Genomic DNA, 101,722 nt, shown 5'->3' with positions numbered 1-101,722 from the left:
ACAACCTGACAGAGCTTCAGCAGTTTCGCAAGGAAGAAAAAGTAAAACTGTTGTGTCTGGATGAGCAAACTTGTGCTTCAGTCACAGCACAGACTTAAATACTGACTTCAAAGAGCGACTATTCATGCAGTCACTTATTTTATGTTAAATACTTACATGATATTCCATTCTTTTGCAGAAGTCAGTTTTTTTTGTTACTTTCAAACTAAAAAGAGGTGGAGGAATTGAACAAAAAAGTCAAATTATTTTTGATTTGTAAAAGCAAAGTAAAACATTAAAGAGGATGGCACTTTTTTCCATAGGCACAGTGTTTTAATGTTTAATACAGTAGACATTGTGTTTGTACCGTGGAGCTTTCTGGTGCGTCGCTTAAACAAAGAGCAATGGTGTCAGAATACCTGAAGACTACAACAGATTTATGGTAGCTTTACTTTTATTTCAAGATGAAGGTAAAGGCTAATCAATTTACAACCATCATTAGCACATAGACAATAAAAAATAAATATTCACCATCACTTTTTTTTTATAACCAAATAAATACCAAATATGCACAACTCCGCCTCCTTTTCTTTACTGTATAGCAGTGTATTCAAAATAGTTTGGGGAAATAAAAAGCAAAAAGTACAGAAGCACAAAATCTTTACAAAATTATTTAAAAACTTGTAGTTACAAAATTTTTGCACATAAAAAGATCCCAGTACATAAATAAACAATAAGATATAGAAAATAATTCATAGTTGATATCTTAAAATATTTCCTCTTTGTTCAGCCACGAAGGAAACAACCATTTGTCTCTTATTGTGTTGGAATATTTTAAATTCGGATTTTTGGAATAACTTAAAAAGCAGATAAATAATAATAATAATAATAATAATAATAATAATAATAAATAGCTAGAAATGCAGCAAATATGAGTAGTTAGTTATTCAACTAACAATTGCACAGGACACAAATAGTTACACAACAATAGCAAAATAAACCTACAAACTAGGTATTGGAGGTGCAACAACACTATTCTAATGTAGAGTACTATCAGATTTCTTGGGATATGGTAATAACTAAGAGTCACTTAAGCTCAGGCTATTTTCTGCTCTTTTTTTTTTATTATTTTGTTCTGCACACATTTCCTGGTTATGCACTTTGTCTTCCTGACTTAAAGTAACCTTTGGATGCCAGCGCGGTGACACACACTCGACATGCAGTCGTCTGTTCTGGCTCATACGTCATCCAACAACATGCTTAAAAAAAACAAACAAACTAGTGGAGTTATTAAATAACCGAGTAAGAAGAATGATCACATACAATATGTAAGAACTCAGAAGAAATGTGGCAGCTGCTTGTTTCGTCGTCGTCTTGCATCATACCTCTATGCCTTTTACCGCTTGGCTGATGGACTCCAGCAGGGCCCGGGTGTCGGGGTTTTGGTAGCAGTCTTTATTGGTGAACATGTACGTCAGAGTCTCCACATAATTATCGAAGTTCTGCTCGGACACTGGTTCCTGCTGAGAACACGAGTTCAGAAGTCAAGATTAGTGATCAGGATCAATTCATAAATGTGTGCAGTTGATTTGGAGAGTCAGTGTGGAGAATTGATCTGCTCTCCGTGCTGAGTCCTCGATGTGTGAGGTTGAAGCAGAGTCGGTGAGTTGAATTCATGAATTGCATTTATTAATACCGAAATACAGCTGGTCCATTTCTCATGCTACCTTTAGGAGTTAGCAGGACAAAATGGCATCAAACAAAAGTTTTTCATTTCCTTTGTTAGCCTCTAACTAAGCTAGGACCTAAAGAGGGCGTTCCCTAGTGTGTCATATCCTCTACCCTTAGCTTTGAGGGCGTTTCGTAACATGTCATTTCCTTTAGCTTTGCAGCTAGCTAAAAGAGATAGAAGGAAAAACACAGACAGCCAGGTAAGTCAGGCCCTAATTGTTTTCATTAATTAAGAATTACGTGCTTGGATAGAAATTTCTACATTTTTACACCCTGATTAAAAAAAACAACAACCTCTGTTTCATTAATAACCCTCTGAACACCAGAGAGGAAGAGTAATCTGAATTACTTGTTTTATACACAAAAAGAAAAGAAAATGACAGGAATTTGCTTGTTTTATTCCTTTATCGTTTGACCTTGACACGACTCACCATGGTAGGCAGGCGGATGTTGGCCAGGCTGCGAATTAATACCTGACTCAGACCAGATAGCTCCAAGAACAGAGCTTCATTCTTCTCCTCTATCTGTTTATTTTCCTCCTCCATGTTCTTTAGGTTCTTCTCCATTGAAGAAATCTGTAGCAGAAAGACAAAAGTTCTGCATTGGGTTAGGCAAAAGACAGATTTCAAATGTTCAACCCTGGTTCTGTAATAGACACGTTTCCAAAGCTGCTTACGTTGAGTCTAATTAAAGAGGCAGATAAAATGCCTCTTTAATTAATAAACTTTATTCTTCTTAGAATAAATCCACACAGGCTTAAAATATCTAACCCTAACCATCAATGACAGTGACTGACTTATTTCTATTTCTCTTTAAATCTGCAACGTTCTCACTGTGATAATTGTTTCCACACAGTGGCAAAAAGTGGTCAACCGTCTCTCTGCTCTCGGCTACTGCAGAGCGATCTGATTACGTCCGAAAATCACAGAACTCGCATTAATCTCACCTGAGTGTGCAAATTCATCATGTCGGCCTCCATCTCTGCGTTGGACTCATTCAGGTCACTGATGTCCTTGTTCAGCTGCTTGATATCTTCATCATTATCCAGAACTGGTGGACAGAATCACATACAGTGTGTAAACATATTATATCTGCCTGTCACGTGTTACAGTAATAGCTTCCTTCCTTCCTGGGCTGGAGCTGCATGTTTTGGTATTGATTTCGCGAGGGTATACACGCAGAGGTTTGGGACGCGTTTAATCTCCAGCTGCTCCCAAATTGATGTTCTGGATTGAATTGATTTGATGACAACAGTCAAGTCATCGGGGGGAATGCAGGAGGACAGAAAGGAAGTGGGTAAAGGACTGGCTTCACGTCTCATTTGAAGCACTAAAGAAAAGTAGAAATTGTCATTACAGAGCTGTTAAGATTTCCAAACTACTTATTTTTCCAGGATTATTAATTCCAATTTGTATGACTTTTGTTACAGGAGCCATTTCTCTATTTGTTTTTGTTTAAATCTTAAAATTTTGATCATTTTATTTCATTAATTTGCTTCTTTTTTTAGTTGATTCATTATGAGTATATTTGTTTTTGTTTCTAAGAGTCAGTTTGTTGGTCGGTATTTTATTTAATTAATCCCTTTGTGTCTCTGAGAGTTCATCACTGTACCCAGATTTTGGGCCAGCTCAGCACTGCTGAGTCGGCAGTATGTTCTGACTCTCGATTGTTTTCCTCCTTTAGCCATAAAATAATTTCTTCAGTTTTGTTCTCATTCAGCTGCAGAAAGCTGTGGCACATCCCCGCTTTGGTTTGTTCTGTGACTGTACTTAACGCTCCAGTGGGTGTCATCTGTGTGTCATAAACTAACTCATTTTATACTCTACACATCGCTGACCACGATAATTGCAGTTTATTTACCGAAGAGCACAGGAACGAGACTCAGAATGAAAAAATAAAAGGCAAATAGACTAGTAATAGAAATATGAATGTTTTTTTTCTGATTATGCCTAAAATAATCTAAACAAAACAGTGTAAATCCATGGCAAACATCATTGCTGTGTTTGTCTTACCGTCGCTTGCTCTGAACTTTGCTGTTATATATTCGTCTCCAGGAAGCTTGACTTTCTTCTTGCTGGCTGGAGCTCTCGGACAACCTGAGAGACTAAAGCAGATTGTTGTCATGATTTTTATAGCTCAACAGATTTTGAAGTCTCAAGGAGAGAAGAAATTACTTTGCCAAATTATTGCATCAGTGTGCACCTGTCACATCCACTGCATAGTTAAATTTCATCATTTTAGTTTAAGATCATTTTTTGTCACACTGTAATGGAAAATTCTAATTTTCACTGAAATGCCCGCTTGCTGATTCCTGTATGGTTTTGTGGGATATGACATTGAGAAAGCAAAAAAAAAAAACAACAACAAAAAACTGTGGTACTAACAGACCAGTTTAAAAATCAAAATGCATTTTTTAAAAGTTGTAAATACTGCAGAAATCTCGACTTCCTGATGAGTACGTTTGTAAACTGTTTCACTTTTGTGCCATTACAATAGTTACAAGCATAATTCTTTAAAATCTACATCGGTCAATAAAGTATAGTGTTCAACATCCAACCACTCCACACATCCAAATGTACTTGGGCAAGACACCAAAACCAACATTTTCTACAAAAAGCAGGATACCTGCGGTGTGTCAAGAAACTGCCATTAGCATGACCAGAACCGTCACAGCCTGGTGTCGGGCAGGTCGGGCCTTCGGTCTTAAAGGCCTTCCAAGAGAAAGGAGTGCCATTTAGTAGACCTTCCCTCTGTCGCTTTGCTGCAAGGGGACAGCCATAGGCACTACGGTGGGTAGCATACTTTCCACTGATGTGTCCAAGACTGTCACAGCCTGGAACTGGACACCTGCAGATAAGCAGAAATCCTAATTTGACTAAATGCTTTCTTCATGTCCCATTCAATACATTTTTTGGTGAATGCATGTCGGTAAGGTAAAATGTTTTAGAGTTGCACAAAAACTACGGCCTTTGCAGTTTGATCTGATTATTATTTAAAATAGCTTATTGTATGTTGTCTCTATCCTGACACAAATGACTGTCCGGCCCACGACAACAACCGCATCGTTAATTTGCTGACGACACCACGGTGATCGGACTCCTCTCACAGGGTGATGAGGCGGAGAGAGTGTTCAGAGAGTAACCTCACTCTGGACCCCAAGAAAACCAAGGAGGCCACCATGAACTTCAGGAAGCTCAGCACCGACCCAGGCACTCTGAGAGGGTCCACACCTTCAGGTTTCTTAGCATCCTCATCTCCTGGACTGACTACATCACAGCAGTGATCATCGAGGCTCAGCAGCAGCTACACTTCCTGAGAATCCTCAAGAAGCACAAACTGAATTCCAAGCTGCTATTATCCATTGATGGCCTGCTGACATACAGCATCACACTGTGGTTCGGCAGCTGCACTGTTGCATACAGGGTGATGCTTCAGGGGGTTGTTAAGACCATTCAGAGGGTCGTTGGCTGGATGATTGGCTTCTATATTGCATTCTGGATTTGTACAACCGACCCCAGAGGAATCGTACCTCACCAGTCATGAACCTCACTGCTACCTGTGGCGGTGGAAGTGAAAAGGCTCTACACGGGTGAGTTTGACTCTACAGTGTGTTCTGTTGAGGCAGACGCTCTGCAGAAACTTTACAAGCTGCTTTTTTTTGCCCAGCTATAAAGTGTGGACAGCACAATCGTGCAAAAATCATCAGCTGTTTGCTAATGTTTAATTGTCAATGTAATGTTAATCATTTCAGGAAACAACCTTACCTAACCATAACATTCCATCCACTGTCTGAAGCTCACTCAAAGCCCCATCCAGAGGCCGGCAAATTGACAGAAACAGGTGCAACCGAAGTAAAAAAAAACACCCAAACAAAAGCTTAGTGGTGTGTTACATGTAGTCCAGTGTAGGGAGAAACTAAACAGCATCTACACACAAATAGTCCAACACATTATTGAGCAAAACTTAGCAGTCCATGTACATCTCATGAACAAGGGATACTGGTTTGAAGAGAGAAAAGAGCCTATTTGTGACAGGGAAGACATTATGAGCCATCTATGTCAAAATAAACAATAAGAAAGGAGGTTCAGTGTCATCAGATTTCATAATTCCAACATTTACAGCACAGCCCTAACACATAATAAGACCAAAACAAGCATGCTAGCACTGAACCTCAACAATGGACCAGAAGAAGTATTCATATCTATGAATGTGACTGTTCTGACTGATACTTCAAACCCATGACGAGAACTGAAAAGCCTTTTCCATGAACAAGAAGAAATGATCAGCTGCCTTCTATTTAACCCTTAGAGTTCTTATTTAATCCTAGATTGTTTTTAAATGTTTGCATTAGTTGAATGTTTTATTTTTGCCTGTCCCTAACTTCTTGTTTGAAAAAAATGTCCTAACAGCATTAAAGCTTTTCTTTCCTGTAGTATTAACACAGTAGAATTTAAGATTCTATTGTGTTAAAACAATATAATAATGTCTTAGCCAAGACAGAGTCTTGGCTTGGTATGTTTCAGGATAATCAGCCTTCAAGACAACCTAACGGCTCTGTCTACTGATATTTTAAGAGTGCTTTAAAATGCCCTCCCAGCATTATTGATGAACTGCTAGTCTAATAGAAAACAGAAACAGAAACAGGAGTGACACTAAGATACAGTCACTTACCTCAGCAGCTCAGATTCTTCCTTGTCGTCCCTGGAAGGTGCTGATTTGACTCCTCCTTTCTTGGCCCGTGGACATCCAGACAAACTGGCAAAGTCACACGTCAAAATTTAACACTTTTGTAAGGTACAGATGCCAAATAGTTAAAGTACAATTATTATTATTATTCATTATTATTAAGACGTCGTCTCATTAGGTCTCATTACTTTACTTATACGGATCAAAATGCAAATGTGAGGAGCTCCCACCTCCTGTGCGACGCATAGTTTCCAGTGATGTGACCCGATCCATCACAGCCTGGAGTCGGACACCTGAGACACATGTAGGCAGGTTTTCAGCACACATTTTTACATTTTTATTTTCCTCACTATGCACCTATTAGTTACTATTGTATGCTTCCAACTAGATATCCACCACCCATATTTGATGTTTTGATGTTTTAATCGAATTGAAGCATGGAGATGAGAAAATGGACCAAGCCGTAGCTGCAGAGCTTTCAGTAAAACTTGTTGAGGTTTAGTCAGGAAACAATTAACTCAATAAAACGCACATACTTCAGTTCAGCTGTGTGGGCAGCCATGAGGGTCCGAAGTGATTTATCAGCAAGAGGACAGCCTGACAGACTGAAAAAGTAGGAGAGAGTCAGAAAACAGAAGTTAGAACAGATGGAAAGAGCTAGAACACAAGCTCAACCAGAACGGAAGTCAAGTCAGAACTGGGCTGCACCCATAAGAAGAGATCTGATGCATTATCTACCTGAGCAGTGTAATTGTTAGGAAAAAAAAAAAGAATCACCATGTGCAGTGTAAACGATGTCGTTTACTCCTGAAAAGGTTCGTTCAAATTTCAAATAAAAAAACTCACAAACTGCCTAGATTAGATAGAAAACACAGGGACCAAATGATGCCACAGTGTTTCTTCTGTAGTTGACATAATCTTCAAATCACAAATTAGACATGTGGACAAAACTGTCAGGACACTGGTGTTACAGCTGATAAGACAACAAACATCCTTCAATCCTTCAAATTGAAGAGAAGGTTAACATGAACGGTAAACAAAGAGCCCAGAACACAAAAATTACAAAAAAAGTAGGAGTAGAGAGCCTAAAGTCGCTGCTATGACAACCACAGGAGCAACATCACAGATGTGTGGTCAGGGGTGAAGAAGATCACAGGCTTCAAGCAAACGGAGGATCAGACAGATGAAAGTCTGGACACAGCAAATGAGCTCAACACATTGTTCAATAGGTTCAGTTCTGGAACAAGCTCATCCCACCCTGCTTTGACCCACAGCTTTCAGACGCTCTGTCTTCCACCTCAGTCATGGACTTTCCTGCTTCTACAAGTTTGTCTTCGACCACATCAGAAGATGCTGCTGCTCCCTTTGCCTCCACCTCCAACTTTTCTGTACCTAGAAGTCTGGTGAAGAGGCGGCTGGAGAGACTGAACCAGAACAAGGCTGCAGGTCCGGATGCAGTCAGCCCCAGAGTCCTGAAGGCATGTGCAGAGCAGCTCTGTGAGATTCTGCAGCAGTTTGGCCCAACGGAAGGTTCTGTTGTTGTGGAAGACATCCCGCTTGGTTCCGGTTCCGACTCACCCATCAGTCATTAATGACTACAGACTCGTTGCCCTGACACCCCAGATAATAAAGGTCCTGGAGAGACTCCTGTTAACCCTCTTGCATACAAGCACATACCAGGACTCCCTGCAGTTTGGTTATTATTGCCAAGGAGTTGAAGATGCTGTCATACATCTGCCTCAACAAACCCTCTGTCATCTGGACAAAGCAGGCAGCACTGTGAGGATCATGTTCTTTGATTTCTCCAGTGCGGTTAACACAATTCAGGGTAATCTGCTTTGTCAGAAACTCCAGAAGACACAGGATCTATGGCTGAACGATAAACAGACAACAGATCATTAGACCGCTGAAGGTCTGTGTGTCTAACCAGGTGATCAGCAACACAGGAGCACCACAGGGCTCTGTACTCTCACCATTCCTTTGCACTCTGTACATAAACTTCCAGCACAAGTCCCACTTCTGTCATCTACAGAAATGCTCAGATGACACTACAGTTATCGAGTGTATCATAGATGGACAAGAATCTCATTTTACCGCTTGAGAAACAGGGTTAGATCAAACCTTCTTCCCATCATGTGAGAAGAAGTGGACGTGAATGTTTGTGGCTTAGGTGCCACTGATGAATATGTTTCAAAATGGAAAAATCCGAAAATTGGGAGAAAGGATATGGAAGTAAGAAAATTAATAGCCCACAAAGGAGTACTGGTATAAATAAGCTAAGTGATTAGTTGGATTTAAAAACTAAAACTACAATTGAAACTAATAATTATAAATTAGAGAAAGAAACCAGGAGCTTGAGTTGGTTTACTTGGGCTTTGTGTTTATAATTAAGGGTTTAAGCTTTAATAACTAAAAGACAAAATTTGGACTAGACAACTAAGATCAATATTGATATCTACAGATAAGAGATATCAAACCAGCATAAGTAAAATTGAGAGATTTCAGAAAGATACGAGGAGAAAAAATGTAGAGTAATTTCAGCACCGTAGGGACTGATGGTAGGCAGGAAAACATCTACTACATTAAAGAAAAATGGAAAAAGGAACTTAAAGAACATAAAAATAAAATAAAAAAACAATAGGATATGGAATACACAGAACATGTAGGACAATCTACTTGGTGTGTCTGACACATGACATACTACAAAAAGAAGACAAATATCTGGTACAAATAAGTCAGAAAACCATCACAAGATTATGATATAAAGAGGGACCAACTGTGGAGCAATGGCTGTGCATTATGGAGGAGATATCTGTGATGAAAAAGCTCACATATAAACTGAGATTGCAAGTGGGTCAATTTGTTGGAAAATGTAAAAAATGTAATGATTATAGAACCAAGGAAGACACTGCTTTCACAACCGGACAATATGGACATTAATAATGAACAACAGTATCAGGATGTAAAGTACAATGAAAAATAAAAAAGAAATAACTTAGAAATAAACTTAACAGGCTCCCTGCTGGAGGGCAAAAAGCTGCTCACCGTCAATGACCACTGGCTTTAGCTGTCGAGCTGCTAATGCACTAAGTCTTAAATGTATGTGTAATATTTATAAGAAAAGAGACAGTGCTTTGGTACTAATTGTCAATACTACAACAAGATAACAATGTCAGGAAAAAGTTTGAATTTAAAAAGTAAATTAACGAGAGAGAGAAGAAGTAGGTCAGCTTGACTTTGACAACCATAACATGTAGAGTTTTGTGTTTTCAGGTCAGTTAAAACACTGAAACACCAACTCAGATCATCGGTAGACCTGATGCTTAAACTAGCCAATCAACTACTGCTATGGCCGATAGTAATCATATTAATAATGGTAAAAATCGCATCAAGCCTCAAAACATAAAACCTTTGTGCTCAATTCCAATATTTTGCTGAAGTCCAATTTTTTTTCTGCATGGTCATTCATATTAGTAATTGCACCCAACTGCAGTGAGACTGCTGTGTGAACTGTTTATATCCCCAAAGCGACCCACATGTGCAGAATTTATAGATTAACACATTTTCATATGCAGTCTTGTCATTTTATCCATTTATTCTTTATATAGCCCTTTTCATGGAAAAGAACTGAGTTAGGCTATTCAGACTATGGTGAAAAAGTGGAATATACATCCCACATGGGCAAAAAAGTCTCTCTAAATGTATTGAACATAGAAGGAGCTGAAAGAGGCCTTTTGAAGAAATTCGCCCTTCAAACTTAAGACAGCTGGAGGAGTTTGTTCACTAGTAGTGGACCAAAATACCTGTGGACAGGTACAGAAGTCTTATTAACAGATGCATACATTATTTCATTGCAGTGATTGTCTCAAAAGGTTGCTCAACAAAATATTAAGTTACAGGTATCATTTTTTGTCCAAGCCTGCTTCATTTGTTTGCTTTTTAAAATTATTGTATTCAACCACATTTCAAAAGCAATGCTGGATTTTCATTGGTTGATTTCCGTAAATGCTATGTATTACTTTTATCAGTTTTAAATTATTTCAGGGACCATTGTGGGCTTTAAGGTCACAAAGTGGTGCCAACAATTTTGTACACGTGTGAAGAAGCTGCTATAAGAGGATGAGGAGATTCTTATTAATAACATTTCTGAAATAAAAAATTTTGTTACAAATATTTTGAAAATAGCCCAAGAAGCATGTTGAATTTACTTGACAATTATTATCAGCCTCATGTTAAATGTACTTAATCTTTGATAACTTTATAAAATAAATTTATAGAAATTTACAAGACCGCCAATCACACATATGTAGAATTTTATATATTTATATTCATAGTCAGTAATTTATGAGGAAAAAGCGAAGGTAACTTCATAACTATAGCCTCAGCATTCAGTCATTTATTTGTCAGTTAAATTAACAAATATACCGACAAATGAATGGCTTAACATGATAAAAAAATAAATAACACTTTCGTAATACACACTCAAGTTCTTACCTTCGATGTGATGCATAATTGCCAGTGATGTGCCCACTGCCATCACAGCCTGGTGTCGGACATCTAAATCAAAGAAAATAATAATCATGGATTAGACCTGAGCCAGGTTCTGCTGCAGGTTTCTTCCTGTTGCTACAGGCATGCTTTACTGAGCATGCACTAAGGAGTTGTTGCAAACAGTCCACTGATATCACATGCTGAGTGAAGGCTGCGAGTCACTGACTCTATGATAGCTGCTGGGTTTTCTTAAATAGAAGGCTACTTGGCCAATTTAAATTATAAGCTAAACTTGAGCACATTTTTTTTATATATCTAGCATCAACTGAAATGGATGTATAAATTGATTCACTTGATTTTCTTTTCTTTTTTCTAAAGCAAGTTGAGAGGCTGCTGGTGTTGAAAGATGACATGTTGTCACTATATACTATATACATGAACCAAAATGAACTCAAATGAAATCACACAAAACAAAATCTTCAAAAGATTTCTTGCAGTCAGCATCTATCATGAGGTTGAGTTATGTGTGTAACAATTACGTTGCACATGTGACGGCAGATACGTGTAAAAGAGTCTCTCTATTCTGTGAAAACAGGAATCAGATTCTTTAGCAGTGGCTTTGCTGTGATACTGACGACTGTTCAGCCAGTAGATATGTTTACACTGATCTTCTTCTGTAAAAGGCTTGGAAGTCAGTCTCTCTTGTGCGCCACTACTGCCATCTTTTGGCGTAAAATGGCATTGCACCAGAAATTACTCTTAAAGGAATCCATGATTAGTTGTAACAGTAGGCTTTATCTTAGAAGTATTTCTTTTAGATGTAAAAACAATACAGTAATAATAATGTAGGTTGTTTAGTTTCTATCAACTTTAATAAAATATTGTCAAATATTATAACAAAAGATGTACATTTTTGAAGTAATTATGAGTTTTGGTGTATCGCAAACAGCAATTTCTCAGTTAAAATAAAAATTACAACATATTCAGGCCAACATGTTCAACTAATCCTGGATCACTTTGAGCTTTTCAGCTACAAATCTCACTGTAGATCCTGTTACTTTTAATTAAATCTTTGACAGATTTAATTAAAAACTGTATTTTAATATTTCTGCTAGTTTTAATTCATCAACAAGTCTTTCTCCATCTCTTCAGATTCTTCAGCAAACCAGCTAATTGAGTCAGCATTTCATATTCACACTGCTGTTTGAAAATAAATATAATACTTAACTCTTGATTTAGGTCTGACACTACTTGGTAGCTATTGTCAAATACTGAACTGAAGATCACCTGTGTGTCACATGCCCTATTTGTATGAGTTTTAAAATGGGAAGTTCTTGAACTTACACAATGACTTCTTTTTTGTTGTCTTTGGGCTGAAACTTGACTTTAAAACTGCTGGTAGTGACTTCACCGGGGTATTTCCGGTCCTCCGAGTTTTCTTGGTTCTCTTCCTCATCATCTGATGATGTATATGAAGGAGCTGTGTATTCCATCTAGACAGAAGTAAAAATAGAGCACAAATGGCTAAGACACTCCTGGAAAAGTTTATCCAATCAGAATTCTGTTTTCAACTTTAAAATTGTTTTAATGCATATACAGTTACTACGGGCATGAGGCTCTGATATTTCTTCTTTTCCTTGAGCTTTTGTTTTGTACAGAGATGTACTGTAAGTGGCAAAATTCATTACCTCTTCATGGTCTTCCTCCTTGTCTTCAGTGGGTTTGGTGAAATCTAGTGGACCTTCCCAATCTGACTGAGGATGGTCCTGAGACAACGTGGCATCCACAAGCTGAGAGGAGGAAGGCAAAGAACATGCAGCCTCTGCAGACTGTATGTCGTCTCTCTTGGTTTTTTTCATGCTCAGGTCTAAGGTGCCATTCTCATCCACCTCAATCGCGACCTCCTGCAGTGTTAAAATAAATGGTGAGAGTGAAGTGTGGCGCAGATGTCGGGCGTAACTGGAAAAGCCAATGTTCACATCCTAAACTGGCTTTGAGCCACACAACAGATATGTGTACCTTGGTGCAAGGCTCCAGGAGTTTAGTGCTGCAGGTTTCTGGTCTCTCCCAGCAGCGGGTGGACAGGTTGAGGATTGCTGTTGCCGCCATATGGGCTGCCTCTGCGTCCTCTGCACCCCATCCACTGGAGGATGGGGTGTTCTTGGCTAAACCTCCTGATGTACCATGGCTTGGCGAGGGTGCCTTGGAAAATGGTTTAGCTGTGTGCAAATAAATAAATACTTTGTAACAGAAAAGGACAAATGAAAGCCACTTCAAAATAATGTCTAAGAATCATAAAATGCTAGTGAGATAACAAACAAATGAAAAGTTATGAAGCCATTTTGGTAGCCTCAGTATTGTTTTTTTTTTTTTTTGCAAATGATGTAGTTCTGTTGGCTTCATCTGACTATGATCTCCAGCTTTCAGCATGCAGCTGAATGTTTAACGGCCGGCATGAAAATCAGTACCTCTAATTTCAAGACCTTGAGCTAGAAAAGAGTGTCGTGCTCTCTGCAGGTCGTGAATGGCGTCCTGCCCAAGTAGGCAATAGGTCAATAGATTGATTGATGTGGCGTCTTCAATTATGTGAGCTCTCATTTACCAATTAATATGTTCCACCCTCATCTATGCTCACGAGCTCTAGGCAGCAACCTAAAAAACGAGACTGTAATGAGTTTCCTCCAGGGTGTCTGGGCTCTCCCTTAAGGCAGAGAAACTGAGAAGCCCAGTTTTCCAGCAGGTGCTCCTCCACATCAAGAGCAGCCAGTGGAAGTGTCTTGGGGAAGGACGCCCAGGGACATGCAGGAGGGACTATGTTTATCAGTTGGTCGGAGGATTGGGCTCAGGTGGGGCGGACTGGGAGGACTGGGGAGAAAGGTGGCCTGAGAGTTTATGCATATCAACGCCACAGCTCTTGCTCTTTGCCATACCAGAAATTGCGTTACTGATTTTCACAACATTTCTGAAAAGAGAACTTTTAGTTTTGTAAGGAACGACTATTCAGCATTCATAAATATTGTTTATTTTGACTAACGAATGATAATTTTATTAACCCTTTAACTGTCACCACCAAAACAATCAGGTCAGTGGGTCCATGAGGACACTGGTGACACTGGTGACACTGGTGTCAGCATGATAGTTGATTAAACAGAAGTGATCTTGTTCTGCCTGTTGTCCAAAACATAGTTTCTGTGCAATAATTTGTACATAACCTGCAGTATAACAATGTCTTAACTTTGCACATTTTAGATGCTTACTCTTCTTACCTGAATTTAAATGGACTTAATTGTTTGTGCCTTTTTTTTTTTTTTTTGCTTTAATGTTCACTTGCTGGGTAGAATAAAGTTTTTTGAATTGTGAATCAAATTACATCAAGCTCAAAATGGGTGTTTATTGTGTTGTGTGCAATATCATTTCTCCAACTGGTACAAAAAACATGACGCTTTATGCAGCGAAGGCCATCAGGCTGGGACTCAAACCTGTGACGGCCGCGTCACCCCTGCGCCACCACAGAACCCGTAATAAACATTCAACACTTGTTTTGTGGCAAAATCTAGAGCAGGAGTGAGACTTACATTTGAAGACTTTAGTTGATGTGTCGGTGGCGTCGGGCGTCTTTGGAACAATCATACGCTTCCCAAACACTTGCACATCAAAGCTTGCATAGTCAAAAGAAACCTTGGAGTATTTCTCCAGCTCCTTGGCAAGGTTAGCTCGAGGTGTGGTTGTCACTGTGTTGGGGCGGTAGCTGCCATACTGAGGGATCTCCAGCTGTTTCACAAAACACATTGGCCTGCAAGAAAAACCACAGGTTCGACCAAAATGCATCAGCAGACGTGGACTTGCGTGGAGGTGAAGAGGAAACCAAACTTCGTTTCCTGTCTTGCCTTAGCACTCTGTCAGAGTTTGAAGTTGGCTCGCTGGCTGCAGCTTGTAGATGAACTTGCTTGTCCTGGTTCTTGTTCAGTTTAGCTGCTGCTGCTATGGGGCAGCCGGACAGGCTGGAAGGGGTTGAAGATCCAAACATGAATTTTTAATTAGCAAAACAAACATTGAGATTTTTCTTTTTTAATCTTAGATGATTTGATCAAACGTGTGTTAGTTCTATTAGAAGACGTTAGTTTGTCTTAATTTTCAAAATTTCTAAATGTATCTTTAAAAATCAGTCCTCATGCTATATTGAAAATAATAAAGAGAAATTATACTACAGCATAAAATGACCTGCTGTGTGCATGCCTTTGTGTGTGTGTGTGTGTGTGTGTGCGTGTGCGTGTGTGTGTGTGTGCTTTAACAACCTGCGGTGTGTGTTGCGGTTACTGTTCACATGACCTTGGCCGGTGCAGCCGGGAGTGGGACACTTCAAGACATTTTCGTGCATGGCCAAAACTACAGACAGCAGAAGTAAGGTCAGTATATTTAGTGTACTACGAGCACACACAGTGACTGAGCTGAAGAAAGCAGTTTGGTACAACAGTATTAGTTTGTCTTCAGTAGTAGTGTTAGTTGAACTGATTATGTTACAAGTGCTAGTGAAGACTTCTGACAGAAACCCTTTTCTTCTCGTCTAAAATGTCTGCGCCATCTTCAGCTTATTGCAGTTGTTCCCAAAATTGTGATCAGAGATGCATTGAGGGTTGTGAAATGTCAAGTTGGTAGCTTTACAATTTCACACTGAATTCAGTAAATTTTTGAAGTGATAAAATGGATTCTTTTAAAATAGCATGAAACAGCTGTTTGGTTCATCCGTCTGAGTTTTCATACCCTCCTTTTATTGTTCTATGAGGGAAATTGTTTAACTTCCACCAACAGCAGCCGTAGGGTGAAAGGTTTGGGAACCACTGGGTGATGAACTCACTCTCTGGAGGTATTCTGTCTTTGTGTGGACATCCAGAAAGACTGCGGTGGTGAGGATACAACCCAGTGATGTGGCCTGTTCCGTCACAGCCTGGAGTTGGACACTTTACTTCCTTCTTTTCTGAAAAAAAGTGAAGAAGCTTAATTAAATGTCATCAAAACACAAGAAGCTTAAGAAAAAAAAGTAAATTTTGCTTGTATTTTAACTGATTACGGGAACATGATTTTTTCTTAAGTCCAACATGGGAGAGACGAAACAATCCATATGTGTTGCATTTTTCTGATAAGATTCTACGTCGCACAGTTTGACACAAGCCTAATTTCTTCAACATTAATGCTTTAGAATCAAAAAGTCAAATCTGTGTCACATTAATTGCAATAACACATTAATTGCCCTGTGTCAGGGGTGTCGAGCTCAATTTAATTTTGAGCCAAATCAAGATCATGAATGTTCTTACAGGGCCGGTGGTCCCAGGATCTACTGCTAAAACCCGTCAATGAACTGTTGAAATATAAACAAATTCTTAAAATTAAATGATATCAAATATCTTTTCAGTCCCTCCAGGATTTTGCAACTGTCTGTGGGAATTCTTTGCAATAAAAATCAACATGTTTGTGGTTCTAATTTTGAAATATTTGCACTTTTGTAAGATGGGAAATAGGACATTTTATTACTCGCTGTGTCGTTATGGATTATAGATAACATAAGGCTGAGGCAGATGTTTAGCAGAAGTAAGAGAAACATCCACCTGCGGGTGGGAGTAAACAGTCACTTGGATCCAATATTTTTCACCATTTTTGCCAAAAATCTACAATAAACTCATAACTATGCTTCAGTGCAAAAAAAAAAAAAAAAAATAGAAATGCAGGGCTTTGTTGATTTTACTGAATTTACATGATAAATCACAGAAAGTTGCAGGACTGACTGATGTCATTTAACAGTACAAGCTGCTTTGATTTGATTGAAACAATAATGTTTAAGCACACGGTTATCTTTTTGACGGTTCTAGGGCCACCTTCATTGGCAGACAGTGTACCTTTGCTACAGTGGGTGGAGCGGCGGACTCCAGCAGAACCGTCGGAGTTCTTCATGGAGGCGTTGCTCGGCTGGTAGTCAACAGAACTGCTGCTCTCCTGACCGCCCTGGACCTCCTCTGCCTTCAGAGCGATGGCCTGCTCCAGCAGCCCCAGATTCCCTCGAGTCATGTCCCAGTTTTCAGAGTCGTCCGTGACGCCTGATCCCTCGGAGACGCGATCCAGTTCCTCTCCCCTGTCTTCCTCCTCCTCCTCCTCCTCCTCCTCCTCCAGTTCCTCGTCGTCTTCCTCTTCCTCCTCGTCCTCCTCGTGCTCCTCCTCCTCTGCGTGAACTTCAATGATGACGGTGCTCGGAGAGGCCTTGCTTGAGTTTCCTTCTTCTTCATCGTCATCTTCATCTTCTTCCTCCTCGTCTTCTTCTTCTTCTTCTTGCTCCACTTCTCCGGCTTTGCTGCTCTGCTTCTCCTCTGCTGCTTCTTCCTCGGCCCTGAGGGTGTCGCACTGTTCTTCCCTGAGTGACACAGTCGCTTCAGATTCCTGAATGAAAACTGTCTCAACTTGTCTCACTGCTCCGTAGTCTTCCTCCTCTTCTTCTTCCTCCTCCTCCTCTTCCTCCTCTGCGTCCTCCTCTTCCTCCTCCTCTTCTTCAGTCTCATTATTCTCCATCGGTTTTGACTCTTTGGCCTGATTTTTGTAATCTCCACTTGAGTACTGGTGATCAGAATTTTCCTGCCTGATCACCTGTCTTCTGATCTCCATCTCTTCTGCAACATTCCTCTGACCTTCCTCCTCCTCCTCCTCCTCTAGGTTTGCTGTTTTTGCTTTATCTTCTTCCTCGTCTTTTGTCTCTTCATGGCAGGGGACGGTTGTTTCTTCTGCTGGGAGCTCTGGTGGGAGGCACGCGGATGCTGACTGAACCTCCTCTTCCTCTGTGATTATCACACATGTTACCTCCTCGCTAAAGTTCTCTGTCTCTACTTTGTTCTCGGTCTCTGAGGTGATACTTCTGCTCTTATCGTCAGGTGAAGGGTAAGGTTGTTCTGGGTTGTCTGTGGTCACCGAGGTTCGTTCAACTGTGGAACCCAAGTATACAAAAAGCCGTCAGAGCTGCCATGTTGTTCATTTGTAACCTTGTCTGCATCCGTACGTAAAAAGACTGGCAACAGATTTGCACGGTTGGTCTAAGCAACAATGAAAATTGTTCACATTCACTTTCACATTTCTGAGCTGAAAGCAGTCGGTGGAACGTGTGAAAGATTTTGTTACACACCTTTTCCCATCTCGCTCTTTGTTTCTTTTTTCTTTTTGTCTTTGATGCCATCTTTTTCTTCTCCGTCTTCTTCATTCTGCTCCTCCTCTTCTGCCATGTCACTGTCCTCGTCAGCCTGTTTGGCGGGCTGGATCCTCTTCCTGGGCGACAGCGGGTTCTCTTCGATTTCGGCCTCCTGGAGCTTCCTTTTCTTTACAATTGGGCAGCCCAACGCACTGAGAGCAAGATGGACAAAACAAAAGAATTGTAATGTTGCATCGAACTCGGGCAGCGAACTATATGGTGTGTTAATTTGACTGGAAATGAATGTTTAGTCAAATAAAATATGTGGTTAAAGCTGAAATGATGCAAGCACGCTGATAACGGAGCAGTGTCATAACTGTGGAGAAAGTTACTTTCACAACAAAGCTGATAAAAGTTTTCTATTATCATCTCCACATTTTAATTCACCCAGTGTGTCTGTAGGAATTCATGGGACAAAGAAAACTAGTGGATGAAGGCCTGAGGGAGGTGCTTTCTGCATACGATGAAACAGAGGAAATTTCCAAATCTCTCTTGTAAATTAGATCTATTTACTTGTGTGAATAAAGTTGAAATAACAAAATTATACTGCTTAGAAACGTTTCAGAGATGCTGGAAGGACGACCTCATGAAATAGGCCAGTTCACAACAGCAAGGAGCCTGTGGGCTATTCATCAGCAAAACAATGTCACCCTAAAAGGAGCTGAGGAAAAAAAAACGTTTTCCTCTTGAGTACAGGAAACGTTTTGGGTCAACAAATATTTCAGCACCCAAAACTCATAATATGGATGTCCTTTCCCTCTGTTTACCCAACAAAAACAGAAAGTCCATCATCTACAGACGTAAATCGTCAGGCAGTTTTTAAATACTACGAAACGTTTATATTGTTGATGATACGTCCTGCTGTCAAATGTTTGCTTATCGTTTCTGCTGAGTCCCACCTTCTGTGTCTCGAATATCTTCCACTGACGTGACCTTTGCCATCACATCCAGGGGTGGGACAGCTGCTGCTGGCACAAACCAAGAAAAACCTACATTTCAAACGCGTCACGTTGTTTGATTTGAGAGCCAATTAGGACAAGAATACTTTACCTCATTTCCAGCTTCATTGCTTGTCCAACTTGTTCTGCTGACAGAGAATAGAGTTCACCGCATTAACACAAACAAATATCTCACGTTGTATGTCTTGTGTCAGAATAGATTAAATCCATGTGTCAAGATACACTCTTATTACATATATGACTGAAAACCAATGGGGGGATTTTTTTTCTTTCAATCTAAACAAATTTTTTATGTTGTTAAAAATGTTGATTTTTTTTCTCATTTCAGAAAGTAAAATAATTCAATTTACATAGAATGGGATATATTCATGTCTTTATTTGGGATATGTTCAAGTCTATATAATTTTGATGAATATATCTTGTAGAAAACAAAACCCAAAATTCAGTGTCTCATATATTAGTATATATGCTAAAAGAAATAATATTTTCATAGAAAGTTGAGTGGAAGGAAAAAAGTGTAATACCAAAAGGTGCAGCACCTAACGTGGATGATCACAACCTTACGATGACTGTCAAATAAAATCCATTCAAGAATTTGAAGGAGATTCACAGAGAATACAATAATGTTTCTCATTTCATTTGTAGACAAAAAAAAAAAAAACATAGAATGCTAAAACAGAAAATGTTAGCATTCTAAAATTTTGTGTAGGAGAAGCACAAACTAAAATCACTATTTCACCTGGTTAAATAGTGATTTCACCATTTCTGTAAATGTATGGGAAGCCAGTAGAGTAAGACAAGAATCTGGAAAATATGATTATCACTGTTTCCTGCCACGCCATTTTGTATTTTGCTCACAACCTCTGTGAAGATGCTGATTTTTATTTTCCAGCAGGGCAAATACAGTCCCAACCAAATACTGAGAGCACATTAGTAAACACACTCTTCAAAAGCCTGACACTTATGTTTAAAACATCCTTTTCATTGGTCTGCTGTTAAAATTCAAATTCCTAATTGTCCGTAAGCCACAATCATCAAAATTCTGAGATATAAAGGATCTCAATATTTTTCTCTGCGTCATGAATCTGTATGCTACATAAGTTTCACTTTCTGAAATAAGTCAAAAGAAAATTTGAACTTTATCACAACTTTATCATTTTTGGAGCTTTGTTGGTGTCAGCAATCCACTTATTTATCATTTTTGATTTGCTGGAAGGACGAATGATTAATTTAATGAACCAAAAATGAACAGAAGAAAATATCTGGTACAATGTGCTGGTTTCTCAGCTTTCTAACACTCTTGACATGACTGGGTTTTTAGAACATGAATGAGAAGTGAGACAGAGTGAGGAGATCAGATCTTTGGGAATCAAATCTCACTTTCTGTTCTCGTTTCTGCATGCAGGCTTGTCGGTGCTCACACTCACCCCGGATGGCTTTAGAACGAGCTCGTGTTCTTGTCTCTGTGTCTTGACTCATCTATGTGACAGAGGATTGGGTGAAAGGTTTACAACAGACAGACAACGCAGCATGGAGGAACGATTTAGAGGGTAAATCGTTGTCAAACAGACACAGGAGAGATGGCCAGACAGGCAGACGGAGAAAACGGACAGGGAGGGGAAAAAAACAACAACAAAAAAATTGCTTTGTCACTTACTTTCATCTAGCTTTGAACTCATTTATGCCTAGAGTTGGACACAAAATAGGAAATCAACTCGGATAAAGAAGAGCAAACTACATTCTGCCTTTCTGAATGAAAATACAAACTTTACTGGGTTCGATGAGGTCAGAGTGATCCAAAAAAGAGAACAAGTTTGGCTAATTGATCTCATAGGTAACTTTAAATATAACAAATAAAAACAGAAGCCACATGCTAAAGAGCAGACTCTGATTTGCTGCCTTTAAAAAGCAACATTTTCTAGTAAACCTTAAGAAATGCTACGCGTTTGATTCTTTTCTTTTCTTGCACATTGGACCATCAACTAAAATAATCACAGATTTCACTGTTCATTTCAACACTGGGAAATGCCAGTGTTAATGCCAAGTTAATATTTAAGAAATATTTAGAAATCAAATAAAAATACTTCTACAAACATATTTATCAGCTTCAAATCGGCATAATTCTCTTTGAAGTTATAATTAAATATTTCAAAACTGCATACAGGTGTCATGTCTAACATGATGTATTGTATAGGCATACCTCTGTATACCTATGTTGATAGCACTGTATAGGCATAAAGGCCACTAATCTACAGATAAAACTCCTTCATTAAAATGCTCTTTTACACCCGGAGCAGCTTCGGCCCCTGACCCTGCAGCTCAACCAGTTGACTTCTTCTCTGAAGAGCATTAACCCCAACAAAGTCCCAGGGCCTGACAAAATGTTGGGGAGGACTCTGAGGTCATGTGCCGACCCGTTGGCAGGGGTCTTCTTTTTAGACATGTTCAATCTGCAGTTTTCAGCTGTCCCTGTCTTCCATAATTGCTCCACCTTTGTGTGCCAGTAGTAGAATCTGTTGTGACCTGCTTGAATGACTACCGCCCGGTCACCCTAACCCCAATCGTTACAAGACGATGTGAGAAGATCGTCCTAAAACACATTAGGGATAGCCTTCCTGCTAGTCACGACAGGCACCAGTTTGCCACAGAGTAGGGCATACTCCATTGCTCTTAGACACTTGCAGCATCCTGACACTTATGCTGAACTTCAGTTCACCATTTAACACCATCATCCTGGGAAAGCTGACAGTGAAGCTCCATAATCTGGGACTTTAAACAGCAATTTGCCTTTGGATCAGGGACTTCCTCAACAACCTGTCTCAGGTGGTGACAACAGGGGGTTGAACATCCTCCACCCTGGTCCTGAATACAGGCACACCACAGGGCTGTGTGCTTAGCCCGGTTCTTTTTACAATACTCACCCACAACTGTGCAGCCATCCACTGCTCCAGCAGGGTTCAGATGATATTACTGCAGTAGGTCTAGTAACAAACCATGATGAGACCCTGTACAGAAAAGAGATCCACCACCTGTCCCAGTGGTGTTCACTGAACAATCTGGTACTCAACACCAGCAAGACCAACAAGGTCATAGTGGACTACAGGAGATGCAGGAGGACAGCACACCCACCTGTTACAATTCAAGGAGAGGTGGTGCAGTGTGAGGACAATATCACATTCCTGGGCATCCACATCACCTTGGATGTGACCTGGTCGGTGAACAAGTCTTTAGTGGTGATGAAGGCCCGACATAGACTCTTCATCCTCAGGAAACTGAAAATGGTTGAACTCCCTGCTCAGTTGCTCAAGAACTTCTATAGAGATGTGATTGAGATCCCCGTGTTGTCATGATAATGTTAGTGGATGGACCCAAATGGAAACGTCAAGCTATGCTGAAGATTTAATGAAAAATTAAAGAACAAAAAAACTCATAAAAATCAAAAGAAAGCATGGAATCCAGAGAAGGACAAAAAACAATAAATCAAAGGGAAAGACAGCAGAGAGAAGAGGGGAAGAACAACAGGATATAGTGGGAGTAGACGAGAGGAACTGGCAAGGAGTGAGAGGAGGCGTATAAGTACTGGGAGAGTGAATACAATGGACCTTGGCTGGGAGCTGTGGCCTTGCAGCAAGAAGGTCCTGGGTTCGATTCCTGGCCAGGGGTCTTTCTGTTTGTTCTACCTGTGCATGCGTTGGATCTCTCCGGGTACTCCGGCTTCCTCCCACAGTCCAAAAACATGACTGTCAGGTTAAATGGTCTCTCTAAATTCTCCTTAGGTGTGTGTGTGTGCATGGTTGTTTGTCCTGTCTGTCTCTGTGTCCATTGCCCTGTGATGGACTGGCAACCTGTAGTGTGATCCCGTCTCACTCCTGTTGACCTCTGAAGACCCCAGAACCTCTCATGACCTCACTAGGGATAAGCGTGTAAGATAATGGAGGCCTGTAAAGGAAAGTTGGACCTGGCCTGATTAGCTAACTGACTGCAGGTGTGAGGGGAGAGAGCAGAAGACAGACTGAGGAGAGAGAGAGAGTGAGAAAGTGGTACAGGGGGTGAAGGAGAGTACACAAGGAGTTGGAAATGAATCTAACGCTAAAGAATAACTAGTAATAATAAACATGTTTAAACTAGAGTAACAAAGAATAACTACACAAGAAGTAAACATAATAAACTAGAATTACTAAGGAAGGACTGAACTAAAGCAAAACAGAAATAAGTGCTGTTTTTGTTAGAGGGATCAAATAAAAAGAAACTAAAGAATACAGAATAAACAAACCTCAAAGCAACACAGGATCCTAACACATTCTCCCTAGAACATATGGATATATACGACAAAATAAAAATCTTATTGTAGCTTTGTGGAGGTGAACTTTTATGACATCTGACATATCAATGTAACTTTGAGCGACCTGCTCTTTTTATTACAAAGTCAGCCACAAAACGGTAAATCTGCGAAGTTAGAGCTGAAGTGACAAGCACCCGCTACACAGTTTTGTGTGATTTAAGGTATTTAGTAAATTACATACAGTAAATTATATGGGAGAATATCGTGTTTAAAGTACAACGTTACCAAATGGTTTGTTTACGAATTCAAAAAAATGTGGCTGGGACAAAACGGAGGAGTAAAAACTTGCGACAGGAATTGGGTTGATAAGCAGCTCAACAATTATTATGTAATCAAATCAAAGGAGAAGAAAAACGTAAAAATATAATAATAATAATAATAATAATAATAATAATAATAATAATAATAATAATAATAATAATAATAATAAAAAACATGACAAATAAAAAAAAAGCTGAATTTCCCCAGAATCGACAATAGATGAAAAACAAAACCATTCTAAGTGCAGTTGGATAAAAAGCGGCTGCTTGACGGCACCTAACTGCGGGCAGCCTGCTGCCTGATGCGCTGTGACACAAAAGGAAACATGAGAACGCACATGCAGAGTGAAGGCGTTCAGTGCGTTGACAACAGAGACGTGAAGGCCTGCGCAGGCCTTTCCCTCTGCTAATCTGTCATTCTGAACACATATATCAACCGCAGCTTTTTTTTGTTTTACAGTTTTGTACTTTTATTTTTTCCCCCCCGCGGTTTGTGTTTAGACCAAAACAGTAAGCAGAGCATAAAGACCATCCAATAATAAAAAGCTTTTGAAAGCAATGTCCGTACGCATATTTGGATCGAGCCTTGTCGGCTCTCAAAAACAAAACTGGGCAGAAAGCGTACGATCCCGTTCAGTGTCACCTCCACCCTGCACGTTATGAAATCCAACATTATCTCTACTGTTAGAGTGCAGATAAGAACAGAGAATAAAAAAGCTCTTTGTTGGTGAACCAAAGCCTTACCTTACTCACACTACAATCCTCCCCTCCCCCTCCGCCTTGACATATCTAGGGAGGCGGACTGTCGCCCCTCAGTAACGGTGTTCCACGCAAAAAAAAAAAACAAACAAAAAAAAAACTACAAAAGCAAAGCACCTGAACACAGCACAAAACTTTGAATTCTCCAGTGGTGTCCACGGATGAGGTCCAGGCCCCATGAGCCTTCCAGCACCCTGGACAGAGCCGATTCTGCTTTCAGCACCACGGACAGAGGGCTGATTCTACTGCCCCCTGCAGGTGTAAAGAAAAGATGCAGGCCTATCATGGTTGGGACTTCCCCTGCCCAGTCTGTGACGTCATGTCAGTATTTAAAGAGGCATCCAGCACTGGGCGGATGGGGTGCGGTGGAGAGAATAATGTCAGTAGAGACGGGATTACAGCCTGTTGTTTAAACATGCGTTAACGGCGGTGTGCAGTTTTCGAGAACATTTGGCTTACATTATAGAATTAGAATGAGAATTTATTGTTGTTCGTCAATGTACACATGTATGGCTTACCAACTCCAAAATAGTGCAGGTAGTCAAGGTAAGAATATAAACACAAATGTGGTGATAAGCATGTAACTCTGATCACTTATGATGCTCAGTGTCGACCTTTCATCAGATGGAGACACAACTCAGTAACAGTTTGAGGGTTTGATGTTTAAAACTTAGAGTCAAACTCTATACATTACTAGCCCATTTGCATTTTTTTAACTGTATACTTAAATTCTCCTTGAGTGGAAGTCACTGTTTTTCTTGGAAAGCTCCATCTCTCACCCCCCTTGATCTAACCAAGATGATCTTGCGTCAGATGACAGATAGCAAGTCTCTGGCTTTAAAGGAGGGGAAACTGCATGATCTTTGGGCCCCCTTGGTGTCTCCTGGGTCATTCAGTCAAATTCTATAGACAAAATCTCAATTGTTAATGGTTAAAGTGCTATGTAAATAATATTCAACTCCCATAGCAAGAAAAAACATTTTGAAGTTAGAAAAATAAAACAATGCTAACGTCGCTTAAGCTGCTATGAGTTTATCATCTGACTTCTCATAGCTGGTGGAGAGACCAGACCCATTCAAAGAACTTTCTTTAGTTCTATGAATTACAGAAAGGATTAAACAGGTTGAGCTTTGGCGCCACAGATTTAGTTTGTTTTGGTTGCCTAGGCTTTATGGAGTGGGTTTTTCCAATCTGCACTCTTTATAGTCAGTCGGGTAGTCCTGTGCTGTCTCTTGAAATCTGTCTTACTGGAGCAACAGAAGCCAGAAGATGCAGTTTGAGGCATTTGGTGTCACATAGCCCTCTATGCCAATCCAACCCTGCTTTACAGCACAAAGAGTTTTCTCTGGTCATGGTGGCATGGCACCATGTCAGGCTGTTGCCATAAGTTTGGCTCTAAATTCCACATATTTCAGCCGAGTTTTCAGCCAAACTCACTACTTTCAATCAATAGGACTGCAGTCCAATATTTGATGGGCATGCCCTAATTCTTCCACAGTCTCCACTAGAAATCCTTAAAAAAATCAGTCCCAAGCCATTGACAATCATGACATTTGGTACACCTATGTATCTTGTCAGGACCTACAAAAAAAAAAAAAACAGTCTCTTGGAGTCATGGTCCAAACCCCACAAGAGGTCAGCTATTTTGGATCAAAGCAACCATATTGTATCTTTTACATATTGTATATCAACAAAATCCTCCTACAGCTTTTGAGGTGCAGGCTTCATAATCACTCTAAAGGTCAAAAGTTATCAAATTCTTTTGACTACATCAAAGCATGTTGGCATGGCCAAACCTTGACTCTTGAACCATTTGCCATAAAACATCAAGGTGAAATAACTTCCACACACAAGCTCCAAGCTGCCTGAGACTTTGCATCGGTCATAACTGACCAGCACTCATCATATTCACATGGTCAGTTCATGACATCACCTTAGCCTCACCTTCTTTGAACATGAAGTCTGCCGGTTCTCTTCCTTTAGTTCTATGATTCATACAGATTTACACCTGTGTTTATTGACATAGAACAATATGAGACTAATCCTTTTCTTAACACTGGCTGGTGGCTGTAGTGTCCTAGTGGACTGGTGCAGGAACGACATAAGAACATGATGACGCCGACGGGTTAGCGGTGCCGGAGTTCTGCCGGTCGGCACTACAGGGCATTAAAATGAGATAGTATATCAATATAATGAGATTGTATGGCAATTTAATGAGATGACTATCTCATTATAAGGAGATAATGTCATTATAATTAGATAAAATCTCAATATAAACCAGAACAAAGAGAATATTAAGCTGTTGGAAGCATTATCTCAGTTGATGCCAAGACCAAATCTTGCTACACTGAAGATTAAAAAAGAGAGAAAATAGAATGTTAAAGGTGGAACTAACAGCAAAAGTGTAACTTTCAGGGAAGGAGGAGTTCAGTTCACATGTGGTCCAGATGCATAAAACGGGCTGAAATCCCCCTTTATTGAAGTCTCACAAATCAAATAAAAGTTTCACAAATCACAAACTAGGTTTTAAATATTCAGCTATTAGTTGAGAATAATCTAGTCCAGGTATGAAGAGTCTATCCACTCTTAAAACAAATGTGTTATATTTTTAACACACTTAAGAGCAAATCCAGGCATGAAAAGCATCAACTGCTATAACACCACATTCATCTTCCACAGCTTGGAGAAGGGGCGTGCATTTGTGACAACTTGTCCATGTGATGAATCAGTGTGTGTGTAGTAGATCATTTAGAATCTGGCAGTGCGCTCCTTCTGAAAACAAGATATTTTCTTCATGAACATTGTGCCAAATGCAGAAAGTTGTGTGTATTTTTTTTTGGGGGGGGGAGTGTTTTAGAACTGCAATTTCAATATAAAGCAAAAATTGTCCTTGAAGTTTTGCAGAATTGCTTCAGGGGATTGTTGCATGAGATATATTTTGTGGTCAATGTGACTCAAGAACCAGTATGTGTGTGTAAACAATTTTTTTTCCCAGAAAACCCCTTTTACTGGCATATTGTATTGTTTCGAAGGCGAACATGCCACTCACAATATGGCGCTTGCGTTGACGCATAGACAGGGTCAACAAAACCAGTTATGTAGAAAACTCTGGTGCTAACAGAATGCGGCTTTTCACACTTTCTCCTGCGCTGTCCGACACATATCAAATAGGTGACTTTTCGTGACATCTCTTCTCCCAAAACATAGATGACGTCTTTCCTGTGGTGGAAAATCACGTTATTTCCGGTGAAGATTCGCACCATGATTTGGTGCAGATCCATAAACCCACGAAACATAAGTTCTTCCTTCTGCCGCAGCCATTCGGGATGCTCCGAAAAGGAGGCTTATGTAAAACTTGGATAAGTGTGAACGTAGACGAATATCTAACTGGTTAGGTTTCATCGAGACCACTGGGAGCATCTGGTTTAATCTTGTGGTCGAGAGTTATCCCGTGTTTTAGGGGGAAACCTTGGAGTTTCCCTTCTAGAAAAGAGAGGTGAGTCTTGTTTTTTTCACCTCCAAACTTTATTTATAACGAACACTATATTGTTAATATCAGTGAATTACAAAAACAGTCGAGACTGATCTGACAAGGCCAGAACGCAAAAAAAACATAGGAGAATCAAGGGTAGATACATGGAAATTATTGAGTATTAAAGTAATAGGAAAATAGGTTTAACAGGTTGTACAAGACCGCTACATAAAAACGGAAATCTTAAACACGGGGGCCTACAAAAATTCACTGTCTACAAAACTTTCCAAATCTTTGAAGATTATATCGGTTTTACGTGAAATTCAAACTCTTATAAGTTAGAAGAAATTCTGAAAATCTAAAAATACATCTGTGAAGAAAGAATAAAAATAGAAGCTAAGTAGAAATAGAATAAAATGTATAACAACAACAAAATCAAATAAAGTCATTTTTTAAGGAATAGCTTAGAAAACGGGTGCCCAAACTTTCTGAGACCAAGAGCTACTTTTTCCTCTCACCAGCTGTCCGAGAGCTGTCGCATGACACAAAGATATAAATGAAACTCTATTGACTTATTTTATATGCATCAGTTATAGCAGGCATATTGAAGTGACAGAAAAAAATGCAGTTCTTTTTTCAGTGATACTCTGACACTGGGAGGAGGTTACTACTTTCTCATGGTCAGTGCAGTAGGAGCTGGTTGCAAACCTGAGGCCAGCATGTGTCGATTAGTTATGGTAGAACTTCTGTGAATCTCTTTCTGTGCATTTGTGAATATTGACACTGTTTTAGTTCCATAATAGCATACACATTTACATGCACATAAAGATAAAGAGTAATAAATATGAGTCTTTCCAGTCTATTTTAGACTTTTTTATCGAAGTCATGTCACGGATGGACTCCAACTTTCTTCATCTTAATGAAAATGAAAACCTAGGTAATTTTATTTGGACAAAAGGATTTTCATGCAAGTCCTGAAACAATTCTTGGTTGGTACTTTATGTCCATTTCACTAGACAGTTGTAAAAACTGTGGTGTTGTCTTTTATTTTACTTTTTTCAGAAATAGTGCATTTATTAATTTCTGTACAGCACTTTGGTGAATCTAAATAAATGTGACATTATGTGGTCATATGGTGACATCATCTAAACCCCACCCTGTGAGAAAATAGTCACTTTTCTCACGAGGTGAAACTCCACCTCTGACCCACTTGACCTAATTAAGATTAACTTAATTAGGTCAGGTCAATTTCAGGTCAGGTTTAGGGTTTGGAAAAGTGAATGCAAAGTCTTTGTGAAGATGGAATGGTAATATGTTTGTGTGTGATTGTGTGTGTATGTGTGTGTTTTTGCGAAGGATGGACTTCAGCACCAGGCTAATGATGTGGCAGGAGCTGGCGGTGAGCTGTGGCTTCACTACGTTACATCAGAGCCTGCAGCAGGTGTGGCAGCTTCTTCTTCTCTGTCTCGTCTGCAGAGTCTGCTTCAGGCTAGGTTGGTATAACTGCTTCCTATGTTAATATTTGTATAATTAGTCACATTTTACTTTTAATTTGCCGTTTCACACCTGTTCCTTTCCCCCCCCCCTCTGTGTAACACATAAACAAGGATCCTTTGACATCCCATATTTATCATCTTGATTTGTCATCTTGTTTCGGTTAAGACTGAAAAAAATGAAGGGAAAAATGCTCAACCAATACATCTTGCCTTAATTTGAGCAGCATTTTACAATTCTTTGTATTTAAATTATGTAACAAATCTAATGTCTGTAATCTCTATGAGTTATTTAGAATGCAGTCTTTTTTTAATGCTTTGCTGTTTCCATCACCCAGGAGTCTCATCAGCGGTGAAGCACGTCGCGTCCACATTGATCGGGATGTATGGCCTGTTCCTGTTCCTGGAGTTGCACATGGTGTGGGTGCTGCTGCTCAGCATCATCTGTTACCTCAGTCTCCTGCTCTGCAGACACTCTAGCAACAAAGGCCTCTTCCTCTCAGTGGTTATCCTCGTCTACCTTCTCATTGGGTGAGGGAACAGGGCACAAAACAACACAGTTTTTTTTTTTTTGGTTAAAACACTGCTTGAGCTCTTTGTGCTTTAGTAGGAGTCAGATTTTAGCTATGAATAATTATTACAATTACTTAAAGCAATTATTAGTAAAACTAATATTCTAGATCAAAATTACCAAATTGGGGCTCCACTGTTATCAAGAAAATGGAAAAATTGTTCAGTCTGAGTTATTATTTATAACTACCTGCTTTATAAGGCCTGCGTTTTAAAATAGAAAAGCAGGAAGGTGGAATGAACAAGACAACTTCCTTCAAGTACGCAGGAGTTTAAAAAAAAAAAAACTTTACAGTTGAACATTGTATTAAACTAGCTTGCTAAGTTATTAACACACAACTAAACATACTGAGAACAAGATTATGAAAATGGATTTTTTGACACCGGTGAAAAAGAAAAAAGAAAAAAAAATCAATGTTGCAATATTAAATGATGATGTCATTTAAGAGAGCCGGACCTGTGCATTGCAAGGTGCTACCTGGTTTACACTCCTTACCTGGTGGCTTCCTTCAGTTGTTTGCCAACAGCCATTAAAATAAAGAAGAATCTGGTCAGCTGATCCAAAGTCGTGCCCGCCTGGTGAGGCAGAGCTCTTCCATTCTCAGCTCTGTGTCTGCTCAGCTCTTCTCTCCACACGGACAGGATGGAGTGAGCTGCAGCCGGTCACACCTGCCGACTCTTTAACATTTAAATAAATCGGTAGACGTAAGATTGAAGGTGCTTGTTGCTGTGTCCCGAATCGGATGTTCTTTTACAGTGTTTATTTGTATTGCGCATTTAGAACAACAGCAGTTGACCAAAGTGGTTCATAATTACACCAACCATCACAACATAAAACACAGGTGAAAACAATAACAATAAAACACTTAGAGATATTAAACAACAGAAAACCAGCCGAATAGAAGAATCAGAAAGGCAGCAACTCAAGCTGTGTTAAAAGCCAGTGAGAACAGGAAAAATTAATCTGGAAAATGTTCTCCATTCATCTTCCATGAACTGCATTTATATGCATCTTCAGGGGTTAGGGCAGTAAGCGCTTAAGCTACTCGTACCTGCTGCCGCTTGCAGGAGAGCAAACTGCTTCCATCAAAATGAAATTCAACACATTAAAAAACAAACAAAAAAAAACGCAGATATCATTGCTGCTTTGGCAGGTTTTTGCCACTGTTTTTCTGTCTGTAGCTGAGTGAAGCTGTCAGCCCACCCATGTGAAAAGTTTCAGCAAATGGACCGAGTGGTTAGTGCTCCGTTTGTGCTGCTTTGGTTTCTGAGATATTAAAAAAATATTTTTTAGGTCATCCAGACATTAATCACCATTAAAATAGTCTTTTTTGCAGCTTTCTTTTATGAGATATTATAAATTAAGCTTCCAGCTGGTAGCATCCTTTCCTAAGGGCTAATAAGCTTTGCAGAAATAAATTGTCTGAAGTTTAAAGTGCAATATGTAGGATAGAGATTACTTTGAAAGTTTGAAAGAATTGTCTTCTTGATTTATTTCAGAGAGTTGCATTTTTTTGACATGGGAACCTGGAATAAAATACGAGGTAAGTACAAAATGATTCATATCCGTGAGAAGTTCAGGTTCAAAGTGATTTGTCAATGTTGTCATGTTTCTTCTGACTGTAAGTGATGAAACTCAGAGCCGCAGTTCAGAACTGAATCTCACAGAGAACGGGTGAGAAATGTACGTTTACAGTGATGGCAATGAGGCCTTCCAATCTTAAATTAAAATAATAAACATTTTTCACATTATATTTGTCATTAACCTGTAAATACAATTCTAATTTGAACCTGACTTTCTGTTATTATAATATTGTCTTATTATAAGTAGACAGTTGAAAGAGTTTTTGCTAAATTGTGAAATATACCACAGGTTGTAAAACAGTTTGTTCTGGTGCGAAAGGAGGGTAATTATGACAGTGTGCTTGTGTCAGGTTCTCAGATGGTGGTGGCCATGAAGGTCATCTCGCTGGCCTTCGAGCTCGACAGAAGAAAAGACAACAACCTGCCATGCCCTGCTGAGTTCCTTGGCTATGTTTTCTTTGTGGGCACTGTTGTGTTTGGCCCATGGATCAGCTTGTCAAGTTACAAAAATGCACTTAATGGTCCAAAACTGGTGAGTTTTTTTTCTTTTTTAAAATTCTTATTTACATCTGTGTTTTTGTTATTGATTGTCATATTTGGTGATGACTGAATGGTTCATTTCTCAGAGCTACTTGTGGCTGTATAGTTCCCTCGTCAGACTTGTAAAAAGTCAGATTTGTCTGCTGGTGTCGACCTGCATCGCTCCGTATCTTTTCCCTTTGTTCGTGCCGATATATGGGAACTCTGTCACACAAAAGTAAGTAATGCATTCATACAAATCCTGTTGTTTGTTTTTTTTTTCCAAAGCAATAGCCTTAAAAAATCTCTATTTTTTAAGGAACACTGTGTCTGTCTCTTTCTGCTTCCAAGATGCAATTGAACGGGGTAAGGCTTCAACATGACATATTCGATTGCATTTAATTTTCATTCAGTTTGACACTATGACGACAAGACATCATTGTCCAAAGGAATCTCATTTCACAGTTTAGTGAAAAAATTTTAACAACAAAAAAAAAAGTGTTGGTTGCCATGACAACTGCTGTGTGTGTGGAGTAAAGCCAACACACGGAGACAAAGAAAATAATATAAGTGGTTATTAGTTGTTCTTCACCTGTTTGTCAGCATAATGTTCCCTTTGCCCTGGTGCACTGTAATTTCTGAAAGTTCATTAAACTGTATTGGCTCTTTGATTTGTTGAACATCGCGATATAACAACCATCAAATAGGAAAAAATATCATAAAGTAGTTAACAAACCACATCTCCTTCAGCTGCAATTACCGGTATGTAAATTTCAAGTAACTATCCAATATTTAAAAAATGAAATTTATTTAGTCCTCACTTGCAATTTCACAGAACTGACCAGAACCAAAGTATTTATAGATTTCTGTCAAGGGAGAAAACACATTTTACATATCCAAGTATTGGCAATTTTCTCAGCTTTATTTTAAGCCATATTTGATAGAAGTCGGATAAGAAATAAGGGCATCTTTTGTGACAGATTTGTTTCATCCTGCATCAGAATGGAATGGTTTTATGGACGATGCATAGTAATGGTGCCTGAAGTTGCTGTCCAACCCAGTCAGCAATCAATCAGTCAAGCTTATTTGTGTGGCAAATTTCAGCAACACAGCAGTTCAAAGTGCTTCACATCATAAAACACAAAAATACAAAGTCATAAAAGACACCATGTTGTTCCTTCTAGATTTCCCTTCTAGAAATGTTAACCTCCTTTGTGTCTCCTTATGGCTTTCCATTACTTTAACCAGAGCATCCTTCATTGCTAAGCTCAGTATCTCTGTCTTGACTACCTGTGCTTTGACTTCCATTGGCCCATCTTCGAGTTTGTTCATTTTCTCAGTGTTAGTGGATGTATTCCAGTAGATTTCACTTTTTAATGCCTTCAACTCAGTTTTTATGTCTTCTTTAATTTCTTCTTTTAATTGTTGAAAGTCTTGTTTGTTTTCATTTTGGAATTTGTTTAGTTCGATCTGTATAGCTTGTAGGAACAAGCTAACGTCTTGCTTGTGATATTGCTGATCATCCCTTTTTACTGGTGTGTTTTTACTGCGGAGGCTGCATAGTGGTGGCACAGCCAATTCATGTGAATTATGGGTACATTAAGGGTAAAATTCCTTGTGCTAACTAGAGTTCTGGATGCACATTGTGTTACTTCTTGGTTTCCCTTCATGTTGTATTTTGGTAGTTTCACATTCCCCTAACCCTTGATATGTTGAGGTGGTTAGGCGTTGGGTCATGGGTCTTCTTCCCCAGAGTCAAAGCTCCTCTGTGGGACTTCCTCATCTTCAGAGACCCTCCATGGGTCTCTCTCAACTCCAGTGTCTCTACATGGGTCTCCAGCGCCTCTATCTATGTGGGTCGCCTTCCCCAGCTCCATCACCTCTATGTGAGTTAAAATCAGCTGAGTTGTATTCCCCAGGATTCAACGGGACTTTAAGGACCGTTAGCTGATGCTGGCCTGCAAGCTTCAAGCTCCTCCAATGCCAACCTTTAGAGAATTGGCTATGCCACATTTCTGCTGGCATAAAGCTCCTCCAGTGCCACAGTCCTGTGAGCCCCAAGTTTCTGTGGGTCCCAAACTCCTGCGCTGTTGGATCTTCAAACCTCTGGGTTCCACTGGCCGAAAGGTCAACCCCGAGGTCCTCTTCATGGGTTCCTCCGCCTTCACCGGCACCCTGTAGACTTCAAACTCCTTCGTCGCCGGCCTCCAGCCTCTCTGCTCCTGGGCAGCTCACTGTGGCCATTGTGAACTTAATAGAGCTCTAGTTTTGTCCTTTGGAGATCCCTTCCGCCCTCGTTGGTTGGGAAAGTTTTTTTTGTTTTGTTTCTGCTCCCCAGTATTTATACAACTTCTTCACAGTCACTTGGTTCTTCCATTAAATCCTGTCACTTCCTCTTTCACCCTGCTGTCCTTCCTGCTGGATTCTTTGTGTTTTTTTTGTTCTGCCCCGTCTCACTGCGTTCCCTATGATTTTTGTAAGTTTTTTTTCTTCATTTTTGTATAAAAGCTTCGTCACCTCGCCGTCTCTCCCTGACTGTATTTGGGTCGTCCACCAGACAACATGACAAGGCCTTACCCTAATATTAAAAGAATCTTTATTTTTACCAAGAATCAAGCCATTTCTCTGCTTGTTCCATTCCAGATTTCTATGTGTTTTCCTTCCTCTTTGGCATTTTACTGTAATGTCACAAATATTTACTCCTGCATTTTTTTTTTTTTTTGCATTTTTCACAACAACTACAAAAACAAACTGGGCTATTAAAAGCACATAAAAAAACATTATTGGTGCTGGGGATTACGTTAGCATTATTTTTTGGCAAATATTCTTTTGCGTTAGAATAGATGACCTGAGTGTTTTTCTTAACTGTTCTACTTCTGCAAAAACATTTTTTTGAAATGAAAGTATTGTCAGATTTTCTGTGCTTCATTGAATTTATTTTAAGTTCAAAGTGCCAAGTGTTTGACGTTGAGGAAGAAGAAGGCCAGCTGAATATATGTGTGCCGTGCAGGTGGCTGCGTGCTTACGAGAATGCAGTGTCCTTCCACTTCAGTAATTACTTCGTGGGTCATCTCAGCGAAGGCACCAGCATGTTGGCAGGAGCAGGTTTCATGGAAGAAAAAGACAACATCCAATGGTAACTTTCATTAACTCAGCTACTGGACTTATCTAACTTGCAGTGGAGTGTTTGTGAAAAGACGAACTCGGTAAATGTAGAATGTATTTATTTCGAATCACTCTTTGTACTTTTTGTGCAGGAATATGAGGATAGTGAAGCCCCTGAGTGTGGAAATGCCTCGCTCCATGGTGCTGGTCGTGATATCATGGAACATCCCGATGTCTCAGTGGTTAAAAACCTGTGGGTCTTGGCCTCCCTCACTCAGTATTACTAGATATTATTGTTGGAGTCAAACACACACAACATTTTTCAAACCAGTACAGTGGTGAATACGTTTGGCTTCATGGTTTGACTACCTTGATTTCGATAGCTAATCAAGAGAGTTAATCTTTAATTAACTGTCTTGATCAAGGATTAAGATGGTTCTGATACTGCTGAATCGCTTAGTAGCATCTCATTTGTCTCAGAGTTAGAATTCACATCTCTTGGAAGACAAACAAAGAGCAGTATTTGTTAAATAATTAGTTTGAATGTGTTCTTTTCTCTGTCTTTCTCAGATGTGTTTAAGACCTCCGTGAAACTGGGAACCTTCCCTGCAATCCTTGTGACATACACAGCCAGCGCCCTCCTGCATGTCAGTCACAGAGGCATTTTTCTTTGTTCACAAGTGTCTGGTGTATGAGATGGACGAAACTAATTTCATACAAAACGTTATGGACGTTTGTGTGTGTGTGTTTGTGTATGTGTGCACTGTACTGTAATTCCTTATACTTGAGGTTTTTGTCGTCTTACTGGGCTGGATAATTTTACTGGGATTGATGAGTTTAATTTGTTGCAAACGCAAAAGTCTTACAGGAAGGGCAAAAATCTGTGAGACTGTAACACGGCCTTTCCATAAGCAGGAGCCTTCACTCTATGAATTAGAATATGAAATATTAAATACTTTCTGAAACAGTACATCATCTTTAACTCCAGTTTGAATCCTTTTAGATTAAAGGGTTAAAAACTGAAAGTTTCTTCGACTTTAATTTTTATTTTGCATGTTAGCAGACCAGAAGACTTAAATTCAAACAGCTTCTGTTTAGTCAATTTTATTCCAGCTTCATATATTTTAGTTAAAGTTTAATCCATCCATCCATCCATCCATCCATCCATCCATCCATCCATCCATCCATCCATCCATCCATCCATCCATCCATCCATCCATCCATCCATCCATCCATCCATCCATCCATCCATCCATCCATCCATCCATCCATCCATCCATCCATCCTTTCCTTGAAGGGTTTTTGGAAGTGGCAGGTGCCTATCTCCAGTGGTCAAAAGAAAACAAAAACTATCTTAATTGCAAGACTAAATTTAGTTGCAAGAAGGAAGTAAATATTGCTCTGCATCTTTCATTTCACTTCCTTTCTTATTTAGTTATTTTAACTGCTTGCTAGGCCTATTTTGTTGTCAATTGGAAAAAAACATACATAAGAATGATAAAAATATAGAAGGATAATATAACTTCAGTCTATTTGCTTCTTCAAGGAAGTTGCTGAATAGTTGAAGCTGTTTATGTGCTGTTGTTTTCTTCAGGGCCTGAGTTTTCACCTGGGAGCTGTTCTGCTCACACTGGGATTCATCACATATGTTGAACACGGTACGTAATCAAAACTTTATGGCAGCCTCATAAATGCAGGATACACTCTTCATCTGCTCCCCTCAAACCTGCGACCTAGTAGTCAGTTAATCCTTTGTTCCAGTATTCACACTCCCAGTATTTATTCATTGCTCTCTCATTCCTCCTTGTTGGTTCCCCTTGTTTAACCCCATTACTTCCCTGTTCACCCTGCTGGCTTTTTGTTTCCTGATTCCTGAGGGTTTTTTTTTTTTTTTTTTTTTTTTTTGTTCTGCTCTGGTTCCCTGCATTCCCTGTGATTTTTGTACATTTTTGTTAAGCATTTTTATTAAACTTTCATCACCACTTGCTACTTCTGCCTTTCTGCTACATCAACATTCAACACCCTTCTATACTCAAATTTGTATTAAATGTAATAATTACTTCTAAGTATCTAAGTACATTTTTCCTAGATGTCCCTTTACCTCATATTCCTAAAGTCCAGCACTTTTCTTTTGCATAAATAAAATGCCATTTCCTTTTAGCTAATTGATGAATTAATGATACCTTTTTTTTCCCTGTTGTCAGTTCTGAGAAAGAAGCTTGCATACATCCTTAGTGCCTGCATTCTGTCCAGGCCCTGTGCGTCTGACTGCAGCCATCGACACAAGAAGGTGCGCTCCTACTGTTATTATTATTGCTGTTAAATTAACTAAAGAAAGCAGTTACATTTCTAAACATGCAGTGCTATCCATGCATTTTAACTAACTAACCAAAACAGGAAGAATATAATATTGGTGCATTATACTGATGCATCAGTTTACCTTAAAAAATATGATCAAATTACGGTGCTGGTGGTTTGACAGAATCAGCAACACTCTTTATTCATAGTGTGAGAAACACTTATCAAAAGCTTTTGTGTACACAGAATGAAAGCACAATAGTTAATCTTTTTAAATCATGTCAGTGACACTTTTAAGTGTGAACATCACAAAGACCTGAGAAGTTGTAGGCAGATCTGAAAAGGCGTATGCGAGTTACTTACAAACTTGACTGACTAGCCCCTGTTGGTTATTCCTAAAACTGACCAAATGTATGTAAATGAAGTTACAAAAAAGAAATCTTAAAAAATATATATTATTAAGTTTTCTAGAATTTAGCAATTAGAAATAATTTTAGTATCTCTAACGTAAAACAAGAGACGTTTGATCTGAGGAAGAGGAAAAAGAGTATAAAAATGTGTTTTATTTCTGGGTCCAACGGTATTCACACACAAAAGTATATACTATGTTGTTTATAGGACTTAGTTTACAGTTGGTGATATTTATGTTGCATATTAACAGCTCATGAAAAGTTCCCAGATGCTGGTATTGAACACAGATTCAGTACACTGGCACACTTTGGTTGTAGCTGTTTGGATTTTTACTCCTGAATTTCGAACATTGATTCTTATTTCCAGTTTCTGCTCTGCTCTTTAGAATGCCTGGGTGCTGTTGCTGAATCTAGTGTTCAGTTTGCTGGTCGTCTTCCATCTCACCTACTTGGGCTCCATGTTTGATCCTGGATCTGATGAACAGGAAGTAGAAGAGGTAAACATTTCTGGTAGATTCGCATGGGATCTTGATGATGGTGATAAAGAAGAACAGTCTCATTATTTTGTTTCCATTTCTTTGTATTGCTGTATAAGATCATCTCCAGGCACACTGGATTTTCCCCTCACAATCTAGACAGATAACCTCCGTATTAACTTTTTCATAAAAGACAAGCTTTTAAGTTGCTTTAATAAATAAAGAACTTTTATGTAAGGATTGTATTTAGAAATTAGGAGAGTGGAACCGTGATTTTATATACAAGTCAGCTTTTTGTTAGCATACTTTAGAACTGCTGAGGGAATTGTTTTTGTTAGAAAACAAAAAAAATGTATGTTTTGTTTTCTATATTTAATGAAACGGTAGAACATGGAAACTTAAAGCAGACATTTCAGCCAGGACTGACCTCCACCCACGTTTTTGGAAGAGAATTCAATTTGTACATGCTGTTTTAACAAAAGACCAAACAGTAACACGCCTGTCCTATCTTTCTAATTCTTAATGCCAATGCTCTGATATTGAGGGAAGAATATGCTGGCACATTTCACCCCAGCCTGTTTTTATGAAAACTCATACTCTGTGAGATCTACACTGAACACCAGGTCAATCAAGTGTCTTTACTCTTTTTCAGACATAGTTGTTCACAGAATGAAAGCACAATAGTTTTCTACACTTTGGAGAAGAAGGTTGAGATCCGAATTAAACCGTAATATTTGTTATTTCTGTTTAAGGGTTACGCAGCGATCCATACCATTCAGAGGTGGTCCGAGCTGAACTGGGCAAGCCACTGGGTCGTTTTTGCTTGCTGGATTTTCTATCGTTTAATTTAGTGATCTTGTTGTAGTAGATTAAAAAAATCATCATCATTAAAACAATTTTACACAAAATATCTTGAATTTTGATATTTTTGTATCAACGTGCATCCATGTGAGTGAAATAAACTATAAAAACGAGGTTCTGTAATGAACATGAATTGTGTAGTTCACATCTAAACTCACGACACAAAGGCACTGTGGATTCATGAGTTCCTCTAAAGGGTACTGACCACAAAAACTTAACATACAAATATGTAAAGATTTTAAAACTACTGTAAATATTAATGACCTAATCTTGCAAATCCTTCATCATGTTGTCACAGTTTATTTTCTTAAACTGGTCCTGTTCACTAACTGTTTGCATGTTTCTTTTATTATATTTTGCATATTTTTTTGCATAGTCCATGAGAATTTCTGTAAATGTTCAGAGTCTTTGTGACAATGTAAACAATAAAAGTGTCCTGTGAAAGTGTTCACGTTCTTTTTTGCTCTTTAGTTAACTTTATTTATATAGAGCAATTTAATAATAATAATAATACATACATACATACATACATACATACATACATACATACAATTTTTAGAGCGCTTTTTAGGACATTTAAAGATGCTTTACAAGAGAAAAATAACACACACACACATATATGCATACACATACACATATAACAGTAGGTGACAATTGAAAAGGAGGCTGTGGTGGATAGGCGAGGTTAAACAGGAAGGTCTTGAGTAATAATTTGAGGATAGGTAGAGTCTGGAAGCCCATTTCTGCCACTGATACATTTTTTTTTAAATCATCTCATCATACTGAGATAGATACTCTGAGATGCTGCATTTGCCCCCGAAAATTCTCTTAACAAATTAGAGTACAAAAGGTACCAATTCTTCACAAACATTTAGAATTAACTAAAAAAAGTAAGAAATTGACCAGAGTTTAATTTCTGTTACAATATATTGCATAAGAGTAGCACATTCTTCCAGTGGGTCATATTTGAAGAAACGGCATTTATGTAAATAGTCTTTGCCTAATATAATCAGAATATTGTCACCATATTCGCTATTATCAAACTCAAGTTTGTATCAGAATCGATTTATATCTCAAGTTGTTTCAAATTATCAGTAATATAAGATCATATGTCTTGTCTTACTATATCCTGAAAAAGTAATGGGAAAAATCTAAGAGAAGTATAAACCAATTTTCAACAGTCAAGTTTGTTGTGTTTTATTCAGCATAAGCCAAAGATTTTATGCCAGGTGAGACCAGACACAAGTTCTATTCACTCATTCATTAAGAAATAAGTAGATTATTAGTTATGTGTAAAAAAAAAGATTTAAAGCCCAATGATGCAGTGTAAAATACAAACTCATTTTGAAACAGATACAGTTAGTACAAAGAGTCGGTCACTGTCCAGCGATGCGCTCCACCCAGCACATTGTACAGATGACGCAGGGAGCACATAGCACACTTTCTGCTTTCTGCCTCAGTCTGCACCCTCTCTAAAGGGAACTGACCTGTTATCAATTTATCCAACAGACTGGGGGGCAGCAGTGTGTGTGGATTAAAGAGAGCTGGTGAAAAAGTATAAGTTTGTGATTGTTTCGTACTGCCATTCAACTATACTGACTGATTTGTCTTCCTCTGTTGAGCTACGAGGTCGTTTCGGTACGACCAATAAACTTCCACTGGCTTGCTCTCAACCTACCTTTTCCTTCGTTTATCTCGAACGAGCCAATAGCAGAGCGTCTTTCCTGTCCCTCTGCTTTTGCACCAATGATTTGGCTAAGAAATGCAGCTCGTCCAATCAGCAACTGCTAAGATCCGTGGTGGAGGGCGGTCTTAGCCACTGGCGTTTTAATGTATTTTGGCGGTTATGCGGAAAACATGGCGCAAATTTTGAAAGGTACTGTATCATAAGTGTTGTTTAACTGTGTTTTCGGGGTATCCTCATATTTGTTCGTTAGGAAGTCGTAATGTGAGAATTCTTGTTATTCTGCTAATCCACGGGTCGTCTTTGTGTCAGAACTTTACTGTCAACTTGTTTTTGTTGTGCAGAGTATCTTCCTTATCGCGAGTGCTGGATTATTCAAATTACTTGCGCTTCTTCATGAATTCGGTTGTCAAGTTTAAATACGAGTTAAAATGTGTGTTTAGAGAAGCATGTTGCCATGTGTGTGGGATGTTGGTGTGGAAGATTGTTGTGAAAGGAAGAGGGACAGAACGGCCTGAGATAAAGGAGAGCTCCACGCGGGAAGCAGCGCCTTGATCTTTACTTAGACGTACCCGGGGTCACATTTAGACTTACAAGTTATATTTTGATCTGTTTTTGAAAATGAGTCAGTTAGCTCAGCCAGAACAGTAAAAACAAATATTTCTCCCAATCCTTTTCTAAATAATGAACTGTGTGGTTTTTTTTTTTCTCTCTCTCCAAAAAGCCAACATTCTCTTGGATTATATGGACACATGTTCAAAAACATCAATAAATTACGTCCCAAGGGTTCTGTTATTGTTGTAATTTGCGCTTTTGAATTACACTAAAACCTTGAATTTTGCGTTGCCGTCTGCATTTAAGTCCATCTTTTTGATTTTTGCAGATTGCTGCGTACCTTGCAAGATAACTTCGGATGAGCTAGAGACGCTTTGCCGTGGGGAGAGGCTGTACTGTCAAGAGCTTAATGTCAACAGAGCCAACGTCAATGACTATGAAGTGGAGTTTCTCTGTGATTACAAGAGGACCAGGGAGGTATGGTATTATTATTTTAGCAATAAATATAACTAGTTCTGTACATTTTTCAGTTTTTTTATGTCAAGAAATAAGATGCATTTTCTTAATATTTTTTTTCATTAACTGATTTACAGAAGATATAGTTTAGCCAGGTTTTACTTATATATGCATTCTTTTTATTATTTCCCAGAAAACCAACACATGAAACTACAAATATTGTCTCAAGTTTCACCAGATTTCTTGCTAAAGTGTCTTATCTTGTCCACACCTTTTGTTTTGAAACCAGTGTAGAAAAGAATACTGTCAGTTATTACGACAGTATGCTTTGACTGAGCTTAGCTATGCTGTAAAGCAGCAGTATCAAAAAACAAGTTATTAGAACAGTAAATAATTCAATATAAGTAATCTAAACTTGGAAAAAGTAGTGCTAAAATTCCACAATGTCTATGTTTGCGTGCAAGTAGGCAAAAAAAACCCCCAAAAAACTCTTGGTTTCAATTTGTAAAATCTGTTTTCATTAGAGGACTGCTTTTTAAATACCCTTTAGAATGATAGAAACAAATAATTAGAATTGTTTTATCCAATTAGACACCCCTAATTTATTAACTTTTTTTAAAACTGATTTGTTTATGTAAAGCACCTCAAGACATTTGTTGTGAATTGGCAGCACATAAATATACTGAAAAATTTAATTGAGTCATCTCTCTTTAACTTGGAGACGGATGTGCAGATCAGTCTTTGGGAGGACTATCTAAAGTTTTTGTGTGTTTCAGGGAGAAGAGTTCTACTTTGTTAAGTGGAAAGGCTTCTCAGAATCTGTCAATACGTGGGAACCCAAAAGGAACCTCAAATGTCCAAAACTCATGAAACTCTTCCACCTGGACCTGGATCAAATCCTGAAGCGCCAAAAGGGGCGTGGCCTCCCCAAGAGGTTGGATAAAGAAACTGTCTCGATCCTGATTCAGAAAGCCAAACTCCGTCAGAGTCTGCATCAGTGGGAAATCCATTTAAACAAGACTCGCAATCACCCGGGCCGCATTTTTGTCATAAACGAAGTGGACCTAGACGGCCCTCCGAAACACTTCACCTACATTAACAACTACAAAGTCGGTCCAGGCATCGTGATCAACGAAATGGCCGTCGGCTGCGAATGCACGGACTGCGTGAACGAGCCGGTGAATGGCTGCTGCCCGGGGGCCTCGCTCCATCGGATGGCCTACAACGACAGGGGTCAAGTACGGATCCGGCCGGGACAGCCCATCTACGAGTGCAACTCCAGATGCAGCTGCGGTCCCGACTGCGCCAACAGAGTGGTGCAGAAAGGCATCCAGTTCGACCTGTGCATCTTTAAGACGGAGAACGGCCGCGGCTGGGGCGTCCGCACGCTGCAGCACATCAAGAAGAACACATTTGTCATGGAGTATGTTGGAGAGGTGAGACCTGCTCAAATGTTGTTGTATTCTTTGAGTAAACTCGGGTTTAATTTTTTCTTAGGTAAACCTGTGCCCTGTGTGTTGCTCACTAAGTACAGCTTAGCTAATAATTATATTCTTGATGTGATGATGAAATTAAGCTATTCTAAAAAGAGCTGTTTTGTCAACAGATGTAGCTAGGTTGGTGTTTAGTTTCCTGTTCGTGTTGTGGTGAAGAGACCTGCAGTGTTCTGCGCAATATGGAAAGCTTATTTATGTAAGGTCAGTGTTTCCCAACCCTGGTCATCGCGGCACACTGCCCTGCATGTCTTGGGTGTTTCCCTGCTTCAACACAGCAGAACTGCACTCATCTGAATTACATGTGTTTAATACGGAGAAGCATCTACAACATGCAGGACACTGTGCGCCAAAGGGACCAAAGTGCTGTGCAGAATGCATAAAAACAATACAAATGCCATTATAAAGACACAAAAACATAAAACACAGAAATAGAAAATAGTCTAAAAATACATTCCCATCCATGTAATAAAAGACTACGAAAATATACAGAAGATGGTATCAACATTTTGCTTGGTGTCGAAGGCCTCGACAAAGAAAAGAGTTTTAAGAAGGGATTAAAAATTATTTCTCTGGTCACTTATTCCACATTTTAAAACCTGTCGCAGCAAAGGCACGGTCCTTCGTAAGCTTCTGTTTTGTGTTGGACACCATGAGGAAAAGCTGATCAGCAGGGAGCAGGAGGGTAGGGTAATGGTGCAGTAAGAAGCAAAGCCTTAAAAACAAAAGATCTGCAAAATGAATCAAATGTAGGTGAAGCCTATGGAACTAAATCAGTCTCAAATTTATATGTGTGCAATCAGATCCACAGGCCTACAACCACATTTGTAAGTGTACAACACAATTCACAAATGTGCATAACCACAATGCATAAAGTGTGCACCTCAGGATCCACATACGTGCTGCAATTTCTCACATTTAAATGGCCTGTTATTGTATCACGCTTTATCAAATCCAGAGGATCCCCAAAGTGCTTTACACTACATTTACACACCAGTGTCACCAGTGGTCAAACTTACAGGTTTCAAACTGCGCATACAAATCCACAACACAAATGAGCTGACGCGTTCAAGGCTGTTGGTGACCTGGGATATCTGAGAGTCGTGATTGTAATGCTGCGTTGAAGGCAGTTGAAAGGCTTGGAGCGTTAACAGATTTAATAGAAATTACTCCGTCCTTTTGGCGTTGCCAAGTAGCATAAAACCATTGTAGTAAAGACATGCACTTCTGTCAAAGTTGCTGGACTCGACAAATGTTAACTTTGTAGGCTTCACTACTGAAATATACCAATTTAGGTGAAAATGTTCTTTTCCTGGAAAATGCTACTGGAAGACATGGTATTAAAATAACCTATTCAGAATGAAAACAAACAAGGCTTAGCCTGGCGGCCGCACATTGTGACTCTTTGTGGAATGGCTATTTTCTTTCTGCACTGTAAGGTAGCCAATAATGTAACAAAATCTGACTTCAGAATAATACTGCATCATGTGATCAAAGCAAAATGTTAAAAAAAAAAAAAAAAATCCTTGAGCATATTTTGTGATAGTTTATGCCACATTATGCAATAACATTATTGCATAATGCAACAATTATTAAAAATGTAGATTGCTCTTTTTAAAAAGTGATAATGTAATGGCCTACTAAATGATCGCAACGGTTGATTATCGCACAAAAATTACACTATAATTACATGAGGCGGTTTATTACATGTTGAAGCCAGATCTGGCTTCAACATGTAATAAATATTTATATGTAATATATATTTATATGTAATATATATAGTGCCATTATGTAATAATGGCACTATATAAATATTTATGTGTAGTAAATTTTCTTATTTCTGCTCAATGTGCATTAAATTTAGATTATGCATTTCTTTAATTTAATGTTAACAGAATCATTCTTGTTTGGCGTTTATTGATCAAAGTTTAAAATGTGTGATCTAAATCATGACCATTAGAAGCATTCATTAAGATGAACACAAACCGGCTTGAAATTGTTAAATGGTCCATATTATTACACTGTTATGTCTTTTTTTTTTTTTCCCCTCCTTGGGTGAACGCAACACCCTTCTGTACATTCACACCCACATCCACTGTGAACACCTTCTCTTATAGTTGTATATTAATATCGCACTTCAGAAAATGGTGCGTTGTCTCATGACAAACCAGTGCTACTGCTCTCGTTACTTTTCTGGAAGGTTTTATTTTCCCTGGGAAAAAAAAAGAACCTTCCCATTTAAATTGGTATATTTCAGCAGTGCAGCCTAGAAAGCTAATAGTTGTAGAATCCACTAACTTTAATATGAGTGCATATCTTTAATATAGTGGTTTTGTGCTGCTGGACCAAGTTAAAATTACAGTATTTCCAATAAATCTGGAAATACTCAGATATGTGAGCTTTTCACCAGCCTTGAACACATCATCCCTTGCGGTAAGAAAGTCGAAAGCGCAGGCAAGCTGATCCATGCGCGCATGTCGAGCGATCCGTCTGCAGCTGGTGATTCAGGCACGCACATTTTGGGGATTTGCCCACTGCATTACTCTCGTGCAGTTTGGAACGTGTAAATTTCAGATACTGTTTCCACATATGTGAATGTTGAGGCATCTATGCGTTGTGTTACATGTTCCATCGTTTCCTCAGATCATTACGACAGACGAAGCAGAGAAGAGGGGCCATTTCTACGACTGCCAGGGCTCTACGTACCTGTTTGACCTGGACTATGTGGAAGATGTTTACACTGTGGATGCAGCTCACTTAGGAAACATTTCCCACTTCGTCAATCACAGCGTAAGTGTCTGCAGAGTGCGTTCACTCCACAGTCCAAACATCTTTTAGTACTTCTGTCTGCCAAATGAATAACTATAAGTGAGTGCAAAGGGCATAATTAACAAAATTAGTAATTGAGATCAAAATTACTAAGTACCTGATTCGAATTAGACTTCCTCTGAATGTCTGCTTTACTCCTCCTAAAGTCGACAATCGGTTCTGTCCAAACCTCTACAACGCAGCTGCAGCCGTGTCATGTACACAAATAAAATGCATACTCACTCGATTGCTGATTATTTCTTTATAGACAAAAAGCATCCTCCTCTCTTCACACAGAAGCTCGTTTTCAACAAATCTTTTTCTGTAGTCTGTTCTTTGTGCAATGTGTTTTTCTCTTGTTGCCCCCTGTCGCTACTCACTGTGACATACTGTCACAGCTCTGCCTCAACCCAGTCTTCTTTAGGCAATGTGTAAATTCAGCAATTTTCATAAAAAAATAAAAATACGGTAAATAAATAGTACGACCGATTAAAAAACCCTCACTTGTATAAAAGTGGACAAATTGATTTTCTCTCGTCATTGTAAGCATCTATGTTACTTCACATGTACTCTTTGTGCTTGTAAGGGTTATACGTAGCAGATTTAATGACAAATCAACTCATTAAATCTGTGGAGCTGATGTTCAATATGCCACTTAATTTTGCTTTTCTGTTCATGGCTGTATTAGTTTTTGAGATTTTCATTTTTGTTAGTCTTAAACCCTTTTAATGGTTGTTTCATAGTTTTAGCTGCTCAATGTTGAGGACAAGTTGCAGTTCAACTTTAATAGCCATTTACATAAAAATATGCAGTTTTTTTTTTTTTTTTTTTTTTTTTAAGGTGCTGCGGTACGATTTTCTTAAAAATACATAAGGGCATTGCTTTTTATTCTTGTGATATTTGAGCCTGAGAATCTTTTCTTTTTGTAGTGTAACCCAAACCTGCAGGTCTTCAATGTGTTCATTGACAACATTGACGAGAGGCTTCCCAGAATCGCTTTATTTTCAACACGGGCGATTCGTGCTGGAGAAGAGCTGACGTTCGACTACAAGATGCAAAGTAAGTATCGCTCACTTTTGTATATTCTCTTATAGATTATTGAAGTCTGCTTTTACGGGGGGGAAAAACCAAAACCCTCCGACTTTCTATGTGAGCCTTGCTTTCTTTGTTTCTAGTTGATCCAGTGGACACAGAAAGTACCAAAATGGACTCCAGTTTCAGTCTAGCAGGACTCCCTACGTCACCAAAGAAAAGGATTCGAGTGGAGTGTCGCTGTGGATCAGAATCCTGTCGAAAGTATCTGTTTTGACAGAGGACTGCAAATGATGTTGCCTTAAAACAAAGAAATGACAGCTGGAGTTAAAGTTTTTTTGTTTTTTTTTTAATAGACCACTGTCTACTTCTGATATTTTCACATGGCAAAGTTTTAATACATACAGTGGTGTAGTTGTTTTCCACCATAAACTGCAGCTTCTGCTGTTAAATTTTGATTCTACTTTAGTCTGCCTGTACAACTGAGTATTTTAAACCCTGCTTTAAAACGCAGTTTTACAGACTGTCAGCCTTAACAGCATTTATAAATGTTCTTCTGAGAGCAGTGACGGAGACCAAATGAAACAAAGATGAATTTCATTCCATCTGTTACGCTGCAGCTGTTTTTGATTTTGGCATTTATCAACAGATTTGCTGAAGGTTAAATTCACAAGTCGTTGGAAGCTCTTATATTTGTGCTTGAAATGTGTTTGGACTTTAGATTGACATTAAATTTAAGTCATAACTGAAATGTTTTTGGTTTTTATAGCGCTCTCAGGTTTGATGGTCCTGTGAGTTTTGATTGAGGACAGTGTTTGTTTTCTAGATTAATGATGAAAAACTATCCATCTATTTTGTCAGCTGCATTATGTTTGATTATAGTTTTCTAAAACTCGAGTCTACGAATGTTTGAACGCCAGCTCATGTCCCGAATGTTGTTTGTTTTTAATGCATTATCGGATCCCTTATCTTTACCGTGTCATGCATATTGTGTATTTTTATTATGTTGTTGGTGTCCATGTTGCCAATGCTGTGTAGTAAGTACAGTGATGTCTATCATTCAGAATGATGTGGAAAATGCTGTCCTCATGCCAATATCTTTGTATCTTTTGTACATATTTGTAGTAAAGATGAGATTGTGTGCTTGGATTTAAGAAGAAAAAAAAGCATATTTAAGAAAGACTGTTTCTGTATCAAATTTGTCTAAAATTAATTTTCTCATGTTAAATTATATTAATTAGGGCTGAAACAATTAATGGGGTTAATTGTGAAATAATTACATTTAAATTGTATTTTGAATAGATTAGAAATTCATGAACATACTTTTGTAATCCTAGTATTGTGATGAAGACATGCTCCATTATACTTCAGGTGCTTTATTACTGAAGTATAAAGTACCTTCAGTAATAAGGTACTTTATATGCTTGACTACAATGCTGCAAACATGCTACAAATACTGAGTTTCATAAGGGCCTCTTCAACACACCTTCCAGGTGAAAAATTATAATGTGTATTAAATATTTTCACATTTTAAGATTGTATTGCCATTACAGAAGTGTACAAAATGTGAATATATTAAAAGTTTACAGACAATATGTTTACAAAAATTAGCACAATTAAAAAATAAATAGGTACACTTTAGAGGAAATATGAAAAACATTTCACCAAGGATGGAATATTGTTTTAATCCAATGTCACAGTATTACTTTAGACAAATTGACATTTCTCCTTCCTAAGAGCAGTGAGGAACAATGAAGGAAAACCTACAAGAAAGAACAATAGAGAAGTTAAACAGAGAAAGTACTTGTATGTGAAACAATTCAGAAAAATGTATGATTTACAATTTTAGGACATTGTGGACTCGCCAAGTCTGGAATCAGAAGAATCAATATTCTATAATGACAAAATCTTTGTCATTATAGAAACCATGTAATAAAAATAGCATGGACTATAATGAAATTGGGTGATAAATAGAACCAGGTGGCATTTAACCCCCATATGGCTACTGGGTATAAACTGCTCTTCAGCCTGGTTGTCGTTGCTTTAATGCTCCTGTGTCTGCAGCCAGATGGCAGCAGTTGGAGCAAATCGTGATCAGGGTGAGAGGAGTGTTTTAAAACGTTCCTGGTTTCCTGAGGCAGTGGGATCTGGAGATCTTCAAGAGAAGGCAGAGAGCAGCTGATGGTCCTCTGGGCAGATTGTATGAGTCTCTGGAGAGTTTTACTCTGTGCTGCTGTGCAGCTGGAGAACCACAGAGACAACAGCAGACGATGCTTTTAATAGAGCATCGATAGAAGGACACCAGCAGTTTTTGAGAAATATAATTTCTCAGAAAATAGAGTCTCTGCTGGGCTTTCTTTGCCAGTTCTGCTGTGTTTACGTCCCAGATAAGGTTATGATCTCCCAGGAAACTAAAGTTTGACATCCTCTCCACCCGGTATCCACAGATGTATATTGGTTGAATTTCTCCTTTACTGCTAAAATCCGCTATGATCTCCTTGGTCTTGGCTGTGTTTAGGATTAAATTGTTGTCTGTGCACCACTTTGTGAGTCGCTCCACCTCATTCCTGTAGACAGACTCATTCTCCCCTAAGATCAAGACCCACTACAGTTGTGCTGTCTGCAAATTTAACAAGAATGGTACTTTGATGGACTGAAACACAATCATGTGGGTACAGCGTGAAGAGCAGAGGGCTCAGCACACAGCCCTGAGGAGAGCCAGTACTGATGTTGAAGGCTGGGGTCCATCCTTCCTCTTTGTCTGTGATCCATCAGGAAGTCCTTAATCCAGCAACAGGTGGAAGAGGGGATTCCCAGATCTGCCAGTTTGCACACCAGTCTGTCAGGAGGGTAGTACTGAACACCGAGCTGAAATCAATGAAGAGGATGTGTGGGTTGCTCTCCCTGTGCTCAAGGTGGGACAAGACAGCAAGCAGGACAGTGGCAACAGCTCTATAAGCAAACCGGTGTATGAAAGATGTGAGGAATGGACACCAAGAAAGGACTCTGAACCAGCCTCTCAAAACATTTCATTACCAATGGGGTGAGAGCCACTGGTGGGTCATTCAGCCAGGTGACAGATTTTTTTTTTTTTTTTTAAACGGGAACGGTGGAGGATTTCAGGCAGGATGGGACTCTGGCTTTGACTGGAAACAATTAAAGATCTTTGTTTAAAAAAAAAAAAAAAAACAGCCAGCTGCTCAGCACACACAGGAACACCATCAGGTCCTGCTGACTTTCTGGGGTTGACAAATAGAACTAGTGTGATGACAATTGGGACCGGATGCCTGGGGTGAAAAAAACATTTCATGGTGCCTCCTTTGTCTGCATGCATATATGGGAGAAGTAAAAAAAACAGTCAGCAATATAAAATCAATTGATGGTGGTATTAACATAAGTGTGGCTTAATCATCCTCAGAGCTGGTTGGTGATCTGGTGGAGCCAGAGCCTCTTCTGAGACGGGAAAGTCTTTAGGTTTTCTAACACCTGATCCCCCTGGCTTCCTCTTTCAGCTACATTTGCTTAGACTGCAAAAACATGTTGAACATAAAAACATTGATGAACAAGTTATAACAACAACCACACAGTATCAAAGTCTCTTTGTCTTATAGAGCTTAATTAAAACCAGGTTAAGTTTATGTAGAAAACTAAATTAAGTCGCAGCAAACAGAGAGAGCCTCCATGCAGTTGTAACATGAAGTTTATAAATTGCACTGCACCGCTGCACTGTTTAGAAATAAATGGTTTGTTCTTCCTGTTGCTCTCTGGCAAAAGGTTTTTCAACTTAAACATTTTCAACAAAGTCCCGTTTTTAGGTTTTCTACAGAAGACAAGAAGTTGAGACAACTGCTAAAGTTCTTAAACCCATTTATTAGCAAAGGTCTTCAAAGAAAACCCCAAACTTTGAAATAAGTTGTGCTTCAGTTTTGTCTCAGTGGCATTCTTAGGTGAGATGACCTTTGCCTACAGAAAAAACAACTTCAGAAATTGCTGCTGACACCTGTTAGAATGTCAAAGTATGTAAATGGGCTTCCCCAGCGCTTACTGCTGTTAATGTTTCCTCTTCAAAAAAGCGGTGTGACATTTTGCACTGATAACTGAGTTTACAAAAAAAAAAAAAAAAGAAAAAAAAAAAACCTGCTCTGGCTGAAGAAATGCAGTTTCCAACAAAAACATGGTGTAAAAAAGTACATTCGTTACAGAAAATGCAAAACGCATGTGTCGTTTAGCTTTTAACCTCCCAAACAGTGAGGAGGAAAATAATGTTTAGCACCAACAAGAAGAGGAAAAATAGATAAATCTTTCCTTTTTGTTAGCTAATTATGACATTTAGTATGTGTGGCATTTCACTTTTTAAATACGTTTCATACTTAGTTTATCATTTTTCTTATGACTTACTCCATCCATCCATCCATCCATCCATCCATCCATCCATCCATCCATCCATCCATCCATCCATCCATCCATCCATCCATCCATCCATCCATCCATCCATCCATCCATCCATCCATCCATCCATCCATCCATCCATCTTACTTGCTTATCCCTCGTGGGGTTGCCAGGCGTACTGGTAACTATCTTGAGTGGGCAACGGGTGAGAGGTGGGGTCACCAGGTCGCCAGTCCACACGAAGGTGAGGTCGTTGGCATGTAACCTGAACAACAGTGGCCCCCAGGATCAGTCTCTGCGGTACTCCATTATAAACTCTCTTAACTGGGATGCTACACCATTTACACACACACTGGAAGCATCCAGTTAGGTGAATCTTACTAATTGTTAAGTTGTACTCTATTATTTTAATTTAGACAATGACACCACATGATTAAACATGTCAAAAGCCTAAAGTTTAACTGTAAAATGTCTAAAAATATCTTCTCTTCTGTGTCAACGTTCGTTTTTATTGGGTACGTAAAATAAAAGTTGATGTTTTAATTTACACTTTAATATAAAATGACGTGTTAAAAATGACACACAACCGATGGAAATACCCTCTGTGACATCGCAACAATCAAACTCTTGATAACTGCTGAGCAGCTTTTTGCTTATTTCCTCTGGTATTTGGTGATTTATCTTTGACAGTATTTTCCCTCCCTAGTCTTTTGCTTCCTCAACATAATTTTGCTTGGTGGTGAGATTAAAGATGACATGACCTGCCATTACATTTAAGACTAATAACTTTGGTCTTAAATGTATATTTTAATATTAGTACATGTTAACAGTTACATTAAACATTTTTACATGTAGAAAAAAAATAGTTTTTCTTGCCAAACGTGTCTTATATTTATGGAAACACATTACTGCAAGCTGCATTACAAAGTGGGCCTTTTTTTTATTTGTTACTTGTATCTTAATTTCCAACTATAGAAAGTTATTTTAGACCATATATTGACAGCGAATCATTTTGCAGAAAGAGAGGCTTGACAAAGGGATCATTCATGCAACCCCAGCTGATAATAAAACACCTGAAAACTAAAGCATAAGCACATCCTTTGCCAGAGGAAGGATGGAGGAAGCCAGAGGGACTCCTCTTGAGGTTGTGTACAACTTTACTCTCCAATGAGGTAAATCAACAGTCAACATCACCAAAGCAGCAACCACGACTGTAAGCTACGACGTTTCTGGAACATCACTTGCCTAAATAGCTGCCGCCGTCTAGCTGTCCATATCCCTGTGATTAGAGTGTTTGGAGAGGATCATATGTTCCTACATCACAAACACCATAGCGGGATGCCTCAGCAGCCAGCAGGTTGCTTGTTGAGGCAGCAGACCCACATACGGATCGATCGGCACAAGATTTCAAGTGGCCATGGCTCAACTAGAACCACCAAATACAAACATCAAAACTCTTTTCTATATGAGAACCCCGCTTTAGCACCCAAACGTCTCAATAAACTACCACAAAAATGTTTCACTCTCAGACTAACCATCTTTCTTGCGTCTCCAAAAACGTCCTGCAGAATAACGACTGCCGAGTTTCGTGCTCAGCCCAATCCTTGTTTACCCAACACACCCAGAGCAGCATCTTCGTCCACTGCACAAACACCATCATACAAGATCTGCTGACAAATATGTAAGAATTTACACAAATGATGATGATGACGACAAAATCCCGTACAGGCAGGAAGTCCAACATATGACCCAGCAGTGTTTTGGACAATAACCTCGCCCTGAGCAAAAAGAAGTTGCTGGAAACATCATTAGGACAGAAGTGGGACGACTGCACTCCATCTAAATGACTCGTCATTTAAATAAAGCTAGTAATAAAGAGAATATCATTTGTCAATTCATAACCTGCACACTGAAATGAAACAAATGCAATGTCTCTAGTCTGGACTGAATTAGCTGAGTAAGATTTTACATCTGTGAGGGAAAAGATGAATCATTGTCTGAATCAGAAGACAAACTGTGCCTTTTCAGTGTTTTGTGAATCACACAATGAAAGGACAAAGCGACTTTACAGCTCCTCAGCAACCTTGTCAGCAAGTTTCAAAACATTGTTCTCACCTGATTGTACATTTTGAGGAGAAATGGTATTGAGGCGGCTGTCTCTGTTTCTTACACAATCAACATGAGATGGCAAAATGCAACAGAAACAATACAAAGAGATTCAAACACACAGACTTCTACTGGTCTCATGTGGATCTTGTATTAGAAATCACTGACTGATTAGTTTTTACAAAGAATTCACACAATCTTATTTATGATCTTTGTAATAATGGAGCAACTTTTCAGCTAGTTAATTGTATGTTCTTTATATTCTTACAGTGAATGTTTAAGAGGTTTTATATCCAGCTGTCACACATGAAGAAAACTCATTACACACTTAATGTGAGTTTTTGATTTAACAATATTCATTATCTTATCAGAGTAGCACCATAAAATACTATAAAATAAGATAATACCTAACTCACATTAGATAATATTCATCATCCAACTTAATGCTATTGCTATATACACATATATACACGCAACTAGGTTGTGTATGTATATGTGGCTTAAAATCACTACTGAGTGCAGATTGCTTGTATTATCTTAAAAGTAATATGTTTAGTAAGTCTTTAGCTGTTTTATGCTTTGTTTTTCCACTTGTACCTTAATGTCTTAAGGACCACATAGTGACAGTGGCTTCAAGGCGGAAAAAGTCACAATGACTTACTGATATCCTGAGAAGTCTTAGATGACAGTGTTTTGCAATTTAATTTACATTTGGGAGTAATAAAGTATTCTTTAATTGGACTGAACTGAATCAAGTGTTTCTGATTCCTCCAGTCCCTGTGATTCTCTGAGTTCCCTTGTTGCCCCTCGGAGTCCAGCGAAAGATGAACAGATAGACTAATTAAACTCCAGCTGTTGAAGCGTTTCTGTATTACATTGCTTAGCCCAAATGCCTGTTTACTTGTTTTCTAACTTTCTACCTCAGTAACAGTTCATGCCCACAGTTCAAAGTTTCCATATTCTAGCTACCTAATCCTCAGTCACTGGTTAACTCTGTTAATATCAGCTTTCCCTCCCCAATTGTATCTAATTTCTTCCTTTGGTTGTTCCCCTCCTCACATCTTTTAAGCCAAAAAGTCAAAATATAATTTCATTCCTTATAACAACACTGACACAAATACATGAATTATATCAATATGCATGTACAAATAACACGCCACAAAATAATGCTTATAACACATTTCATTTATAATGCTCCTTTCATATAGTGACCTAAAGGGATAAAAACAGAACCATCAGTTTACAACGGATGAAAAACATAAAACATAACAGATTTAAATAAACTGTTAAGAATGTGAACCGAACATATCAGCAACAAAAGAAGAATAAATTAGTATTGTATGGTTTGTTGAGTCGGTGCGCGGATGAGACGAACACCTTTGACATCAGCCGTTTGCATAAATACAGAGGGCAGATGTCAAAGCTGCCTTTTCCTCTTCAGACTGAACTCAGGTTTGTTTCTTTCGTACATTCTTTTCACACTTTGTCAGTAAAATGTAACTTATCCGTGTCAAAAGGTTTCATTGTCTAATAAATTTAGATAAAAAATATATTACACAACTTAAACCCTGACTATGGTTGTCTTCCTGAAAATTTAGACAAACCTTTTGGTCGTCTTCTTGAGACATACACTGTGGATTCTTCTTCAGGTAAAAATAGATTTCCTGTGGAATACGTCTTCATCTGAAACGAAGGCAGTGGCAGGCGGGAGATTCAGCGTAAGGTAAGAGCAAACCTCACTGCTTGACTTTAAAACTTAAAACTCCTAGAGAATGTCGAAAACGAAGGGAACAGGGGGCAACTGAGAAAGTACGGTGAGTTTAACGCTGCGCACAAATCCAAGACATGAGAACATTCATGTGTTAACATGCGAGGCAGCACATTTTAACTAGTGGCAAAAAGATTCTCCCTAATTCAAAGTGACTTTATTGTTAAGTGAGGTTTAAGTTCACACACAGACTCTCTTTTCAATTAGATATTTTGAAATTGAGACCATATGAGACGTTTTTACAAATGAGTAAAATCTTTAAAGTTTTTTCTCAATTTGTTTGTTTTTTTCTAAACTTGAAGCTTTAAATGAAATATTTCTTAAATATCTGACTTAAATATTTAGAGAAATATATTTAAATGAAATATTTACTTAAAATTAGGAGTCATTTTAAGAATTTAAGTAATTGTAATTACTTTAAAAAAGAGTAACTTAAGGATTTAGATGATTTTAGGTGACTTATGTTTGGAGGACTAACGCGTAATGAGCCACCTGCCTGCTTTGTGTCCTTCATGTGATGTCAGTGGATAATCGTTCCTCACTGCTGCCACAGGACCCCAGATGAACTGAACAACGGTCCCATTATTCTGCTCTTCTGCATGACGGCCACTTGGTTTCATGTTTCCAAACGCTTTACAGACTTGCTGGAGTCTGTTAATCAGAACCAAGCATTTTTCCGTCCCAAACTTTATACGCTTTATCAGTATTCATGTGTGAATAACTAATTCTTTCTTTCTGGTAAACTACTTTGACCTTTTACCTCCATTTTGTTATTCAGCATGTTGTTAAAAACCGTCTCGAATTGGCATATACGACAGCTTCTCTTAAACAGTGTGCAGTCTGAATTATTGCTGTCACTGTGTGTGTTTCTAACCTAGGTGTGATAACACAACACAGTTTGTCTTCTGTGGTGATTTGGGATTTCAGGAGCTCTTGGAGTTGGTACGATTAGACTTTGATAAAAGTCCGTCTTTAGGAACAGCAAAGTAATAAGAAAACTGTATTAATTCAATCTAAAACTGCTTTTTATGAGAATTTATATGAGAATAAAGCACATTTTGTGAAATATAAAGTTTAATCCTGAATGTGGTTTTTGAATTACCTGTACACATATATACAATGTACATGTATACATGTATGTACATTATGACATGTTGCTATGTACACAATGACTGAACAGCCATCTTGGAATTAGTCTAGTGCTTTAAACATAATCTGCTAGAGCTGCAACTTCTAAAATAATTTAGATCCCAAGGGGAAATTAAATGATGAGAAAAACAATATCTTGGGCTTCCCTGTCTTTGGTGCCACTTCAATCAGTTGTTCATACGAAGCTCAGCGCAGACGCAGCATTCCCAAAGAGCAGCATGGCAGCATTTCCCAGGGTTATTATCAGATCAGTGTTGTGAGATTTTGTCCAACACAAATATGTAATCGAAGTGGTATATGTAGGTTGAAGCTCTAATCCGTATCCCGCACAATTACCCTACTTTTTCAGTAAATCCAGGGTCACACTGTATATGCCATGTAACATCAGGTACATAAAAAAATATATATTCAGTTTACTTATATAGCGCCATACCAGTGTGAATCGTTTTGCCTTACAGCTGATTCAGTGAGACACTTTAGGAAAATCTCCTCCTGGACGACTACATACCGACAGCAGGACAGTGTTGTTGACTTCACAGTCTTTACAGTCCCTCAGACCAAGCATGTAGTGACAGTAGAAAGGAAAAACTTTGCTTTAACAGGAAGTAACCTCCAGCAGAACCAGAACCAGGCTCGGCACAATCGGCCAGCTGCCACAACCGAGAGCACAGAGCAGAATGCACAAGGACAAACAGATGAACTGAGTGCAGAATTGTTTTTGATGTTCATGAAAGTAAAGAAGTTGATAGCAAGAGAGGAAAAACGATTGTGCCCTCCTCCAGGAAGGAGTCACAGCCAAACAGGATGCCAGACCAGCTGTAGCTCCTATGGAGAGAAAAACAGCTGAGAGAAAACAAAAAATGTTAACAGTTAAAATAACAGAAAATCATGTAAACTTGAGAGTAGTAAAAGAAGAAAGTGAGAAAAAGTATCCAGTTTGTTCTGCAGTCGTCTAATTCTATGGCAGCATTACTACAGATATAACTCAGGATAAGCCAGTCTAACTGTATGTTCTATCACAAAGGAAAGTTTTAAGCAATCAGTAAAAGTAGACGGGTTTCTGCCCCACTGACTCAAATTGATCTGGTTATTGAGAAAGGATCTGGCCCATTCTGTGTGTAGAAATTCTAAGAACCAGCAGTAAACCTGAGAGCAGGGCCGTGCAGAGACCACTAAAGGGGCAGGTGCTCAAAAAAAAAAAAAAAAAAAAGGGGACATCTAACTGCATTTTAGGACAGAATATTAACAAAGCCTCTCAGCTTTCAGAGTTTAATAAACAAAGATAAAGTACAAAATTGTGAGATATACAATCAAAGCTAAGGAATATCTCTATATAGAGCATAACACTATGAATATGTAAGATATTTTATCTGCAGGTCTATTTTGTTATAGGAAAGTATTGTAATATTCAAACCCGCAATTTAGCAAGATATGTAAATCAGAGCTAGACCACAAGAAATATTTTGTCTTTACAGAATTACACTATTAAAAATATAAACAAGGGCACAATGCAACCTTTTAGTGGACTGTAATCTATAAAAAAGAGCTGCCTGTTTGCTGCAGTGGAGATGAAGATGGTCCATTCAGGAAAGCAGAGCTGCATCAAACTTTAAGGTGGAACTGCAGAAAAAAAAAAAAAAAAAAAAAAGCAAAAATTGAATTGTTAATGCATGTCAACATGAGAAAAGCCTACTGAGCTCTGCTTAAAAAACTTGTTTTAAAATTAAAATCACACATTTTTGTCTCATGAATTAAAAAAATTATTTGCAAAACAAACTTATTTGCGCTTGTCTGAAATCTTTTCTTGATATTCTAAGTTTTAGTTTGTGACTGAAAGTTTTGCTTGTGATTCTCACATGAGGTCGGGGGCAGGACCTAAAATAACAACAACAACTTCATACTCTGAGAACCAGACTATAAACTTAAAGTCTGGGTTGAGTTTTTTCCCTTTCATTAATGACATGCATTATATCTATCATGGTAACTCAGGGTGAGTTATTTTTAATTCTAAATGAATATCCTTGTTGGATTTTTATGTAAGTGCTATTCTCCTTCAAGATACATTTACCTAATGCCAGAATAAATTAAATGTACATTATGCAGCAAAGGAAATTAGAAGATCGGACATACATCCATTATGGAGATGATCGGTTTTGGACGGGCGATGTGCCTCGATTGCATAAACAATACTGAAGAATAATATCACTAACGATACATGGAAGAAGCTTTTTAGTTATTTTGCTTTGATAGCAAAGCCGTTAGCTAGCAGCTAGCTAATAGCACAACAACAACAGCCTAATGTCTGTATGATGAAAATACCGAATCGATAGTTAAGAACAGCCTGCAATCTACCTAATAGATTGGATTAATCAGGATTTATTGATCGATACAGCTGAATACCATTAGCATAGCAGTGAAAACTGATCTGATGCCGTCTGATATAGTACCACAGGCACAGAGCCCTGTGGTACTCCACCAGTCACCCTGGATTGTGAAGAAGACTTATCTTATTCACACTGACAAACTGGAAACAGTCAGAGAGACGAGATTTAAACCAACCCAGTGCTGTTCCCTCCATATCTACATGTACAAGACATTCTCAGAGAATATTGTGGTCAACTATGTCCAGCAGGGAATAAAGCTCAGACCAATATTAGACAGATAGAAATGGGATTTTATAGACTTCAAAATGCACCTGTATTATGTACACAACCATGATCTGACGTCTGTTATGTCCTTAATGTGGAAATAAAAATAGATTTAAACAAATTCTTGTTAAATGTCAGAGTAAGTGAATTTGATAATTCATCAGTCAGTTAAATTAGCTTGGTGGTTTTGATTGTGTCTTCATCCTTCAGCTTTGACTCACACTCGCCCTACCGGGATGATGTGAAACGTCCCTCCGACCGTCCATCCATCCATCCGTCCATCCATCAGCTTACATCCTTACCCCCATTAAGGTTGGGAGGAGTGCTGGTGCCTCTACTGTCCTCTCCAGGCATCAGCAATACTTGTTCTGATGCTCCTTCAGATAGTTTCTGTAGCATGGATCGTCAAGACTGATTGTAATACATAAAAATAAATAAATCAGCTAAGTATCATGTACCAAAATAGCCAACCTCTAATCCTTTACAGTGAGAGGGACTCCGGTTTTAAACCGGCTTTTCTGCATCAAGTTTCCATTTTTCTTCTTTTGGCTCTCTTCAGGTTTTCTTCATGTAAACTCAGATTAGGCCAAGAGGCCATCCTAAACGCACTTCAGGAGTGAGTGTGAGAGTTCAAGGCTGTGTTCATCCACCACCACCTGTTACTGTCGCCTCTAGGTCTCATCCCCTCACACAAGATAAAACATGTAATAAACGATAAGGAAAATGAAGGTTTAAGCACACAATAACAGTTCACTTTTATATAATCAACCGAGTAGGAGTAATACAAATCTATGTTCAAGTTACATTACGACAAATATACTTAGACAACACTGTCTGACAATCAAGGCACATTTCTTAGTAATAATTGAAAACTACTCCTTTACTTTGACGTGACGTGTCGTTAGAAATGAGTAGTAAACCCACACACTCGTAGCAGTATGAGGCATTTTCCAAATTGTAATGTGGCCTATAGCTGCATCCCTACATGGAAATATTGAGAGTTTCAATACAGAATATCAGTTGTGCTGCCGACACGTGAGAACACGAGATGAACATGATTAAGATTCACCGAGCAGCTCACTGCTCTGAGACGGGAGGGTCAGGACCGAAGCGCCGCTCGTTTTCAGTTATAGCACAAAGTTAAAAATGAAAGCCAGAATAAGAAATCACACTGAAAAACCACAACATTTGAGAGCTCTCACTTTCTACTGAATTCCTGTGTCTGTGGGTGTGCATTTGCAGATACGTATCTGCTGTTTGGGTTGCTGTATAGATGCACGCTGTATTCCTGATGTGGCTTTCAGATAAGCAAAAGAGAGATAACTCTATCCTTTAATTTCAAATATTTACATGCTGCAGATGTCTATAAATGTAAAAACAAGGAGAATATTTCAACGAATATTCAGGAAATTTGTGTAATTACTTAAAAATAGCTAATAGTAGACATAAATTGAAAATATGCATCTTTGTTTATTCAAAGCAAAGTTTAATTTTGTGTCTGCACTTTTTGATGAGTTTTGTGGAATATATTATTTTTGATATCAACATTTGCACGTCAATCACAGTGGCTTGTGAAAATATTAATACTTTCACAAGCCATTATTAATATTAATACTGTATTTGTATTAATTCTGCATTCAGTCATTACACATATATAGTGCTCAGGACTTTGTGAGATTTAAAACTGAGCTAAAGTTTCATATTCTTAGATGATCCGAACCTGTACCCATTCAGATGATTTGGATTGTTCTGTAGTTAACTAATTTCCAGTGTTGCTTATTGATTAATTTAATTAATTATCACAAAATATAATTTTATAATTTTCACAAAATTTGATTTAAGAATAACCTAGAAACATTACGTTCTTTTGATAAAACAAACATATTTACGTTTTCTCCAGTGGGTCCTATCATTCATGACATATAATTTTTTTCTTGATACAATAATCTAACACTCTCAGTTCTGTTCAGTCAAAACCTTTAATGGCTCCATTTAGAGGGAAATTGTTTGACAGTATTGGTAAAAATATAAAAAACAAACAAAAAAACAATAACACACAGAACACTCCAGTTTCCAGCCTATTTCAAGTTAATGAAAATGGTTCCTAGGTTTCTTCTTAGTTGCCAGGGTCATGGCTCTGTTGAACCATCAGTTCTCCCCGCTCGCAGCACTAATGATTTCATGGGTTTCTTCTGAAATAAAATCGATTCCAATAGAAACAAAAAGACTGGCATCCTCCCAAACATGATTGCTTCATCCTCAGGAAGTGATGCAGCACTGATTGTACCTGTAGAAACCAAAATGTGTTTGGACTGTTTTACGTCAGCTGAGCTTTTCATGTTGTTAAAAATGTCGGCTTCGGAGGTTTCTGTTCTGGCGGTGTCACGTTGTGAACGGCGGGGGAAAAAATGGCTGCTCTGAAGAACACAGCTAAAGCTACCACTAAAACAAGATAAAAACAACACTGGGAAAACCTGCTAGATATAGAGTTCCCATGGAAAATATGGTTAAAAGGGAAGAGGACGGAAGGGAAATGTGCAAGAGAAAGGAGTACCGGATCAGTGAAGGTACAAGTGGTAAATGAGGGCTGGGACTTGGCCGAACTTCACGAGCTACAGGGGCGATGAAGACACGCTGAAGCAGTAGGAGACCCAAGAGAGCATTGGCTTGGAACGAGCTTGAAAGAGCTGATGGACAGGACAATGTCCAAGGAGCAGAAAGTAGCTCACAGGGAGGAGAAAGAGTGGGGAAAACTGAAGAGAAGATGATACGGACTGTGAAATGTCTACTCTGAGAAGCTCTCAGAGAAATGTAATGGCTTGGAGTCAAGGACGAGGACAATATCTATGACTTTCCAGAAAGGGTGAAAAAAACGATGTCATTGACTTCATAGTGCAATTTATGAAATCCAAGATTCAAATCACATGGGATGAATTGAAACAGGACATTGCTCACTGGTAAATAAACCAAAATTCAGATCGGTCCACTCTCCTGAGAGCGACACTTCCTGGATCACAAGGTGATTAAGATGGAAATAGAGGATTCACTTTGAGGGGCAGTCAAGACTGCACAACGGAGGTGCAAAAGAAAAGGAAGGAGGTGCATTAAACAGAAGAAAAATGTCCAGCTCAAAGTGTTTCTGGACACAGGAACAAAGACATTTACCACAATGGAAGAAACGGCGCCTGTGCTGAAGGAAACAGGCATCAATGTGAAGGAGGTCAGACCAGAGAGGATCCGCCACCAAGGTGAACGAAGGTGAAGCAGAGGCAGATCTGAGGATGACGTCGTCCACAGTGGCACCATCATAACATCTACATGACCTCAGGCTCATTCTGATGGATGTTCTTAGTAGCCCTTATGAAACAAAAATGTGCTGCTGTATATTAGGAATAAACATTTCAATGCACTACACAATATATTCTCACACATGAAATGTAGTATTATGTTTTCCAATATATTGCAAATACTTGTAAATTCAAATATTTGCAAATAAATTTGAGAATTTCATTTTTATTATTTGAATTTATAAATGTAACCATCTAACCCTAACCCTAATGTAACCATTTTTAAATGGAAAATTATTTCATTTCATTTTTTCTCAAATTAAATGAAATAATATAATAAAAATGTTTCTCTATGTGTAGCCTATATACATCTAATACTTTTTTTATATTGACAAATTCTCACCTTTAGTTGAGTAAAATACATACTTTTACTTTAGAGCAAGTTTGGCTGTAGTACCCAGATCTGGTTTTACACAACAAAATAACGGCTAAATAAATAAATAAATAAATAAATGAGATCAACATAATAAGCTAAATAACCCAGGACAAATTAAGTCTTTGCTCTAGTACAGTCAGAGCAAAGCTACCCTACTTCTAACAGAATTTATTAACATAAGCACGATGTATAAAGTTTGAAATTAAAAATATAAGAGCAGTAAACAGTGTTTCTGGTGCAAAGCTGTTTTACCCTTATTTGCTTTACAGTGTAAAATTATATTTTTTGTGTAAAAACAATAAAATAAAAATGTATAATATATCAAAAAATGGGGATAAACACATACATCACTCAAAAACGCTGTTTTTGTTCATGGCTGAGAGATGTGCTACCATCCCCCACCTGAAATCAGGCAAGTGGTTTCACCACATACGTCAGGAAGTCAGGTGTGCAACATGTATCTTCACCCAACAATGCAGGAACAAACCTTACCACTTCCTAAGCACAAGTTAGAGCAATTTCTCTGTACTGTAGTGGCAAAAACAGGATGGAAAATTTTTCTATGTAGAATAAAAACACAGACATACACACACAAAAAAAAATCTGAGTGGAAATTTGTATGATATGAAACCTTGACTTTAGTTTTCAGACTCTTCCAACATACAGACATCAGGTCTAAAAATATGAACTTCTGGTGCTCTGGTCCTCTGTCAGACCGGGACAGCTGTGGCTACAGGGTAGTGCACCTTGGCATCATGTGTGTGTGAATGGGTGAATGTGTGAATGGGTGAATGTGGTGTGAAGCGCTGGACATATACAGGCCATTTACCATATTACGTATGATATATGCTCTTCAACTATTTTCATGATATATTACTCTTAACTCGACACTTTCAACTCCTTGCCATAATTAGCAACAATAAAATCGAACCTGTGAAACTACAACTCATCGTGTCCTGCCGCTTTCACTCAGTATCACGACTGACGCACCAGCAGCTGCTGGCTTATTTGTGTTTCACAATCTTTTATGTTGCTGATCTGTCGGTGCATCAGATTTTGTGATTCATGGAATTTGTATTGTTCAGGTTTGAATCCAGTTCTTCTTCTCCTCAAGCATAAGAATAAGTACCACTGCCTGCCTCTGTCTTTCATCAAACTCAATGCTCCCTACAGATTTCTTTAATGTTCCACACATTTACATCCAGATGGTTCTGTAATTTTAATCTTTCTATATATTTCTTTTTTTTTAGTTTAGGAGCAGAATGGATGAGATACAAAAGCATAAACAGAGGAGGCCATCTGTGCTGCGTCACGTTCCACAGGCAGCTTCCAGACAACAACATGGTAGGGAAATGTTTTTGTGACTTGCACATCTATGGCAATTATACCACCTGGTGCTGACGTTAGATCAGTCTGATTCTCAGCTTCAGTGTCATTCCAAAAATATGCGAGGTCTTTTGAAATCACAGATTTTGGTTTTGTCTTTCAAGAAATATATTATATGCAATATATGTACATAACAGTCCAACAAAGTTGTTTTTTTTCCTGCCGTAAAATTCAGACAGCAGTGGATCTGGTTCTCTCTGTAAAGAGGAGGTGGACACAGAGCATCTTTCCTGGTCAAATTCCTCTCTGATGCTGCCAAACCCAAACCTTTATCTGCTGTCACAGAGTGGAGACAATCCGAAGCAACCTTCAGTCAAGATCGGACTTAACAACGGGTGAGTAAATGCAAACTTAATGTACTTACTGCAACTGTCGTAAAAGAGCGACATCATTCAGTGTCCAGTAGTTGACTGACTAAAACAATACATGAAAACACTTAAGATGAATGATTTAAGATGAACGAGTTAGTAAAATCCGGATTTGTGGTTAGGGAAGGATCTGAACTTCAGCCTCACCTGTGGCATCTTACAACGGGCTTTATTTCTTCTTCTTGGTCTAGAGGAGGGATGGTTAGGAAACAGCCTGATGAAAGGAGGCACTTAGGAAAAGAAGGGAACAACTCATAATCCTCGTAAATCAACTTTACGAGAAGTAAAAAAAGAAGGTTGAGCACAACCTAACAGAGATTCAGGGAGCTAATTAAAGGTGTGGAAACATTATGCCTCACATTTTTGTGTTTCATGTAGGGTGGCTATGTTTCTCAAGTTGGTTCTTGTGGTTGTCAGAAAAGCAACATTACATTTAGGAACAAAATGTAATAACTTCTTTGATGAATAAGGGATTTTCTACTGTTTGTTGTTGAGGATGACAGGAGACCTTTCTGTTTCTCCCAGGATACCAGAGGGGATGAGTGCTCTGTTTGTGAGTGGTCTGTGCCGCTGGCCAGGCTGCGGAGTCGTATCAGAAAATGTCTCCACTTTCTTAAAGTAAGTCAGGTTCCTAAACAGAATCCTAACAACTTCCTATAATCCAGCTGTTCAACGTAGATGTTGAGAGTCCCCCAGTAGATATTTCTCTGACCTATTATTAAGACTATTAAGTGTAATATAACTATTATATTACCTTCCATTGTTATGAAAATGTTACACATCCAAAATAAGACAAGAAATTTGACTTTGCATCATGGTCATATCTTGCCAAGCAAAATCCATTCAAGAATTTAGGGGAGCTACACAAAGAGTCGACTGAGGCTGTATTTCAAGGGCATGTCTTTGAAAATAAAGTTTTTAAGACGCTAAGGAAATGCCTGGATAACTCTGACTTATTTTGTGTTTCAGGCACCTCCACTCTGAACACAGACACAATGACAAAAGCATCGCTCAGTGGAGGGTGCAGCAGGATATTGTCCAGTACATGGAGCGTCAGGTGAATTCCAAGATGCCTGAGATATTTTAAATAACAGTATTTAGGCATGTGGCGTTACAGACTGTAATGCATGGACCTATAACTCACTGGAAAATGTCTCTACATAGTGCTTGTAGTGTGACTCAGAGGAACCAGTCTAGGTTTAAGAGCAGCACAGCTGGAAAGCAAAATGAAAGAATACTGGGAGAGGCTGAGTTTTTCCACTAACATGAATGTTCCTTGATTATGTTTTACATTTTCAGTCGCTAAGCAGACTGGTTTTACAATGCAACACTTACACATCACAAGTCTGCTGGAGAGACCAAATGCAAAACATCGTAGCATCTTTGCTTAATCGGCTGCAGAATTTGAACTCCACAGAGTTAACGCATCACTCTCCTGTTACTTTGGAACGCTGCAATACGTGACAAATTTGATCACAACCTGATGTGACCTGACATTTTTCTGTGTTTTTCAGCTCGTCCTGGAAAAACAAAAACTTCTCGCAATGCAACTTCATCTTTCAGAGAACAACTACTCTAACCTGGTATGAAAGATCATTTTAGCTTATTTATATAGACAGTAAGATGTTTCTCTGCTGTATATTTGAAAACTTAAGAAAATGTTTGCATTTACATCTGTAATTGCAATCAGTGGAAAGTCTAAATAAAAATCTTAAATTCCAAGATGGGCTCGTGGCCCAGCGGTGGGGCGAGGCCCATGTGTGGACGCCCCGGTCCTTGGCGCAGCCGCAGAGGGTTCAGGTCCTGGCTTGGGGGCCTTTACTGCATTTCTTCCTTCTCCCTCCCAACCGGCTTTGCTGTCTGACCATTATTGATTGAAGGGCACTAGAGTTGACAAAACCTGAAAAAAATAAATAAATCAAGATGTCACTGTTAAATCTTAATTTCTATCTTGTAGAATAAGAACATGGAATGATTAGTTTAAGTCTGTTTTTATTTTTTATTTTTAACAGAAAATGTAAATTGATGCTCAGCATTTTCTTCTGTTGCTCCTCCAGGCTCAGGTAATTAACGAAGACAGAATCCAACTGGGGGAACTAAAAAATCCAAGTCAGACACTCCAACGTGACTGGACAGCTAAAGCCTCCACACACCTGCTGCCAGGTAATCTGGTGATCATATTCAAGACACACACATATGCTCAGATGTGATTTGTATATACATATATACTTATATGTATATGTATAATATATAATATGTATGTATGTATGTAGAGAGAGAGTTATCTTTATCTTTGTTGAGCCACTTATCGCACTTATCTGTGTGCTCTTCAAACCATCGGCGTTTGGTGAAGAAAAAAATGCAGTTAGCTACATTTTACAAGAAAAGATAAAGTAAAAGTTATTTTATAAGCTGTCTGCTGCCTGGAGTCTGCTTTACGGAGCCTCTGTAAAGCAGACTCCATCCTAGCTGACAACCTGCTGATGCTGGTCACCACTGTGTTGCTGTGGACTGTTCTGTTTCCTAACTTGTCACCAAAGTTTAACAAATTATTAGCTTTGTCCTTGTATTTCTTTGCTAGCTTGTTGACCTGTAGTCGTTGTTTTTCAGATTTGTTTCCAGGCATTGAATGCTACAAATACAACAACATCAGGCCTCCATACACCTACGCTTACCTGATAAGATGGGTAAGTATTTCAAGTTTACATAAGATTTGCACATAGATTTTTAAATTTTTTTTTAAAGTGACGTCAAGGTTCAGATCGCTGCAGTATTAGTGTAAATACATGCGTACAATGAGTGTGAGGAAACGTGATGCTTTCTTGTAACAAGTTGCTCTTATATGTGACCCTTATTCTGTAGTCTATCTTGGAGTCTCCAGACAAACAGAGGACTCTGAATGAGATTTACAACTGGTTTACCACCATGTTCTTCTACTTCAGACACAACACAGCAACGTGGAAGGTTTAAACAATTCCAGTGAATTCATTCTGTACACGTTTCACCTCTCTCACAGAATCGAAATGTTAGCTATAGCAAAAAAACAAACAAACAAACAAAAAAAAAAACCTTTCCTTGCTCATTTTCCCAGAATGCAATACGTCACAATCTCAGCCTTCACAAGTGCTTTGTGCGAGTGGAAGGAGAGAAGGGAGCTGTGTGGACAGTGGATGAAACAGAGTACCAGAGGAGGAAGGGGCAAAAATATCACCGGTAAAAAGATTTCAGGATTTTTGGTATTGTAGCTTTGCTCCTGCAGTTTATTGGAATAAATTGCAAACTCATGTAGAGTCCATCTTTCACGCTTTGTGTTTTCAGAGACTGTCCAGTGAAGTGGCTGACTTCTTACTCCCATTTCTGTTCAGAGGAGCCGACAGCAGCAGACAGCAGCACAGTGTCTCTCCTGTTGTCTAGATGTTGAAGTCTGGTCCAAACTATACATTTTTGGATTCAAAGTCATTGTTTTTGTACATGTTTTATTTGATTTTCTTATTGTTTGTTGGCCTGACCATATGTGTTATGTTTTAATATGATTAATGGTTGGTGGTTGTATTAACTAAGATCACTTATTACACAAGCTGAATTCTAATTGTCCTTTTTTTCACACCAGTAAAAGATTAGAGAAACAAAATAAAACCTTTACTTTTTATATTGCCCTGAATTACAAAGAACCTTTACTTTACAAACAATAAAATGGGCCACAATCACATTTAGTAAGACAACTTACTGTTAAAAAAAGATTTCTCGGTGGCCATGCTAATCAGCCATGCTAACCTACTGCAGAGAATAGGGCTGAGCGATATTGTCAGTGAATGATATCGCAATATAAATCTTTAAATATATTGATCTCAGATTTTTCACATCCTCTGCTTTTCTTTTCATTTTATTATTTTTATTGAATTTGCCCAAATATGTAACTTCACCAACTTCAGCGCATCAACAGGAAAATGAATGAGGCCATGTATCGCAAAATCCTGGATGAAAACTTCCTTGCCTCGGTCAGGTCACTGAAAATGGATCCTGGATAGATCCCAAAACCTACAGCCAAGGAAATAAAGAAGTTTCTCCAGAGGAAGCATAACAACGTCATGGAAGAATCTATGGAGAGAGCTGAAGCCTTGTTTTCCAAACGCATGCCTAAAAACCTGAAGGATTTGGAGATGATCTGCAGAGAGGAGTTACATATAAAAAACTACAAGACACATCTGACTGCTGTGTTTCGCCAACAGGGGTTTTCCCACCAAGTATTAAATATTGTTTCACTGGGGGGGTTCAAATACTTATTTCCTTCAGTAAAATGCAAATAATTTTTATGTAATTTTCTCAGTTTTTTCTTCTGATATTCTTTGTCACTGTTAAAATAAAGCTGACATGAAAATGTGAGATGTTTCATTTTTTTTGTATAAAAATGTTAAAGTCTATGTTAAAGTCCACTGTATACAAATATAAATATATTTGTAAATTAAAATATAAATTTTAAACATAAAATGTAGTTCGTTAATTTTCTATTAATGACTATTTAACAGGTTTTGCTGTTTTAATTATTAAATTTAGATTTATTGTAGTGAAGCTGTTCAGTTTTACAATATGTAAACTCTTGTTTAGATTATCTTCTTTTACAGGCATTTAAAAAATGTAAAAAATATTTTAGCATGGTAGATAACTTCATTAAAAGTTTAGTAATATGCGACACTAATCCTCTGAACTAGATTCTACAGTTCTAAGTTGAAAGGAATAACTTATGATTAATAAAAGTTAATTGTAATTTATGCATTTTTAAGCGCATATTTCAAAAGCCTGCCAAATGGTTTTAGGGGTAACAAATATTTTACTGTTCAATATTTTCAATTGCAGCATACATTCACTAGATGGCAGCATATTTTCTTCTGTCAGTCTGTGTTAGACGTCTTTTTGGTTTAGCTCAACTCTTCCTCCTTTTGTGTGTGTGTGTGTGTGTGCGCGTGCATGATTGTTTGTCCTGTCTGTCTCTGTGTTGCCCTGCAATGGACGGGCAGCCTGTCCTGGTGACTCTGCCTCAGCACCCCTGGTGACCCCAACTAAGGATAGAAATATGCCATCTATATCTCACTCTCCACCAGCCAAAAAAAAAAAAAAAAAAAACAGCGACAGAAGCAGAACCTTCCCTTGCCGATGTTCTCTTGCCTCAAGGAAACAGAAATTAATTAGCTTCTTCTTCAGATCTTTGCGAAGAAGAGGCCAGATATACTGGGAGCCAGTTATGGAAGAAGAGGTCGACTCAATCCATTAAACTGGGAGAAAAGGAAACAAAATAAGTCCCCAAGTAATCAGAAGACATCACCGGAATGAAGTTTGGAGAGCAAAGAAAGACTCTCCAATATGCAAGAATCAAAACCTGAGGTTTGTTCAAGATTTTACCAAAGAGGATAGACAGACAAGAGAACAACTGGCCTAAAATCAAACAAGCCAGAGCCCTGGGTAAGGTGGCAATTTACAAAGACCGCATTGCTGGGACAGATGGTCGTACAACAACAAATTAGTTAACTGTAACTTAAAGAAATTCTCTCAACAGGAATGCTTATTTAAATGTTCACTGCAACTCTATAGTTTTACACTTGTTCTCAGCGGATGTTTAGTGTAAGGCTTGTTGTTGGAGCAGTTATTTCTTCAGGAGTAACTAGATAAAGAAACATAACTAGAGTCACTAACAAAGGACAAGACACAATAAATAAACATAACTGGAATCTCTAAGAAGGAGCGGGAGTGAAAACAGAAGCAAGCCCGAATTAAAAGTGAAAATTAAACTGGAGAAACAAATAATAACAAAACCCTAAATAAACTCAAACAACCAAAGATCCTGGCACACACATACCTATAACCCTGGACATGTGTAGCAAAGTTTTGTCTTTGACTTCTCACTAATAAATTGTTTGAAGTTTTCCTGCCAGAGGGACGAAGTCTTAAACGCTGCCCCTGCCAATGTATTTTTGTTGCAAATAGAAAAGCTTAAGCTTTGCATTTAAAGTTCTCGCTGCACTCTTTAAAGATGCAAAGTGAACTTATGTGGATAAATTCACTTAAAGCCTTTAGCTTAAAGCAACTCCCTCCAACAACAACCTACACTGCATCCTCCTCACTGGGAAAAAACGTCTCTCCTCAATCACACAGCAAGCAAATCTATAGCTATGAATAACTATCATCCCATATATGACCTCAGCTAATCACAAAATAATAAAAAAGACATGGTTCTCCTGCCATAGTCACGCCTTCGCCCTGGAATGCTGTGAGAGGACGGTTTAGTCTACATCTGAGGAGTAAAGCTTTTCTACTTCCTGCATGATGCTGGTGTGAGAGTGAGAACCAGTGAGCGAGGATAGCGTTGTAGGGGATCAGAGCTGCTTTGGGTTTCCAGTTCTGTCTCTTTGATCCATATCCCCAGGCCTGCCTGCCTGCCTGCCTGCCTCTCTAACTCAGGCCTCTGCTTGTGATTCCTGACAACTGTCAGCGTGAGATAAGGAGGTGGAAAGGGAGCCGAGTGTGTGAGGGGGGGCAGCCCCTTTCTCCAACCCAAGCCCCCATCTACCCCACACGATGTAGCTTCACAAAACACACTTATGTATTTAATAATAATCATTGTTTTTTTTTTTTAAATTTTATAAATGTCCTGAATTATTTGCAAGAAATTAAAGCAAATACAGTCCTGAACGTTGGAAAATAAAGACTTCTGAAGGATGGGCAGATGACAATGTGCCTCCTTTTGTGGAGGAGAAAAGGGTCTGCTTTCATTTTCAGCTGCTGTTAAATGTTGCAGAAATAAGCTTTTAGACTGGGCAGCTTGTCAGCTGGCATAGTTCAGTTTCAACATATCCAAAAGGATAAGCAAACATTTAGATTTTCCTTTAACCAAAAATAGAACCCTATGGTTTGTTGAAAATTACAAATAGCCTGGAAATATAAAAGCTGCTTTAGTGGGGGGAAAAAAAAGGAAAACTTTTTTTTTTTTTCTCAAAATTCGGACCTGAAATGTTTCCTCTCAATTCTCCGTTGGTAAATTTAAACTTAAATTCTGATTACAGTTTTTTAAATAGTTTTACCCTCCGTATCCTTTTAGCCAGTGATAGTTTTCTGTCACTGCTGACTGCTAATGTTCCATTTTGTATTCTGTTTCTAAATTACATGGCACAATATTTAAGTTTAATCAAAATGTGTTTCATTTTGATTTAACTGCACAAAGATTATCAGCAGTCTGGCTGTGTTAATCTGTCCTATTCACATTTTTTTTGCCTGCAGTTTCTTAAAAATGCAGCAAACATAATCTGCACGACCTTATAGGCATCCAGACAACAGTGCTGGGCCATAAACGTATGGTGCACTGGAATCAATCTGAATACAATTACTGGAGGATATTTCTCATCTATTTTTTAAAATAAATACTTTGTTAATGTTCCAAATATTTTTATAAGCGGTCTCTTGTGTGCATCCTTCTCACCCTAGTGAAGCATTTTTGCATGTCTGTTTCCACCTGTTTGTTCCAATGTGTTAAATGTAGATGCAGAAACAAACTGGGTCATGTTTAATAAACCATATAGGCGGTAAGTAAATCCATCCACCTCTGAGTAGTTTACTCTCCCTGATGATCAGCACACAGTGTTCACACCCCTTAAATTTTTCCATATTTTTGCAAATAAAAAACTGAAAAGTGTGGTGTGTAAAAGTATTCATCCCCCAGAGTCAAGAGTTTTAAGAATTACATTCAAGGAAAAGTATTGTGCAAAATCAACTTTTTTTTAGCTCTACATCATGCTATAATGTTATTCCCTCATCAGTAACATACCTGGAGTGATGCCTTGAATCTTTCATGCATGTTTGTAAAAAATTCTTGAATCTCATGTAGCGGTCCAAAACACCTGCTTGGACCTGGCACCACCTTTGAGATGCAGCTCCTCCCCGGAACTGAAGTTTCCAAGCTTCAGTGCTTCAGCCTCACAGATTAGCCCTCCACTAAGACTGCCCCACTCAGCTCCTTCAGACTAGCCAGCAGCAGTCAGCAAACACCGGGTGAAACTGTGCAACTTCTGAGCTCAATTCAGGAGCTTCTTCTCAGTGCAACGCTTGTAAAAACGTTGTTAACCAGTTAATGGAGGAGCCATGATGTGATGACTTTCTGAAGGCGGAGTTTCAAAAAGAGTAGGAGTTTTTAAAGAGACAGATGCCCAATTTCAAGGCATTAAATTAGGAAGTAAATTTTGAATCTAACACTAACACCAAAGAAATACATTAAAACTAGAGTAACTGAGAATAACTAGAAACAGAAATAAACATAACTAGGAGCAATAAGAAGAACTGAACTAAAGTAAAACAGAAACAGGACTGATACAAAAACACATAAATGAACAAAACCCAAACAAAACCCCCCAGATCCCAACAAGGTCTTGATGTGGCCCAAAGATGAAAGTGAATGTGTGACACCCTTGTGTTAGAGAGTTAATCCTGTATATTTCTTTCAGTATAATTTAGGTTTGCAACCTACATAGATTATTAAATGACCTTGCATGCTTCATTGTACTGTTTAGATACTTCACTTTCTTCTCTTGCTCAGCACATACATCACTGCAACTTACCCACACACCGCTAAGTCCTTGGAGCCACACATAGATAAGAAGGACACACACACACACACACACACACACACACACACACACACACACACACACACACACACACACACAAGGAAACTCCTTACAGGGAGCAGCTCAGGAATAGATAAAAACCAGTCGCCCTTCTTCTCCTGTACTTCTCTTGGTCTCATCCTTTAGAAGAACTTAGCAGCAGCCTTTCGCTGCAGAGATGAAGGTATTTAAATCAGCTAATCTACCACAGTAGTGGTAGACTGCGGTATTTAATCTACCTGGTAGCTAATCGACTACAGCAATAACGTACGTATTAATAATCGCTCAATTGCATTGTAGTTTTTGATGCATATGCTCAATATGAGGGACTGTTGTAAAGTTGCCACAGGCCAATGTCTTGACTATCAATCTGTAGTCTTTACTCAGATGTTATTTATTTTGATCAATAAGGGCAATAAATCGAACACAAAAAATTGGTCATGGGGCCAAATTTTGAAAAATGAGGTGTACAAAAGAATTCAGATGTATAAAACAGGGTACTAGCCTGATTATTCCACTCTGATTACAAAAACATTTCACTATTACGTATTATAGTAGTATGTGGTGAAAACAGAAATGGACACTTTTCATTACTCATTCAGCAATTGTGGACAATTTTAATATTACTTGTAAGTAGTACCCCTCCAGCAGTTTTGTTTTTATTAGTGTTGATGGCAATCAGTGTAATTTTAAAATACATAAATAAAAAGTAATTAAAAAAAAGAGATTGTTATTGGGAAAATTCATGTGTGTGAAAGACAAATGGAAGCGCGCAGATTTTCACAAAGGTAAAAACAAAGCATACAAAATCATAAAATGGACACTAATACAAATTGGTATTTGCAGTTTTACATTTATTTTTTGCTTCATAAAAAACAGTTGTTACTTTTAAATAACAGATGTGGTATTTTGAAAACTATATAAATGCATTCATTACACTTACCTAATGTGGTGGTTGGAAGTGATTTTTTTAAACCAGATTTGACCCAGTTTGCAACTCTAAACCTGGACAAACTGATTCAAATAATTTAGCTTCATCAGGAACAAACAGGTCTACAGTCATATTCATCCTTCACATACTCAGAGATTTGAGCTTCTTTACTTTCAGTCACTGCAGAACCTCCTCTCATATTCTTCTGTCTCCTTCTCAATGATCTTATAAACACTGATTGATGTGCATCCAAACCTTAATGAACTATCAATAACAGTAACTATGGATACATGAGCTCCTACAGTTCAGCCTGAGTATGTCAGTAATGAATCTTTAGATGGGACTGTTTAATTACTGCCAGTGCCTCTTCATACTCGTGTAAGGCACAAATTATGCATTCTTTTTTCCTGCAGACACCTGTCACTCTAACCTGTTTTGCACTGATGTTGGCTGCTCTCCACATCATATACTTACCCTTGACTCAGTAAGTATTTCAGAATAACTCAAAAGTTATAGACCAGGTACAACAGGATCTGAGGTGAGTGAAAAATGAATTAGCTGGAGGCAGGAAATGAGCAAAAATAGTTCTTATTTTGTAGAAAATTATCAAATAAAATACAGTTTAACCACAACGGTAACAAGAGTGGATGGTCAAAATCAAAACCTCAGTCCTACAGAGCTCAGTGTTTCAGTTTGTCCTTTCAGTCGTTTATCAAAATGTGTTTTTCAGTTCAGTTTTTTTCTCCGTTCAGTGGTTCGTATTGTTAAAACCTGGACTTTAACAATAATCCATTCATTTTATTTTATATAAATAAAATCTAGCCTAGATGAGGTATCAATATGGACAGAGCAACGGACAACCGTCTCTCCATCTCGTGCTCCCATCAGCAAGACAACTCAAAGTTTTGTCCACAGTGTGTCCACAGCCTGATGCTTCCTTTTTCAAAGTGCATCAGAGACAGAATTCAGAATTAAAGTTAGGAAGAAAAGATCACACCTCCTCTTCAAACCAGAAATAAAGTTACAAAGAGAGGATTGCACTTCCTCTTTTTAAAATAAAAGGTTTTTCCAACTAAAAGAGTGCAAGAGCATTGATATAAATAAAACAGGGGGAAAAAAGGAAGGTTAACTCTTCTGGGATACGTCTCTTTAATGTCAGAATTTATATCCAGTTGTACAAAACAAGTATTTATTTATTTTCCTATCAATCAAATATTAAATAAACTAGAGATTAATTTAGTATAAATTTAGGGATGGTTCTTGCTGATGACCGTACTTCTTTCTTTACTTAAGAAATAAATTATTTAAATAAAAAAAATAAAAAACTTCTTCACAAAATGGGAAAACTGGCACAGAATTAAAAATTTCTTCAGTTGCACACAAATGTAATACATTTATATAGCAAAGAATATTGATATTACTCTACTGAGTTACTCTAAGGTTTGCAATTTAAGAGAATGTTGAATTAACACTGGAATAACTCATTGTCTTTTCCTCCTGATGTTATTTCATGTGAATGTTGATCACTATGTAACAAAAGAACAGTATGTTTTCAACACAATCACAGTTTGCAACATTTACATTTCCCAGTGTTGTGGTCAAGACCACCTAACCCGAGACCAAGACCAGAATGTATTGAGACCGAGACAAGACCAAGACTTTTAGGGTCCGAGACCAAGTCAAGACCAAGACCGAGGAAAGTTGAGACCGAGTCAAGACCAAGACCAGCGCCCCGCGCTATATGACACGATAAAATGTGAAATATGATAAAAATTGCTTCTCAAACTGATCTGAAAGATCCGTATTCCCATAAAAGATCTAGATATTAAATACTTTTTTAATATCTACTTTTTTTTCTCCTTTGCTTCCATTTCTGTGCTACAATCTGTAGTGGTCTGGTGCCATCCCTAAAAAGATAACGCCCTGGGCATTTGCCTATATTACTCATGTCAGAAACCACCACTCTGTGCCATTTAACAAAGCAATTGAGGCAATGCCCAGATGGCAAATAACGCTCAACTATAAACACTGACCAAGGAGCAACAAGCAAGAAGTAACCATGCACAAGGCGCTCATCGTGACCGTTTTCACCCTCCCTGCTACATGAAGCCAGGTAGTCTGACACCATGGCACACATTACAGCTGCCACTTTGAACAAAAACAATCAAAGAACAATGTGCATGCTCTGCGTGCTCTTTCATTCTTGTGTTTTATTTGTTAATTAAAAAAATATCAATGTACATAAATAAAATAATGATAGGTACTGCAGTGTATGCAGAGCATTACAAGAACAAAGAAGAGTGCTCTGTCAGGTCAGCATACGCTGTCAGATCGTCATACGCTTAGAACAAACTCACGGCTATATCTGTCAGACACGTCATTACCATATCATTTTATTTAATTAGCAACATAGAATCATGACGTAGATCATCATACACTTTATTAACACTTGTATGGCATCCTGACTTAGTGGTTAAGTAGGTTAATGAGTTTTACACGGCCGTGTGTTGTAGCTGACTGCAGCTGCAGCCAGAGCTTGCTTTAAATACACTTTGAAACCACGACAACGCATGTATATCTATATAGTTATCAGTGGTGGGAAGTAAGAAAGTACAAGTACTTCGTTACTGTACTTAAGTACAATTTTCGTGTATCTGTTCTTTACTGAAGTAGATTTAATAATGGGTACTTTCTACTTTTACTCCACTACATTTTACAGTAAGTATCTGTACTTTCTACTTCACTACATTTCTACAAAACCGTTGCATTACTCGTTACATCCAAGTCCCGTTGCACTTTTTGTCCGTTAAAATGTGACGTTCAGGGACTTAAGGTGGCGCCGTAAAATCCAAGCAATAACGTGACTTACGTGTCTGGTCTCTTGTCACACATCGCCTCCCCCTTTACTCGCATGCGGAGCTCCAGACATGCGCAGTGGTTTCCTCTGAGTGGGAGAAGATGTCTGTCTGATCATCAGTAATATAATAGCGCTGCATAAATCATAAGATATGGCGACATGTAAAATCAGCAGCGCTTCGCTTTCACAGACGGTGGGTACTTCGTCCAACTTTTAGCGTCACTTGGAAGGAAAGCTTAAAGAAAGGTAAGATCCGTGGACGTGATGCTAGCAAAGCTAGCTGTACAGAGACACATGTTGCATCTGGATGAAAAAAAGTTTTCACTCATGCGCTGAATTATTGTGTGGAGGTGTTGACTGAGGTGTCACATTTATGGGACCAAAGTGCAATATAGTGATATGACATTCAGGAACGATCCGATTCTTCTGGACGGATCTTTACTAAGGTTGATAGGACTGAAGCCTCACCGAGAGACGTTCTGTGTTCTTGTAATGCTGTACGTACACTGCTATTATTTTATATATATATATATATATATATATATATATATATATATATATATATAAAATTGGCGAATAAATAAAACAAGAGCATGCTCATTGCTCTTTGTTTTCGTCATCTGTCATGGTGGCAGACTTTGCAGCGGGAGGGAGGATGAAAACAGTCACGGTGCTCCTTCTGCTTGGTTACTTCTTGCTTATTGCCCCTTGGACAGTGTTCATAGTTGAGCGTTATTTACCGTTAATTGCTATGTTTAATGGTGCAGACAGTTGTGATTTCTGACATTGGCAATATGGGCAACCTCCCAGGGCATTATTTTCTTTAGGGATGGCAGGTGACCTCTGCAGATTGTGTCACAGAGATGAAAGCAAAAAAGAGTTTGAATTGATACTGAGTACTTTCTCCACCACTGATAGTTATCATTGAAAACAATTTAATGACTTATTTTCGTCAGAACTTACTGCATATGGTGAACTGACAACTCCTCTGACTGTCGGACTTCTTAATGCGCATGCGCAGGCCTGGTACTCACTGCATGTATGCTATTCTGACAGTGTATGGTAGGTAATCTGAGAACAACGGTGTGCTGTTAGATCAGCATACGTTGTCAGATAGTCATACGCTTAGCTCAGACATGTATACGCTGTCATTGCCATATGATTTTATTTAATCAGCAACATAGAATCATGACGTAGATCATCATATACTTTGTTATTAATAGCTGTATGGCATCCTAACTTAGCGGTTAAGTAAGTAGGTTAATGAGTTTTACATGGGCGTGTGTTGTAGTTTGCTGCAGCTAGACTCTGCTTTAAATACACTTTGAAACCACAACAACGCATGTATATCTATCTAATTATCATATTATGAACAATTTAATGACTTATTTTCGTCATAACTTCTTGCCTCTACTGAACTGACAACTCCACTGACGGTCGGACTTCTAAATGCGCATGCGTGGGCATGCTACTCACTGCATGTATGCTATCCTGACAGCGTATGGCTATCTAATGACAGTATGCTGTACGTTTAGTGATATTTTCACAGTTGCGGTTTTGACTGGTCTTGAAATAAAATGCTGAGTCCTCAGCGTCTGAGACCGAGACCGTCAAAAATGGTCTCGAGACCAAGACCGATCTCGAGTACTACAACACTGACATTTCCCTAAAGGACCAAACAAGACAAACATAGCTATTTAATACAAATGTAGAACAGTAGAGCTGCGTTGGTGCCCCATGAACCACCACGGAAAGTCCAAACTCACCAGACCACGTACCAAACATTTACTGGAAGAGATATTTCAAGAGGTGTTGTGGCTCTTCGTCTGCAGGAAAAACACTCGCATTGTCGGAAAACCTCTGTATGAGTTTTGTGTTGCAGCAGGAGTCACAGGAGCTGCTGGTGGCTAGGTCTGCTGCTGTTTGTTTACAGTATTAGTAGGCCTGGCCAGTACTGACATGCAGCATTCCCAGCACAGCTGAGTGATTGGTCAACTTCATCTTGTGCTGGCTGAAGAGGCTAATGTTCTTTGCCAAGTAATCCACAGCAGCTGGAAACAGAGAGGTGACAAAATAGAAAATTAAAAGACAAATTATTTTCATATTTTGTGTGTTAAACTGGAACAATTTCAAGTATTCTTTGTACACTTTAAGCATATGGCTGTTTGTTTTATTGACATGCTTGATGAGTAAAAATTAAGTGTACCGTTTTGTGAAAGAGTTACATTTAAATTGTATTTTGAATGTATTCTGAATTCATAGACCTTAGACTTTTGAAATCCTAGTATTGAGATGACTGTATGCTCTGTTATACTTTGGTTTCCTATAATTAGTAAGGAAGTACTTTTTAGCTACTATCCTTTATTACTTTGTGCATTATATGCTTCACTACACACTACCGTACTGCAGTAAATATATTAAATACCATTACACTGAAGGTTGAAGGGCCTACTCAACATATTCTCCAGGTGAAAAAATATACTTTTATATTAAATATAGTCACATAGTCAAGAGTACATTGGCAATATACTAACACAGAGTTGTACTAACTGTCAATAATAAAAGTTTACAGACAATATGCTTATAAAAATTAGCATATTGTCTGTATAGGTACCTCTAAAGTGCACCTATTTATAGGTGCACTTTAGAGGAAATATGAAAAATATTTCACCAAATATGAATTAAAAATATTGGTTTAATTCAATGTCACAGGATTTCAGCATTATTCCAGACAAACTGACATTTCTCCTTCCAGTGAGGAACAATGAAAGAACATTCCCATTCAACTGCACTTTACAGAAACCTACAAAAAAGAACAGTAGAGCAACTAAACAGAGAAAGCATTTGTATTGTGAGAGTAAAGAAAAAAAGTATAATTTACAATTTAAGGACGTTGTGGAATTGCTATTTATGTGGCATCAAAATAACTGATGATAATTGGGACTAGATGCCTGGGGTGAAAAAACATTTCAGGGTGTCTTTTTTGCCTGTATGTGTATATGGGAGAAGTAGAAAAACAGTCAGCAATATAAAATCTGTTGATGCTGACATGAACTATAAAGTGTAGGTTACCAATTTAGAGACTTAAGAGGGACAAACTACCTTAAAAGCTTTCCATTCATCCATTAGCTAACACATACAGTACATCCTTGCAGGGTGGTGAGGAGGACTGGTGTCCATCTCCAGCAGTCAACAGGTGAGAGGCGGGGTTCACCCTGGACAGGTCACCAGTCCATCAGAGGGTGAAAGTTAGCAATGAATAAAATGTATGAAAGAGAAATGTTAGATTAACAAGGGGAATACATTCTCTTCCAATTATTTTCAAATCTAGATGTTTATTAAGCACTTAGTGTTGGGAACACACCAGTTTTAAATGCAGCCATAATCCTGAGTAGCTAACTGCTAAAGAAAAACAAACATGTCTTCCATCAGGAAGACGATGTGGAGGTTCGTCCTCAGAGCTGGTTGGTGATCTGGTGGAGCCAGAGCCTCTTCCGAGACAGGAAAGTCTTTAGGTTTTCTAATTCCTGATCCCTCTGGCTTCCTCTTTCATCTTCATTTGCTTAGACTGCAAAAGTATTTTGAAGATAAAAACAACGATGAACGAGTTAGAACAACAACCACACAATATCAAAGTCTAATACTGAGCTTAATTAAATCCAGGTTAAATTTATGTAGAAAACTAACTTAAGTCGCAACAAACAGCCTCCATGCAGTTGTAACATTAAATTGATTGTTATGACAATAATCATAATGAAAGCTGTGAAATACCTGAAACAAACTTAATTTTGTTTCTATATATACTGCACTGTTTATAATTACAGATGACAATAGTTTATTTGAGAAATATTTATTTTAGATGAATAAACTATGCAATAAGAACACTTTAGGCTGTTTGATTTTTTATAAATTTCAATAGACTATTGTCATGGATATTGCCATGTTCATTACACTGCAATGGATTCTGGGTAAATGACGTATGTCATGCCCGATTGTGCATGCTCCATCGAGCCAAAACAGCAAAGAGTAACATTAAGTCTTTTCAGTTTGAACCGGAGCAAGTTGGCATTGATGGCAATGTAGAAATCACAAGTGCTAATGAAGATGAGGAGGACCAAATGAAGGAAGAAGAAAGAGTGCTTGTGCTGGTGCTTGTGCTGCTGCCAGCTTCAGCTTCATAAATGAAATAATGATTGACGCGTACCTCTGGTCGTATTGTGTGATCCGGTAAGTACTTCTGTCCGGGTCTGGTCTTCGGTCTGGTGTCGGTTCTGTGGTTTCACATTCAGTACCAGTGGCAATAACATTGTTATGATTTAAGAGCTTTCACTTCTGCCTGCCTCTGAAGTAAGTGTCTCCCAGTGTCTTTCGCTCGCTAGCCAGTCGTGAGGTTTAGGCGCTTTGTGGATGCAAACTGTCGGCGAAACATTTGTTCTTAGCTTGCAAGGGTAGCAACCATCAGTTAGATCATCCTTCATCAATTTTGCTCGTAAAAATAACTCAGTCTTCTGGAGAGAAATGTTGAGAGCACAAATGTAGGTGTTTTGGAAGTTCTTTCCCACTGCGCTCTTCTTTTGGTTTTTTCATGTTGGAAGCAGTGCAGACTCATAACTATTTTTTTTTTTAAATTACAGCCAACAGCGATGCAGCATTGCACTGTATAAATTTACACCAGTCAAATGCAACTTGATAAAAAAACAACTTAGGAAGTTAGTCTTCCTGTGTTTACTAAACTCTTCTGTTCCTGTTCCTTCCTTTGATCCAACTGTGTCATAAACCCAGCATGCAGTCAGAAAAGTGGCAACCCCCATGGTGAGAAATGTAACGAAAGATATAAAATTTTTTAAAAGTAAGTACATGTTTTTATTTATCAAAAACATAATTTCTTTAGTTAATAGGATAATTACAACACATTTAGGCCAACATGTTCAACTAATCATGGATCCATTTAAGCAAACTTACCACCAACACTTTAACAGCCTTCATTCCTTTGGGTTCTTTTCGTGACCTACATTTTATTTCCATCCAGTTGTTGTCCTGTTTTATTGGCTAAATATATTACGCATATAAATATATGGATCCCTAAGTGTGTGTGTGTGTGTGTGTGTGTGTGTGTGTGTGTGTGTGTATATATATATATATATATATATATTTATTTATTTTTTTTGTTATTTCTCTGTTATCTTGATAAAATTGTTATCTAAGATCTCTATTATGAGTATTCAAACAGTGAACTGAATACAAGCTAGCATTTCTGCCATCAGTTTTAGCACTTTACTCTGACATGTGACCTTTGCTATAAAGAAGTACAGTAGAGATCAGAGTCCACAGGAGTAAAATAACTGACATGTACGTAAGTATCTCAGAGGCAGGGACTATCTATTTGCCTCCTCACAGAGGATTTAAGGGATAAACCTGGCTGGCAGGAAAAACATTCTCTTAAAGGGTTCCTGTCACTAAGCCCTTCCGCAAATCGCCTCCCCCCTTACCTCCCACCCCCACCTTCGTTGTCCCAATCCCTCTTCCCACACACACAAATATTGCTCCCCACCAGCTCTTTAGGTAAATGGCATCTTGGCAGATAGTCCTGCCCATGAATATATGTTATTTATTTTTAACTTCTTAGCAAAGGTGTGACATTTTCTTTCTGTTCACATGAGGATCTGAACTGTCAGATGCTGCCTATCTCCTCCCAGACGCCCAAACATACACAGATCCTGTAATATCACCACTGTCACTCGTTCTGTCTGAGAAGGCATCACCAGCTGAACCAGGGAGGAGCAACGTCAATAACTAAGTAAATATTTGTTGAGAATTAATACCAGCTACCAGAAAAAATGGTTTTCTGTGTGAGCTTAACTGCTTACTGCTTCTGTCAAACCTTCCCGTCTTGTTTCTGTACAGTTTAAAGCAGTGTTACATTGAATATCATGCAAAAGTAGTGTGCTAATATAATAATTGTTTTAAAAATACTTTATACCAAACCATAGAAACAATACTGGAGAAATTGTGTACTTCTCCACTAGCTGGGGGGCTGTTACTGATCCAGAAGTTTAAATATCTTAGCATCATGTTTACAGGTGATGTCCCATTTGCCTGCCTGCAGCTGGTTTTCTTGTTGGTACCAAACCCACTGTCATGTAAACACAGCAGCGCTGTGAGAACAATGTTCTTTGATTTCTCCAGTGCCTTTAACACAAGTCAGCGTCTTTATCAGAAACCCCAGAAGATATAAGTGGAAGCTCCAAAAATCACCTGGATCAATGAGAACCTGACAAACATCACCACAATGTGAGAGTGAAAGGTCAACTGTTTAAACAGGTGGTCAGCAGCACAGGTGCACCACAGGGCACTGCACGCTTGCAATTAATTTTCACTGTAAAATTCAGATTTCCTGTACAGTCCATAAACACGCTGAATCAACAAGCTGAATACAGAACTGAGACAGAGATAATGCTGCCATCAGCTAATCGTTTTTCCTCTTCTGTTATTAATGTTTTACTTTTGTGAACATCATAAACCTACATGCTTGTTGTTTCTTGTACTGAGCCCAGTTCTGGTTCTGCTGGGAGTTTTTCCTCTCCACTGTTGCTACATACATGCTCCATATTAGGGATTGCTGTAAGCGATCCATAAGCAACATAAGCAAGCGACTGTGGCTGTGTTTGTCTGGGAGGCGTGAATCCTGCAAGTCAATAACTCAATTCAGTCCATGGGTTTCCTCAGATAGGAACTTTTAAACCTGCTTTGAATAATTCATTGAAGTACTGTACTAACGTGTTGATAACTGGGATCAACTGGAATGTATTTATTATTGAATTGAAAGGATTGCTTTTTCATCAAGTACCTTGAAATGACATCTACAAAGTGGAGTTATATAAATAAACTGAATCAAATTGAATTTTCAAGAACTGAGGTTACGTGTGAGAATTGAGTTTGTCATTTTTAAAATCCATTTATTACCAGCCCTTGAACAAACACAGATAATTTCCTTAAATTGGTTGTATGTAACTTTAACAAAAATATGTTTTTCCATATTTGTTAAAAGTGTTGTCATGTTATGACAGTATAATATGAGACAGTTAATCTGTGAATTGTTCGAGTTTCTTCACCTCCTCCCTGAGCTGCTATTGCAGTCTACAAAAATGCACTTCTCCCAGTCAAAAATTACTAATCGGAGCCAGAAGGAAGGTTTTACCACTGCCATTTGATCTTGTATACACTGACCAATAGGGTGATGGTAGAGGAACAACTTTCCAGAAAAAACGTTTATCTGCCCTCCTTAGTGACCATGCTAACTAGCCTGAGCATTCATGGCTGACTCCAATGAGGTGAACCAGCTGTAAAATAGCAGAGAGGAAGAGGGAGGATCTGAGCAGCACATACACAAAGTGTTTGGCAGCAGCACATTTCTACAGATGACAGCAGGACCATAGAACAAGACAGAGAACTTGAATCTTTCCACAGATCATTGTTCTCATATTATACTGTACAGCAACAGCTTAAACAAACACATAAAAAACACATTTTTAAAATAAAAGTTTCATACTGCAGCTTTAAAAGCTTTAACAGATGTAATAAAATAACACTCACTCTGACCATACTGACTGTACTGGTAGCTGACGGCTGTCACAACTGGGTCCATGCTGTAGCTGGTGGTGCCGTATGTGGTTGGGGAGTAAGATTCGGATGAATGAAAGCTCTCCGCCATCTTAACAGAGACCTCAGCTGACTGTTGACTGCCGCTGGCTGCCATGATATTGGATAAAGAAGAGTCCAAATACCTTGGGCGAGGTGACGGTGAGAAGTCATGGTGTGGCTTTGAGGAAACACGACATGAATTACTCATGATGCTCATAACCTGCAAAGAGAAAAAAGAGGTGCTTCAAGATCGTCATTAAGCTTTTTATATCAAGGTGGAGGAATTACCTACTGTATTATTACCAAACAATATTACCACTCACAGCAAAATTCGCAAGTTAAGTGGTGTCTTCAGGTTCATTTTATTTTTGGAATTGGTAAAAGAAATTGCTGATTGTATCAAGTCAATAACTTGCAGCATTTAGACAAGCATGTAGCATGGATTACATTAAATCATTGACTTTGCAATTAGCCCTTGCATTTTATGACAGCAGAAAGGAAAACGTCCCTTTAACAGAAAGAAACCTTCAATGGGTTCATTGGGATCACTTGTCTGCCTCCATCAGCTGGGTTTCGAGAAGACAGAGAAGATATGCAGGAATAAAAACCAGAAGCACTGATTCAGTAGCGCATTCTATGTCAAAGGAAAAAATGTTAATAGCAATAGCAGCTCCTTTTGTGACTTCATCTAGGAGAAAATCACAGCTCTGATCCAGTTTTAAAGCTCATATGACAAGAGACCAAAGAGCCCATATAGTTAGTTGCTACAAAAGTTTAGTCACTAGTGGTGTCCATGAAAGAGACAGGGTTAATGCTGACAAATGGCACCAAGTATCATGTAAAGAACGCAAACATGAAGTTATTAGCATTCAAGTTAACGGTGTTATAAAAAATACACTGTATTGCTAAAAGTATTCACTCATATGCTCAAGTATTGACTCACATTTGAAGTATTGATACACAACATTTTGCATGCCTAGATGCTTAATTTTATGCACCTGTGGCCATAGAAGTGATTGAAACATCTGATTGTGATCATTTGAATGGGTGAGCAAATACTTTTGGCGACATAGTGTAGCATATGGCCTGGTAGCTTTTACCAAACACAAATACACAGAACAAGATAAGACAGCCCCTTTCCTATTAACCTATTGACCTAAATGTTGCTGTTCTTTATTATATTTTTCACCTACAGAGGCTGCCATTGTTTTCATCTGCACAATGCATGCCAGGCCGCAGGCTAAGTGGGGACAGGCTCAGCCTGACATCACTCTTGTTAGTGATGTCATGAGAGGAGAACACAGTCAAAACATAAATCTAATAGTGATAAGGAATAAACTAAGCATATCGAAACCACAACAGACCAGTGGTCTCATTTAAAAAGGAAGGAAAATGTAGAAAATGTAGATTTGTAAAACCATGCGTACACACCAGCACGCAGTTTTCCTTAATAGATCACAACTGTACCTCAAACTGACTTGAAATAAAGTTTACACTCCACCACCAGTATTTCAGGAGGCATTCTCCACAGATGAGACGGGTGCTAGTATTATTAAATCACACCTCCTCTGTACTCTGGGGGTAGCAACATAGAGACATGTAGCAACCAACGCCCCTCACCAGATTGAGGCAATTCCTCTGAATAAAATGTAATTTCCTGTAAGTTGTTAAAAACATATGTACACATACTTAATGAGACCGAGCTAATCAGTAATAACCCAAAAGGTCTTACCTGTTGTGAAAGTCCACTGTTAACGGGATTGCTCTGAGCTGCAGAGCTCACAAAGGAATCAGAATAACTGGAGAACCCGTTGCAGTTGGAGGAAAGAACATAGGCAGGACCGCTGTCCACACTGGACAGACCCATTTGGTGCACCGTGGATGGAGGCAGAGGTTGTGGACGATGAACTGCATCATCATTCTCTGAAAACAATCATGCAACAATGTGTGTATAAGCAACTCAAGTTATTCGTAAGGCAAAAACATCTATGTAGCTATTTCCCAGTTTTAAATAAGGAAAGATTTGAGCGTTTTATCTGGCTTTCTACTTCCACTATGTAAATATAGAAACACTAGATATATTGCTGGGTTATCCTTTGAAAGAGTTACTCTTTAAATATGGAGTGTGAAGCTGGTAGCAGCGAGCTGAACTGTGCTTGATTTAAACTCCAAATCCAATACCCACTCTCTCCTGGACATGGCTATTGGCTGCCTGAGCTTTAAAACTGAGAGCTGTTAGCTGTGTCCCTCTCTTCTTCACCCACCCAGCTCTGCCCCTCTGATGTTGGTCTTCCACCACTGGAGTCTCTACCCCTCCCACCACCCCCTGCTCCGACAGCAGACGGATAAATATTTCCCGTATCCTCAAGTCCAAAACTTGACAGGTATGGCGCTTTTTAATGCTGATATTATCTCTACATTTTTAAACATAGAAGGTCCTCCAGGATTGGTGGTTCTTTGTTTTCTTTGTGAATACTGTATCTTCTCACACCCCATGTCATTCTCATGCCAGGTTCAGCTTTAAGATTCTTCCTGTTAAAAGGGAGTTGAAAGGTTACAGCAAAGTCAATGTAATTGACTGTCCACAGTCTCTGCACTATTGCTACATGCTCATCCAGGAGCAGTGAATGCTGCTGGTCAGTGACTCAATGCAATCTCCTGGGCTCCCTTAGACAGAAAACTCTTTAGCCAATTAGAATAAGGCAGAGATTTTGACTGCATTGTTTTAAAACTTAAATGAATTCGCTATGTCACACAAACAAAATATATTCAGTTGCCAAAGCAGAGAAAAGTATGTGGAAATGAAGAGTCAACAAAAATCAGCTGAAGATGAGCCTTGCAAATGGAAACTCTGCTCAATGAGACAAACTACATATCTTTGTTGAACAACAACTTCATGAAAATCAGTTCTACTTATAGATGCTCAGTTAAAATTGAATTTACTTTGTTTATTTTTGGCTGAACCTGTCAATAATCCATCCATATGGTCCCAAAAGTTTCACTGTGAGTGTTAGATTAAGACAACCTAATATGTTTTAATATTTAATGTTGGTTTAATAACACAACAAAGATTGTAAACGACTTTCCAGTTTTGCACAGATTTCTTCCAGCACCAGGACTTCCCAGACAAACCAAAAGTCTGGGAACCGAGTTCATTCTTTCAATTTGCTGACCCCTTTAAATTATTCAGAATATTGACAGATTGAAATCAGAGCAAAACGATGAAAAACCCTAAATGTCCCCACATATCCTAAGGCAAACAGAAAAAAAGAATATCACAGTGTAGAAAGGAACCGGCCTCTACAGAAAGAACGAGTGATGACATTTGATATGTGCTTTACCATGGGACAGAGAAGAATAGCCTGATTCTGAGAGCTGATATGTTGAAAATGTTGACACTCCTGTTGAAGAAAATCCACTGGGCAAGAGATTGTTGAATGGTGCTAGTTGACTGGCTCCTGCTTGCTTGCGCCACCTGGCTCTGCGGTTGCTAAACCACACCTTCAAAACAAGAACATTTGAAAGAATGAATGTGTGTTGAATATCTGGTGAACTATGCTTTGGGTTATGACGGTTCCAATCCCACACCAGCTTGAGTGTTTTCACTTAAGATATTTAGCTCTAATATACCTTTGAAAGGCTGTTCATGCACACATTTTAAATATATTTTTTTTACATGACTTTTAATCTAAAACTAAGACTTTACGTGTTTAATAATCTAAAACAACTTACACTTTAAACTTTAAACCATATAAAATACATATAACCATTGTTTTACTGTGTGTGAGACGGATTACTGATCAGAAATAGATCTCTCACAATTTTCATGGTTTTTAGAGACAATCAACTTATCCGCCAGCACAACTTTATCACCTCAGGGTTATTTGGTGGTTCCACACTCTCAAAAATGTACCATTGTTTGATCGAAAGCAGCTCTGATTATATATTTTCTATTTCAATGGAGCTGAATGAGAATTTGCATGTGTGAAATGAATCCGTTTTCAGGTGAATATAAGGGAACAAGCTTCATTTGCTTTTATGTGGTTCTGCCCGTCTTGACTCATCCCACACAGCACGGCCCCATCTGAAGCCCTGGATATGTCTGTGTTTTACCTGAACCCTGGCCTCAGTCAGTCGGGTCCGCTGGGCCAGTTCCTCTCTGGTATAAATGTCAGGATAGTGTGTTCTTTCAAAAGCCTTTTCTAACTCCTCAAGCTGCTCTGCGGTGAAGGTGGTCCGACTTCTGCGCTTCTTCCTTCTAAGCGGGAGATCAGGTTCCGATTCCACATCTGACACATCTTCCATTTGGCTTCCTGAAACCAGCGAAAAGACAATTGGACTTATTTAATATTCCTGTTTAAATCTGTGAGATTTATATTTAGGTTTACAGCCCATCTCCCTTATTTTGTTTAAAATGTGAACTTCAACTTAATACCTGAAACCCTAAATAATGCTATAACCTGAACTATGATTTGTTCCAGGACAGCTGACCAAATCTCAGGAGTGTTACTTTATGAATCCAGAGACAATTTTGTCCAGAAAATATCCAAAGTTATTTAAGTTAACATTATCCGTCCATCCATAATCATACACTCTTGTCTCCAGTGGGGTCAGGAGGGTCAGTGGTAAGAGGCGGGGTGCATCCTGGACAGGTCGCCTGCCCACTGCAGAAGTTAACATTATTTTTATTTAAAAATAAAAATTTTACATAAACATTTATTTAAAATAGCAACTTTAAATAAATAAATTTAAAAAAATATATAAAATATTATGGGGTGGTAAGAGGGGGGCAGGGATTTTTTCAGGGGTGTCATATATATATATATATATATATATATATATATACACTGCTCAAAAAATAAAGGGAACATTTCACTTTAATTTTGTGTGTGGCTCCAAATCCAGGCCTCCATTGGTTAATAAATTTGATTTCCATTGATGATTTTTGTGTGATTTTGTTGTCAGCACATTCAACTTTGTACAGAACAAAGTATTCAATGAGAATATTTAATTCATTCAGATCTAGGATGTGTTATTTGAGTGTTCCCTTTATTTTTTTGAGCAGTGTATATTTATACAGCAGTAGGTGTCAGGTTACATTGTGTTGCATTCAATGTTATCGGATAAAAAGAAATTCACGCGCTTAATGTCCGATTTCCCATAACTATTGAATTCATAGTCGCCAGCTGGGGTGGCAAAAGGGGTGGCAAAGCTCTCATTTGGGGTGGCCACCCCAGTAGATGCGCCCCTGCTCAAGAGACAGTGGAGATTGTTCAGCATCCTGCCATACAAATGTGCCTAAATTAGATAAAATAAGCTCATTTTTATCGATAGTCCCTCTGGTAGTTAAAACAAGCCTCACTTCTAAAAATACACACAGTCTGTAGTAACTTTTACTTGCATTTAAACCAATACTTCTTTTATTAATTAACTTAAACCGTCTCGTGTTTCCAAACTAAATGCAACACTTCTGAAAAGACGTGGTCAAATGTTTTTTGGGATCTTTTGCTGTTACTGGTACATAAACCTGCGTGCTCCAACAACGGGCCGTGGATTCTTTGTTGCTCGTATCTGAATAGAAGCGACAAAACTCAACAGTTTTCTCAATGCCCTGGTGTAGATATTTAAAGGAAGGAGATTACAAATGCTGGCCAGCCGACGCATCTGAGAAGAGAAGCATTTCTCTCCCCGTTTTGCTGTTGTCTAGTCGAATCATGTCAGGTTGCGGGAGTCTGTGCAGAGCCATTCATGCTTCTGTCTTAAAGGAACAATAGGGCCCCTTCGCAAACTGTCAGCCTTCTTTCATGGAGTGTGCAGCATGTACTGTTTCAGTAAACAATTCAGAGTGGTTCATCAGCTCTTTCAGTGCAGACACAAAGGAATGACCGGCTACATTTTTTTCTTATCTCTTTTTTTCCCTTGCAGCAGCTGCTTGTGTGTTTGCAGAACCATATGTGAAAAAAAGATATTCCAACTTTCATGTTCATGTTAATGGTTGAAAATGCAGAGCGGTTCGTTTTAATTATCGATTTTGGTAATAAGCTCCACAATCATTTTATTGAGATTATCATTAAGCAATATGCCTTCCGAACATCATTTGATGGTTACAAGGAATGACACTGGTAAGCATGCTGTATTTGTAGACTGAATAAGGGCTGCGATGTGGTGGAGAGGGAGGGAGGGAGCAAAGTGGTACCGAGCCGTGCCGCTGCAGCCGATGGAGAAATTCAACTGCACAAGAACTGGTCGACCAGCAGAGAGTCGGTTTTAGGCTAATTAATGCAGAACTAAGAGAATTCCACAAAAATGTCAAAATTTGTAGAAAAACAAAAAGATAGAGTCGTAAATAACCCATTTAGACAGTTTATCAGCAAAAAAGTCGACTTGAGGGTGAGCTTTGCTTTAAATAAATTATAAAATTAAAGGACTGAAAATAAAAGTTAATACTGGTGTTTTATTCACCCAGTTTTTATAAAATCTGTAAAAATGTTCATTTTAAGTCAATCATGCTAAAAGTAAATTTCTAAAATACAAAATGTGATGTATTTATGTGTTTAAAAATGAATTTTGTTTTTCAAATGAAATTATAAGTTAAGTATAAATTAGAAGAGCATATGGTATATCATATCCAACACATAATGCATATATACAAAAACATCAGAATGCTGCTTTTCTCCTTTCTTTAGAATTTAAATAGGAATATTCGCTTTATTTCCTGGAACTGCTGAACTGAATATTGCTGCTCTTCTCTCTGCTGAGGTTCAACAGTGACCCAGTTTCAGAATCTAATGCATCCCTGTCTCCTAAACAGCCTAATCTTACAACAACCTACCTTATTTTGAAGTAGGTAGACAGAGATAATCTAAAACAAATTGTTAAAGTGCTAATAAAAACAGGAATTAACCTTTTTTTTTTACTTCAGTGTCAGATGGACTCTAATAGTTCACTGGGTGGACAAGCTGTTTGGTAAGAAAACCTTGGGTTAGATTGGGTAGGCATAGCTATGTCCTATGTCCTGTTTCAGTTCAATTCATCCATACATTCACTACTGGACAGGCTTATTCATGTGGGGTTTACTAATTTATGAAATTATATATGTGATTTTTTTATTTTTATTTATTTATTTTGATTGTTTGGTTTGCTTTATATTGGCCAGCAGCAAAAAGTTCACTTGCAAAAAAAAAAAAAAAAAAAAAAAAAAAAGAGGCAAGAGGCAGGTTGTCAGTCCATCACAGAATTAACCTTATATAGTCATGTTTTTGTTTTTAACAACCCATAAAGAGAGAACATATAAATTCCATTCAGAAATACTCAAGGCCAAGATTTGATCTCAGGCCTTCTGGCTGAACTGTAGCCCTGTGTCCTGTGTCGCTTCTATTATAACTGTAATCACTTTATGACTTTTCCTAAAATGTGCATGTAAAATCAAGAACAATTTAAATTAGTACTTAAATAATTTTGCCTGTTTTGTGTCAGACGTTGTCTGGAATCTGGCTCACATGTAGTGTTAATGTCAGTGGAAAAAAAACACCAAACATGCTTTGACATGATATAATTTGAAAACAGTTAAAATTATTAGTGCTGAAAAAAAAAAAAACAAACCTCTCAATGCTTCACACTGTTTTTTGTCCACCACTTTTTTTTTGAGTATATTCATTAAGACGAGGATTTTTGGTGCAAGCTAGGGGACGGGGGCAGGAAGGGGAAATTAATCCCACTTTAATAAACTGATACACAGCCCCAGACCAATGCTGGGATGATTGTGTTATCAGCCTCCAAACATTTGGGCCCTTATTTCAACCTGCTCAAATGTGAAGATGGTGTGGAGTGTTTGTGCCTGGGGAAAATTATTTTTAATAGCTACAACTAGCCATTGAACGTGGATGCTTGTTTCTTTGCCCTATATGCCATTTGTGCCACATGTACGTACATATTTCTACATTCACCCAAGCTGAACTTGAGAACCAAGGCATGTGTTGTCACTCATGTATGCAAAGAATATTCTAACTGCATCTCAACTTCAAAAGACAATTTCCATCTTTATGAATTATGTCCCAAAAATATTTATCAACATCAAATAAAAGGCTGCTTTCCAGAGGTTAGGCTTCAACATGTTGCCAAGGAATTTCAGATCAATCTACACCATTTAGTTTTATCAGTGTAATTACATGTAAACACACACACTCGTATATACATATATGTATATTTATTTTTATTCATGTACTGGGTTGTATCTTATTTCTGAGAATGTGTAATAAAATTCAAACACATTTTTGAGATTTTTTCCTCAAACTGAGATAAAACATTAACTGATATGAAGGATTCAGTGAAGCATCTCCAATCATTTGGATCTTTTTTTTTTGTTCTCCAAGTTATTTTTGATATCAAAGTGATGCCATATATAACTAATTTATATCCTTCACATAGCAGATTTTATTCTGGTGCTTAAAAAATATTTGATTGGTTTGTTTGTAACTAGGGGAAACAGTCAGAACTCTTTAATTTCACCTTTTTAATTTCACCTTAAACTAACTCTTAACATTTTCTACAGAAACATCACATCAGATTTACACAATAAAATCTGAATTCAAAACGTGCTGTGCGCCCGAGACGGATGACAGTGAAAAGAAATAAAGGGCTCAGTTTAATCTGCTTTAAAGCCTTTGAACGTAGAACATGTGCATGGGAATGAGAGAGTGAGAGCTGATAGGGGATAAATGTATTGGAGCTATTACACCTTCTCCTGTACAATTGCCTATTCATTACACTCTAGTTTCATTACCAGTTGTAATAGGCTCAGTCGTCAAATTATTAAAACTTAAGACCCAGATGACAGGAAGACAGGAACCAAACAGGAAAATATTCTCCAGTGTGTGCAAAGGTGGAGCCAGGCTCAGAAGTAATAAAGAATATTTTTCACGCAATAAGAGGAAAGTGTGTTTTAATATCAGTCTATTAACATTTTGAATTTAGCTAATTGCAAGCCTACCATTCCAATTGCAGGTCTGCTAGGTTGGATCATCATGCCCTACTTCTTCTTCTTCTTCCTCAGACATTAGAAAAGCTCCTGCTCTGCTCCTAACAGGCCGCTGAGGCCCCCCGCCATGTGTCAGTGATCTAATTCAATCTGACTGCAGCCAGCAGTCACCCATCTGCTTTGCTGTCGGCAGAACATTTAACCATCACCAGGGGACCCAGATCCACTTTAGCGATTCCACAATATAAATAATTAAGCGCCTGCTGGGAAAACACCGAACCCAGTGCGACAAAGCTGCCCGAACCCAATTTGTCGACAGTTTATCACTTTAGAACAGAGCAGCCGACGGTCTGAAAGCAGTCGCTCCTACCTTTGCCGCCCAGAATGCCGTCTATGCTGTGTTTGTTTCTTTTTTCTGCGTCTTCGTCCCTTCTGTCACATTCGTCCTCATCCTTTTTCCCAAATGGATTTCGAAGCACGCGGCTGATGGAACTCACTGCAATTGGTCCAGGCGTGATTAGAAAAAAAGATCACTACGGTCATATTATCAATAATAATAATAATAATAATAATAATAATAACCTGAAGGGACTGTGCCTCTGTCACACACTCCGTCTTTCAGCAGCTTGTCCCGTATTTCCCAGCTGAACATCCCGGGGTTGTCGTGCTTGTACTCCTCTATCCGCGTCTCCACTTCAGACGTAGATAACTGCTGCAGGACCTCACGCAAATTGAGAGAAACACTTATGCATGTTGTTCACAAACACACGCGCGCTCACGCACACACACACACACACACACACACACACACCCACACGTTTATCAAGTTGTCTCACCCTGGACTTGCTGCCACCGATGGCTCCAGGTCGGATTGAACCCGTCTCCTGAAACCGGCAGAGAATCTTAGAGACGCAGCCGTGAGAGACGCGCAGCTGCCGGGAGATGACACAGGGCCGGACCCCTTGGTGGGCCATCTCCACTATCTTGTGCCGGATGTGGTTTGGTAGAGGCCGGCCGTTAATGAAAACACCTCCCAGCTGGTTGACCCGTCCCTGCCCGAGAGCAGTGGACACTGCTGGCACACAAGTTTTTTTTTTTTTAAAGAATATATTAATTATGCTAATGTGTTATAATTGTATAGATCTTTTTTCTTTCTTTAATGCTTTGTTGAAACTGAATTAAAAGATGTAGAAGATCTCTTTTCGTCTTCATTGGGCTACTCGTATCAGATATCGAAGTTGCCGACCTTCCGGTTTTTCGCACATAAATTCAATGTGATTAAAGTGGCCACTGAATATTCAGTTATCATAGATCGTTTGGCAAACAACAACAACAAAAAAAAAAAAAAAAAAAAAAAAACACACACACACAAAAAACAGAATTTTACCCTCGAAATAAATTGAATACAGTTTTTATGACCAGTTCCAAAAATATCACCCGAAAACTTAACAATAATAATAATAATAATAATAATAATAATAATAATAATAATAATAATAATAATAATTTATGATTATAATAGCAATAAAACAGGCGGTGTTTCAAATAACTCAAGCATATTAACCTTTCTTTTATTTCATTTCATTTATTTATCTATAAATAAAATAGCTGAACTCCAGCCCGCCTCTCTCTGGGCCCTCTACCAACGCAGTGAAGCTCACCTTCCAGCGGGAGTCCAGTGCACTGGTAGTTCTGTCTGGGTGCCTGGCGCATCATTTGCGGGACCATTCCTGGTAACGAAGACCTTTCATGCAAAGCAAGAATGGACTTGACAAGAATGGGAGGGGGGAGATAAGGATGGGGCTTGAAGGAGACGATGCAATTAATTAAAGAGCAGGGGTGTCTCTTGATATCAAGTTCAAGTCTTCAGTTGTTGATCTGGTGTAAAACGGGAAAAATGTTGAGATAATCCAATCTGCTGATTAGGAGATGAAATCAGAAGAGCATGAAGTCCTCTTCAGCACAGAGGGAAAATGTAGTGGTGCATTTAGAGCACAAAGACCGTCCTTATTGTGCAGAACTGATCAAACTCCGAGACCAGCTTACTCAATTAGCAAGCCGCATCAGCGATCCTTTACATCATATGGGCTTCGGGATGACGGGCACAGGTCTAAAGTCCCGGAAGGTTCTTGAAGCTTTCTCTTATTACCCTGGTGAATGTTCCAACAGGTTTCTGCAGCCAAATGTAAAAGAGTTTCTGCAACCAATGGGAAGACAGGAACCACGAGGAGCCAAAGTCACACATTTTCCTCATCTTGTCAGGGAAGATTTATGACAGCAAAAAATTAAAAATAATAATAAAAAAATCCACAGGTGTAAAATATTTGTAATTGTACAACATGATGTGTAATACAATGCATGAATGTGCACCAATATTCACATATATCTAAGCAGTTTCTCCAATGTACACATTTCAAACCGAACAAGTACAGTTACACACTACGCATACAAATCGTCAAATGCGCGTGCACGAATCCCCCAGCTGCGGACACACTTTTCTTGCCGCACGGGAGATGATGCGTTCAAGGCTGATGAAAAGCTGGGATATCTAAGAATTGTAATTGTAGTGCTGCATCGAAGGCAGAAGAAAAGCTCGGATATTTGAGCCTTCTCAGACTTCTTGGAAATACAGTATTCTTGACCTGCCCCAGCAGTCCAAAAACACAATACTAGATCCATGCTCTTATATTAAAGTTACTGAATTCTAAAAATATCAGGACCAGATGGTTTCAGAACTGAGCTTTATAAAAGATATGCCCAGAAGATTGCTCCTCTCCTCCAGAGGATGTTCGTTCACTCTCTTGACTCAGGAAAATTTCCCCCCACTATGTATGAAGCTAATATCACATTACTACATAAAGAAGGCAGGGAGGAGACAGAGCTCTCATCATATCATCCTATTTCATTATTGAATTCTGACATTAAAATATTCGCTAAAGTACTGGCAAATAGGCTAAATAAACATATCTCTTCTATTGTTCATCCGGACCAAACGGGCTTTGTCCCTAAAAGGTTTTCATTTTTTAATATCAGACGGTTAATGAACATTATGTATCATAAATTTGACAGTAAGTTTAAGGGAGCTGTTCTTTGCCTGGATGCTGAAAAGGCATTTGACCAACTGGAGTGGCCTTACATTTTGACTGTACTTGAGGAATTTGGGTTTGGTAGTAAATTTGTGTCGTGGATTAAAACAATGTATGTTCAACCTTCTGCCTCTGTTCTCACAAACCAGGACAAGTCAGAGCCCTTTCTACTGCATCGGGGAACCCGTCAGGGTTGCCCCCTTAGTCCTCTGCTTTTTGTGGTTGCTATGGAGCCCCTTGCCATTAGTATTAGAAAACACTCCCTAATCAAACCAATTCAATTGGGAAACATTGACCATAACATTTCATTGTATGCTGATGATGATGTTGTTTTTGTATCGCATCCTGAGCAGTCAGTCCCAATTATCCTAGACCTTATTCAGTCATTTGGCGAGATTTCAGGTTATACTATTAACTGGCAGAAGAGCGAATTTATGTCATTAGGTGCAAGACTTACTTCTGAATTCTTAGATAACCTTTTATTTAAGATAACTGACAAACTGAAATATCTTGGAGTTATTCTGCCTAAAGACCCCAAACAAATTTTCAAATTGAACTTTTTAGAAAAAGTGGATAATCTTAGGAAAGATGTTGATAAATGGAGAACACTCCCACTCTCAATGATGGGCCGCATTAACGCTATTAAGATGGTGTCCTTGCCTAAATTTTTATATCTTTTTCAGGGTCTGCCTATTTTTTAACAAAGACCTTTTTTAAATCATTGGACTCAATAATTTTGCCTTTTGTCCGGGGCTTTAAAGCTCATAGAATATCAAAAACTCATTTACATAAACCAAAAGAGATGGGGGGGCAAATCAATTTCACCACAAACTCCTTGAGGGTTGCGTGGGAGGAGGAGCTGGGTTTGCAGATTGGGAGTGAGGTCTGGGAAGAGGGTCTTGGGAGGATCCGGTCATGTTCTATCAATGTAAGACATCAGTTAATTCAGTTCAAGGTGTTTCATAGACTCCACTATTCTAAAATGAAATTGCACAGAATATTCCCCTCAATATCTTCAAAATGTGATAAATGTAAGTCCGCTGATGGCTCCCTGGCGCATCTGTTCTGGTCATGCCCCAAACTCTTCCAATATTGGTGTGACATTTTTAACTTGTTTTCCGAAGTGTATGGATGCAAGTTGGTTCCAGATGCCCAGATTGCATTGTTTGGATATTCTCCTTCACTTAGGAGCCGCAGCATTTCTGTGCAAACGACTGTGATGTATGGAATGGTAACGGCTAAGAAAGTAACATTAAGATTGTGGAAAACTGACAAGATTCCTCAGTTTAAAATGTGGTTAAGTGATTTCACTGAGATTCTTCATTTGGAGAAACTGCGGTATGATGTTTTGGGCTCCACAAATAAGTTCTGTAGTATCTGGCAGCCGCTTTTGGACCATCTTTCTCAGTCTAAGAGTGACCTCCACGCTCGTTCAGTCTCTTAGTATGCCACCTGTGCCTTTATAGACAGGTTGTACCATCCTAAAATGAAAATGGTAACCAGTGCACTGTATCCAGTTATTTAGATAATTGCCTTGACTTGTTCTTATTTTATTTTTAGTTATTGTATGTTTTTATTGGTACTGCTGTATTGGTAAGAGTATATTTTTCTTATACAGTAATTTGTTAAATATGTATATGCTTCATACTCTTGTGTATGATTTATGTATGTTGTATTTTGAAAACTCAATAAATATATATATATATAAAAAAAAACGCATGCTAACAAGAAGGAGACCAGTCAAACTTAGCATCCTTAGCCAGCAAGCTGGTTAATGGGGCTACTACAGAAGAAAAGTTTTTACAAAAACAACGATAATAACCAACTAGACCAAGAAAACGCATGAGATCCTTTTTTGTAACAGGAACAGGAAAGTTCTGTACTGCTTGTACCTTGGCTGCGACTGGGCGCACTTGACCCTGCCCAACTACATGGCCTAGATATGTCAGGTTGCTTTCGCAAATTCACACTTAGCAAGATTAACTGTAAACCGCAGTGAAGTTAGTTTCAAGTTGGTAATTAGATATTCGAGCCGAGTAAACAAGTCGTGAATGTGCTCTATGCGTTGTTCCCAAGCAGTGGCGCAACTGCACATTATTCAGGTGGATGCGAAAACATAAATCGGCGCCCCCCCGCCCCCGAGGGAAGGAAATTCAGGGTGAAGGACGGACGTTCAACCTCCTTCCCTCCCCCCCCCCCCCCACCCCAGGCGACGCTACGTGAAGTGTAAGAATAGCTACATGTACCTCGTTATGTGCGAGAGGTGAAGGAGCGTGAGGCGCGCTGAAGTGTATGGGAAAACAGAATCGGCGCGTCGCCCCCTCCAGACGGGGTTTTGGCGCCCCCTCTGGTGCTGCGCCCCTATGCGTTGCATACGCTACCCACTTTTTGCGCCTCTGTTCCCAAGTATCAGAATAAATCACTACATCATCCAAATACACCGCGCAACCCGGCATATCTCCCACCACATAATTCATTAATCGTTGAAAAGTAGCGGGAGCATTCCGAAGTCCAAATGGCATAACTGTGTATGAATACAACCCAGAAGGAGTAACAAACGCAGCTAACTCCCGCGCACGTTCTGTCAAAGGAACTTGCCAGTAACCTTTAAGTAAGTCAAACCTGCTAACGAATTTAGCCGAACCAACTTGATCCACACAATCATCCATTCTGGGAAGTGGAAATGATTCAGGCTTTGTGACAGCATTCAACTTTCTATAGTCAGAACAAAAGCGGAATGTATTATCCGGCTTAGGAACCAAAATGCAGGGAGATGCCCAACTAGACGAAGATGGCTCAGCTATCCCATTATCCAACATATATTTCACTTCTGCATCAATACATTTGCGTTTCTCCATGTTTACACGATAGAAATGCTGTTTTATCGGACTCGCTTGACCCACATCAATATCATGTTCCAACATAGTGGTACGCCCAGGAGTATCAGAAAACAAGCACGGGAAGCTATAAATCAGCTCAGTCAATTGTTTTGAATGGTGTTCAGAAAGATGTGATAATAATAATACATCCAATTTCTGCAGCGACTCAGAGTTGGAAAGACGCCCATGCGTCATGGCGCTGTCCAAGGTACCAGTCTCCTCGTTAGAACAGGTGTCCAGACAAACCTCATTAACCGCACAAACTGGGCGTATGTGCTCAGATGATTTTTCCTCATAATCTCGCGCATAGTATGGCTTTAGCAAATTGACATGGCACAATTGAGTATTTTTTCTGCGCTCAGGCGTTTCAATGAGGTAGTTCTGATCAGAGAGTCGCTTTAACACTGTATACGGGCCAGAAAACTTTGCTTGAAAAGGAAATGTAGTAATTGGGCACAATGCTAAAACCTGATCCGCGGGCAAAAATGAGCATTCCACTGCTCGACGATCAAATAAAGATTTCATTTTATGATGGCTAGCAGATCATTTTTCTTTAGCCAAATTCCGCGCTGCATACAGTCTATGCCTAAAACCATTCACGTAGTCAATCAGATTTTGGGGCGGTTCTGGTTCTTTCCACTCCGCTGCCAGAGCTGCCAAGGGACCCTTAGCGGTGTGTCCAAACACCAACTCATTTGGGCTAAAGCCTATGCTCTCCTGAGTAACCTCCCGAGCAGCCAACATCAACCATGGCAAGCCATCCTCCCAGTCCTTCCCAGTTCTGTACAATAAGCGCGAAGTAATGACTTTAAAGTCTGATGGAAACGCTCCAACGCTCCTTGACTGTCTGCATGGTAAGCCGTAGATCTGTTGTGTTTAACACGAAGCAGTTTTAGCACCTGACCAAAAAGACGTGAAGAGAAATTTGTGCCTTGGTCCGACTGAATAGTCTGAGGAATACTTAATACAGAGATGAACTGAGAAAGAGCACGCACCACATATTTTGCTGTTATTGTGCGTAACGGGTAAGCAGCCGGATATTGAGTACTTTGGCACATAACCGTCAACAAATAGCAAGCCCCAAATCGCGACCTTGGCAAAGGACCTACACAATCAACAATTAGGTGCTCAAACGGTTCTGTTGCAACAGCGATAGGTAATAAAGGAGTGGGTTTCAAAGGTTGGTTAGGCTTTGCAGTTAGCTGACAGACATGACATGTTCTAACATAGGAGGAAATATCCCTCTTCAAACGAGGCCAAAAAAAATGTAAGGACTCGGTCATATGTTTTTAGCGTGCCCAGACTCATCATGTGCTACTTTCAACAGAGCCTCACGGTATTTAGAGGGAACTACCACTTGAAAAACAGCATGTTCAACAGAACCAAAATGTGGCACCCATTTTCTCATTAGCACCGAGTCTCGAAGAAAATACGCACCTTCGTGATCTGAAACCGCATCCTCCGGACGAACCTGCTGAAATAGTTCTTTTAATGAGGAATCTGCACGTTGTTCAGTTATCAAGTCAGTACGAGTGACAGGAAATGGGAAGTCAGCAAGAGGCAAAAAGAAATTGTGGTCTTTATTTTCATCTTGTGTTTTCTTCTCACTGTCCATCTGAGAGCGCAACATAGCTCGAGTCACAGCACAAGTTGTGAAAACGTTCGAAAATTCACGCTCACTCTCCTCTTGTCGACTCAACTTTTGTGACACCGGCTCACTACCAACTGAGACTGCGGGTAATTCATCTGTCCACATGCTGGAACCCGCTAGATCAGGGGTCCCCAAACTTTTCCCTGTGAGGGCCACATAACTTTTCCCTTCTGAGGTGGGGGGCCGGAGTCGGTTTGTAACAGAAAAGGTGTGAGGATTGCAGGAGTGCCTAAATGTAAAAATGTATTGTTTTCCAGAAAGCACAATCAA

At 38.7% G+C, this 101,722-nt stretch overlaps 5 protein-coding genes across 7 annotated transcripts; 3 read left to right on the top strand and 2 right to left on the bottom strand.

Moving 5' to 3' along the window:
• Positions 1 to 290: 290 nt before the first annotated feature.
• On the bottom strand, positions 291 to 20,885 carry LOC106928335 (myelin transcription factor 1-like). The gene is made up of 21 exons (XM_088006968.1): positions 20,496 to 20,885; positions 19,160 to 19,196; positions 19,009 to 19,074; positions 18,047 to 18,261; positions 16,779 to 17,849; positions 15,743 to 15,862; positions 15,183 to 15,273; positions 14,775 to 14,888; positions 14,463 to 14,680; positions 12,907 to 13,106; positions 12,576 to 12,791; positions 12,232 to 12,380; positions 10,891 to 10,953; positions 6,933 to 7,001; positions 6,627 to 6,689; positions 6,382 to 6,465; positions 4,336 to 4,557; positions 3,723 to 3,814; positions 2,657 to 2,760; positions 2,142 to 2,285; positions 291 to 1,499 (listed from the first exon to the last, which is right to left on the bottom strand). Exons 1-21 carry the CDS (start codon positions 20,545 to 20,547, stop codon positions 1,359 to 1,361), a joined length of 3,531 nt encoding a protein of 1,176 aa, XP_087863094.1. The 5' UTR covers positions 20,548 to 20,885; the 3' UTR covers positions 291 to 1,358.
• A 6,796-nt stretch (positions 20,886 to 27,681) lies between these two features.
• LOC106928340 (protein-serine O-palmitoleoyltransferase porcupine-like) lies at positions 27,682 to 39,664 on the top strand. The gene is made up of 13 exons (XM_015004539.2): positions 27,682 to 27,925; positions 29,258 to 29,394; positions 29,733 to 29,925; positions 31,465 to 31,508; positions 31,899 to 32,080; positions 32,175 to 32,305; positions 35,078 to 35,203; positions 35,325 to 35,425; positions 35,743 to 35,819; positions 36,767 to 36,830; positions 37,377 to 37,462; positions 38,267 to 38,377; positions 39,109 to 39,664. Exons 2-13 carry the CDS (start codon positions 29,259 to 29,261, stop codon positions 39,205 to 39,207), a joined length of 1,350 nt encoding a protein of 449 aa, XP_014860025.2. The 5' UTR covers positions 27,682 to 27,925; position 29,258; the 3' UTR covers positions 39,208 to 39,664.
• A 1,325-nt stretch (positions 39,665 to 40,989) lies between these two features.
• Positions 40,990 to 48,425, top strand: suv39h1b (SUV39H1 histone lysine methyltransferase b). The gene is made up of 6 exons (XM_015004540.2): positions 40,990 to 41,093; positions 41,785 to 41,933; positions 42,689 to 43,348; positions 46,049 to 46,195; positions 47,143 to 47,272; positions 47,389 to 48,425. Exons 1-6 carry the CDS (start codon positions 41,048 to 41,050, stop codon positions 47,520 to 47,522), a joined length of 1,266 nt encoding a protein of 421 aa, XP_014860026.1. The 5' UTR covers positions 40,990 to 41,047; the 3' UTR covers positions 47,523 to 48,425.
• A 6,890-nt stretch (positions 48,426 to 55,315) lies between these two features.
• LOC106928338 (forkhead box protein P3-like) lies at positions 55,316 to 69,165 on the top strand. Its single transcript, XM_015004532.2, has 11 exons — positions 55,316 to 55,463; positions 64,279 to 64,372; positions 64,590 to 64,749; positions 65,308 to 65,400; positions 65,752 to 65,839; positions 66,297 to 66,365; positions 66,840 to 66,945; positions 67,393 to 67,469; positions 67,645 to 67,746; positions 67,874 to 67,995; positions 68,101 to 69,165. Exons 2-11 carry the CDS (start codon positions 64,291 to 64,293, stop codon positions 68,201 to 68,203), a joined length of 1,002 nt encoding a protein of 333 aa, XP_014860018.2. The 5' UTR covers positions 55,316 to 55,463; positions 64,279 to 64,290; the 3' UTR covers positions 68,204 to 69,165.
• Positions 69,166 to 79,153: 9,988 nt separating this feature from the next.
• LOC106928339 (paired box protein Pax-7-like) lies at positions 79,154 to 95,684 on the bottom strand. 3 transcript variants are annotated; one of them, XM_088006964.1, is made up of 9 exons: positions 95,498 to 95,684; positions 94,673 to 94,911; positions 94,419 to 94,557; positions 94,207 to 94,332; positions 88,973 to 89,172; positions 88,201 to 88,360; positions 86,592 to 86,782; positions 84,812 to 85,079; positions 79,154 to 79,269 (listed from the first exon to the last, which is right to left on the bottom strand). In XM_088006964.1, exons 1-9 carry the CDS (start codon positions 95,562 to 95,564, stop codon positions 79,154 to 79,156), a joined length of 1,506 nt encoding a protein of 501 aa, XP_087863090.1. In that variant the 5' UTR covers positions 95,565 to 95,684. The 3 variants fall into 3 exon arrangements, with proteins under 3 accessions (XP_087863090.1, XP_087863093.1, XP_087863092.1); XM_088006967.1 differs by having other exon boundaries at positions 94,207 to 94,341; positions 94,413 to 94,548; positions 94,673 to 94,908; XM_088006966.1 differs by having other exon boundaries at positions 94,419 to 94,548; positions 94,673 to 94,908.
• Between the last annotated feature and the right edge of the window lie 6,038 nt (positions 95,685 to 101,722).

Source organism: Poecilia mexicana, unplaced genomic scaffold, assembly GCF_051168715.1.
Source record: "Poecilia mexicana isolate PSO_F unplaced genomic scaffold, ASM5116871v1 scaffold_7, whole genome shotgun sequence".
Lineage (NCBI taxonomy): Eukaryota > Metazoa > Chordata > Actinopteri > Cyprinodontiformes > Poeciliidae > Poecilia > Poecilia mexicana.
The sequence above is the reverse complement of the archived record's forward strand: the minus strand, read 5'-3'. Positions and strand labels throughout refer to the sequence as shown.

Bases quoted from the DNA above. Each gene is read 5' to 3' on its own strand.
- LOC106928338 (XM_015004532.2), top strand. From the start codon at position 64,291: ATGGATGAGATACAAAAGCATAAACAGAGGAGGCCATCTGTGCTGCGT. The intron at 64,373-64,589 runs GTAGGGAAATGT...CGTAAAATTCAG, and splicing joins AGCTTCCAGACAACAACATG to ACAGCAGTGGATCTGGTTCT. The intron at 66,946-67,392 runs GTAATCTGGTGA...GTTGTTTTTCAG, and splicing joins CTCCACACACCTGCTGCCAG to ATTTGTTTCCAGGCATTGAA.
- LOC106928339 (XM_088006967.1), bottom strand. From the start codon at position 95,564: ATGGTCCCGCAAATGATGCGCCAGGCACCCAGACAGAACTACCAGTGC. The intron at 88,361-88,972 runs GTAAAACACAGA...CTTGTTTTGAAG, and splicing joins TGACTGAGGCCAGGGTTCAG to GTGTGGTTTAGCAACCGCAG. The intron at 79,270-84,811 runs GTGAGTGTTATT...CTCTGTTTCCAG, and splicing joins GTACAGTCAGTATGGTCAGA to CTGCTGTGGATTACTTGGCA.
- suv39h1b (XM_015004540.2), top strand. From the start codon at position 41,048: ATGTATTTTGGCGGTTATGCGGAAAACATGGCGCAAATTTTGAAAG. The intron at 41,094-41,784 runs GTACTGTATCAT...TGATTTTTGCAG, and splicing joins CATGGCGCAAATTTTGAAAG to ATTGCTGCGTACCTTGCAAG. The intron at 47,273-47,388 runs GTAAGTATCGCT...CTTTGTTTCTAG, and splicing joins GTTCGACTACAAGATGCAAA to TTGATCCAGTGGACACAGAA.
- LOC106928335 (XM_088006968.1), bottom strand. From the start codon at position 20,547: ATGAGTCAAGACACAGAGACAAGAACACGAGCTCGTTCTAAAGCCATC. The intron at 19,075-19,159 runs GTAAAGTATTCT...TTGTGCCAGCAG, and splicing joins GCAATGAAGCTGGAAATGAG to CAGCTGTCCCACCCCTGGAT. The intron at 1,500-2,141 runs GTGAGTCGTGTC...TGTTCTCAGCAG, and splicing joins ACATCCGCCTGCCTACCATG to GAACCAGTGTCCGAGCAGAA.
- LOC106928340 (XM_015004539.2), top strand. From the start codon at position 29,259: ATGGACTTCAGCACCAGGCTAATGATGTGGCAGGAGCTGGCGGTGAGC. The intron at 29,395-29,732 runs GTTGGTATAACT...TCCATCACCCAG, and splicing joins CAGAGTCTGCTTCAGGCTAG to GAGTCTCATCAGCGGTGAAG. The intron at 29,926-31,464 runs GTGAGGGAACAG...GATTTATTTCAG, and splicing joins CTCGTCTACCTTCTCATTGG to AGAGTTGCATTTTTTTGACA.